General features: G+C 37.8%; 20 protein-coding genes and 2 long non-coding RNA genes across 33 annotated transcripts; 16 read left to right on the top strand and 6 right to left on the bottom strand.

The window, feature by feature from the left end:
- The first annotated feature begins 8855 nt into the window (after positions 1-8855).
- LOC140008441 (beta-galactosidase-like) lies at positions 8856-11858 on the top strand. The gene is made up of 9 exons (XM_072052773.1): positions 8856-9655; positions 9780-9875; positions 9986-10098; positions 10264-10330; positions 10438-10530; positions 10690-10833; positions 11224-11312; positions 11434-11539; positions 11667-11858. Exons 1-9 carry the CDS (start codon positions 9494-9496, stop codon positions 11841-11843), a joined length of 1047 nt encoding a protein of 348 aa, XP_071908874.1. The 5' UTR covers positions 8856-9493; the 3' UTR covers positions 11844-11858.
- A 43-nt stretch (positions 11859-11901) lies between these two features.
- LOC140008616 (beta-galactosidase 12-like) lies at positions 11902-13948 on the bottom strand. Its single transcript, XM_072053440.1, has 6 exons — positions 13146-13948; positions 12926-13021; positions 12703-12815; positions 12471-12537; positions 12271-12363; positions 11902-12111 (listed from the first exon to the last, which is right to left on the bottom strand). The coding sequence occupies exons 1-6, from the start codon at positions 13305-13307 to the stop codon at positions 11902-11904; spliced, it is 741 nt and encodes a 246-aa protein (XP_071909541.1). The 5' UTR covers positions 13308-13948.
- A 17035-nt stretch (positions 13949-30983) lies between these two features.
- LOC113691554 (uncharacterized) lies at positions 30984-32882 on the top strand. The gene is made up of 3 exons (XM_027209730.2): positions 30984-31591; positions 31730-32116; positions 32292-32882. The coding sequence occupies exons 1-3, from the start codon at positions 31376-31378 to the stop codon at positions 32643-32645; spliced, it is 957 nt and encodes a 318-aa protein (XP_027065531.1). The 5' UTR covers positions 30984-31375; the 3' UTR covers positions 32646-32882.
- A 2460-nt stretch (positions 32883-35342) lies between these two features.
- Positions 35343-38140, top strand: LOC113692378 (uncharacterized). The gene is made up of 2 exons (XM_027210775.2): positions 35343-35713; positions 37499-38140. Exons 1-2 carry the CDS (start codon positions 35581-35583, stop codon positions 37807-37809), a joined length of 444 nt encoding a protein of 147 aa, XP_027066576.1. The 5' UTR covers positions 35343-35580; the 3' UTR covers positions 37810-38140.
- A 197-nt stretch (positions 38141-38337) lies between these two features.
- Positions 38338-43697, top strand: LOC140008440 (uncharacterized). 3 transcript variants are annotated; one of them, XM_072052770.1, is made up of 12 exons: positions 38338-39083; positions 39178-39216; positions 39346-39397; positions 39497-39570; positions 39657-39787; positions 40293-40416; positions 40538-40722; positions 40822-41133; positions 41246-41959; positions 42292-42399; positions 42721-42788; positions 43258-43697. In XM_072052770.1, exons 1-12 carry the CDS (start codon positions 39059-39061, stop codon positions 43343-43345), a joined length of 1920 nt encoding a protein of 639 aa, XP_071908871.1. In that variant the 5' UTR covers positions 38338-39058; the 3' UTR covers positions 43346-43697. The 3 variants fall into 3 exon arrangements, with proteins under 3 accessions (XP_071908871.1, XP_071908870.1, XP_071908872.1); XM_072052769.1 differs by having other exon boundaries at positions 38339-39083; positions 41243-41959; XM_072052771.1 differs by having other exon boundaries at positions 38346-39083; positions 40628-40722; positions 41243-41959.
- Positions 43698-44106: 409 nt separating this feature from the next.
- On the top strand, positions 44107-47124 carry LOC140008615 (protein HEAT STRESS TOLERANT DWD 1-like). The gene is made up of 9 exons (XM_072053439.1): positions 44107-44330; positions 44494-44657; positions 44903-44981; positions 45343-45525; positions 45619-45717; positions 46292-46457; positions 46549-46655; positions 46790-46929; positions 47013-47124. Exons 1-9 carry the CDS (start codon positions 44283-44285, stop codon positions 47122-47124), a joined length of 1098 nt encoding a protein of 365 aa, XP_071909540.1. The 5' UTR covers positions 44107-44282.
- A 2479-nt stretch (positions 47125-49603) lies between these two features.
- On the top strand, positions 49604-52360 carry LOC140008439 (uncharacterized). The gene is made up of 2 exons (XM_072052768.1): positions 49604-49987; positions 51773-52360. Exons 1-2 carry the CDS (start codon positions 49855-49857, stop codon positions 52081-52083), a joined length of 444 nt encoding a protein of 147 aa, XP_071908869.1. The 5' UTR covers positions 49604-49854; the 3' UTR covers positions 52084-52360.
- A 254-nt stretch (positions 52361-52614) lies between these two features.
- LOC113693599 (uncharacterized) lies at positions 52615-57971 on the top strand. Of its 3 annotated transcripts, none has more exons than XM_072052766.1 (12): positions 52615-53357; positions 53452-53490; positions 53620-53671; positions 53771-53844; positions 53931-54061; positions 54567-54690; positions 54812-54996; positions 55096-55407; positions 55520-56233; positions 56566-56673; positions 56995-57062; positions 57532-57971. In XM_072052766.1, the coding sequence occupies exons 1-12, from the start codon at positions 53333-53335 to the stop codon at positions 57617-57619; spliced, it is 1920 nt and encodes a 639-aa protein (XP_071908867.1). In that variant the 5' UTR covers positions 52615-53332; the 3' UTR covers positions 57620-57971. The 3 variants fall into 3 exon arrangements, with proteins under 3 accessions (XP_071908867.1, XP_027067948.1, XP_071908868.1); XM_027212147.2 differs by having other exon boundaries at positions 52616-53357; positions 55517-56233; XM_072052767.1 differs by having other exon boundaries at positions 52623-53357; positions 54902-54996; positions 55517-56233.
- A 689-nt stretch (positions 57972-58660) lies between these two features.
- Positions 58661-63018, top strand: LOC140008438 (protein HEAT STRESS TOLERANT DWD 1-like). Its single transcript, XM_072052765.1, has 12 exons — positions 58661-58847; positions 59011-59174; positions 59420-59498; positions 59860-60042; positions 60136-60234; positions 60808-60973; positions 61065-61171; positions 61306-61445; positions 61529-61601; positions 62199-62314; positions 62413-62530; positions 62610-63018. The coding sequence occupies exons 1-12, from the start codon at positions 58800-58802 to the stop codon at positions 62739-62741; spliced, it is 1425 nt and encodes a 474-aa protein (XP_071908866.1). The 5' UTR covers positions 58661-58799; the 3' UTR covers positions 62742-63018.
- Positions 63019-63740: 722 nt separating this feature from the next.
- Positions 63741-68362, bottom strand: LOC113691958 (enhanced ethylene response protein 5). The gene is made up of 9 exons (XM_027210288.2): positions 67858-68362; positions 67095-67231; positions 66936-67029; positions 66446-66810; positions 65056-65143; positions 64754-64830; positions 64590-64664; positions 64403-64508; positions 63741-64275 (listed from the first exon to the last, which is right to left on the bottom strand). Exons 1-9 carry the CDS (start codon positions 68032-68034, stop codon positions 64144-64146), a joined length of 1251 nt encoding a protein of 416 aa, XP_027066089.1. The 5' UTR covers positions 68035-68362; the 3' UTR covers positions 63741-64143.
- Positions 68363-68706: 344 nt separating this feature from the next.
- LOC140008437 (uncharacterized) lies at positions 68707-71046 on the top strand. Its single transcript, XM_072052764.1, has one exon. The coding sequence runs from the start codon at positions 69203-69205 to the stop codon at positions 70691-70693; it is 1491 nt and encodes a 496-aa protein (XP_071908865.1). The 5' UTR covers positions 68707-69202; the 3' UTR covers positions 70694-71046.
- A 1540-nt stretch (positions 71047-72586) lies between these two features.
- Positions 72587-75720, top strand: LOC113693942 (thioredoxin-like 2, chloroplastic). The gene is made up of 4 exons (XM_027212731.2): positions 72587-73062; positions 73988-74170; positions 75019-75183; positions 75406-75720. The coding sequence occupies exons 1-4, from the start codon at positions 72847-72849 to the stop codon at positions 75538-75540; spliced, it is 699 nt and encodes a 232-aa protein (XP_027068532.1). The 5' UTR covers positions 72587-72846; the 3' UTR covers positions 75541-75720.
- A 1892-nt stretch (positions 75721-77612) lies between these two features.
- Positions 77613-79287, top strand: LOC140008436 (uncharacterized). The gene is made up of 2 exons (XR_011815819.1): positions 77613-78104; positions 78301-79287. It is a non-coding gene; the product is annotated as an uncharacterized lncRNA (long non-coding RNA).
- Positions 79288-81290: 2003 nt separating this feature from the next.
- On the bottom strand, positions 81291-83143 carry LOC140003942 (cytidine deaminase 1-like). Its single transcript, XM_072052763.1, has one exon. The coding sequence runs from the start codon at positions 82431-82433 to the stop codon at positions 81435-81437; it is 999 nt and encodes a 332-aa protein (XP_071908864.1). The 5' UTR covers positions 82434-83143; the 3' UTR covers positions 81291-81434.
- A 7133-nt stretch (positions 83144-90276) lies between these two features.
- Positions 90277-94404, top strand: LOC113691748 (uncharacterized). 2 transcript variants are annotated; one of them, XM_027210043.2, is made up of 8 exons: positions 90280-90757; positions 91292-91359; positions 91945-92092; positions 92172-92252; positions 92582-92668; positions 93231-93316; positions 93533-93653; positions 94007-94404. In XM_027210043.2, the coding sequence occupies exons 1-8, from the start codon at positions 90455-90457 to the stop codon at positions 94082-94084; spliced, it is 972 nt and encodes a 323-aa protein (XP_027065844.1). In that variant the 5' UTR covers positions 90280-90454; the 3' UTR covers positions 94085-94404. The 2 variants fall into 2 exon arrangements, with proteins under 2 accessions (XP_027065845.1, XP_027065844.1); XM_027210044.2 differs by lacking the exon at positions 92582-92668 and having other exon boundaries at positions 90277-90757.
- Positions 94405-97779: 3375 nt separating this feature from the next.
- Positions 97780-100698, bottom strand: LOC113693844 (tetraspanin-2). Its single transcript, XM_027212581.2, has 2 exons — positions 99976-100698; positions 97780-98166 (listed from the first exon to the last, which is right to left on the bottom strand). The coding sequence occupies exons 1-2, from the start codon at positions 100471-100473 to the stop codon at positions 97855-97857; spliced, it is 810 nt and encodes a 269-aa protein (XP_027068382.1). The 5' UTR covers positions 100474-100698; the 3' UTR covers positions 97780-97854.
- A 4154-nt stretch (positions 100699-104852) lies between these two features.
- LOC113692229 (uncharacterized) lies at positions 104853-107180 on the top strand. Its single transcript, XM_027210603.2, has 2 exons — positions 104853-105191; positions 105310-107180. Exons 1-2 carry the CDS (start codon positions 104980-104982, stop codon positions 106982-106984), a joined length of 1887 nt encoding a protein of 628 aa, XP_027066404.1. The 5' UTR covers positions 104853-104979; the 3' UTR covers positions 106985-107180.
- An 835-nt stretch (positions 107181-108015) lies between these two features.
- LOC113691561 (uncharacterized) lies at positions 108016-109912 on the bottom strand. The gene is made up of 2 exons (XR_003448736.2): positions 109151-109912; positions 108016-108300 (listed from the first exon to the last, which is right to left on the bottom strand). It is a non-coding gene; the product is annotated as an uncharacterized lncRNA (long non-coding RNA).
- Positions 109913-111838: 1926 nt separating this feature from the next.
- LOC113692125 (1-aminocyclopropane-1-carboxylate oxidase 1) lies at positions 111839-113967 on the bottom strand. 3 transcript variants are annotated; one of them, XM_027210490.2, is made up of 4 exons: positions 113798-113967; positions 113221-113426; positions 112915-113138; positions 111839-112705 (listed from the first exon to the last, which is right to left on the bottom strand). In XM_027210490.2, the coding sequence occupies exons 2-4, from the start codon at positions 113320-113322 to the stop codon at positions 112111-112113; spliced, it is 921 nt and encodes a 306-aa protein (XP_027066291.1). In that variant the 5' UTR covers positions 113323-113426; positions 113798-113967; the 3' UTR covers positions 111839-112110. The 3 variants fall into 3 exon arrangements, with proteins under 3 accessions (XP_027066291.1, XP_027066293.1, XP_027066292.1); XM_027210492.2 differs by lacking the exon at positions 113798-113967 and adding an exon at positions 113563-113739; XM_027210491.2 differs by lacking the exon at positions 113798-113967 and adding an exon at positions 113588-113732.
- A 4263-nt stretch (positions 113968-118230) lies between these two features.
- LOC140008614 (uncharacterized) lies at positions 118231-119391 on the top strand. The gene has a single exon (XM_072053438.1). The coding sequence runs from the start codon at positions 118231-118233 to the stop codon at positions 119389-119391; it is 1161 nt and encodes a 386-aa protein (XP_071909539.1).
- An 824-nt stretch (positions 119392-120215) lies between these two features.
- Positions 120216-122788, top strand: LOC140008613 (uncharacterized). The gene is made up of 3 exons (XM_072053436.1): positions 120216-120890; positions 121001-121156; positions 122543-122788. Exons 1-3 carry the CDS (start codon positions 120216-120218, stop codon positions 122786-122788), a joined length of 1077 nt encoding a protein of 358 aa, XP_071909537.1.
- A 1904-nt stretch (positions 122789-124692) lies between these two features.
- Positions 124693-134658, top strand: LOC113691517 (K(+) efflux antiporter 4-like). 5 transcript variants are annotated; one of them, XM_027209677.2, is made up of 21 exons: positions 124694-125000; positions 125265-125308; positions 125901-125956; positions 126152-126185; positions 126355-126416; positions 126497-126572; positions 126732-126806; positions 127395-127466; positions 127557-127640; positions 127896-127964; positions 128793-128870; positions 129073-129161; positions 129903-129999; positions 130083-130136; positions 130607-130702; positions 131842-132030; positions 132123-132200; positions 132438-132482; positions 133264-133353; positions 133956-134007; positions 134449-134658. In XM_027209677.2, exons 1-21 carry the CDS (start codon positions 124790-124792, stop codon positions 134520-134522), a joined length of 1725 nt encoding a protein of 574 aa, XP_027065478.1. In that variant the 5' UTR covers positions 124694-124789; the 3' UTR covers positions 134523-134658. The 5 variants fall into 5 exon arrangements, with proteins under 5 accessions (XP_027065477.1, XP_027065478.1, XP_027065480.1 ...); XM_027209679.2 differs by having other exon boundaries at positions 134445-134582; XM_027209676.2 differs by lacking the exon at positions 134449-134658 and having other exon boundaries at positions 124693-125000; positions 133956-134244.
- The last annotated feature ends 2397 nt before the right edge of the window (positions 134659-137055 follow it).

The raw sequence follows: 137055 nt of genomic DNA, 5'->3' as shown, positions 1-137055 counted from the left end.
GGTTACACGGCAAGTTGGAAGAACTCAGGACAGGACCGGCCGATTGACGAGTGACGACGACCACATTTGGATAAGGCATCACGTACCCCATCAAATCAAAGATTCAAAGGCCTTTCTAATCTGCTTTATTATTGCTTTTAATCTGCCTAATTCCGGTTTTCTAGGATTTCTGTCACTCTTTTGACAGTAAAAAATAGTAGCAGTATTATTAGAAAAAAAAACAAGCGACACTTTTCACACAATTTTTTTTTTTTAAAAAAAAAAATTTAGAACAAGCACAAACAACTTGTTTTAAGCTAACAGGTCAAATCATCAAACGTTATTATATTTGTGAAGGATAAGGTGCATCGTTTGGGATGACCTGGAACGGTAAAGCTTTAGCGTCCCTTTTCTTTTCCTGGAATTTGGATCATTATATAACAAGTAACTGTTAGGTTCATGAGTAAAGGATTATGTTCCACGTCGATTCGAGAAATGGAGAAAGAGTAATTAATATGCAAGTAAGGGACCAAGACCTAATAGCTTAACCTGTTGAATCAGAATTGGGTTCCTGACTTACATATTGGACTCTTTGATGGACTCTCTCGAGGTATTCTCCCCTAACAAATTGATATCAGAGCTTCAAGTTACAAAAACTGGGCTATTCATGGGCAAATAGATTCTTCTCGGAGTTGGATCGGTGAAAATTCGTCAAGGGTTGGCAGGGGTCTAGAATGCAGTTTGAATATTGAAAAAGAGTGGGTTCATGATTGAAAGAAGAGATGACCTTAAGTGATATGGTGGGCTTGCATTGGTTGTGTCCCACGTCGGTCCGAAAAATGAAGAAAGAGTAGTTAATATACAAGTAAGACCCGAGAAATGAAGAGAGAGTAGTTAATATGCAAGTAAGACCACAAGACCTAATAAATAGCTTAAACTTTTGGATCAGAATTAAATTCCTGACTTACATATTAATTCCTGACTTACATATTAGGCTTTTTGGTGAACTCTCTCGAGTCGAGGTGTTCTCCCCTAACATTAGCAACATGTATGTATACACAGGGGACTCGACAGAAAGATGTCCCATAAATGCTGGTGGTGGGGCGGTTTAATTTGTTGTGAGGCGGGTGCAACTTGTTGGGCTGGCACGAACACGAAGAAGAAGAAAGAAGAAGAAAGCTGATGAGGCCGATTTATAATCGATCTGTGGTTGGTTCATTCATTTCAGGCGATACATGCACAAAGAAAGAAAGTGAAAATCGTCGCTTGGCTCATGACTGCCACACAAATCCCATTCATGCGAAGCTTTCGGTCTTCAACATCAAAAGTGAGAACAAAGACCTTTTGTAATTTTGACTGAAATACTCCTACCCACTGCCAGTTTGCTTCCTCTAATTCCCGTGATGATACTCGTTTTATGTCCGCATCAGGCGCAGCAGAGATTGCTGAAAATAAAAATAGTATAAAAATTTTTATGGAGTCCAAGTTTGGCACGTACGGAGTGTGATTGCACTTTTCCTTATGGTCTCATCCTGATTCAATAGTATGTGGTTTGCCTTTTTCTCCAGTTTCTAACACTTCTTGAGGCATGTACGCTTCTTCTTTTATTATCCCTTTTTTATTCGAGAGAACGGTTTGAGAGTCAAACGATAAACTTTATGATCACCTGACTAACTATCCATTAAATTAAACTGGGTGGTTATGAAAAATGCATCTGGATCCATGTATTTCTGAGAATCTCCAATTTTGAGCTGGCCGCCTCGATAGTAAGTTCAGACCAAGGCTAAGGACTATGTTGATCTAAGCTTAACTTCGACAGGTTAGAGGAACTAATGGGCTTCCTATTAGTAAAAAGTCCAGCCAATTCCAGAGCCCTAAAAACCCCGGCCTTTGGAAAATGCCACACACACACACACAACAAAAGTGGCCAGTCCCCCTCAAGAACCAGTGAAGCCTTTCTTCGCAGCGGTGAGCAGACCATTTCAAGCACCAAAAAGCAGACCATTTTCTAAACAAAATGATTTTAACCATTGTAATACCGGTCCCGTTTGATAAGTGAGTTTATTAGATATTTATCTAAAATTTTACTGTAACTTACTGTAGAAGTTGTAAAAAAAAATTTTTGAAACGTGTAAATTTTTGAATATTTTGAAGCGTATAATTTAAATTTTTTAAGAAATTTTTTGAGATTATTATACCTAAAATTGTTAAAAAACTGGTAACAGACAAATTTTTTGATAAAAAAACTTGGTTGCCGAGCAAAATTTCGAATGCAGTGTTGTTCCCCGTAAAAATGAAGACCATACGATGCCTTTGCAAGTTTCAATGGTACACATGACACAGGGTGTCAGTGAGTAGAAAGAATGAGACGCAGGGTGTAATGAATACGGTGGTTCAACTTCAACCTACGGTCGTTCTGTTGGCTCTATCCCCACAGCTCAACAAGGGCACGGCGCGCTTAATTGGTCCCAATTCTACCAAAAAAGAATTGCGGGCATGCTGGGATTTGTTACGATAATTGACCAAACTTGTCTTCTTTGAAAAAAATCGACATTATGGTTGAGAAGTTAGGTAGTTAGAGGACTCCAACAAAATGCAGTAAATTTGATCCAAAACTCCCAAGTTCTGGTGTGTGAACTTGTTGAAGAAATGCTACTGTATACTATGTTGGTGGTGGTTGAGCAAATGGATGATGATGCATCGATTTCGACTTTCGAACTTTCAATTCCAAGTAGTTATATATGCTCTTTGAAGCGAGCATGTACAACGAACGAATCACTCCGTTAGTGTTGCTACAATATCCTATCATACTGTCAAATTTTCAACATCAAGAAGAAGAAACTCAATGAATTGGTTAATGTCACTACTGACTGACGACGTACATTAGCATGCATTAGGTAGACCTAATGCTGCAAGTGTGCTGGTTTAGGTCCAATGATTATGTCATTGATTGTACTAGGGGTGATGGTGATTAACGAACGGAAGCTCAAATCTAAATTTGATAAAATCCTAATCGCTCGAAAATGAAGGAACCCTTTTGTGAGATGTGTTCATTCCAAGTTGAAGATAAGAGGGACTCCGGGCTGCCTTCCCTATTTGTCAAAATCAAGATCCAAATCATCACCAATCGAATTATTTTGGTGGATAAGTTCTACTACGCTCAGCAAGCTATGTATGTGGGAAGCCATACAAAATAATAAAATTATTATGGAAACGATTTTGGTTTGAAAAGGAGAGGGGAATTGAGACAGGACTGATTCTTCTTCATTCATTCCTGGTTTTTAATTGTTGCGCAAGGCCAACAATAAAAAAATTGGGGTTATTATTTTACGTAGTTGTTTGTTTTAAGGGGTTGCTTGTGAATATGAGATTCAACTTTCTTTGCGAAGCTGATTGTGACATACGGATATGGATGCTGAAAATGAATATGACGTTTGCTTCTTTCAAGCCACGAAACTTGAAAATTGGCTTCTGGTTTTTTTGCTTTCTTTCTTGCTTAGAGTTAGAGGAGGAACTTTTGTATTATCAAAGGAAATCATCCTGACGCAAGAGATGAGAGATAACTTTGGAGACCGACCAGCCCTCGCAATATATATATACAATATATAATAGTCACCACAATCAGTCAAAGGATTGAGTCAGTTGAAGTTCTTGCGATTTTAACGAATTGAAGATGCAAAAATAATAGATGATCACTTCATCAATTATCACCAACAACGACTGCTTGCTTAATTTTCCTCGTTTGCTTTTTAAAATTTTGCAACAGAAGGGTTTTTTTTTTTTTTTGGGGAATTAAATAAAAGTCAATAATTAATATTAGCTGAAAATCATGGTGGATTGCGTATCAGCGCATGCATTCTGAAAAATTTTTATTAATAATACTTTCCAAGAGAAAAGAAATCTGATGACTGATGAGGAGCCACCACCAACCACTACTACAGTCAAGAATGGATGTGAAATCCAACTTAAATACTTATTATATATTCAACAATGACAATCACACTGCAAACGATAGGGCCAAGAACGAATCGCCATCGTGCGAAATTATTAATGTTCTGACAACAATTGATTGGCAAATTAACAATAATTTAGATTATATCCATCCCCCAAGTTTATAATTTAGATGTCAAGGTAATTTACCTTACGTTCTTGTGTCAACTGGCAAAAAAAAATTTTTTTTTTTTTATTTATATACGTTGGCGATGATCCACTCGTACAACCAATGAAGTGGTTGTATTGTTTTCTGCGTAAAAGAAGAAAGAACTTTTGCATCTCTGCTACTTAGGACGAGCTCTTAGTTGAGCTCAATCTGTACGTGACTCGGTAGGATGTGAATATATTCATTTGGTCTGAAGTTGGACAAGTGAGGATCGATATATATATATATATATATGCATAACGAAAACGACTAGGAGTCAGAAGAAGAAATCAAAAACTGGCCAATGTGAATGCATCTGTGGATTAGTAGTAGAGAGTTTAGCACAAAGATGAAGAAATTGGTGCAAGAGTTACGTTGCATGAAAGGAATCACAGACTGTCTCGTCTCTGGCTGCTTTCTTTGTCGATAGAAATAATTAATAATGAAGTGAAAGGGATCAACGTAGGTCCGGCCCCGCCCCCGACGTGGCGTCTTCATCTTGGTGTTTAGACTCTTCCGTAACTTGAAGAGCCGTCCACTTCCCGTGGTAAATTTCAACGAGAAATAGGTGATAGGCAAGGATCAGAAGGAACTTTGTCCAAGAACCTAGATATACATGTATAAACACATATAATTCCAAGTTGATTGAAGAGTGAAGGGATCTTGAAATTTTTATTTTTTTTTTATAAGTGAATGGCAACCGCCAATCGAAAATACACAGCATCGAGTAAATCTCGTTCCGTACAATAACTCGTCAATCATACGACGAAGAGGTCAGACGTACGAAACAAATCTCGTGCGACGAGCGAATGTCTCAACAGAGGTCAGTGTGTGAGTGAGCTGATCTCGATTTGTTAATTAGAGAACTCTGGTCTATACGACGGCTCCGATCATGGATAAGGACCCCTTTGGAGAGCTAGAAGATGACCGCTGCTGTATTATAATTGAGTATAGACTGGGCCATTAGTGAATTGGCCAGTCCCATCGTAAACATTATTATTATTATCGACCATCCTATAGGGCGCTAGTAGTATGTATGCATGCCATCCATCCTCCAAGTGCCAGCATATTATTTACAAGAGAAACGAAGAAACTTCCTTTTTTTCCTCAGAGCAAGATGATAAAACACATATTTAGTAGGTATCCTCCGAAAAGAAACTTGACTTTGTGACGCAATAGATGAATAAATTTGGCGTGAGCATAAAAGCAAGAAGACAGTCGTGACGGTGGAGAAAAGCCTGCGCACATTTACAATGTGGCAACGCAATGCAATAATAGAACTATGGAACTGAGTGTAGAAAAAGATGTGAACTACTCTGTTATTATAATAATAGCCCACATACATAGGGAGAGAATATTAAAGGGGGGCGGGCAGTCACTCAAGCTATATGTGAAGGATGGAATTATTATTAAACTAGGAAAAAGCAGAAGGTTCGCAGTTAATTATTCAACTTTAGACGTGTGTTTCTTGCAAAATCGTACGTAATACTTTTACTTTTTGATTGTTGTCCTGTCAATTAGAAGGAAGCTTAAAATTTCCATTCATCCGCCTTTTTTTTTTTTTTTTTTTATTTTACGACGACTTTTCTAGTTAAACTAGAAGTATAGAAGGATATATAGTATATACTTTACTTGAGGAAGTAAAATGGACTGCCAATTTTGACTTGGTTGGAATTACCGTACAGTCACCGGGTTCAAAACTTCTGGTAGCTTTTCGTGTACATGAACATTTATTGTTCCTAATATGATGAATACATCAATTCTCATCACACCACTATTCCTACTAGCATAATTTTGTGGAAACATTTATTATTATTATTATTGTATCACGAAGTCCAATTCCTACAATTTTTGGCTCATAGGTTAGTGAGATTGAGTTGGACACTTTGACTATTCATGTTACTAAATAGTACTAGTAATAAACGCTATCCGTTTCTTTCCATGAGCTGTTTTGCAATATTTCGGGGCTTTAAATAAAGTAAGGGTTTTTTTTCCCTCCTTTTTCTGGGCAAAAAATTTGGTCTTGTATTTGCTTACTGTATGCTCCCTCCCTTTTTTTATAACTGACGTTTAAAAAATTTACGCTAGTGTACTTTTATCTATCGTTTTATTATCCCCATACAGTATTAATTATTTTTTCACAATTTTACCCTTTTATCTCTCTTTTCCAATACAGGGTTCTTAATTACTACTCCTAATAATTATTACTTCTCTCTTTGTAACAACCCTAGTAATTATCTACCCCTTCGTATTCTAGTGAGAGAAAACATGGGTGAATTGGACAATTAATGAGGGTACAAAAGGAAAGTAGTGTACAGATTTAAGCAATGAAAAACTTTTATTAATTGGTGTGCAAAACCTTAAACGTCAGTTATAAAAGAAGGGAGGGAATACTTTGGTAAAAATTAATTATGGAAAGTGATGATAGAAAAGCTCACAAGAATAATCTAAAGGCGACACTCTTTCTTTTTGCTAGATTTTGAATTTTAAAATTTTGGATTTTTTATTAAAAAAAATAAGGCCTTGTTTGGATTGTATTTTCTTGGAGTTTTTGTAAAAAAAATTATTGTAGCGATTTGATGTATGTGAGAAAAAAAAGATAATAAAAAAATATGATCACGAAAAACGACGCAAGTTTTGGACGAACGGAAAAATGGCTGTCCAAACACGGGGTCAGAGAAAGCAGTGGGATGTATAAGAAAAAACGTGATTGATAGAATCTATAAATCGGTTGAAATGGTGCAACAAAATCAAGCATGATTTTTTCTCTCTAATGGTGCGTCATTGGGTAACATAACAACAAAGGGTATTAAGAGGAAGAATTCTGGTTGATGAGGTGGAATGCACCTCAAAACGTGCGGCATATTTTAGGGAACCGGAGTGCAATTTGATGTAGCAATTCAAAACCAAGAAAGATAGCCAAAACCAACACAGCAAAAGCTGTTGTAGATTGCGTATCTGATCATAGATGCACTTTGCAATTCTGGCAATTCATCCACCAAAACAGCACTTGGATTCATTTATGGTCCATTTTCTTCAAATTTTTTGCTTGGATTTTGGTTTGGCTGTCACCTGGCTGCACTGAAAGAGGAGGCGTTGGGTTGGGTAGTGTGTGCAACAGAAATTGGAGCCGTAGCAGACACGAATTTGAAACAAAAGTGCAAAAGGAGGAGCCAACTCCAAACCCTTTACTTAACCTCTTTGCTCTCTGTCTCGAAGCGATCTCCTCCTTTTTTTTTTTAAATAAATCTCTTTTACGCTTTGTTTTCAAACCAGAAAGTCCAAAACTACAGTGCTGTGGTGTGCCTTCTTGGTTGACTTTTTCTTTCGAGCCAAGCCAAGTCTCGTTCCATAATTTATCAACCACAACAAGTAACAACCCAACACATGTCTTTCAAGTTTTGAACACACTCCCGAAAAGAAAAAGAAAAAAGAACCAGAATTTGGTCATTTTGGAATCTTTAATGCTATACCTCAATGAAAAGAAAGAAGAACTGTCGAATTTTTTGGCAGTAGTACTTAATTTGGGCTTCAGATGGGTAAAATTTCAAGATGATCAGGAGATGCAATATTTATTATTTTTCCTTTTTTTTTTGGTTGGTCAAATAGTGATTAGTCCAATAGAGAGATCGAGTATATGACGAAGAAGTTCGGGAAACTCAACATTGAAAGTTGATTTGGATTTGATGACTTTTATGCACGAGGGAGGGATCGGAATGCTGCCCCAACTTTCAAATGGAAATCAGATGATTCACCAACTCGTGAGTCATGAGCTGCTGCGTAAATGGTCTGTTTCTAAAAAATTCACATGGGTGTACTGTGTACCTGTCTGATCCGGTGATAGTTCAATCTCCTTCGAATTACTTCTGGACCCCCTTAGATCCACCCTCTTCTCCTTAGTGTAGAATAGAATAGATTTATTGTTTCCAGAAAAAAAAAAAAAAAAAAGGAAGCCACAGAAGAAAAGTGACAAAAGCAAGGACAAATTTTCTGAAATTTTTAGCCACTACTACCGTTTCTAGGAGCTCGTGTATAAAATATTGAAGAACAAAAGTGAAAAACTAGCCATGCGCACACCTTCTTAGTTCTCGGTCATCCTAAAATTTTTGTGCCTATTATTAATACCTTTTTTGAAGTTGATATGGGACTAATAACTGAAGCCAACGCAAATCTATGCTAGTGTTTCAAACAAAACTCGAGAAAGTATCCATCACTTTTTAGTAAATCTTACACTTTATAAAAGATTAATTTTTAAAATAATTGTCACTCATCCGTCAATAAATCGTGAATTATTGAAAGCGAAAAACCAAGTTCATCCATCAATACCTGTGAATTATTAAAAGCGAAAACAAGTAGTGCAAGTGGAGAACCGTAATTTCTAACTAGAATCCGGCCAAGCATCCGCCAGTTTTTATTTGTCAATTTTCAATAGTGACCCTAAAACAATACTCACAATAATTATTCGACCAACTGGAAGAAATTTGAAGCTGATTAACACTTCTAGTTAGTAGTATCAAGCGTACGTCCCCTGTAGCTTCCTTTCACAAAAGCTAAAACGATGTTACGCTTCTCCATTTTCCGCACCTATGTGTAAAGCATCAGAAACTATGGAATTTCATTTTCTTTTCGTTTCCTCAATCGCAGCCATAAAACTAGTACAAGACGACAGGTCTTCCTTCATTCTACACCTCAAATTAAAAATGTAACGAACAAAACCACCCCAAAGGATCCTTTCTCCTTATCCTGATATGGGATATATTTTTAGTCTTTTCAAAGGCAAGAGTCAAAAAGATTGTCCAAAATGACTCACAATTGAGTAGCATCTTATCAAAAACTCCGAGTCACATAATCAAATGTGCTTGCTTGAATTAGCGTGAATTTCTAAGCAGAAAAGATAGATCCCCAACCGACCTCCCCACCCAATCCCCCAACAATGTGTCCCACTTCCCTCCAATCTTTAGCTCTTTACTTGTATAAATAGCCATTAGCAGGCCTCCAAAGCTCTCATGCTTAAAAATCAAATTCTATTTCAAAGCCAAATTCGTACTTGCAGGCTGCCTGCCACCCTTGGCTCCATAAAAGCCAAAACCATCCTCCACAGAATACTATCATCAATATAGAATAAACACCTCATTCTCAAAAGAAGCACCGGAGAAAGATTAGGAAAGGAAAAGGAGGCGGGACATAGGCTGCTTGTTATTTCCCTCTATTTTATCAGCTTCTTTTGTTGTTCTTTTGTATTTTAGTACAGACAAAAGGCAAAATTTTAAGAACGTAAAAAGCGAAGAACTCAAGGACAAAAAGGACCCCATTTGGCTTTGAGATTTGAGGCTCTGAAAAAAGAGAATAGGAGAATTCCGGGGCTCAATTAGGAAAATGTTGAGAACCAACATTTTGTTGTTGATCATAGTTCTGGTATCATTTCTTAGTTGTACAGTTAGAGCCAAAGTCTCTTATGATGGCAGGTCATTCATCATTAATGGTCAGAGAAAAATTCTTATTTCTGGCTCCATTCATTATCCCAGAAGCACTCCTGAGGTAACAATCGCCAATATGAATATCCCCTGTTTTTTTCTTTTCGAGTATGCATGCTTTAGTGATGAATTTCTTTCTGATGAGTCTTTTTTCTTTTTTCAACTTATTTACTTGGGGTGGGATGCAGATGTGGCCTGATCTTATACAGAAGGCTAAAGACGGAGGCTTGGATGTGATACAAACATATGTATTTTGGAATGTGCACGAGCCTTCTCCTGGAAGGGTATTCTTGAATTTCCAATCCACTTTTTTCTTGAACAATGATCAATTCTATCTGAAAACTAAAGGTTCCTTCCTGTAATCTATATTTATCTCGAATTTGTATTTCTGCAGTATAATTTTGAGGGCAGGGGCGATATCGTCAGATTCCTCAAGCTAGTAAAAGCTGCTGGTCTTTACGCCCATCTTCGCATTGGCCCCTACATTTGTGCAGAATGGAACTTTGGGTAATGCAGATAAATAACTATCTACTACATTCATACGTTCACATGTATCTTAAATTTCTTTTATTAATGTTGAAATGGGAAGTAACACTGTACTAGTAATAGAAATGTATGGGTATTGGTTTTGGTATTGAATTCCTCTGTTTCTTCTGTGTTTTAATGATGCAGGGGTTTCCCGGTCTGGCTAAAATACGTGCCCGGCATGGAATTTAGGACAGACAACGGGCCTTTTAAGGTACTAACTCAACTACAGAAGGGCCCCTTTTTAAATCCACCAATGGCTGTGTTTTATGGTTCGGTTTTAGTTTGACTTCTGAAATTTACTTTTTGACCATGACGAAGGCGGCAATGCAAGGATTTGTTACGAAAATTGTCAACTTGATGAAGTCAGAAAATTTGTTCGAGCCTCAGGGAGGACCAATTATTATGTCCCAGGTTGGAAAATAAATACTTGTGATCTTTTTTTTTTTTTTTTTGTCTGTTTCCGTGTTTCTAGATGGGTATGGGTTCTGTTTCATTCGTGGTTTTTCGTTTATTACAAGGTCTGTTGCAACCAATTCTTAGGATTTATTTGGGATATTTGCATGTTTCCAGATAGAGAACGAGTATGGCCCAGTTGAGTGGGAGATCGGAGCTCCAGGTAAAGCATATACCAAATGGGCGGCACAAATGGCTGTTGCTCAAAACACTGGTGTTCCATGGGTCATGTGCAAGCAAGATGATGCCCCTGATCCTGTTGTAAGCAATTCTTTCTACCACCTCTTTTTTTGCCCTTTTTTTTCCGAGTTTATTAGGGTGATATAGGGCCCAAATGGTTCCTAAAGCTTTTGGTTTTGTTTATTTTGTCCCTGGAAAGATTATCTTCAATCAGTAGAGTTTGGATGTTTGGTTATATGCTTGATATTTGACCCATTAGGTTTGGCTGAACAGATTTGGCTGATCTTACCGAGGGAAGTAAATTAATGCCCACAAATATGTCGGACAAATCTATTAATCTGAAAATGAATTTTGTATTCGGCTGCTGAATTCGATGTCTTTTCTGTTCCAGCTCTTCTCTTGAAGGTGAATCTGCAAAAGCGTTCCATTTTCTGTTCTCAAGCTTCTCATACTCTTTTTATTATATTGCAGATAGACGCTTGCAATGGTTTCTACTGTGAAGGTTTTGTTCCAAACAAGCCTTACAAACCAAAAATGTTTACTGAAATCTGGACTGGCTGGTGAGTCACTCGAAAAAAAAAAAAAAAAAAATTCCCTTTTTATCCATTCCTGCTGTTCTCTAGGTTTTCGTGCTAATTAGAAGTTAAGAAACCTTCTGATGTCCCTCCTACTATATCCCAGGTATACACAATATGGAGGACCAAATCCCCATCGACCAGCAGAGGACTTGGCATATGCAGTTGCAAGGTTTATCCAAAACAATGGTTCATTTTTCAACTACTATATGGTTAGTCAAATCTTAAATGCATATTGGGAAACAAATTCTAGCCCACTGCCTTTATATGATTTAGGTAATTAGCTTACTATGTTTTGAAATGTCTGTGTATTTTGTGTTTTTGCATTGGTGGCCGCAGTATCACGGAGGAACAAATTTTGGCCGGACTGCTTCTGGTCTTTTTGTTGCCACTAGCTATGACTATGATGCTCCAATTGATGAATATGGTACGTTTCAGTATCATACCAATTTTAAATCTTCGATATTTTGTAAACTGCACATAAAATGGCATATGATGATCAAAAAGGATGAATGACTGTTTCGTGCAACATCGGATGTCCCTCACAGCAAAAGTGCAGCTCTCAATATGACTGCTATATCACCCTAATAAACTCGGAAAAAAAAGGGCAAAAAAAGAGGTGGTAGAAAGAATTGCTTACAACAGGATCAGGGGCATCATCTTGCTTGCACATGACCCATGGAACACCAGTGTTTTGAGCAACAGCCATTTGTGCCGCCCATTTGGTATATGCTTTACCTGGAGCTCCGATCTCCCACTCAACTGGGCCATACTCGTTCTCTATCTGGAAACATGCAAATATCCCAAATAAATCCTAAGAATTGGTTGCAACAGACCTTGTAATAAACGAAAAACCACGAATGAAACAGAACCCATACCCATCTAGAAACACGGAAACAGACAAAAAAAAAAAAAAAAAGATCACAAGTATTTATTTTCCAACCTGGGACATAATAATTGGTCCTCCCTGAGGCTCGAACAAATTTTCTGACTTCATCAAGTTGACAATTTTCGTAACAAATCCTTGCATTGCCGCCTTCGTCATGGTCAAAAAGTAAATTTCAGAAGTCAAACTAAAACCGAACCATAAAACACAGCCATTGGTGGATTTAAAAAGGGGCCCTTCTGTAGTTGAGTTAGTACCTTAAAAGGCCCGTTGTCTGTCCTAAATTCCATGCCGGGCACGTATTTTAGCCAGACCGGGAAACCCCTGCATCATTAAAACACAGAAGAAACAGAGGAATTCAATACCAAAACCAATACCCATACATTTCTATTACTAGTACAGTGTTACTTCCCATTTCAACATTAATAAAAGAAATTTAAGATACATGTGAACGTATGAATGTAGTAGATAGTTATTTATCTGCATTACCCAAAGTTCCATTCTGCACAAATGTAGGGGCCAATGCGAAGATGGGCGTAAAGACCAGCAGCTTTTACTAGCTTGAGGAATCTGACGATATCGCCCCTGCCCTCAAAATTATACTGCAGAAATACAAATTCGAGATAAATATAGATTACAGGAAGGAACCTTTAGTTTTCAGATAGAATTGATCATTGTTCAAGAAAAAAGTGGATTGGAAATTCAAGAATACCCTTCCAGGAGAAGGCTCGTGCACATTCCAAAATACATATGTTTGTATCACATCCAAGCCTCCGTCTTTAGCCTTCTGTATAAGATCAGGCCACATCTGCATCCCACCCCAAGTAAATAAGTTGAAAAAAGAAAAAAGACTCATCAGAAAGAAATTCATCACTAAAGCATGCATACTCGAAAAGAAAAAAACAGGGGATATTCATATTGGCGATTGTTACCTCAGGAGTGCTTCTGGGATAATGAATGGAGCCAGAAATAAGAATTTTTCTCTGACCATTAATGATGAATGACCTGCCATCATAAGAGACTTTGGCTCTAACTGTACAACTAAGAAATGATACCAGAACTATGATCAACAACAAAATGTTGGTTCTCAACATTTTCCTAATTGAGCCCCGGAATTCTCCTATTCTCTTTTTTCAGAGCCTCAAATCTCAAAGCCAAATGGGGTCCTTTTTGTCCTTGAGTTCTTCGCTTTTTACGTTCTTAAAATTTTGCCTTTTGTCTGTACTAAAATACAAAAGAACAACAAAAGAAGCTGATAAAATAGAGGGAAATAACAAGCAGCCTATGTCCCGCCTCCTTTTCCTTTCCTAATCTTTCTCCGGTGCTTCTTTTGAGAATGAGGTGTTTATTCTATATTGATGATAGTATTCTGTGGAGGATGGTTTTGGCTTTTATGGAGCCAAGGGTGGCAGGCAGCCTGCAAGTACGAATTTGGCTTTGAAATAGAATTTGATTTTTAAGCATGAGAGCTTTGGAGGCCTGCTAATGGCTATTTATACAAGTAAAGAGCTAAAGATTGGAGGGAAGTGGGACACATTGTTGGGGGATTGGGTGGGGAGGTCGGTTGGGGATCTATCTTTTCTGCTTAGAAATTCACGCTAATTCAAGCAAGCACATTTGATTATGTGACTCGGAGTTTTTGATAAGATGCTACTCAATTGTGAGTCATTTTGGACAATCTTTTTGACTCTTGCCTTTGAAAAGACTAAAAATATATCCCATATCAGGATAAGGAGAAAGGATCCTTTGGGGTGGTTTTGTTCGTTACATTTTTAATTTGAGGTGTAGAATGAAGGAAGACCTGTCGTCTTGTACTAGTTTTATGGCTGCGATTGAGGAAACGAAAAGAAAATGAAATTCCATAGTTTCTGATGCTTTACACATAGGTGCGGAAAATGGAGAAGCGTAACATCGTTTTAGCTTTTGTGAAAGGAAGCTACAGGGGACGTACGCTTGATACTACTAACTAGAAGTGTTAATCAGCTTCAAATTTCTTCCAGTTGGTCGAATAATTATTGTGAGTATTGTTTTAGGGTCACTATTGAAAATTGACAAATAAAAACTGGCGGATGCTTGGCCGGATTCTAGTTAGAAATTACGGTTCTCCACTTGCACTACTTGTTTTCGCTTTTAATAATTCACAGGTATTGATGGATGAACTTGGTTTTTCGCTTTCAATAATTCACGATTTATTGACGGATGAGTGACAATTATTTTAAAAATTAATCTTTTATAAAGTGTAAGATTTACTAAAAAGTGATGGATACTTTCTCGAGTTTTGTTTGAAACACTAGCATAGATTTGCGTTGGCTTCAGTTATTAGTCCCATATCAACTTCAAAAAAGGTATTAATAATAGGCACAAAAATTTTAGGATGACCGAGAACTAAGAAGGTGTGCGCATGGCTAGTTTTTCACTTTTGTTCTTCAATATTTTATACACGAGCTCCTAGAAACGGTAGTAGTGGCTAAAAATTTCAGAAAATTTGTCCTTGCTTTTGTCACTTTTCTTCTGTGGCTTCCTTTTTTTTTTTTTTTTTTCTGGAAACAATAAATCTATTCTATTCTACACTAAGGAGAAGAGGGTGGATCTAAGGGGGTCCAGAAGTAATTCGAAGGAGATTGAACTATCACCGGATCAGACAGGTACACAGTACACCCATGTGAATTTTTTAGAAACAGACCATTTACGCAGCAGCTCATGACTCACGAGTTGGTGAATCATCTGATTTCCATTTGAAAGTTGGGGCAGCATTCCGATCCCTCCCTCGTGCATAAAAGTCATCAAATCCAAATCAACTTTCAATGTTGAGTTTCCCGAACTTCTTCGTCATATACTCGATCTCTCTATTGGACTAATCACTATTTGACCAACCAAAAAAAAAAGGAAAAATAATAAATATTGCATCTCCTGATCATCTTGAAATTTTACCCATCTGAAGCCCAAATTAAGTACTACTGCCAAAAAATTCGACAGTTCTTCTTTCTTTTCATTGAGGTATAGCATTAAAGATTCCAAAATGACCAAATTCTGGTTCTTTTTTCTTTTTCTTTTCGGGAGTGTGTTCAAAACTTGAAAGACATGTGTTGGGTTGTTACTTGTTGTGGTTGATAAATTATGGAACGAGACTTGGCTTGGCTCGAAAGAAAAAGTCAACCAAGAAGGCACACCACAGCACTGTAGTTTTGGACTTTCTGGTTTGAAAACAAAGCGTAAAAGAGATTTATTTAAAAAAAAAAAGGAGGAGATCGCTTCGAGACAGAGAGCAAAGAGGTTAAGTAAAGGGTTTGGAGTTGGCTCCTCCTTTTGCACTTTTGTTTCAAATTCGTGTCTGCTACGGCTCCAATTTCTGTTGCACACACTACCCAACCCAACGCCTCCTCTTTCAGTGCAGCCAGGTGACAGCCAAACCAAAATCCAAGCAAAAAATTTGAAGAAAATGGACCATAAATGAATCCAAGTGCTGTTTTGGTGGATGAATTGCCAGAATTGCAAAGTGCATCTATGATCAGATACGCAATCTACAACAGCTTTTGCTGTGTTGGTTTTGGCTATCTTTCTTGGTTTTGAATTGCTACATCAAATTGCACTCCGGTTCCCTAAAATATGCCGCACGTTTTGAGGTGCATTCCACCTCATCAACCAGAATTCTTCCTCTTAATACCCTTTGTTGTTATGTTACCCAATGACGCACCATTAGAGAGAAAAAATCATGCTTGATTTTGTTGCACCATTTCAACCGATTTATAGATTCTATCAATCACGTTTTTTCTTATACATCCCACTGCTTTCTCTGACCCCGTGTTTGGACAGCCATTTTTCCGTTCGTCCAAAACTTGCGTCGTTTTTCGTGATCATATTTTTTTATTATCTTTTTTTTCTCACATACATCAAATCGCTACAATAATTTTTTTTACAAAAACTCCAAGAAAATACAATCCAAACAAGGCCTTATTTTTTTTAATAAAAAATCCAAAATTTTAAAATTCAAAATCTAGCAAAAAGAAAGAGTGTCGCCTTTAGATTATTCTTGTGAGCTTTTCTATCATCACTTTCCATAATTAATTTTTACCAAAGTATTCCCTCCCTTCTTTTATAACTGACGTTTAAGGTTTTGCACACCAATTAATAAAAGTTTTTCATTGCTTAAATCTGTACACTACTTTCCTTTTGTACCCTCATTAATTGTCCAATTCACCCATGTTTTCTCTCACTAGAATACGAAGGGGTAGATAATTACTAGGGTTGTTACAAAGAGAGAAGTAATAATTATTAGGAGTAGTAATTAAGAACCCTGTATTGGAAAAGAGAGATAAAAGGGTAAAATTGTGAAAAAATAATTAATACTGTATGGGGATAATAAAACGATAGATAAAAGTACACTAGCGTAAATTTTTTAAACGTCAGTTATAAAAAAAGGGAGGGAGCATACAGTAAGCAAATACAAGACCAAATTTTTTGCCCAGAAAAAGGAGGGAAAAAAAACCCTTACTTTATTTAAAGCCCCGAAATATTGCAAAACAGCTCATGGAAAGAAACGGATAGCGTTTATTACTAGTACTATTTAGTAACATGAATAGTCAAAGTGTCCAACTCAATCTCACTAACCTATGAGCCAAAAATTGTAGGAATTGGACTTCGTGATACAATAATAATAATAATAAATGTTTCCACAAAATTATGCTAGTAGGAATAGTGGTGTGATGAGAATTGATGTATTCATCATATTAGGAACAATAAATGTTCATGTACACGAAAAGCTACCAGAAGTTTTGAACCCGGTGACTGTACGGTAATTCCAACCAAGTCAAAATTGGCAGTCCATTTTACTTCCTCAAGTAAAGTATATACTATATATCCTTCTATACTTCTAGTTTAACTAGAAAAGTCGTCGTAAAATAAAAAAAAAAAAAAAAAAAGGCGGATGAATGGAAATTTTAAGCTTCCTTCTAATTGACAGGACAACAATCAAAAAGTAAAAGTATTACGTACGATTTTGCAAGAAACACACGTCTAAAGTTGAATAATTAACTGCGAACCTTCTGCTTTTTCCTAGTTTAATAATAATTCCATCCTTCACATATAGCTTGAGTGACTGCCCGCCCCCCTTTAATATTCTCTCCCTATGTATGTGGGCTATTATTATAATAACAGAGTAGTTCACATCTTTTTCTACACTCAGTTCCATAGTTCTATTATTGCATTGCGTTGCCACATTGTAAATGTGCGCAGGCTTTTCTCCACCGTCACGACTGTCTTCTTGCTTTTATGCTCACGCCAAATTTATTCATCTATTGCGTCACAAAGTCAAGTTTCTTTTCGGAGGATACCTACTAAATATGTGTTTTATCATCTTGCTCTGAGGAAAAAAAGGAAGTTTCTTCGTTTCTCTTGTAAATAATATGCTGGCACTTGGAGGATGGATGGCATGCATACATACTACTAGCGCCCTATAGGATGGTCGATAATAATAATAATGTTTACGATGGGACTGGCCAATTCACTAATGGCCCAGTCTATACTCAATTATAATACAGCAGCGGTCATCTTCTAGCTCTCCAAAGGGGTCCTTATCCATGATCGGAGCCGTCGTATAGACCAGAGTTCTCTAATTAACAAATCGAGATCAGCTCACTCACACACTGACCTCTGTTGAGACATTCGCTCGTCGCACGAGATTTGTTTCGTACGTCTGACCTCTTCGTCGTATGATTGACGAGTTATTGTACGGAACGAGATTTACTCGATGCTGTGTATTTTCGATTGGCGGTTGCCATTCACTTATAAAAAAAAAATAAAAATTTCAAGATCCCTTCACTCTTCAATCAACTTGGAATTATATGTGTTTATACATGTATATCTAGGTTCTTGGACAAAGTTCCTTCTGATCCTTGCCTATCACCTATTTCTCGTTGAAATTTACCACGGGAAGTGGACGGCTCTTCAAGTTACGGAAGAGTCTAAACACCAAGATGAAGACGCCACGTCGGGGGCGGGGCCGGACCTACGTTGATCCCTTTCACTTCATTATTAATTATTTCTATCGACAAAGAAAGCAGCCAGAGACGAGACAGTCTGTGATTCCTTTCATGCAACGTAACTCTTGCACCAATTTCTTCATCTTTGTGCTAAACTCTCTACTACTAATCCACAGATGCATTCACATTGGCCAGTTTTTGATTTCTTCTTCTGACTCCTAGTCGTTTTCGTTATGCATATATATATATATATATATCGATCCTCACTTGTCCAACTTCAGACCAAATGAATATATTCACATCCTACCGAGTCACGTACAGATTGAGCTCAACTAAGAGCTCGTCCTAAGTAGCAGAGATGCAAAAGTTCTTTCTTCTTTTACGCAGAAAACAATACAACCACTTCATTGGTTGTACGAGTGGATCATCGCCAACGTATATAAATAAAAAAAAAAAAATTTTTTTTTGCCAGTTGACACAAGAACGTAAGGTAAATTACCTTGACATCTAAATTATAAACTTGGGGGATGGATATAATCTAAATTATTGTTAATTTGCCAATCAATTGTTGTCAGAACATTAATAATTTCGCACGATGGCGATTCGTTCTTGGCCCTATCGTTTGCAGTGTGATTGTCATTGTTGAATATATAATAAGTATTTAAGTTGGATTTCACATCCATTCTTGACTGTAGTAGTGGTTGGTGGTGGCTCCTCATCAGTCATCAGATTTCTTTTCTCTTGGAAAGTATTATTAATAAAAATTTTTCAGAATGCATGCGCTGATACGCAATCCACCATGATTTTCAGCTAATATTAATTATTGACTTTTATTTAATTCCCCAAAAAAAAAAAAAAACCCTTCTGTTGCAAAATTTTAAAAAGCAAACGAGGAAAATTAAGCAAGCAGTCGTTGTTGGTGATAATTGATGAAGTGATCATCTATTATTTTTGCATCTTCAATTCGTTAAAATCGCAAGAACTTCAACTGACTCAATCCTTTGACTGATTGTGGTGACTATTATATATTGTATATATATATTGCGAGGGCTGGTCGGTCTCCAAAGTTATCTCTCATCTCTTGCGTCAGGATGATTTCCTTTGATAATACAAAAGTTCCTCCTCTAACTCTAAGCAAGAAAGAAAGCAAAAAAACCAGAAGCCAATTTTCAAGTTTCGTGGCTTGAAAGAAGCAAACGTCATATTCATTTTCAGCATCCATATCCGTATGTCACAATCAGCTTCGCAAAGAAAGTTGAATCTCATATTCACAAGCAACCCCTTAAAACAAACAACTACGTAAAATAATAACCCCAATTTTTTTATTGTTGGCCTTGCGCAACAATTAAAAACCAGGAATGAATGAAGAAGAATCAGTCCTGTCTCAATTCCCCTCTCCTTTTCAAACCAAAATCGTTTCCATAATAATTTTATTATTTTGTATGGCTTCCCACATACATAGCTTGCTGAGCGTAGTAGAACTTATCCACCAAAATAATTCGATTGGTGATGATTTGGATCTTGATTTTGACAAATAGGGAAGGCAGCCCGGAGTCCCTCTTATCTTCAACTTGGAATGAACACATCTCACAAAAGGGTTCCTTCATTTTCGAGCGATTAGGATTTTATCAAATTTAGATTTGAGCTTCCGTTCGTTAATCACCATCACCCCTAGTACAATCAATGACATAATCATTGGACCTAAACCAGCACACTTGCAGCATTAGGTCTACCTAATGCATGCTAATGTACGTCGTCAGTCAGTAGTGACATTAACCAATTCATTGAGTTTCTTCTTCTTGATGTTGAAAATTTGACAGTATGATAGGATATTGTAGCAACACTAACGGAGTGATTCGTTCGTTGTACATGCTCGCTTCAAAGAGCATATATAACTACTTGGAATTGAAAGTTCGAAAGTCGAAATCGATGCATCATCATCCATTTGCTCAACCACCACCAACATAGTATACAGTAGCATTTCTTCAACAAGTTCACACACCAGAACTTGGGAGTTTTGGATCAAATTTACTGCATTTTGTTGGAGTCCTCTAACTACCTAACTTCTCAACCATAATGTCGATTTTTTTCAAAGAAGACAAGTTTGGTCAATTATCGTAACAAATCCCAGCATGCCCGCAATTCTTTTTTGGTAGAATTGGGACCAATTAAGCGCGCCGTGCCCTTGTTGAGCTGTGGGGATAGAGCCAACAGAACGACCGTAGGTTGAAGTTGAACCACCGTATTCATTACACCCTGCGTCTCATTCTTTCTACTCACTGACACCCTGTGTCATGTGTACCATTGAAACTTGCAAAGGCATCGTATGGTCTTCATTTTTACGGGGAACAACACTGCATTCGAAATTTTGCTCGGCAACCAAGTTTTTTTATCAAAAAATTTGTCTGTTACCAGTTTTTTAACAATTTTAGGTATAATAATCTCAAAAAATTTCTTAAAAAATTTAAATTATACGCTTCAAAATATTCAAAAATTTACACGTTTCAAAAATTTTTTTTTACAACTTCTACAGTAAGTTACAGTAAAATTTTAGATAAATATCTAATAAACTCACTTATCAAACGGGACCGGTATTACAATGGTTAAAATCATTTTGTTTAGAAAATGGTCTGCTTTTTGGTGCTTGAAATGGTCTGCTCACCGCTGCGAAGAAAGGCTTCACTGGTTCTTGAGGGGGACTGGCCACTTTTGTTGTGTGTGTGTGTGTGGCATTTTCCAAAGGCCGGGGTTTTTAGGGCTCTGGAATTGGCTGGACTTTTTACTAATAGGAAGCCCATTAGTTCCTCTAACCTGTCGAAGTTAAGCTTAGATCAACATAGTCCTTAGCCTTGGTCTGAACTTACTATCGAGGCGGCCAGCTCAAAATTGGAGATTCTCAGAAATACATGGATCCAGATGCATTTTTCATAACCACCCAGTTTAATTTAATGGATAGTTAGTCAGGTGATCATAAAGTTTATCGTTTGACTCTCAAACCGTTCTCTCGAATAAAAAAGGGATAATAAAAGAAGAAGCGTACATGCCTCAAGAAGTGTTAGAAACTGGAGAAAAAGGCAAACCACATACTATTGAATCAGGATGAGACCATAAGGAAAAGTGCAATCACACTCCGTACGTGCCAAACTTGGACTCCATAAAAATTTTTATACTATTTTTATTTTCAGCAATCTCTGCTGCGCCTGATGCGGACATAAAACGAGTATCATCACGGGAATTAGAGGAAGCAAACTGGCAGTGGGTAGGAGTATTTCAGTCAAAATTACAAAAGGTCTTTGTTCTCACTTTTGATGTTGAAGACCGAAAGCTTCGCATGAATGGGATTTGTGTGGCAGTCATGAGCCAAGCGACGATTTTCACTTTCTTTCTTTGTGCATGTATCGCCTGAAATGAATGAACCAACCACAGATCGATTATAAATCGGCCTCATCAGCTTTCTTCTTCTTTCTTCTTCTTCGTGTTCGTGCCAGCCCAACAAGTTGCACCCGCCTCACAACAAATTAAACCGCCCCACCACCAGCATTTATGGGACATCTTTCTGTCGAGTCCCCTGTGTATACATACATGTTGCTAATGTTAGGGGAGAACACCTCGACTCGAGAGAGTTCACCAAAAAGCCTAATATGTAAGTCAGGAATTAATATGTAAGTCAGGAATTTAATTCTGATCCAAAAGTTTAAGCTATTTATTAGGTCTTGTGGTCTTACTTGCATATTAACTACTCTCTCTTCATTTCTCGGGTCTTACTTGTATATTAACTACTCTTTCTTCATTTTTCGGACCGACGTGGGACACAACCAATGCAAGCCCACCATATCACTTAAGGTCATCTCTTCTTTCAATCATGAACCCACTCTTTTTCAATATTCAAACTGCATTCTAGACCCCTGCCAACCCTTGACGAATTTTCACCGATCCAACTCCGAGAAGAATCTATTTGCCCATGAATAGCCCAGTTTTTGTAACTTGAAGCTCTGATATCAATTTGTTAGGGGAGAATACCTCGAGAGAGTCCATCAAAGAGTCCAATATGTAAGTCAGGAACCCAATTCTGATTCAACAGGTTAAGCTATTAGGTCTTGGTCCCTTACTTGCATATTAATTACTCTTTCTCCATTTCTCGAATCGACGTGGAACATAATCCTTTACTCATGAACCTAACAGTTACTTGTTATATAATGATCCAAATTCCAGGAAAAGAAAAGGGACGCTAAAGCTTTACCGTTCCAGGTCATCCCAAACGATGCACCTTATCCTTCACAAATATAATAACGTTTGATGATTTGACCTGTTAGCTTAAAACAAGTTGTTTGTGCTTGTTCTAAATTTTTTTTTTTAAAAAAAAAAAATTGTGTGAAAAGTGTCGCTTGTTTTTTTTTCTAATAATACTGCTACTATTTTTTACTGTCAAAAGAGTGACAGAAATCCTAGAAAACCGGAATTAGGCAGATTAAAAGCAATAATAAAGCAGATTAGAAAGGCCTTTGAATCTTTGATTTGATGGGGTACGTGATGCCTTATCCAAATGTGGTCGTCGTCACTCGTCAATCGGCCGGTCCTGTCCTGAGTTCTTCCAACTTGCCGTGTAACCTTAAGGGACTCCTCTCATCCTTTGGCAAGTTGGCCTGTATCTGACTTATTCTGACCTCAAATGGACCTTTCTCTCCGGTCCTTTCACCAAAGGTATCAGCCGAAAATCGGCTGTCCCCCCCAACCCTTTCTTTTTCACTTTATTTGGGGCTCTTAGAATGCCCATATGGTTACTTGAATTTTGTTTTTGTGAGTAAAAAAGCAACACAGTTGTTGAAAATATTGCATGTCATGTTCTCAAGGAAAATGAAGCATTACTGCACCTACCATATACTTACGTATTTCAATTTACTAGTTACATATTGTCTTTTTTTTTAAGAAAAAAAAAACTTATTTTAGCGTGCGATTTTTCTCTTTTTTTTTTTTCATTTTGTTCACTACATTAATTATTATTTTCTTAAAACATTTCCAGAAGAGGCAAGCAAAACCAGATGAAGCCTGTCAAGCCAAGAAACTATTGTTAGAAGAAGTTGGAGGAACTCCACGCAATAACTTTTTTTTGTAACAAATTAACCAACAACTACTTGCATTAACATATATATACATATATATATAATCATGTATATAATCATCTGATAAACGGAATCTAAGTGACTAGTCTTGATGGACTATGGCCCATAAACTCGTTACTTAACCGCAACTTCATGTTTACATCTTCATCGGCCATGGTCCATTCACGTAGAAAATCCATGTCATCCTTACTTGGGCCAGAGTTCACTCTGATTTCTTTCCTTTATCTGCATGTTTTTAGATCCAGCCCACCTTAGCTCCTTCCCTATGCGCCCAAAATAGGCATAATTATTGGTCCAAAGCTAGTGTTTTGATTAACAATTCATGGCCATTGATTAGTTAGTTGACGGTAAGATTTTTAATTCGACTTTCAAGTTCTCTATTTTTCCTCCTCTCTCTCCTGTCACTTGGAATCCTCGATGTCATGTTTTTTTATGCCAATCCAATGTCACCTATAGTATTGCACCAAGTGTCTTATTATTATTTACACTTTAATTTTCTAATAATTCAACTTGGTTTGGTTTAACATAAGTGTAAATAATAACAGGACACTTGACACAATATTATAGATGGCATTGGATTGGCATAGAAGACATGTTACCGAGGATCCCAAGTGCTCTCTCGTAACGTTTAGAGTTGTCTTTGGATAAAAAACTAAAATAAAAATAATAATGTCTCTGTAAAATGGGCATTATTGTACGCATAATCTTTACAAAAAAAAAAAAAATTAATTTACAAAATTGAAATTATGATGTTCTAATAGTAGTACATTAGTTGAATGAAGGAAATGGCAGTTATCTAATTAGTTAAAATGTTAACGCTTGACAACATTGCATGGAGAGAGTACTGTCAGGAGTTCGTTTTTTGAGCTTTTCTGGTAGAAGGACGGAAGCATGAGAATTCAAAAAGTGAAGAAAAGATTTACAGGAAAATATAAAGGTAAAGAAGTCATCCTCTGAGTTCCTTCTTCAAGATAACAGGGACCCTGGTGGTAGTGATTCGGACTGCCAGAGGCGGAGCGAAGGCGGTCACTTTTAGCTTCATTTTCAGAGGGTAATTGATTTGTGCTCTGGAAGATACAAACATACTCTAGGAGGATTGAAAGAGAAAGAACAGCGTTGTCCCCCACAATCCGCAGGCCTGCGTTTTCCCTTCTGTACTTCGAACTAAATTACCGTTGCTACATGAAAATGACTTGTCACAGAGAATGTAAAAGTAAATACAAACGAATAATATGCTTCTCTTCTTTAAATTTATTGATCCCAAGCAACATATGCCCCATAAATATTTTGTATTATTTCAAACTCTAATTTTTTTTACAAAGATAAGAATTCTAGATCTTTCTGAGGAAGAAAAACGCACACTGTACCTGTGGATTCCTTGCAGCATTACCTGTGTAGAAAGTTTCATTTACATGGGATCTTAAATTTAACCATGCAAAATAACACTCTCCTTTGTTTTTTGTTTGAATAAGAATCAATCGTATGACAACCAGACTTGAATGAGATCTGGGCTCTCTGCCATCAATCACAGTTTTGATCGCAGAGAAGAGTTGATGGTGGGAAATTAATTTTAAAGTTCGATAGTTGGAATTCAGTTTTGGACACAAAATTCAATAAGTTAAAAGAAAAATTCTTATGCGCGCTGTTATATCCTATCTTGCCGTTTTAATGTCTACATCTATTCTATCAGCGTCCATACGGAGCAACCACAACTGACAAGGTTGAGGTCCTTGATACCACACACAAGGTACATACATATGTAAGGATCCATTGTTACCCAGTAAGTGGCGAAGAATTTTTTCCGAAGACGCATCATATATATAGCCATAATTATTGATCATAGCCTTACTCGAAACGACAAGATCCTCCACCAAGAGGCCCGGGTACATTAGTTTCAGGATTGGTCCTGCTTTGAAGTTTTGGCCGTCCCATCTCCATGCATTTGTGCCGGGACCAGCGACTGTTACAGCTTGAAAGCTAGACTCTTCATCGGGCATGTATAGACAGGCATTTTGATCGATAATGGTAAGACTTTAATTTTTGAGGATCCAATGGATTTTCGATTTTCAAGTCGGTCGTATTTGGGGTCTATATGTTCTTTTGAAATCAACAACCGTACTTTTTCCTTTGACTTTGACGTCAAAGGGCAAGATATGTTGACAATAGAGGTGCGTTGCCGAGTTGGTAACTCGCTAGTTGGCCATGATAGGGGCTGATCATGCACTAAATCATTTGAATTTAAATTTATTTTTACTTCTCAGGTTACTATGGTAGTGTTAGATCGATTCATCTAAAGGGTTTTTGTTTGTGCGTGTGAGCTTCGATCTCAGTGGCATATGAGGCCGTGAGAGCTCTTCTTAGAGTTCCAATTGGAGCTTAATATATACCAAGACGATTATTCGAAATTAAAATCATTTCCCCACTTTTCTGGATTGAGGGGCAGGGTTGGGAGAGGGAGAGTTTCCCGTAGATTTGGTAAGTAATATTTCTTTCACAAATACTCGATCAGTAATTGATAATAGAGCATTGACAGCAAACTTGAAATAGAGTTTTCTCGGAAGAAATTATTCATTGAGCCAATATGAGTTGATAGATTTTGACTTTTGGACTTGCATCAAATTATTATAATCAAATTAATATACAAGGAACCACGCACCACCACGGTCACTAACCTAGGGTTGTAAATTAACTAAGCTATTCAACTCAGATTTGCAAGTAACTCAGTCAAAAATTTAACTCAAATTTAGCGTTGATCGAGTTTTACCCGAGTTCAAGCTAGTTAGTAACGTAATGGAGCCGCATTCGAGTAGAAAAAATTAAAATTCAAATACTCGTTGAACCTTATCGAGTAATGTATTTATATAGCAATACTTAATTATGTATTATAAATTTACCTAAAAGTTGAGCTTAAAAACTTGAATGAGTTTGACTAAACCCAATTGAAATCAATTTGATCGAGTTTGAGCTCGAGCATTTTTACTCGAGCAGCGTACTACTAATGCAGCAGGCCTGCACTAGCTCATGTAATGTGCATCTTTTCTTCTCCGCTGCGCCCTATCGTTGCCCATCAATTGGCCGCAACCGTTATTTAGCGAGAGAGAGAGAGAGAGAGAGATCACAAGATCACAGAGTGAAAAAAATGGGACCTTTTTGACATTGATCAAAGTGTCATGTAGCTAAAATCCCATGGCCCCTCAGATTTTGAAGCACCAGTCCGAAAACTACCTGCATTTGGCCCGATTCTCTATTCCTGACAGCGAACATGATAATTTTACACCATGTCCCCATCGGCGTCTCCAGCTCTAAACAATTTGCAGCTGTGACTCCTAGACTGCATACGTAGCCATTTTTGTGATCGTAGAAAATTTATGTTTTTCCTTCTCTTACTGGTCAATCCGATCGATAATATCATGTTTCACCTAATAGAGACAAAAAGTTTCATGTTTTTTGCCTTCTTGTTTTATGCATGTATGTTTCATTCAGGTTGGTTGTTCGATTCATTGCTCAAACAACACTCTCACACCCTGCAAAAGGGTATGTTCTCAAATCTCAATCCCCTGCATATTTCATATATCATATATATATTTCTGCTGTTATCAATACGTTCAATCAGTTCTTTGTGCAGGATCTGCATACAACCGATTAATTACTACGACCGTCAGAGTTCAGACTCTATTGCACAGAAAATTAAGCTAATGTTACACGTAGTTCTGTCTTGTCCAGAAAAAAATGTTTATTAATTGTTACATATATAAAATCTTTCTAGGTTCAACAGATCATCATCATCATATCCTTGAAGACTATTCTAAATTCGATACGATCGATAGTTTACAGGATGGGCATGCATGGGAGCATGAAAGATAAACGTAGACCTACTGCATTAATTATGCAGTCATTATATATCCATTGCTGTAAATATAAAAAGCTCTAAAAAAAAAAATCGTACGTAGCGAAAGACAAATTTATTGTGTCCTCCAAACATGAAAAGCTTGTTATTAAGATTCAAGAACTCCCATTATCTCCGTTAGAGTTTTTGAAGAAATTTGGAGCTTCATATAAAGACAGCTTGAAGGAAGGATTAACAAATTCCCTATCAAAATCCTAGGGACACAAATAGCAATGGCAAATCCTTGTCGAAATTTTCAATTCACATCTTCATCTGATTTCATTTCGTCCAAATTAAATGCAGGAACGTACCATTCAAAGGTCAAAGGAGGAATGTTTGAGAACTTCTACGCCATTTGGCAAAACTATACAATGACGACTCAAGTCGCAGAAAATAATTTTGATTGTTTTTGTTTTTGATGCATAAAAAGGTTAAGTTTTTTACATCCAATTAACTCCAGCCATTTGAACGCCAAAAAAAAAAAAAAAAAAATTACTAGAAGAGAGAAAGAGATAAGCTTCTTAAGCGCGCAAGAGCATGAAGAATAAGGAATTGAGTTACAAACAGAAGGGGCGCAAAAAGAGAAGTTGTGTTGTGGTTTGTTTAAAAACACTGGAAAGGAAATGTATTAGTTTCCAAACTTGGATTAAGGTATTAAAGTACAAATGCAATGTAAAATATGATGGAATGAGAAAACTTTCCATGTTCCTGAACTTTTTTTTTAAAAAAAAAAAGCAAAATTTTAAGTGGTAGAAGTATTTTGTCAAAGTACTAGACTTACTGTATAGTCATTTATTAAAAGGGTTTTTTTAATAGGTATCAAATGAATATTTATTAACGTGCTTAAATCACAGCTAATATTCTATATCCTGACACTTTCGATTGTCAAGAAAAGAAATTTTTGTTGGCAGATGGGATGCTATAATAGCATAGTTTTTCTGACACATTTTGACACATTTGAATAGTACGAGCCTATCCCCACATTGGAAGGAAAAACACTCGTCCGAGGTGTGAAAAAAGGTAAAGTGTCAGTTTAGATAATCTATACTGACACTTTTAAATGCCATTAAATGTCATTTTTGTTGTAGTGAACAATATATATATATATATATATATATATATATATATATATATATATATATATATATATATATATATATATATATATATATATGCGGGGGCTTAATTTTGAAGAAGTATAGGTTTAGAACCAAAGTAAAACCCAATTTAGTGTCTCAATCACCAAATATGTTAAGATCAAAGAATTGAGTAAATTTGTTAAAAAAGAAACTTATTTCTTATGCAATCAAATGATCAATTAACCCCAAAATTTCATCCCCCAAAAAAAACAAAAAAGAAGGAGGACCCGGAGAGAATAATTACAGCACACAATTCCACCCTCATCTCAGATTGCGAAGTAGCTTGATTTATAGGATCCTATCCATTGAATTCACTGCAAATATATGCAAAACCAAAGTGTTATTTCGGTCAACACTCCCTTTGGCTTTCGGTAATATTCCCACTTAAAATATTTGCGGCCAGTATTTCTGAATCCAAATGCACCGTCACTTTAGTGGAAATGATTGGCGTCTCATGTGAGGCTGTGAGCTACTTGCACTCGCAGAGCACAACGGAACTTCAATTTTTGGTGGATTTTTTGCTCTTTGAACAAAAGTTTTTCCAGATATGGTGTCCTCCAAAATTTTTTTTTTTGCCAGATATGGTCAATTTATGGCTTCAACCACATCTAATCTGTCTACCATATTTTGTTTTGATCATAATTTGCTTACAACATATATGTTCATTTTAAACGTTCACATATGATAATGTTACTTAGCATAATTATTGATGGATCCAACAATATTTAATCAGCTAAACTAGTTGTTCTGGCTTTGAATAACAAAAGTAAACTGCAAGAAAAATAAGGGGCTGGCGGTAAGCTTTAGCATTGATCAACAAGTAAAAGAAATTAAAAGGAAATCGGAAACCAGAAGAAGATATAAAAATCCTTATATTATATAAGAATGAGTTGTAGTCAAAGGGGTTTGAATTTCAACCGCATGAATAGGGATTTTTTGGAAATATGGAATGTTGTGTAGTTTTTTTAAAAACTTTTGGTACAAATAAGGACAACATGTGTTTAGATATATTTTTATCGAAATGCCATCATTTTGGTACATTTAAAGTTTTGATTTATGGAGACATCTAGATATTTCTGAAATATAGAATTATTTTGCAACCATTTTTGCATCAAGTACACTCATACAAGTTTATGTGTTGATGTAATTATTGAAATGATGTTGTAGACACATTTAATTGAAGAATGACTTTTGTTGTACAATTAACACAAAGACATATTAACACGTTGTGCAATTAACATGTTGTTATTACTAGCCGTTCGCGAATATTCCTTTGTCTGAAACAACTTATGTCTCCTTTTGAGCAATTTTCAACTGACATCTGTAGGAGTTTTTTGGAAATAATAAAATTGTAAAAGTATTGATAAAATAAAGTGTACAAGTGTGTGATGCAATTAGAATGTATTATTAATAATTTTATCATATTTGATGACTATTTCTTTCCAAAATATACGATTGTTTGTGTAATAAAAAATTCTCTTTAACTGTAAGCAGCAAACGCCGCGCCATGCGTGGCTACTCTCCCCCTAGTAAATAAATAAATAAAGCAGTAGAGGATGATGGTATGGGCGTGGGGTGAGGTGGCGAGCTGTTACTGTCCTTTGCCGGCACTGCATTCAATGAGTTTTTGGCTATATTAAGGTTAATGAGAATATGTTGGCATGCAGATCTTAGCCCATTTCTTTCTCATCATCCTCAACATGCCCTCCGTATTCCTGTGAAAAATCCGAAAGCCATTAATTGCCATTTGAAGAAGTATATTGTAATGCAGAAGAGGAGGAGGAAGCATAGAAAGATTTATTGATAATGTGGGCACCATCTACAGATCTTGGGTCATCAGAACATGCTGCCTTCATTTCGTGCATACATCTACACTTTGGAAAAGGAGAGGCTTCACCCTTCTCACTTTGCACTAGAGAATTTAAGGGTTGGTTTTTGCTGCAAAGCCTAATTTTGGATCGTTTTTCTTTGCACTTAGACATATCTAAGAATGCCGTCTAATTAATATGGATGATCTTGTAATTTGTCTAAACCAGCACACACATCTATGTAAGGAGGTGAATTTGATCTTTACACTCAAGAATCGCAGAATTTGATTTAAATGCAAGGGTTAGCACGGTTGGTCATTGTCGTTATAACCATGTCCAATCACTATTTTCATGGCTTACAAGTCAAAAGCAAAAGGTTGTTGTATTCTATAGTGTCCAACATGACATCGATCCCACAATCTCAATGCCATTAACGTAATTTAGACTTTTAACATTTCTGGATATCCAAGTGGAAGAACAACTTGGACTTGTGATTTCCTCAAATCTATATGGGTCGCGTAGTATATTCGTGTAGTTCGATAGTAGTTCAGTCCCTCTAAATTGGCTCCCTTATAGGTATAGTTGACTTTTTTCCTAAATTGGATTAGAGTAGGAGTAGAGTAGATAAATGACGAATGATAAAAAAGAAAAAATGTGGAGAAACAACTCGAAGGTAATGAATTTAAGAAAAATTAGAGGAACCGATGTGAAGGGGAGACGCGCGATGCTGAAGGTTATGTGTGGCTATGATATTATATACCTTCTCCACTAGTACAAAAAAATATATATATATATGTATATATATATATATATATTTTGCATCAATTTCAAACTAAGATTTAATCCGATGGATGGCAACTTTTGAAGATAGGGTTCTGTCAAATGGTCGTGTGGTAGCATTCTGCTCTTCTCCTTTTAGTTTGTCCTCTTAACCTGTTTGTTTGGTTGTCATGAAGTCACGTGAATGTCTAGGCCACCCACAGCCCCATCTTTGCAGCTCATTCATTCTCATTTCCGTACCCCGCCCCTTTAAAACCCTTTTCCAACTCTTCTCATTAGGCCCTTTTAGATCGATCCCTTTGGCCGTTGTATCTCATTAGGCTGATCACATTTCCCTGGCATATATAGCAAGTTCCACACCCCACCGCCACTCTCAAACCTTCTTTCTTTCCCCACCCCCCCTGAAGCAGAAACCAGAAAACTCGAAATTCTTTGTCCTTGTCTCTTCCCCATGATTCCAAACTACCTTACCTCAGCATCACCGTCTCCTTTTTCTGTTCGCGATCCCATTCAAGATCATGATGAACACGATCGTCCTCAGTTCTTCTTTCCAAATTACCAAACGGCCTCGTCATCTTCCGTTTCTTCTTCTGGTTTCCGCAGTATAGCTCTGGATCAAACTGAAGATTATCATGCTCAAATGCACCAGCAGCGGTACCAACAACAGGTATATCCATGCAGTACAAGAAATCCGTGCTTCAGTGATCGCAACGATCGCTTCTTTACTCTTCTTATTTCACTCTCTAGTTATTTTGCTTTTATGTTTTCTGACCGGAAACAAAAATAATTTGCTTTCATCTCTCAGGTTGAAAATCATGCTCCATACACTGGATCACAGGATCCAGAGAAGAAGGCTAACAAAGGCTCAAAGATATCTCTGTGGAAGAATAATACTAATGGAAACCAAGCTGATGATCATGAGGAGATCAATCCAGTTAATAATAAGTGGGTGTCTTCAAAGGTGAAGTTGATGCAGAAGATGAACAAGCCTGACCTGAAGGAGATAACGAGCAGCACCACCACCACCATGAAATTTGAGGATCATCAGAAGCAGCCAACTTCAGCTTCTCCTGAAGCTGATCATTTCAGCAGCAACAGTTCCTCAAACATCAGCAACACTCCAATTAGGGTTTGCGCTGATTGTAACACAACCAAGACCCCACTTTGGAGAAGTGGTCCAAAAGGCCCTAAGGTATGATCTTTGTTCATTAAACTTCGAATGATCTCGTTTAGTTACATGATAATCAGACGATAATATGAGAACCAAACACACACCAGCGGTTAGGAGTCTTTTGCTCCTGGCGGGTTTTGGTCTCAATTTTTGCTTCCACTCCTCTAATTAATCTGAGTTTCATCCACTGTTTCAGTCGCTTTGCAACGCATGTGGGATCAGGCAAAGGAAGGCAAGAAGGGCCATGGCTGCAGCTGCGGCAGCCGCAAACGGCACATCCCCTCCAACATATGACACTACAGCACCACTGAAGGTCAAGGTGCAAAACAAAGACAAGTTAAAGAACAATGGTCAGTTCAAGAAGAGGTGCAAACTCAATACTTCTGCTGAGTCGTCTCAAAATCTTCATGCAGTACAAAAGAAGAGTGGTTTCGAGGACTTCTTATTCACTTTGAGTAAGAATTTAGCCTTTCATCGCGTGTTTCCGCAAGATGAGAAAGAAGCTGCTATCCTGCTAATGGCTCTATCTTGTGGTCTGGTTCATGGTTAGCTGAATTTGATCAGTGGGGTGGTCCTATAAACTATTGCCTTAAGTCCCCATACGTTGCCTAGGTTTAATTGTTTCTTGTTTTATTTGCTCAATGCCATAGGATCAAAAGCATGAACGTGTGATAGTGATTAGAGTTAGATCAGTAGGAGAATGAGAGAGAGTAACCTATCTAGCTGGCTTCCAAATAATATCTAGCTACTCATAATCAATTTTAAGGACGAAAATAAATTTGTGTGATGATTTATTTTCTTATCCTTTATGATAGATTTGAACAGGATGATAACCAAAATGTGGATATCCTGTTCTTGATCTATCTACGTGTGCTACCAATTTTAATGAAGTATATTTTGGATCATCCAGAGATAGTTTCACTTTCTTTATTCTAGCTTGCTCATACGGTTGCCTCTACTTTTTTTTTTTTTTTTTTTTTTTTCAAATATCCTCTTCTGTCATAGTTTAGTTTCTTTAAGTTCACTAATTTTATACCAATTCTTTTGTCTTTTATTTGATGATATTCAAGCGTACCTTACATGTAAAAAGTAAACAAGACCTTCTATTCCTAACAGAAGTAAGCGTTGGAATCTTTTTAGTTACTCTATTTGTTAAGACTGATGTAGAGTTTTTAGGAAGCTCAACCTCATGAGCAGTTAAAATGTTTAAAACTTGCAATCCCATAGAGAATGTACATGGCTGTCGGGAGCATACTTAGACCATCGTGGGGCTGACATAGAAGAAAGCTCTAGACTTCACAGATCATGAGTTGACATGGGTGAAATATGTAAAACAAAAACCATTCACTTTTTAGACTGGCTCGTTCAATCATTATTGTGATCAATCAAGGCCTTCCAAAAGAAACCCTTTTTTTTTTTTTTTGGGGGCCGGGGGTGGGGCAGAGTTCTGCAGGAGAGGAAAGCCATATGGTTGATAACGATGATTCACAATTTTGCAGCAGCTTTTGGAGCCATGAGAAGTCTAGCACTGTAGCTAATGCCTAATACGGGAGGATTGTAGTTTTGCGATCAAGGGTCCTCCCGGTGAAACAATTAGGCCCTCCATGTCTCCTGACTCCCTCGATCCCGTGCATGTACATTGTAGGAAACACGTTTTTATAAACAGCTTTGCTTTGTTCTACCCAAAAAAAAAAAAAAGGGATAAACAAAGTTGTTCTGTAGATCAGTTTCAACTTCAAATGTGATAGGAGATCTGAGAGAGGGCATTTGATTAGGTTCTTTTAAGAGCTTTCTTCCACTTCAATTATACTGCCTAAATATCTTGGATTTGACAGGAAATTGATGAGCATTGTCAGCTCAAATTAACGCTCTTATAACAGCAAAGTCTGCGACTTCCAATTTGGCAGAAGTTAGTTAAGGATAGAAATTTATGCTGGTATGTATCAAATTGTTTCCGATCGAGGAACAACGGTTGAAGTGCAAACTGTGGAGTTCCGCCATTCGACTCATTTAATCGACCTCATCATTGGACAGTAGTCCTTGTTCCTAAATATATAGATGAGAATATATTGATATTGTTCAATATACATAGCAGTGATTCAAAATTCCACCAAGTGAGCAAATTAATTCTTGGGCCAGTAATTTCCAAGGTAGCAGGAAGATAACCTTTTTTTTCCTTTGGTTTGGCCGAATGTAACACCTATTATTATTACTCATCCTACACTAGTCTATACGAGGAAACATTTTATTAAACTGCAGGTTACATGAATAATCTATATTATACAATTAAGCTACTAAAGGTTTTTCCCAAAAAAATGCATCGTCTTTATAGTATAAGCGGAAAATTTGAAATTATTTAGGGAAAAAAAGAGAAAAATGGAAAAGCAAAAGAAACAACAAGGAAAGATTTAAATTGCTCAAACTTGAATATATCGTTGGTTCAGCACTTGTTGATGCACAATCAAAAGCATATCAATTTTTGTTACATTCTTTTTTTTTTTTTTGTTTTTTGTTGCTGCATATCAGCTCTAGATGCTAAAAAAGTAGATATAAAAATATGAGTATATTTTATATACACTGACGGTGTATTTACTATCACGGTTAGATATATGACACATATTTAAAATTTGAGTTTCAAATTCAAATTCGGATTATATGTCATACATCTAGTGACGAAAGTGTATATATTGTCAGTGTATATAGAAGATTGATCCTAAAAATGTACTAATCTAGATACTAAAAGAATAATAATATAATGTCATTCTTAAAGCAAAATAAGGGTTAATTCTAATAAACCCCCTCAAAAAATAATTTTTCCCCACATTACCCCTTGTGCTATTATGAGTTTCTAATCGTGTGTAATTGGGTCGGGCAATCTCATTTTGTTGTACAGGGACGTTAACCCTCCATAGCATAGGGAGGAAATTTTGGTCAATTCACAAATGCATATGCATTGAGCATGCCAAATTCATCCTAAAATTGGGGTTTTCGACCTAATTATACCTAATTGAGAAATTTGGAATAGCACAAGCACAAGGGGGGGGGGGTGAATTTTTTTTTGTCACTTGTCATTATCTACATTTACACCTACTTCTAGTCCTAATTTAGGTGGGTGATCCAACATGGTCACGGGGAATTGACGGGAACTAAACCACCATCGGACCATACGGGAGGCGATGTGAGGAAGGCAAGTTTTTTTTTTTTTTTGTGGGGATTTATTTGAACTAACCCAAAATACTAGTGATATACTTATTATTTTGGGTGATTGTACACCAAAATAAAATTCTATAAGCAGTGCATGAACGTGGCACGGAAGCGCGGAGCACCAGTTCCTAACCTAACGGGCCTCAGATCCGTCAATGGCCGTTGAATTGAAACGTGAAAGCTGAAGAACTAAACTATTTAGGACTGTTGGGGCCCAAAACAACAGTCTGATCGGTTGATTCAGAGCTAGAAGAGGCGGAGAAAGGCCGAAAACGAAAGAGATGGAGGGTGGTGGTTCCAATAGTAATCCAAGTTCGGCGGCGTGGTCAGCACCTCAGCTTCCCACTGACCAAAAAATCAGACGCATGAAACTCTATTGGCGTGCTGCTTTAATTTCCAACTTTGTTCTTGGAGGTCAGCACCCACCCCCCCCAAAAAACAACTCCAATACTACTATCCTTCTTTCTTGCGCTCGCGCTACTTATTTCTGTACGTGCTTGCTTATAAATGCACGTCTACATTACTGCTGAATTTGCTCTGTGAAATGGTGATTGCGGGGATTTATGAAGATGCTCTGTGTTGAACGATTGAAGCCCAGCTTCTTCATTTTTTTCCCCGCATTCTTGAGTTGCTGTTTTACTTGGGTTCCTCGTCCTTCTTGACAATATTGCATTTTTATACGTCCATGCATTTTGTTCAGGATAGTGTGCTTGGCGGTGATCGTTTGAAATGGGGTTTGAGGCATGTCCCTTTCGGCCCCAGAAGGTTGGAGGAAAGGGAGGTGGGGATATTGGGACTGGGGGAATGGTTGCCTATGTTCTGTTTGATTTAATGATAGGACGTCACATTGTGCTGACACTTAAATGTTGAATGATCAGGGCAGTGTATGGCTGGTTTTGATTTTTTTTTTCAGGAATTAAATGGAAGGTTTTTTTTCCATACGTGTAGTAAGATGTTGTAGTCATTATTTCCTTTTGCCTGCTGTTGATGAACCTGCGACATGGACTTAAATACTGTGAACTTTTAGATTTGGTTTTCAGGGGACTCAGCGAAGTATTTTGCCTGCAGACTGAGGCAGGGAATCTCTTTTTCTTGAAGTGGGCTAATGAACCATGTCAGCCAAAATATATGACATAAAATCTTGACTAGCTATTGATTTTCATTTGGCTATACCCCTTTTGTCTCTTATGCATTTGTAGTCAACAACATGAACAGGCTACTATTTTTTATGTTTGTAGGTAAATGGATAAGAAAGTATTTAGGTTTGATAAATAGCCGAGTGGATCAGTTATTGTTACAATCAACACACTTGCTTGGCTCTTATACGTGAGTATGTGGGCTGTTTAACTATAGAACCCCACCATCTATGCTAAGATCAAAATTTTCTGTTGCCTTGATCAAAACCATTGTTATAAGAATAGTTTGACTTATTCGGGGATGAGATCTTTCTCAATGGGAATCAAATCCTAGTCTAAGTTGTTTGCGCTGATACTTTTTGTTCAATACTAAAGTTTTTCAACCTTTTTGCTTTTTATGTCATCTTGCTGTTGAGGTGAGGAAGTAAGAATAGCTAAGAGGATACTGGTAAACTAATCTAAAACCTTGAAAAGAGAGATGTCTTACAACCATTTCGAAATCCAGAATTTTGCTATTTACTTACCAAGCATATGTGGGATAGTTTGTCTGTACGTGGACAGATGCTTGTCAACTTACTGCAAGTATTGTTGACAAATATTTGTTCTGTAAAGGCCATAAACAGACCTGTAGGGCTATGTCCAGGCACACTGCCCATGGAATTGGCTGCCATCTCAGCCTGTGGCGGGATCAGAAGGCCTGATCAATTACTTCTTAAAACTTTCTCTGTGCAATATCCTTCTTGCTACCTGTAATACTTAAAGATACAGTGTTTACATTTGGTTAACGTGGGACCTTTGAGGCTTTGATGCATATAAATTCAAAACTTGCAACAATTTGAAATGCAGCATGCTAGTTTTGGGGCATCTTTGATGTATGAGTTTTGATGTGGAGAAAAAAGGATGAGAATTGATATTTCTTGCTTCTTGAATGGTAATTAGTTTTCCAACTTGAGATCATTTACGTTAGAGCATATTGAATTAACTTCTTATTTCTGTCACACAGAAAGCCCTCAAATTCTGATATCTCCAGCCAATTGCTAATCTTCAATGGGTGTTTTTGCAGCCTATCTGTTCATCATGCCAAAAAAGAAACAGATCAATGCAGAGAGCAGCAAAGCTGTAGAAGCTGTACCCCCTCCTCCAGTTGAGACAACCAGTCCAGTGCATGAGGAACCTCCCTTTATTCCTTCCCCTGAAGTGCCTGTGAAGGTGCAAAAGCCTGTCCCAGAAGACCAACAACGTGAGCTATTCAAGTGGATACTTGAAGAGAAAAGAAAGGTGAAACCCCAGAATCGTAAAGAGAAGCAGCGTATTGATGAAGAGAAAGCTATTCTGAAGCAGTTCATTCAAAAGGAATCCATCCCAGGTATCTGAAGTGTATTGGTTAATTATGTACTGACCTATTCTCAAGACGGGTATGATTTGGCTCATCCTTGATTGAAGCAAAAGTACTCACTCTTCGTGTACATTGTTGCTGTCAACTACCAGTTTGATAGTTAATGGAAAGGAGCTGACACTAGCCACCACGACTAATATCCTTAGTTTTTGTGTTTTGCTGTAGAGGAGAGATACTTAACAGGGAAAGCAAAGATGAGTGCTTGAGTGGTTTTGCTCTTTGTGGATTCAATAGTTGATTTTGGCGGATTCAGTACTTGAGTGGTTTTGCTTTTTCCTAAGAATGCTTTAACTGCACATTTGATTTTTGTTTCTCTTAATTTCGGTAATATCATCCTTCTCAGCAATAATCTACAAAGCTAGCCAGCCGTGCATAATTTCAATCACAATGCCTTTCAAGTTGGCTTCCTTCCCGAGCAACTTGTTCTGGGACCTCCCATGAAACAGAACCTTTGCGCGCTTGGGCCATGTTCGAAGCTGGGGCATGCCCGAAGTAATCTTGCCTACGGGCCTGTGTTCCGCAGGTCCATCATATTCCTTAGGCAATAATGCGATCAAATTTTTGGGCATTCATGATGGTATGGACTTCCAGGGCTATGATGGTTTCTGCATTTATTGGAGTTCGCAGAACGTCCGCCAATTTCATTTGTAAACATTGGGCTCTTTAACTCCCCACGTGGAACGATTATGCGTGCTTAAAAGTTTCGAAACCTCTAATCAATCCATGCAATCCTGCTGAATTACATTGGCCTAATAACAGAGTCAGAAATCAGTTCGTTCCATTTCTTGCACCAACAATAATCTGATAATCTCATACTACTGAATTAGTTTCCTGACAACAATTAGTTGACGATTTCGCGAAAAAGCCACAGCTGAGGCGGAGGAGAGAGTAGAGACAGAAGTACAAATTTGGCGTTCTGCCTTTTGAGGTGGTTAATAAGCAGCTGGGAAAAAAACTGGACCCCAGCATGAATTTTTCCTTTCCTCCAGTCCAACCACATCTGCATCTGCGGGCTTCCATTATTTCATCCAATCTGAAATCCGCATTCCACTTCTGCCCAGGAATTCGTAACTGTCCAAGGAGTCTCCAGCATTTCATACGGATTGCAATTGACTTGAAACTCTCGAATTTTAAACTGGAATCTTTTGCCGCAAAAATAATAATCCCTGAACTTTCTTCTTCGTTTTAGCTCATTTGGTCAACTTCCATTCCAGATTTCCATTTCTGATGCCAGGAACTGTCCAAGTTTCAGGTATTGAGAGACTCCCTCCCTTTATTGTTATATTTCAGAACGAAAGTTTTTAAAACTTTTCTCAAGTACACCTATTTCTACTGATGCACCACAGTTATGGAATTCAAGGGCCTTCCTTCAACATGCTTGAAGCGTAAGTAGTCAACTCTCCTCCTTCCCTTTTAAGGTTTTGGTGGATTGTTAGAAGGTGCAAGACCTCAGCACCCTTACTTGTATAGTTACACTGGAGAGAATGTATTGATGAATATCTATTGTGATGCAGTTTCCCTGGGGAAAAGAGAGTATCTAACTTCAGATACAGGGGACTTCTTATTGTAATGAACCCTACTTGAAGTTTTATTTTGTATTGATGTTCCTCTTAATTTATTAACTCAAGGAAAGATAAGACTCTTAATGTGCTTAACATTATGCAGCCCATTGACAACTCTTCACGACAATTTGGTTGTTAGGCTTCTGGATGCTGAGGGAAATGAAATAGCTCTCACAGGTTTAACACATCCCCAAATCACTTAAAGATATTACCTACTGGTTTATCATTTTAGTCACACGGAGCCTGATAAGGGTTCATGGCAGGCATTCAGACAATGTCGATTGTTGAAAAGGTTTCTTGGGATGAAAAATTTCCTCTTGATGGAGGTGGGCATGTGCACTTGAAGTTACAGTTTGTTCTCAATCAAGAAGAGCGAAATCGCATCCGCTTAAAGGTACTGTGTACCCATGCTTTTGTTTGACTTGTAATCATTTGATTACAATCTGAAACCAGGCTTGCTACATGAATGATGCTGTGCATTTCACTGCTTCAATTAATAAATGAAAGGTCATAAGACTGATAACTGTTAAAAGGCCTCTATGATAGTCAGAGTATGAAATATCAACAGAGCCTGTCACAATTCTTTCCCAAATCCACCTTCACCGCAAAGCACATTTCTTGCCCTTCCTTTCTACTTACTGAATGCAGAATTATTTAGATACCATATCGTCTGAGATAGAGCTGCATTGCCTTTTGGGTAGTTAAAAGGCTTCCAAGACGGCATTTCTGTAGAAGAGTCAGTTAAAATCTGTATGTCAAAACGTAAGAAAGATAAATGGCGATAGAATTTGGTTATATATCGCAACTTAGTAGCTAAAATTAAGCTAAATTCTGCTTGCTTCCAGCAGCTTATGATATATATATATTTAACAATTGCATGTGCACGAGCCCTTTTGCAGAGAGAAGCAGCAGTGAAAAAGAAACAAGAGAGTTTCTCCTACATTAGCAATGAAAATCCAGAAATTGCAACTTCATTTGGTGGTTCTGTCACTTTGCCCCCCCAGGCCGAGCAGCAGGTCTCAGGTTAGTTCTGACTAGGAATTAAGAATATATAATAGGACAGACAAATTTTTGGCAGCAAAAGAAAATAAAAGAACATTTACAACATCGCCTGTATGTGTAACTGCTTCTACCTCTTTTGAAGAGAATTTTGTTGATGATATGACTGCTATGCCTTCTGAAGAATCACAAACAAGAAATGTTCCCAAAGTTGTGACCCTTAATAATGTTACAGTGCTAGCCAGTCTATCGCCAAATACTGATGTTTCCCCTGCTGGTTTACAATCTAATTATCAAAGGGAAGAAGTAAACCTCCTCCAAGTAAACCCAGTTAAGGATCAAAACTGTTGCTTGATAAACTTTGTTGTTTCCGGGCAAAAATATTTTTAAATCAGTTAGATTTCCTAACAGTCAAGCCGCCTCTTTTAGAAGGCTATGGATAAAAGAGCAGGGACATTCACTGCTCCTAAGATTCATGGAACTGAAGCTCACCAGATTGCATCTGAAGAGGAGCCTGACACTCAGCCATCAGTGCCTAAAGTTGATGTAAATCTGGTTTTTGGCAAAGAACAGTCATCTGATTCCATAAACACTGAATTAGATTTTTTACAAAAGAGCAGTTCGGCTTCTATTAGGCTGGAGGATGATGATGTCGGTAAATCTCCGAAACGAGGTCCATTGGAGAAAACACCTAGCAATGTGAGAAAGTTAGTTAGTGCTTTTGAAAGTAGTCTGCCTAAGGTACTTCAAGACTTTTTAGCACTAGCATGTTGCTGCATTTGATTTTTCAAGTTGTATATGTATTTTTTGTTCATACAAAAATTCAAGATGTGGTCCACCTGGATTCCAGCAGGATGTGAAATCATCTGTAAAAGCACCAACTGTCAGATCTGAACCGAAAAATGTTGGGAAGGGAGGTCATTTGAAGGACTGTGGCCCAAAGGATGTCACTGAACCAACAGAAACAACTTCAGGAAGGAACAATAATCCATTTGTTGCAGGGGACATGAAACCGACCCTGGCTACTTCTGATGAAAGGGAAGAGCCTTTTGGATCTGGCAAAAGTTCTGTTAGCAACATATGGAGTAAGGTGATAGAGACATCAGAGCGTGAATTAGTGGCAGCCATTAGACCAGTAGAAAAAGAAATGAGTACAATTGAATGGATGGAATCATGTGCACAGTTAGAGAGATCATCAACTACTGAAAAAGCTAGTACATCTGGTAGAATGCATACTGACCATTCTGAAAGAGCTTTCTCATTTCGGTTGTCTGCTGAGAAACAGCACTCTTCTGCCACTTCATATGCAGAAGGAAAAGGAAGAACCGATTCCACAAAAACTGATTTTCTAGTGGCTTCTATAAAGAAATCAAAATCAGTAAAATATTGTGAGGAGGAGAATTTTAATTCTGAAAATTCTGGCATGTGGATATTCCCAAATGACACAAAACACTTGTGTATCACAACTGCAGGTAAGAGAGTAATGAATTTGTTAGGAACTGGTGCTACTGAAGCCAAACTCCATCAAAAGAAGAACAGTTCCTCTTCATCTGGCGATACGAGGAAGGTATCTGACTTTTATTGTTTTTTCTGAAGTTGCAGTAACATTCTTTGGATAGCACACATACTGTTTTACCCTTTCAGTTATTCATACGTACTTGATAACCTCAATTTTAGGATCATTGATGTATATATTATTGGGTAATCAGCAATATCCATTGCAATTAGTTAGCCCCAATAGAGTTGATTAAAAATTCAGCTTTACAAATTTCATTCCATGTAATAGAGGAGTATTGATCAAACTCAGATCACACAGGCCACACGTACAGTTCTTCTGCTTAATTTAGCTATCAATTCTGGATTGTTATTTGAAGGTAATTAGTTTTAGCAATTTTGCAGCATGGATCTGACTATGAGATGAAAAAGCGTGAGAAAGAATCTCAGAGTCCTAGAATATCAAGGTCGGAGAGCTCCTCAAATGATGCCTCTGGTGGACTTGTTGGACAGGTTAATTAAGTTATATGATTCTTCCCATATGTACGTAGTCATCTAGCATGGTTCTTTCGGCAGTGCACCTGATACATTTAATTGGAAAATGTTCGTCTTATGACTGCTTTTGTGAGCATAATCATGATTCTTGTAGAAGTTTATCTTTCTGAAGTACTTCTTGACCCAGTCCTTTGCATGGTGCAACATACACTATCAATACCTTATGGATTTTGATCTGACACTCCAGAACATGGTGATATTACTTAATGCTGCACACTAACATACTCGCAGAAGAGCAAGATAACTGGAGCTAATTTTTATAATTGTTCTTATTCTCAGGTGATAAAGATTGCAATCATCGTGGGCTTTGGAATACTTGTTTTCTTTACTAGACAGCGAGAGCCCAGGTTTGTCAGCAGCTTATGTTTGAGATGAGATCAGATTCGCTTTTGTTGTTTTTTACTTCGCACTGCTCGAATTGTTGATATGAAACCCCAATGAAGAAGAAAGTGCATTAAAAAAAAAAAAGAAGAAGAAAGTGCATCATCACTTTTTTGAAAAGATTTTCTTGTGCAGAGCACAAAATTGAAAGATAGGTTCTTTTATTTCCGTCTTGTAATGCTTACCACCATTAACACATGCACGCGTCATCACATGTTTGGAGAATTTTCTTTGTTGAAGTGTATAACCAAAACAGAATGCTTGGCCTGTTAGTGATTAACGTGTATAGTCGGGCGAATTCCAGGCTTCTTGTATACTGTCCATCCAATACGCTTTGTCCAGCTAAAGTAATTTAAAAGAAAAAATTGCTTTGTCCAATTTTTACAACTCTTTTAGTCTTTCTGCTATCTGAATGATTTTGTTCCTTTTTGTCAGAAAGAGCAAAAGAGACACAAATGATCCTTTCTTCACAAGTTCAGAGTACATGGATGAACATACAACTACAGCAGAACAAGTAGACTGACAGCAGACCAAAGAGTTGGATATAACACTGACTTGCTAATTGCGTATCGTCATAGATCATACTAACTTTGACCGGGCTCTCTAGTCGCAGACAAAAGCAAAGGAGGTTGGATCTCAGAAGCATTCGTCGCCCTACGTGTGTTGCCTATGTCTTTTGCAGATTCTGGAGTCCTTTTCTTGATTAGTATGTATACGGGTAGATAGTCTGAGAGACGTCCACATAGCTTATACGTGCAAGACATTTTCATGTCCCTGCTTCACGTTTCCATCTTAATTACATTGGCATCAAAGCTGAATGAAGTTTAGACATTAATTGCAGACTGGGGAAGCAACTTTGGCTTCTGCACACTAAATCCCTCTGGAGTTACATACGATACGACCCTTTCAGTAGTATAACTTTAGAAGCAAGTTTCCATTAATTTTCCAGAACTTGTGCACTGCTAAAATTTTGTATCCATCCACCCAAATTTGCAACAGATTGAAGCTATGGACGACTTACATTGGTAGTTCTGAGGTTCATTCTATCCGATTGTTATCCAACCCATGAGAAATACGCTTAGTACGTACGAATTTTGATTTAAAATTTACTAAATCTTTTTGAATGCTGCATGTGAATTAACTGTGTGTATAAAGGTAGAGCAGAATCTTTGGTCTTAACCATTTTTAACTTTTTGAGACCCTAATATTGCCTTCATAGCAAAAAATGAAATCTTACAAATGTGGCGTGGCACATAAGGAATTCCAAGTAAAGGATTTTAAACTGGAGCCCCGTCTACCTTTGTCCGCCGCTCCACGCACGATTCTAAAGCCCTAAACCCCTAAAGTGGTGTGCATATTCTGTTCTAGTGTTCTGCTCCCTCAGATAAAACTCCGTATTTCTCACTCCCTCTCCTCCGCCCCTCACCCTCAAACAAAACGAATATTAGTTGCAATTGAAAATGGTTCGAAGCCTCAAGAATCCCAAGAAGGCCAAGCGTAAGAACAAGGTCGAATTTTAGTACTAGCCCTTTTGCGTCTTCTTTTAACTCAAGCATATAAGAGGAAAAAGGGAAAAAAAAAACCATCTTTTATCCATTTATTCCTTTATACGTGTTAAATCAGTTATGAAATCAATTAAAGGTTGAATTTTGACATGAACATCTTTATCAGGGAGCTAAAAAAGGAGATGGGTCGTCATCAAATTCTGCGCCGTCGGTGCCAACAAAAGTGTGGCAGCCAGGAGTGGATAAGCTGGAGGAAGGAGAAGAGCTTGAGTGTGACCCTACTGCTTACAATTCTCTCCATGCCTTCAATATTGGCTGGCCCTGTTTGAGGTACTGTTTTCCTCTCTCTATCTCAATTGTTAGTTTGAGTACTGTTCACTTCTTTCCTAGTTAATTTTCTAGGTGTGATTTTTGTTAATTAGCTGTATCAGTGTGCTTGTCTGCTCTGAACTATTTTTCTGTACCTTTTTTTTATTGTCATTGAAGTGGGTGGGAATGGGAGCTGTGGGTTTTGCTCGATGAGAAATGGATCAAAGTGTTTTGTTTGTTTATTTATTTTCTTTGGCTTTGAGCAGTTTTGATATTCTTCACGACTCGTTGGGATTGGTGCGCACAGAGTTCCCTCATACAGTGTACTGTGTCGCCGGAACTCAGGTGAGTTTATTGGGTTATCCCGTCTTATTGGACCCTAACCAAAAAACTCACGAGTTCATGCAGGAAGAGTTTAATTTGGTGGGATACTTTTGCTAAGCTAAAAGGCTTATGGAATTGTTTTTAGTCAAGAGATCATTCCGTATATCAAAAAAAAAAAATTTTTTTTTGCCTTGGAAGATACTGTAAAATTTATTCTACAGTGTTCCTCTTTGTCTTAATCTTCCTTGAGCATTTGCAACTGGAAAATTACTGCATTTGTTGTTTCTTAGACCATTGACTGAACAAGCTCTTTTGTTTGTATTTATATTTATTTTTATGTGGGCTTCTGATTTGCTTCTTTTTCTTTTCGTATTTCTTATAGGCAGAGAAAGCTTCCTGGAACTATATTGGAATTTTTAAAGTATCTAACATTTCTGGCAAGAGACGAGATCTAGTTCCGAATAAAGTAAATGCTGATGGCTCGGAAATGGATAGTGATAGTGGTGATGACAGTGACACGGATGATGAGGAGGAGGGCAGTGGTTCTGAGCCTCCTGTTTTGCGGGTATATCATACTTCCTTTCATGTAAAACCTGTTCAGTTTCATATAATTCTCTTTTCCTGCCTAACAATTTATGCCTTACAATGAATCTAACAGCTCCGCAAGGTGTTTCATGAAGGATGTGTTAACAGAATACGTGCAATGACACAAACTCCCCATATATGCGCTTCTTGGTCAGATAGTGGTCATGTCCAGGTCCGTTTCTTGCTCCTGAGTTTTTGGTCAATTAAGTCCAGAATTTTGGATTCCACTTCAATACCATGCTATTTGAACTGTGTGCAAGTTAAAAGAGTTTCAATGTATTGTTGAACTGTGTGTGAGGTTGCACTAGCAGCCTCTTAAGTCGGAGATATGAACCAAAACCATTAGAAAAGTCCATGGTACCTCCACCATCTTATTGGCAGGTGGTAGGAGAGAATTTCTGTCCTCGAGTTTTCTAATACCATAGAAACAAAGAGAAATGTTAGAGGGAAATTTTATGGTTTTCTGAAACTCAAGTTAGTACTCCGTTTAGTTGATGGAACATGCAAGGGCCTTGGCATCACATATTTAACCTCAGCGGCACTGAAAAGTGGGTCCAGGAGTGCTTGTCATTATAGAATTGACAATCAAACTCTTTCCTAAATTTGACTTGAACCATCCAACCAATTTGTGAGTTCACAAATGGGTTTTTTGTGCCTTTAGGTGTTTGTTACTGGAAAGCTAAGATACTTAGAAGGCATGCAGTTCTTTTAATTTCTTATTTGTGCATGCTCCGATGGCTTTGCAGATCTGGGACTTCAGCTCTCATTTAAGTGCTTTGGCAGAATCAGAGACGGATACCAGCCGTGGAGGTTCTGGAGTAATTAATCAATCTCCTGTAATCAAGTTTGGGCATAAAGATGAAGGCTATGCTATAGACTGGAGTCCTCTTGTCCCTGGAAGGCTTGTATCAGGTACTGCTTCATGTTTATTGTTTCATGCATTCAGCCAGCAACTCTAAATGTTGTATTCGACCCAAAATTGATGCTTCTTTCATCGCGATAGGGGACTGCAAGAATTGTATTCATCTGTGGGAGCCCACATCCAGTTCAACTTGGAATGTGGATACCGCTCCTTTTGTTGGACATACTGCAAGTGTTGAAGATTTACAGGTACAATAAAATTTTTCAATCAGAATTTCCATCTCCAAGAGATAGAAATCACTTGATCTATGAATTGCTAAGTGGTAAAAGTTCTGTTTTGTATTTCTAGTTGAACATTACTCAAGTCACTTATTTCTTTACAGTGGAGTCCTGCAGAACCATATGTATTTGCCTCTTGCTCTGTGGATCAGAAGATTGCAATATGGGATACTCGTTTAGGGAAGTCTCCAGCAGTGTCGATAAAAGCACATGATGCAGATGTCAATGTGATCTCATGGAACAGGTGTTAAAATTGCTTTCATTTGACAATGTCGTATAATCTTTCTTCAAGTTAGTTTACTTATGTAGTCATCTGATTGTAACTAGGCTTGCAAGTTGTATGCTGGCCTCTGGAAGTGATGATGGGAAATTTACCATTCGAGATCTAAGAATGTTGAAGGTATGGATTTTCGTTCAAATAATATCTAGCTACTCATAATCAATTTTAAGGACGAAAATAAATTTGTGTGATGATTTATTTTCTTATCCTTTATGATAGATTTGAACAGGATGATAACCAAAATGTGGATATCCTGTTCTTGATCTATCTACGTGTGCTACCAATTTTAATGAAGTATATTTTGGATCATCCAGAGATAGTTTCACTTTCTTTATTCTAGCTTGCTCATACGGTTGCCTCTACTTTTTTTTTTTTTTTTTTTTTTTTCAAATATCCTCTTCTGTCATAGTTTAGTTTCTTTAAGTTCACTAATTTTATACCAATTCTTTTGTCTTTTATTTGATGATATTCAAGCGTACCTTACATGTAAAAAGTAAACAAGACCTTCTATTCCTAACAGAAGTAAGCGTTGGAATCTTTTTAGTTACTCTATTTGTTAAGACTGATGTAGAGTTTTTAGGAAGCTCAACCTCATGAGCAGTTAAAATGTTTAAAACTTGCAATCCCATAGAGAATGTACATGGCTGTCGGGAGCATACTTAGACCATCGTGGGGCTGACATAGAAGAAAGCTCTAGACTTCACAGATCATGAGTTGACATGGGTGAAATATGTAAAACAAAAACCATTCACTTTTTAGACTGGCTCGTTCAATCATTATTGTGATCAATCAAGGCCTTCCAAAAGAAACCCTTTTTTTTTTTTTTTGGGGGCCGGGGGTGGGGCAGAGTTCTGCAGGAGAGGAAAGCCATATGGTTGATAACGATGATTCACAATTTTGCAGCAGCTTTTGGAGCCATGAGAAGTCTAGCACTGTAGCTAATGCCTAATACGGGAGGATTGTAGTTTTGCGATCAAGGGTCCTCCCGGTGAAACAATTAGGCCCTCCATGTCTCCTGACTCCCTCGATCCCGTGCATGTACATTGTAGGAAACACGTTTTTATAAACAGCTTTGCTTTGTTCTACCCAAAAAAAAAAAAAAGGGATAAACAAAGTTGTTCTGTAGATCAGTTTCAACTTCAAATGTGATAGGAGATCTGAGAGAGGGCATTTGATTAGGTTCTTTTAAGAGCTTTCTTCCACTTCAATTATACTGCCTAAATATCTTGGATTTGACAGGAAATTGATGAGCATTGTCAGCTCAAATTAACGCTCTTATAACAGCAAAGTCTGCGACTTCCAATTTGGCAGAAGTTAGTTAAGGATAGAAATTTATGCTGGTATGTATCAAATTGTTTCCGATCGAGGAACAACGGTTGAAGTGCAAACTGTGGAGTTCCGCCATTCGACTCATTTAATCGACCTCATCATTGGACAGTAGTCCTTGTTCCTAAATATATAGATGAGAATATATTGATATTGTTCAATATACATAGCAGTGATTCAAAATTCCACCAAGTGAGCAAATTAATTCTTGGGCCAGTAATTTCCAAGGTAGCAGGAAGATAACCTTTTTTTTCCTTTGGTTTGGCCGAATGTAACACCTATTATTATTACTCATCCTACACTAGTCTATACGAGGAAACATTTTATTAAACTGCAGGTTACATGAATAATCTATATTATACAATTAAGCTACTAAAGGTTTTTCCCAAAAAAATGCATCGTCTTTATAGTATAAGCGGAAAATTTGAAATTATTTAGGGAAAAAAAGAGAAAAATGGAAAAGCAAAAGAAACAACAAGGAAAGATTTAAATTGCTCAAACTTGAATATATCGTTGGTTCAGCACTTGTTGATGCACAATCAAAAGCATATCAATTTTTGTTACATTCTTTTTTTTTTTTTTGTTTTTTGTTGCTGCATATCAGCTCTAGATGCTAAAAAAGTAGATATAAAAATATGAGTATATTTTATATACACTGACGGTGTATTTACTATCACGGTTAGATATATGACACATATTTAAAATTTGAGTTTCAAATTCAAATTCGGATTATATGTCATACATCTAGTGACGAAAGTGTATATATTGTCAGTGTATATAGAAGATTGATCCTAAAAATGTACTAATCTAGATACTAAAAGAATAATAATATAATGTCATTCTTAAAGCAAAATAAGGGTTAATTCTAATAAACCCCCTCAAAAAATAATTTTTCCCCACATTACCCCTTGTGCTATTATGAGTTTCTAATCGTGTGTAATTGGGTCGGGCAATCTCATTTTGTTGTACAGGGACGTTAACCCTCCATAGCATAGGGAGGAAATTTTGGTCAATTCACAAATGCATATGCATTGAGCATGCCAAATTCATCCTAAAATTGGGGTTTTCGACCTAATTATACCTAATTGAGAAATTTGGAATAGCACAAGCACAAGGGGGGGGGGGTGAATTTTTTTTTGTCACTTGTCATTATCTACATTTACACCTACTTCTAGTCCTAATTTAGGTGGGTGATCCAACATGGTCACGGGGAATTGACGGGAACTAAACCACCATCGGACCATACGGGAGGCGATGTGAGGAAGGCAAGTTTTTTTTTTTTTTTGTGGGGATTTATTTGAACTAACCCAAAATACTAGTGATATACTTATTATTTTGGGTGATTGTACACCAAAATAAAATTCTATAAGCAGTGCATGAACGTGGCACGGAAGCGCGGAGCACCAGTTCCTAACCTAACGGGCCTCAGATCCGTCAATGGCCGTTGAATTGAAACGTGAAAGCTGAAGAACTAAACTATTTAGGACTGTTGGGGCCCAAAACAACAGTCTGATCGGTTGATTCAGAGCTAGAAGAGGCGGAGAAAGGCCGAAAACGAAAGAGATGGAGGGTGGTGGTTCCAATAGTAATCCAAGTTCGGCGGCGTGGTCAGCACCTCAGCTTCCCACTGACCAAAAAATCAGACGCATGAAACTCTATTGGCGTGCTGCTTTAATTTCCAACTTTGTTCTTGGAGGTCAGCACCCACCCCCCCCAAAAAACAACTCCAATACTACTATCCTTCTTTCTTGCGCTCGCGCTACTTATTTCTGTACGTGCTTGCTTATAAATGCACGTCTACATTACTGCTGAATTTGCTCTGTGAAATGGTGATTGCGGGGATTTATGAAGATGCTCTGTGTTGAACGATTGAAGCCCAGCTTCTTCATTTTTTTCCCCGCATTCTTGAGTTGCTGTTTTACTTGGGTTCCTCGTCCTTCTTGACAATATTGCATTTTTATACGTCCATGCATTTTGTTCAGGATAGTGTGCTTGGCGGTGATCGTTTGAAATGGGGTTTGAGGCATGTCCCTTTCGGCCCCAGAAGGTTGGAGGAAAGGGAGGTGGGGATATTGGGACTGGGGGAATGGTTGCCTATGTTCTGTTTGATTTAATGATAGGACGTCACATTGTGCTGACACTTAAATGTTGAATGATCAGGGCAGTGTATGGCTGGTTTTGATTTTTTTTTTCAGGAATTAAATGGAAGGTTTTTTTTCCATACGTGTAGTAAGATGTTGTAGTCATTATTTCCTTTTGCCTGCTGTTGATGAACCTGCGACATGGACTTAAATACTGTGAACTTTTAGATTTGGTTTTCAGGGGACTCAGCGAAGTATTTTGCCTGCAGACTGAGGCAGGGAATCTCTTTTTCTTGAAGTGGGCTAATGAACCATGTCAGCCAAAATATATGACATAAAATCTTGACTAGCTATTGATTTTCATTTGGCTATACCCCTTTTGTCTCTTATGCATTTGTAGTCAACAACATGAACAGGCTACTATTTTTTATGTTTGTAGGTAAATGGATAAGAAAGTATTTAGGTTTGATAAATAGCCGAGTGGATCAGTTATTGTTACAATCAACACACTTGCTTGGCTCTTATACGTGAGTATGTGGGCTGTTTAACTATAGAACCCCACCATCTATGCTAAGATCAAAATTTTCTGTTGCCTTGATCAAAACCATTGTTATAAGAATAGTTTGACTTATTCGGGGATGAGATCTTTCTCAATGGGAATCAAATCCTAGTCTAAGTTGTTTGCGCTGATACTTTTTGTTCAATACTAAAGTTTTTCAACCTTTTTGCTTTTTATGTCATCTTGCTGTTGAGGTGAGGAAGTAAGAATAGCTAAGAGGATACTGGTAAACTAATCTAAAACCTTGAAAAGAGAGATGTCTTACAACCATTTCGAAATCCAGAATTTTGCTATTTACTTACCAAGCATATGTGGGATAGTTTGTCTGTACGTGGACAGATGCTTGTCAACTTACTGCAAGTATTGTTGACAAATATTTGTTCTGTAAAGGCCATAAACAGACCTGTAGGGCTATGTCCAGGCACACTGCCCATGGAATTGGCTGCCATCTCAGCCTGTGGCGGGATCAGAAGGCCTGATCAATTACTTCTTAAAACTTTCTCTGTGCAATATCCTTCTTGCTACCTGTAATACTTAAAGATACAGTGTTTACATTTGGTTAACGTGGGACCTTTGAGGCTTTGATGCATATAAATTCAAAACTTGCAACAATTTGAAATGCAGCATGCTAGTTTTGGGGCATCTTTGATGTATGAGTTTTGATGTGGAGAAAAAAGGATGAGAATTGATATTTCTTGCTTCTTGAATGGTAATTAGTTTTCCAACTTGAGATCATTTACGTTAGAGCATATTGAATTAACTTCTTATTTCTGTCACACAGAAAGCCCTCAAATTCTGATATCTCCAGCCAATTGCTAATCTTCAATGGGTGTTTTTGCAGCCTATCTGTTCATCATGCCAAAAAAGAAACAGATCAATGCAGAGAGCAGCAAAGCTGTAGAAGCTGTACCCCCTCCTCCAGTTGAGACAACCAGTCCAGTGCATGAGGAACCTCCCTTTATTCCTTCCCCTGAAGTGCCTGTGAAGGTGCAAAAGCCTGTCCCAGAAGACCAACAACGTGAGCTATTCAAGTGGATACTTGAAGAGAAAAGAAAGGTGAAACCCCAGAATCGTAAAGAGAAGCAGCGTATTGATGAAGAGAAAGCTATTCTGAAGCAGTTCATTCAAAAGGAATCCATCCCAGGTATCTGAAGTGTATTGGTTAATTATGTACTGACCTATTCTCAAGACGGGTATGATTTGGCTCATCCTTGATTGAAGCAAAAGTACTCACTCTTCGTGTACATTGTTGCTGTCAACTACCAGTTTGATAGTTAATGGAAAGGAGCTGACACTAGCCACCACGACTAATATCCTTAGTTTTTGTGTTTTGCTGTAGAGGAGAGATACTTAACAGGGAAAGCAAAGATGAGTGCTTGAGTGGTTTTGCTCTTTGTGGATTCAATAGTTGATTTTGGCGGATTCAGTACTTGAGTGGTTTTGCTTTTTCCTAAGAATGCTTTAACTGCACATTTGATTTTTGTTTCTCTTAATTTCGGTAATATCATCCTTCTCAGCAATAATCTACAAAGCTAGCCAGCCGTGCATAATTTCAATCACAATGCCTTTCAAGTTGGCTTCCTTCCCGAGCAACTTGTTCTGGGACCTCCCATGAAACAGAACCTTTGCGCGCTTGGGCCATGTTCGAAGCTGGGGCATGCCCGAAGTAATCTTGCCTACGGGCCTGTGTTCCGCAGGTCCATCATATTCCTTAGGCAATAATGCGATCAAATTTTTGGGCATTCATGATGGTATGGACTTCCAGGGCTATGATGGTTTCTGCATTTATTGGAGTTCGCAGAACGTCCGCCAATTTCATTTGTAAACATTGGGCTCTTTAACTCCCCACGTGGAACGATTATGCGTGCTTAAAAGTTTCGAAACCTCTAATCAATCCATGCAATCCTGCTGAATTACATTGGCCTAATAACAGAGTCAGAAATCAGTTCGTTCCATTTCTTGCACCAACAATAATCTGATAATCTCATACTACTGAATTAGTTTCCTGACAACAATTAGTTGACGATTTCGCGAAAAAGCCACAGCTGAGGCGGAGGAGAGAGTAGAGACAGAAGTACAAATTTGGCGTTCTGCCTTTTGAGGTGGTTAATAAGCAGCTGGGAAAAAAACTGGACCCCAGCATGAATTTTTCCTTTCCTCCAGTCCAACCACATCTGCATCTGCGGGCTTCCATTATTTCATCCAATCTGAAATCCGCATTCCACTTCTGCCCAGGAATTCGTAACTGTCCAAGGAGTCTCCAGCATTTCATACGGATTGCAATTGACTTGAAACTCTCGAATTTTAAACTGGAATCTTTTGCCGCAAAAATAATAATCCCTGAACTTTCTTCTTCGTTTTAGCTCATTTGGTCAACTTCCATTCCAGATTTCCATTTCTGATGCCAGGAACTGTCCAAGTTTCAGGTATTGAGAGACTCCCTCCCTTTATTGTTATATTTCAGAACGAAAGTTTTTAAAACTTTTCTCAAGTACACCTATTTCTACTGATGCACCACAGTTATGGAATTCAAGGGCCTTCCTTCAACATGCTTGAAGCGTAAGTAGTCAACTCTCCTCCTTCCCTTTTAAGGTTTTGGTGGATTGTTAGAAGGTGCAAGACCTCAGCACCCTTACTTGTATAGTTACACTGGAGAGAATGTATTGATGAATATCTATTGTGATGCAGTTTCCCTGGGGAAAAGAGAGTATCTAACTTCAGATACAGGGGACTTCTTATTGTAATGAACCCTACTTGAAGTTTTATTTTGTATTGATGTTCCTCTTAATTTATTAACTCAAGGAAAGATAAGACTCTTAATGTGCTTAACATTATGCAGCCCATTGACAACTCTTCACGACAATTTGGTTGTTAGGCTTCTGGATGCTGAGGGAAATGAAATAGCTCTCACAGGTTTAACACATCCCCAAATCACTTAAAGATATTACCTACTGGTTTATCATTTTAGTCACACGGAGCCTGATAAGGGTTCATGGCAGGCATTCAGACAATGTCGATTGTTGAAAAGGTTTCTTGGGATGAAAAATTTCCTCTTGATGGAGGTGGGCATGTGCACTTGAAGTTACAGTTTGTTCTCAATCAAGAAGAGCGAAATCGCATCCGCTTAAAGGTACTGTGTACCCATGCTTTTGTTTGACTTGTAATCATTTGATTACAATCTGAAACCAGGCTTGCTACATGAATGATGCTGTGCATTTCACTGCTTCAATTAATAAATGAAAGGTCATAAGACTGATAACTGTTAAAAGGCCTCTATGATAGTCAGAGTATGAAATATCAACAGAGCCTGTCACAATTCTTTCCCAAATCCACCTTCACCGCAAAGCACATTTCTTGCCCTTCCTTTCTACTTACTGAATGCAGAATTATTTAGATACCATATCGTCTGAGATAGAGCTGCATTGCCTTTTGGGTAGTTAAAAGGCTTCCAAGACGGCATTTCTGTAGAAGAGTCAGTTAAAATCTGTATGTCAAAACGTAAGAAAGATAAATGGCGATAGAATTTGGTTATATATCGCAACTTAGTAGCTAAAATTAAGCTAAATTCTGCTTGCTTCCAGCAGCTTATGATATATATATATTTAACAATTGCATGTGCACGAGCCCTTTTGCAGAGAGAAGCAGCAGTGAAAAAGAAACAAGAGAGTTTCTCCTACATTAGCAATGAAAATCCAGAAATTGCAACTTCATTTGGTGGTTCTGTCACTTTGCCCCCCCAGGCCGAGCAGCAGGTCTCAGGTTAGTTCTGACTAGGAATTAAGAATATATAATAGGACAGACAAATTTTTGGCAGCAAAAGAAAATAAAAGAACATTTACAACATCGCCTGTATGTGTAACTGCTTCTACCTCTTTTGAAGAGAATTTTGTTGATGATATGACTGCTATGCCTTCTGAAGAATCACAAACAAGAAATGTTCCCAAAGTTGTGACCCTTAATAATGTTACAGTGCTAGCCAGTCTATCGCCAAATACTGATGTTTCCCCTGCTGGTTTACAATCTAATTATCAAAGGGAAGAAGTAAACCTCCTCCAAGTAAACCCAGTTAAGGATCAAAACTGTTGCTTGATAAACTTTGTTGTTTCCGGGCAAAAATATTTTTAAATCAGTTAGATTTCCTAACAGTCAAGCCGCCTCTTTTAGAAGGCTATGGATAAAAGAGCAGGGACATTCACTGCTCCTAAGATTCATGGAACTGAAGCTCACCAGATTGCATCTGAAGAGGAGCCTGACACTCAGCCATCAGTGCCTAAAGTTGATGTAAATCTGGTTTTTGGCAAAGAACAGTCATCTGATTCCATAAACACTGAATTAGATTTTTTACAAAAGAGCAGTTCGGCTTCTATTAGGCTGGAGGATGATGATGTCGGTAAATCTCCGAAACGAGGTCCATTGGAGAAAACACCTAGCAATGTGAGAAAGTTAGTTAGTGCTTTTGAAAGTAGTCTGCCTAAGGTACTTCAAGACTTTTTAGCACTAGCATGTTGCTGCATTTGATTTTTCAAGTTGTATATGTATTTTTTGTTCATACAAAAATTCAAGATGTGGTCCACCTGGATTCCAGCAGGATGTGAAATCATCTGTAAAAGCACCAACTGTCAGATCTGAACCGAAAAATGTTGGGAAGGGAGGTCATTTGAAGGACTGTGGCCCAAAGGATGTCACTGAACCAACAGAAACAACTTCAGGAAGGAACAATAATCCATTTGTTGCAGGGGACATGAAACCGACCCTGGCTACTTCTGATGAAAGGGAAGAGCCTTTTGGATCTGGCAAAAGTTCTGTTAGCAACATATGGAGTAAGGTGATAGAGACATCAGAGCGTGAATTAGTGGCAGCCATTAGACCAGTAGAAAAAGAAATGAGTACAATTGAATGGATGGAATCATGTGCACAGTTAGAGAGATCATCAACTACTGAAAAAGCTAGTACATCTGGTAGAATGCATACTGACCATTCTGAAAGAGCTTTCTCATTTCGGTTGTCTGCTGAGAAACAGCACTCTTCTGCCACTTCATATGCAGAAGGAAAAGGAAGAACCGATTCCACAAAAACTGATTTTCTAGTGGCTTCTATAAAGAAATCAAAATCAGTAAAATATTGTGAGGAGGAGAATTTTAATTCTGAAAATTCTGGCATGTGGATATTCCCAAATGACACAAAACACTTGTGTATCACAACTGCAGGTAAGAGAGTAATGAATTTGTTAGGAACTGGTGCTACTGAAGCCAAACTCCATCAAAAGAAGAACAGTTCCTCTTCATCTGGCGATACGAGGAAGGTATCTGACTTTTATTGTTTTTTCTGAAGTTGCAGTAACATTCTTTGGATAGCACACATACTGTTTTACCCTTTCAGTTATTCATACGTACTTGATAACCTCAATTTTAGGATCATTGATGTATATATTATTGGGTAATCAGCAATATCCATTGCAATTAGTTAGCCCCAATAGAGTTGATTAAAAATTCAGCTTTACAAATTTCATTCCATGTAATAGAGGAGTATTGATCAAACTCAGATCACACAGGCCACACGTACAGTTCTTCTGCTTAATTTAGCTATCAATTCTGGATTGTTATTTGAAGGTAATTAGTTTTAGCAATTTTGCAGCATGGATCTGACTATGAGATGAAAAAGCGTGAGAAAGAATCTCAGAGTCCTAGAATATCAAGGTCGGAGAGCTCCTCAAATGATGCCTCTGGTGGACTTGTTGGACAGGTTAATTAAGTTATATGATTCTTCCCATATGTACGTAGTCATCTAGCATGGTTCTTTCGGCAGTGCACCTGATACATTTAATTGGAAAATGTTCGTCTTATGACTGCTTTTGTGAGCATAATCATGATTCTTGTAGAAGTTTATCTTTCTGAAGTACTTCTTGACCCAGTCCTTTGCATGGTGCAACATACACTATCAATACCTTATGGATTTTGATCTGACACTCCAGAACATGGTGATATTACTTAATGCTGCACACTAACATACTCGCAGAAGAGCAAGATAACTGGAGCTAATTTTTATAATTGTTCTTATTCTCAGGTGATAAAGATTGCAATCATCGTGGGCTTTGGAATACTTGTTTTCTTTACTAGACAGCGAGAGCCCAGGTTTGTCAGCAGCTTATGTTTGAGATGAGATCAGATTCGCTTTTGTTGTTTTTTACTTCGCACTGCTCGAATTGTTGATATGAAACCCCAATGAAGAAGAAAGTGCATTAAAAAAAAAAAAGAAGAAGAAAGTGCATCATCACTTTTTTGAAAAGATTTTCTTGTGCAGAGCACAAAATTGAAAGATAGGTTCTTTTATTTCCGTCTTGTAATGCTTACCACCATTAACACATGCACGCGTCATCACATGTTTGGAGAATTTTCTTTGTTGAAGTGTATAACCAAAACAGAATGCTTGGCCTGTTAGTGATTAACGTGTATAGTCGGGCGAATTCCAGGCTTCTTGTATACTGTCCATCCAATACGCTTTGTCCAGCTAAAGTAATTTAAAAGAAAAAATTGCTTTGTCCAATTTTTACAACTCTTTTAGTCTTTCTGCTATCTGAATGATTTTGTTCCTTTTTGTCAGAAAGAGCAAAAGAGACACAAATGATCCTTTCTTCACAAGTTCAGAGTACATGGATGAACATACAACTACAGCAGAACAAGTAGACTGACAGCAGACCAAAGAGTTGGATATAACACTGACTTGCTAATTGCGTATCGTCATAGATCATACTAACTTTGACCGGGCTCTCTAGTCGCAGACAAAAGCAAAGGAGGTTGGATCTCAGAAGCATTCGTCGCCCTACGTGTGTTGCCTATGTCTTTTGCAGATTCTGGAGTCCTTTTCTTGATTAGTATGTATACGGGTAGATAGTCTGAGAGACGTCCACATAGCTTATACGTGCAAGACATTTTCATGTCCCTGCTTCACGTTTCCATCTTAATTACATTGGCATCAAAGCTGAATGAAGTTTAGACATTAATTGCAGACTGGGGAAGCAACTTTGGCTTCTGCACACTAAATCCCTCTGGAGTTACATACGATACGACCCTTTCAGTAGTATAACTTTAGAAGCAAGTTTCCATTAATTTTCCAGAACTTGTGCACTGCTAAAATTTTGTATCCATCCACCCAAATTTGCAACAGATTGAAGCTATGGACGACTTACATTGGTAGTTCTGAGGTTCATTCTATCCGATTGTTATCCAACCCATGAGAAATACGCTTAGTACGTACGAATTTTGATTTAAAATTTACTAAATCTTTTTGAATGCTGCATGTGAATTAACTGTGTGTATAAAGGTAGAGCAGAATCTTTGGTCTTAACCATTTTTAACTTTTTGAGACCCTAATATTGCCTTCATAGCAAAAAATGAAATCTTACAAATGTGGCGTGGCACATAAGGAATTCCAAGTAAAGGATTTATAGATATAACTTTCGCAAACATAAATAACTGCAAGTTCCACCGTCCCTTTTGATGCTTATAATTGCAATTCAATAAATTCTTATTATATCATTCAATAATTTAAAATTTTAAAATAATTTAAGAGCTGATATCTTTTCTTGTAAATTCAACTGTAAATTGATAGCCATCGGTACGGTAATGTACCAAAAACGGTACAGTACGACTCCCCATAAATTTTACATCTATACAAACTGGAAAAAAATAAACTGGAGCCCCGTCTACCTTTGTCCGCCGCTCCACGCACGATTCTAAAGCCCTAAACCCCTAAAGTGGTGTGCATATTCTGTTCTAGTGTTCTGCTCCCTCAGATAAAACTCCGTATTTCTCACTCCCTCTCCTCCGCCCCTCACCCTCAAACAAAACGAATATTAGTTGCAATTGAAAATGGTTCGAAGCCTCAAGAATCCCAAGAAGGCCAAGCGTAAGAACAAGGTCGAATTTTAGTACTAGCCCTTTTGCGTCTTCTTTTAACTCAAGCATATAAGAGGAAAAAGGGAAAAAAAAAACCATCTTTTATCCATTTATTCCTTTATACGTGTTAAATCAGTTATGAAATCAATTAAAGGTTGAATTTTGACATGAACATCTTTATCAGGGAGCTAAAAAAGGAGATGGGTCGTCATCAAATTCTGCGCCGTCGGTGCCAACAAAAGTGTGGCAGCCAGGAGTGGATAAGCTGGAGGAAGGAGAAGAGCTTGAGTGTGACCCTACTGCTTACAATTCTCTCCATGCCTTCAATATTGGCTGGCCCTGTTTGAGGTACTGTTTTCCTCTCTCTATCTCAATTGTTAGTTTGAGTACTGTTCACTTCTTTCCTAGTTAATTTTCTAGGTGTGATTTTTGTTAATTAGCTGTATCAGTGTGCTTGTCTGCTCTGAACTATTTTTCTGTACCTTTTTTTTATTGTCATTGAAGTGGGTGGGAATGGGAGCTGTGGGTTTTGCTCGATGAGAAATGGATCAAAGTGTTTTGTTTGTTTATTTATTTTCTTTGGCTTTGAGCAGTTTTGATATTCTTCACGACTCGTTGGGATTGGTGCGCACAGAGTTCCCTCATACAGTGTACTGTGTCGCCGGAACTCAGGTGAGTTTATTGGGTTATCCCGTCTTATTGGACCCTAACCAAAAAACTCACGAGTTCATGCAGGAAGAGTTTAATTTGGTGGGATACTTTTGCTAAGCTAAAAGGCTTATGGAATTGTTTTTAGTCAAGAGATCATTCCGTATATCAAAAAAAAAAAATTTTTTTTTGCCTTGGAAGATACTGTAAAATTTATTCTACAGTGTTCCTCTTTGTCTTAATCTTCCTTGAGCATTTGCAACTGGAAAATTACTGCATTTGTTGTTTCTTAGACCATTGACTGAACAAGCTCTTTTGTTTGTATTTATATTTATTTTTATGTGGGCTTCTGATTTGCTTCTTTTTCTTTTCGTATTTCTTATAGGCAGAGAAAGCTTCCTGGAACTATATTGGAATTTTTAAAGTATCTAACATTTCTGGCAAGAGACGAGATCTAGTTCCGAATAAAGTAAATGCTGATGGCTCGGAAATGGATAGTGATAGTGGTGATGACAGTGACACGGATGATGAGGAGGAGGGCAGTGGTTCTGAGCCTCCTGTTTTGCGGGTATATCATACTTCCTTTCATGTAAAACCTGTTCAGTTTCATATAATTCTCTTTTCCTGCCTAACAATTTATGCCTTACAATGAATCTAACAGCTCCGCAAGGTGTTTCATGAAGGATGTGTTAACAGAATACGTGCAATGACACAAACTCCCCATATATGCGCTTCTTGGTCAGATAGTGGTCATGTCCAGGTCCGTTTCTTGCTCCTGAGTTTTTGGTCAATTAAGTCCAGAATTTGGATTCCACTTCAATACCATGCTATTTGAACTGTGTGCAAGTTAAAAGAGTTTCAATGTATTGTTGAACTGTGTGTGAGGTTGCACTAGCAGCCTCTTAAGTCGGAGATATGAACCAAAACCATTAGAAAAGTCCATGGTACCTCCACCATCTTATTGGCAGGTGGTAGGAGAGAATTTCTGTCCTCGAGTTTTCTAATACCATAGAAACAAAGAGAAATGTTAGAGGGAAATTTTATGGTTTTCTGAAACTCAAGTTAGTACTCCGTTTAGTTGATGGAACATGCAAGGGCCTTGGCATCACATATTTAACCTCAGCGGCACTGAAAAGTGGGTCCAGGAGTGCTTGTCATTATAGAATTGACAATCAAACTCTTTCCTAAATTTGACTTGAACCATCCAACCAATTTGTGAGTTCACAAATGGGTTTTTTGTGCCTTTAGGTGTTTGTTACTGGAAAGCTAAGATACTTAGAAGGCATGCAGTTCTTTTAATTTCTTATTTGTGCATGCTCCGATGGCTTTGCAGATCTGGGACTTCAGCTCTCATTTAAGTGCTTTGGCAGAATCAGAGACGGATACCAGCCGTGGAGGTTCTGGAGTAATTAATCAATCTCCTGTAATCAAGTTTGGGCATAAAGATGAAGGCTATGCTATAGACTGGAGTCCTCTTGTCCCTGGAAGGCTTGTATCAGGTACTGCTTCATGTTTATTGTTTCATGCATTCAGCCAGCAACTCTAAATGTTGTATTCGACCCAAAATTGATGCTTCTTTCATCGCGATAGGGGACTGCAAGAATTGTATTCATCTGTGGGAGCCCACATCCAGTTCAACTTGGAATGTGGATACCGCTCCTTTTGTTGGACATACTGCAAGTGTTGAAGATTTACAGGTACAATAAAATTTTTCAATCAGAATTTCCATCTCCAAGAGATAGAAATCACTTGATCTATGAATTGCTAAGTGGTAAAAGTTCTGTTTTGTATTTCTAGTTGAACATTACTCAAGTCACTTATTTCTTTACAGTGGAGTCCTGCAGAACCATATGTATTTGCCTCTTGCTCTGTGGATCAGAAGATTGCAATATGGGATACTCGTTTAGGGAAGTCTCCAGCAGTGTCGATAAAAGCACATGATGCAGATGTCAATGTGATCTCATGGAACAGGTGTTAAAATTGCTTTCATTTGACAATGTCGTATAATCTTTCTTCAAGTTAGTTTACTTATGTAGTCATCTGATTGTAACTAGGCTTGCAAGTTGTATGCTGGCCTCTGGAAGTGATGATGGGAAATTTACCATTCGAGATCTAAGAATGTTGAAGGTATGGATTTTCGTTCTAAACATTTTACTTTAGAAGCATGAAGTGCTTGAAGTTTTGAATGGGCTGCTTTGGAATGGTTCTCCATCATGTATATGCATTTTAATGTCATTGAGGGACATAAATCAAAGTATTTTTCCTATTTCCTAGTACTAGTAGGTGGATGGAACTACTCAGCTGTGGCAGGGTGATGATTCTTGGGGCAGTTGGGAGATGGTGATGGTCCTCCACAGTAGATATGAACAGTGAATTTTTAATGCATTCATGTGGTGGTATACAATTTTTTCCTAGAAGTATGATTATTAGTGTAGTTAAGTTATATTAGATGGAATGCGGATGATTAGTAGTGCATTTAAGTTATATTAGTTGGAATGTGGATTACTTGGAACCATTAAGATATATTAGTTGGAATGTGTATTATTTGGGACCAGTTTTACCAACTTAGTAGTCCAACATAACATGCCCAAGGTCGCACCTAAAAGAAATAGTGGAGATAACCTGCCGACATGGCATTTTTCACAAACGTCAGTGCTTTTATGTATGATACATGTTGATTGTCTTTGTCGTTGTTATGAATTCTCTCTCTCACCCTCTCTGCAGGAAGGTGATTCTAATTTGGGCACATTCGATTATCACAAGCATCCCATTACATCCATTGAGTGGAGTCCACATGAAGCGTCTACCTTGGCAGTTTCATCATCTGACAACCAATTGACGTAAGAAATCTTTAGCTGCCTCTGTGCGTGTGTGTGTGGTCAAGTGAAGTGTGTCTATGTGAGTTGTTTACCTCTACTTTTTTGTCCATCTTGTTCAGGTTATGGGACTTTGCTTTGGAAAGAGATGATGAAGAGGAGGCTGAATTTAAAGCTAAGACTCAGGAGCGAGTAGATGCCCCTGCTAATCTGCCTCAACAGCTGCTGTTTGTTCATCAGGTTATATTTTTTTATAGCTACCTAGGGTGATAGTTGTTGGTTGTTCAAATGTTAAACTTCACTTTTTTAACTTGTACAGGGCCAGAAAGACATGAAAGAACTTCACTGGCATGCACAGATTCCAGGAATGATTATATCTACTGCTGGAGATGGCTTTAATGTACTAATGCCATCAAATATCGAAAGCTCACTCCCTGCAAATAATGCTTGAAAGTTGAAACAATTTCATCCATTCCATTCCGGAAGACATCACCGAGCATCACACTGATTGTTTGAAAAGGCACGGGGATGAACATTGATCAAATCGCTTGCAAACAGTTTTCTGAGGTCACTGTACGCAGTTAAAAAGTTGATATCAATTTTGTCTCAGCACCTATCTAATTGTGGTTATGGTACGGAAGACGCTTGATCTTACATCATCTTTTTACTTTCTTTTGCTACAAAAATTCTGAGAAATGAAATCAAAGGAAAGAATCTGATTGCCTCTAGTGTCCGCTGCCAAAAATATTTTACCGCACAATCCTTCGGCTAGCACTGTTCTTTTGGAATGATCAAGCCCCAGAAGGTTTTATTGCATGGTGCCGTTCCTTTGGGAGATTTGGGGCAGGGGAAGTTGGAGCTGGAAAGATCTGTTCAAAAGGATGTGATTTAGGTTGAGCTAGTTTTATAAAAAGCTGGTTTGCTTCTTGAACTCTGCAAGAGTTCGACCAGCTGCTGCATTTAGTGCATTGTCCAGGCTCTCGCCTCAGATTCATGCTGAGAACTCAAAACTGTGATCGTGTGTTTAACTGTTTGAGCTGCTGTCCACCGGATAAGCTTGCCCTGCAGTGTACAACTTTCCTACCACTGCCCCAACTCTAGTAGCATGATGCATAACGCTGAAGTTACATTCATCAGTGACACAGATAGAACGCCAGGATGAATTGGATTTATCATTTAGATTGATGCAGAAATTTGACAAATTTATGCGTCAATAATAGTACGTCCAGCTGACTACTCTAATTTCGGCTTGAATCTCACTGTGAAGACAGGATTTGGCATCATCTGTCAGCTAAACAAAGAATTGTCCAAGTTTTAGTGAGGATGGCTATAATTCGAGCCTGCCGAAGAACTTAGGCTCCCCCAGACCAGGCCAACAATAAATAGCACAAGACGCCGGAGGCCAATCTTTAAGGGTCATTGGTTACAAAGCTACTAATAAGCAAATCTCTGCCGCAAATTTACAACTACCCTTCATTTGGGCCTAGTATAGAACCATTAAAAACTTTTCGAAGCAGCAGAAAATAACGTGCAACTACCCGATAACCAGTCAAGCTGCAGAATATAGCTGCAGAAGTAATTCTACGTGCTTCAAAGAATCAAAATCTGTACCTCCCCAAGCCCAAAAAACATCATTAATTTTACACTTACAAGAGTAAAATGGAATTTAGATGAAGCTTAGGAATCAAAACTATTCGGCGCCATATACTCCAATCTCGGTCAGACAATGAGATGTAGCGGACCTTAACCGTCTGAGAAGCGCCATCGCATCTTCCGCAAATTCAGTCAGATCAGAAGAGAGGCAGCTGAACAAATGGACCATTATGAATTCGAGCACGTATCAGCAGAATCTTCTAGGAACTAACTGGCTTGCCATTTAATTTTGGGAAAGGATCTTGTTTGCTTAAAACCACCACTTTGCTCTTGTGAGCAAAGTACCCTTTGACAAGATTTTTATATATTAGAATGGACATTATGCATTCCACCTGCACCGGATGCAACAGAAGAATGAGGTTACCCCGCAGGTAAGTGTCTAAACAATATCAATTGGAAGAAAAGGAAAAAAAAAGCATGAAAACAACCAGTGTAATAACAAAACGAAACCAACAATACCTCATCTACATCCATGTCCATCTCAAGCCATTTCATTGCTTTAACAATAATTTCTAACTTTATCTGGTGAGCCTTGTTTGGATCCTTCTGCTTTTGGATGATGTGGCTGAATTCATGAGGACAAGTGCAATTACTATTTGACAATCTCTATAAATCATAGAAAACAGTTGTATTTACTACTACTCACATCTTCTTCAACAATCTCTGGTAAACTTGTAGCTCTAGCTTCTCTAAGACAAGGTAAACTCCTGACCTTAAGAATCTGGAGAGATAAGAGTGCTCAATTTTATTCCTCACTGTTAAACATGTTGACACCTGGTTACTGATCACATAACAGTAAATTGAACATACCTGTCTTCATGCTCCTGGAGGGCATGTCGAAGAAGTCGAAGATCACCTCTTTTCAGTGCAAGCACAATGTTACTGTACTGTAAAGGAAATAAAGAAAATCGTATGACTGAAACAAGAACATGATCTCTAAGATCAGCAAAATTGTTGAATTAAATTTCTTTTTCAACAATCAAAATTGATTAGTGAAGTTTCTTTCCATGGATGAGAAATCACATCATGGTTATGGAAAAACAAAGAAAACATATCGACACAGTTCAGTGATTTCCAAGGAAGGAAATTTATGACTCAGACACAGGATATACCTCGTTTAGATTATAATTCTCAAGGAGCTGTGCGTGTGGTAAAATTCCAATTGATAGCTTTACAGGTATCAGATATTTGAGTATCATCCTGTACAATGCAACTAAGAAAACTATTAGCACCATGAACCTACTATATCAGAAAAACTTAGAGCTAAAATATTTGGCCAACAATACAAGCAGTATACCAAAATACTTGGACAGGCAGTCCCTCAAATACCAAACATTAAAAGATGCCTAACAAACAATTTAAAATCTATGTTTCAGAAAGGATTTTCAATAATGTCAGGGATGGATTAGACTTTTCTGGAACTTTCACAAAGCATTTTCCATTAGGTGCACAAACATGTTGGAAAGGACAATTTACTATCACTAATCTGTCACCAAAAAACTTCTATTCTGAAAGGTGCCTCTACTTAATTTCAATCCATATCACCAGAAAAGACTGCCTGCAGTGCAATGCTCCATTCTCAAGAAAGTTTCAACTAATTCATCTTTTACCCAGCTCATGCCAAGAAAATCAATCACCAAATTCAGTACCGATGAGCTACCCTTGAAAATAGTTAACCAAGAAAAAATAACATGCCAAGCACACACCAAAGCTTCAACCATCTAATAGCTCTCGGAGAAATTTTCTCATTTCCAAATTTCAATATATCATCTATAAATTTAAAAATTTTTCTTCTATTCCAGTTCTCCGATATGCATCTCTCCCTGGCCTTAACAACATGGAATAGTGACCATAGACAAGGAGCAGTTTGGCAGAGTTGATGATGTGCTCTTCATAAGTATAGCCTAGTGCCTACACCATAAACCTAAATCTTTCCCCACCTCTCATTAATTTTGGTTCCACGTGTCTATATTTCTCCAGGAAGCACTAATGTAATTCAACATAAGCAGTTGAAAAACTGCCTCATTCTACTCTAAGTTTCCTACAGATTCCAAGCCACTATATCATGCAAGACCCCAGCTGGAATAGATCTTCAATTTTTTTCATTTTCATTTAAGCCAGAATTAGGAGCAACCATTATAATGTACCTTTAAACTAGAAGCAACAGAAACAAAACTGTTTAGCAGAACAAAACATGAATATATGCACTTTACAGTTCAACCACTGTCCACACATATAAAATTTAATTTTGGCAAAAGCCATACCTATACAGTAAAAATGAGTGCTACTGTTAACCTATTGGGCTAATCCTCAGGTGACGGTACAGAATATCCTCGGTTGAAATAAATTACTATGCTATGAACAAAATATGTAGGCTTCAGTTAATCAGGCAGCAAGCTGATATACTTGGGTAGATTTAAGGAATCTTGTCAAAATGCAGAAACAAAGGATGGGAGGTAATCTGTCATTCAGAAGAAAAGAAGAAAAAGTTCAGACTTAGACCTTATATTTGCTTCCTTCCGAGCATCACAATGCGATAAAGCATATGATAACTTATGATCAGCCGCTGGAAAGTTTTCATTGTACACCTCTAAACGGCCTGTGTAATACATGTAGGTGACCTTATCCCGAACAGGAAATTCTTCAAAATCAAAAATTCGAGCTGTCTCAATGCTTCTTATGACGCTACGGCATAAATGAACAGTACCAAGCTTGAAATAAGTTTTGAAAAGTTGGCAGGTCACATATAGAGCACCAACACGCTTGGGACCTTTTCCAGCAAGAGTGCTAAAAACTTTCATAAGGAGTGAACCAGCCCCTTTCAATTTCTCTGGAGTCTTCCCATTTGAAGCCAATTCTATATCAGCCTACATTTTCAAAACATTTCCAAAGACATGAATTAGCTGGCTCTACATCAATCGTATTGAAAGATCACATACTTATACAATGCGGTACAGGGGAAACATGACCATCACATACACATGGCTCTTACCTTCTCAGCAAGAACCCTAATCTCATAGGCCAGTACATATAGTGCTTCCAAAGCCCACGCTGAATCCCAATTACGAAACTCCTGAATGAAAGCACTGTAATCCCAACATTAATCCAAATCCCAATAAGCATATAATTATTGTTAATGAAATCAACATACTTGGAAGCTTTCTCAAAAGCTTGGTAGGACTCGACCAGGTTTCTGAGACGATAACTTTGCAAAGCGCGAAATATAGGAAGTAGTATGTCAGCATACTGAGAGTATTCCTCAGACTGTCTAATCAGCCTATTGGCGTCCTGTAGTCATAAAAACAACAAAATCAGCAAATCTTTCTAGTGGGACTGTAGGAGGTGCAGTGCAGTTTAGAAAGGTGAAGATATACTTAAACATACATAGCTGTGTGTACACAGTGAATGTCGTAAAAAGTGTGGATTCTGAGCATGTCTAAGTAGAGGACAGGGGCCGCATAAACAGCAAATGCTTCAACCAAATTGAAAACCTAAAAACTTCACCTGTAATTAAGATTTACTTGAAGCAAATTACCTTTCTTATGTCGAATACAATCCTTTTTTTTTTCTCTTTAAAAATAAAGAAAGAAAAAAGAAAGTCCATTCTCCAAAATACAATCTTTTTGCCAACTGCAATAGTAGCCTTTTTTTTTCATCTATAATACAAGCTTGATCTCTGGCCACTTATATACATCGCATAAAATTAATCTTTCCATTACGTAATACCGTTCTAATTCCAAGCTTTGTATTAAAAAAAACTCAATTTACTGATCTAAATTCTCGGGGAAATTAGGAAAACGCTTCACAAGAAACCCAAAATTCCACAAGCAAAGCTGCTCTTAAATCAGGAAGCTCAAAGCAGTCAACCGCAAATAGAGGCTAAAGTGGTCGGAAACCAGACAGAGTGAATGGACCTGAAAGGTGTTGAGTGCATCGGCGAGGGAAAGGAGGTGGTGAGAGTCGGAGGAGATGGATAGGAGACGGCTGAGGGATTTGCCGTCTTGCGTCGAGACTGCGTCGGAGAAGCGGTTAAGATATTCAAGTATTCGTCTGTGTGCTTCCCCCATGCTCATCATGTATGCTCCCGCCATTCTTCCAAATAAATTCCTCTTCCTCCACAACCTCTCTCTCTTCTATTGAGCAATTAAAGCTCGGAGGTTTTACTTTTTCTGCTGCAGCTAACGGAAGAGGTACCACCGACGGTGGCCGGAGAGTGTGGCGGCTGCGCAGGCCCAGTCAACTCACCACTCAATAAAACAATACAATGCTCTGGCCTTGATCCCAGAAGAATACATAGTTAATCTCTCTCTAGTCTCTACTACTTCCTCCTAATTATATATCTGCCATGCCTCTCCAGCGTGTATGGAGATTAATTATAGATGATAATTTTCCGAGCAGAGGTGTGAAATTTCAACTTTTACAGTAACGCTTTTGACTAGCCATGCGAATATGTATTGGGTGCATATGCGGGGGATGATGTGTGACGCAAAATTAATAAAAGAAAAAGCTAAATGTAATAAGCCATTAAACATCACCACGCCTTCAAAAGACATATAAATTAAGCAAGATTAGACAATTATGATGAATTACCTAATACCCAATGATGAATTAAATATCACGCCTTTAAAAGACATACTATAAATTAAGCAAGGTTAGGCAATTATGAATTACCTAAGACATTTTTTTTATTTTTAATAATAACCTTCATTCAAAAACACTTTTTTAAATGACCTTCAGTTCAAGACCCACACAAAACTGGAATCAAAGTGTCAATCGTCAAACGAAACAGGCCAAGGCCTCCAAGTCCAAACTCCAAAGCTGGGAATCGCGGGCCTTCCAATAGCCGAAACCACACCAATCATCATCTGATATTGAAACAATCCAATTGGGAATACTCACCAGCCCACCACCAACTTTGGGAAACCGTCCGTCCGTCCGTCAGCTTCCTAGCTCTCCTCCGACAGCTCTCTTTTAACCAATTCCAGCAACATACCCTTTCCTTCTTCCCACTCCACTCTTTGACCCTCTTCTCTCCTTCGCATCTTCACATCTTCCCTTTATACACTTCCACTTTGAAAGGGAGAAGAAGAGTATCAAAGCCTCAAAGCTAAATTTCATCAAAACCTACACCAAGATTCAATCTTTGGCATCTCTTGACTCGTTCAGAATCCCATTGTTTTGATAATGTAGATACAACCCAGATCACAGCATCTTGTATCTTTTTTTTCTTGGTCCATTCAACGCAATATTATCAGGATCATGGATACAGAATCTCTCTCTCTTTTACCTTCGGGCAAAATTAAAATACTCACCCAAAATCCCGCCGGAAAAGCAGACGAAGACCCACAAATCTCAACCACAGCGTTGCTGTCGTTGAGCACAGATTCTTCATCTCCCACAACACCCAAAGCCACAGCTAAAACAGTGCTCTTCATCTCTCTCGTCCTCTCAACTTGTATAGCTCTGTCTGCGGCTATAGCCTTTGCTTACCTCTTCTTCGACGCCTCCCATTCATCGTCATTACCACCGTCGCCTCCCGATATTGAAGTCTCCCGTCCGCTTAATATAATAAAAAGACCGGTTGTTCTCTTGGTTTCCTCAGATGGGTTCAGGTTTGGATACCAATTCAAGACCGATACTCCAAATATTCACAGATTGATAAATAATGGGACTGAAGCTGAGTCGGGTCTGATCCCGGTTTTTCCAACTCTAACTTTCCCCAATCATTACTCAATTGTCACTGGTTTGTACCCAGCATATCATGGAATTATCAACAATTATTTTACTGATCCTAAAACTGGTGAGTTTTTCAGTATGAGCAGTCATGAGCCCAAGTGGTGGCTTGGGGAGCCTTTATGGGAAACTGTGGCTAATCACGGGTTGAAAGCTGCAACATATTTTTGGCCTGGTTCTGAGGTACATAAAGGTTCTTGGAATTGTCCTGCTAATTGTTGTATGCAATATGATGGTTCTGTGCCTTTTGAAGATAGAGTTGATGCTGTGTTAAGGTACTTTGATTTGCCTAGTGATGATATGCCTGTTTTTATGACATTGTATTTTGAGGACCCTGATCATCAGGGTCATAAGGTTGGGCCTGATGACCCTGATATTACAGAAGCTGTTGCTAGGATTGATAAGTTGATTGGGAGGTTGATTGATGGTTTGGAAAAAAGAGGGGTTTTCGAGGATGTGAATATCATCATGGTTGGTGATCATGGGATGGTTGGTACTTGTGATAAGAAGTTGATATTTTTAGATGATTTGGCTCCATGGATTCAAATTCCAAAGGAGTGGGTTCAGTCGTATAGCCCATTGCTTGCAATTCGCCCACCATCAGGAACTTCTGTTAAGGATGTTGTAGCTAAGATGAATGAGGGACTGAAGTCTGATAAGGTTGGGAATGGGAACAGATTGAAAATTTATCTCAAGGAGGAGTTGCCGAGTAGGCTGCATTACTGGGACAGCTACCGGATTCCACCCATTATTGGTCTGATTGAGGAAGGATTTAAGGTGGAGCAGACAAAATCGAGAAAGCAGGAATGCGGAGGAGCACATGGTTATGATAACGCATTTTTCTCAATGAGGACTATTTTTATCGCCCATGGACCTCAGTTTGCAAGGGGACGCAAAGTTCCATCTTTTGAGAATGTTCAGATATATAACTTGGTTACAACGATTCTGAACATACAAGGGGCTCCAAATAATGGGACGTTATCATTTCCACGGACAATTCTTTTGCCTAGCCACTGAATTGTTTAGTTTACATACCAACATGGAGTATCAAGGAGGAGGTGGTTATCCTTCCTGCAGTGTTCATTTTCTTATATAAGAAACTCATGGGTCAGGATGGCGGGGCCTGTCTGAAGAGGTAATTGCAGTGATGCTCAAACTCAGTAGGCGCCAACAGCTCACAGTTGATTTTGAGGTGATAGGCAATCTGTTGGTCACTTGCTGCTATTCTCTCCCAATTCATAATGTGTTTGTGTCCATCTTGCAGCTTATATAAGAACGGACGTAGCATTTGGACCTTAGATATTGTGTATGCTGTTCTTCTTGCGGTTTCTATGCAGAGAAATTCTGCAGTGGATTATACTTTTTGATAATTGGTTCACTGCTTTAATATCCTTGCATGTTTTGGAATTATACACTGCAATACGCGACATAATGCATTAGTCCTGATGATTATTACAACAAAAAAGGGATTTTTAGAGGGATCAGCTAAAACTAGATCAAGTGGTCTAAAATTCGAGAGCTCCTGTGTCAATATTTCAAGCCATAAAATGCATCAGAGGACAAGGAAATCTCGTTCTTTCTGAAATTTCAGTTGCGCCCTAGTAAACACACTAACCCAAGCTTGGTGCAAGCGCTTCTTTTCGGTGCTTTTCAAATTACGGAGTGTGATTTCTTTGGTTCTTGGTGGTCTGATGAAAAGAAACGATCCTTCAATCTTCCCAAAGTTCCACACGAGCAAGGATTCTGAGAAGTATGTATGGAGGTGGAGATAAATCATAAATACCCCTTAGTGTCAATAAACTTTGCTAAATTTGTCTGTCTCGGAGAATTGGTTAGCGCCCCTTCTGGCAGCTCGTTTGGTCACGACAGCCCCTTGGAAGTCGTTGACCAGCTCTCCCACCAAGGTTCGAGTTCCAGCGGTTATCATGTTCGGGGGGAAGGGGTCTCTTCTCTCAAGTCGAAGTGGGATTAGCGGATCCCGTAAGAATTAATCCGAACACCCACTCCGTCGACAAAAAGAAAAAAAAGAGAATCGGTTAGCACCTGAAGGGTATACAAAGGAATTTGGACATATATAATTTAAGTAACGAAGGTAGATACTTGGAAGGATGCAATTCTTTTGTCCAAGCTGCCACCAGACGCTTCAACAATCTCAAGTATTTTTTGACGGGGTATGATGGACTATGGAGCTCATAAATGTGGAGGCGATGTGAACATTTAACCTTCATTTTCGTGGCAATTCCAAAGTAACATGAGCACATCCTATACCGAGCAATTCAACCTCTGTAAAAATCTAAAAGCCCATTTGAATTTTTTTTTATAAAATTTTTGTAGAAAAATGTATTATAACAATTTGATGTATATGGAGTTAAAAAAAAAAGTAAAAATTTTTTGGTTCATTATTTATTAGTACATGCTTTATCCCTATTAGGCCGAAGCGAAAATGCCTGTTTTCCCTTATGTTTTGACAATTAAATCCGAAGATAATTTTCGGATGTGTGTCTAATCGAATAATGGTGCCATTACATGCTTAATGCAACATAATTTTGCGATCTCTGCGGAGAAAAAGCTTTTATGAATAACCTATATTGGACTACTGCTGTCTAAAATTTTATTATCACGGTTACAAATTCCTTTTCAGAATGCAAAATAGCGAATAGTAGCTCATTCATTCCAAGAAGAAAAGGACTGGATATCTCTCAATCCATGAATATTCACACATGAAATGAAAACAAAATAAGGAAATTGCAAGCAATTAGCCTTGCTTAGCGTTCAAAAAAACAAAAGTGTACAAAAGTTTTTTTGGTGGCAAATTTAAACAACAAAAATAGGATGCATCCAAACACAGCCATCTTTAGACTATAGTAACCAATACGAAAAATCTTTTAAATAAGATGTGAAAAAGCTTTTCATGGTACGTTCTGGTTCACACAAATAATACACTACACCCCGGACTGGTCCAAAGTCTCTTCTCCCCATCCCGGAAGCAGCTGAACAAAAATCAATTCCCTCCCCGTCACCCCCCAATGGCTCCTATGTTACAGCCTTTTCTGTTGATGTGACCGGCAAAAGTACTCAAGTTTAAATATCCCGGAAGAATTTCGAATCGAACCATATCGAGAAAAGGGAAGACAAAGAAAAGTTCCACATAATTCTTGTTTTTCTGTTCCATGGCTGTTGTGATTAGATTGTCTGGGGGTTTATTGGATTTCTCTTCGTCATCATTCTTAACCTCATTTCCTTCGAGTTGTTCCCAGCCAATTCTAGCACCACCCTACCGGAGATTTTGTAAAAGGGTCATATCTTCTTCAGTGTCTTCGCCACCTACTGAAGAGTTTGTTCCGCAAATTGGCTTTAAACCTCGGAGGCGATTGACATCTTTTAAGGTAAAGACTGAAACTTTATTGTTTTTATTTATTTTTAACTCGGGTTTGATTTAGTTGTCAGAAATTAAGACTAATTCTTTCTTGGGCTGAGAGAACGAAGTAAAGTATGAACGCTTGAATAAATTTTATCTTTTCTTCTTCTTCTTCTCCTGGAGTATAGTTTTCCCGAATTGCTTTTGATTATTGTTGTCTGATGAAATTGATGTAGTACTTCTCTTTCGCCAAGAGGGGAGGAGGGTAGCGAGGAGGAGCTAGTATGTTGGTTAATGGATGAAATAGGTGATAGAATTCTTGCTCAAGTCTTCTTTGCTATGGTTTCAATCCACGAGGTCTTTTAGCGGGGTTTCAGGACCCTTTTGCGGGAACTGCTCACTAGATCCTTGAAAATTTGTAGTCCTGTAGGACAACTGATATACATGTACCGTTGTCTATTTAATCATCAAGTTCTTGTTTCATCAGGCTCTCAAAAATGTGACATAAGTGAAAAGAATGTAGTCTAGTAGCCTTTTACGTAAATTTTAAGTAATTACAGGAGGTTTTCTGCCTGTTGCTCTTAGTAGATTGGTGTGAATCTCTGTTCATTATAAAGAAACTAACATTTTAGCTTTTCACGTTCAATTTTGAAAGTGTCTCAATTTTAGTAGAAAGTGAAGATGACCAATAAAGGGGCAAAAAAGGGAAAGGAGAATAAGATTTGACCGCCTTCTCGAACTCCATCTTGGTTATTGAATGTTTTTTTCCTCTTTTGTTCACTTCCCTAGTTGACAAATTTGTCACATGACCTCATAACCGACTTATGTTTCTTGGAAGAACATCTTAATCTCTTGACGCCATCCTGCATTATTGATTTTGCATCGCTATTATGTTTTGACTATATTCTGGTGCTTCACTTGTGCTCTTATTTTATTTGACTGCATTACTTCAGGTACAGGCTGCTGTTACCGAAACAGAGAAGCCAAAGTGGTGGGAAAAAAATGCAGGACCAAATATGATTGACATACATTCGACACAAGAGTTCTTGAATGCTTTAAGTCAGGCTGGAGATAAGCTAGTCATTGTTGAATTTTATGGAACATGGTGCGCGTCCTGCCGAGCACTATTTCCCAAGGTGATTAAAGTTTTCATTTTGTTGGTTGAATATTCCAGTCAGTAATATCATTATCTTCAGAGATGTGTGTAATTCAGTTGTTTTTCTTCTGCTTTTGTCAGTTTATTGATCCCTTAAGGTTTTCGTTTTAACCTTGAACTTTTCGACATATGATTTTTGTGCAAAAATGGGAAAAGATTTATTTGTGAAAAATAGTATTCTTATGTTTGGTTCTTAAAGAAATGCAAGTAGGAAAATTTCTGTTCATTTTGGGAAACTGCATAATTCTGACATGAGTATGGCGGTGAAGAAATTGACTCTCTCTTTTAACTCTCTTCTCCTTCACTTGGAGACAACCACCTATCATTGGTTCACGAGCTCAAAATCTAGAAAGCAAACCATCTGTGCCCAACCAATATCTTCTCTCTGCCTTCCATCAGAAGACTTTTCTCCTTAGCATTGATGCAGAAGCATTTTCTACGCTATTAACCTGGAATTTGCATTACCCCATGAGAATTCGTGTGCTCATGGCAGGCTTGAGAGCTAGGAGCATACTTGTGGGGTTGACAGATCCTAATGTTGGGATGACCTATCTTCTTGTTGGTTTCATCTGGGGGAAAAACAGATGAGCTGCTAGAGTTTTCCAAATCAATGTGCATTCAGTTCACAGAGTTGTTACTAGTACGGTATGAAGTTACATCTCTGAATGAAGAGTTTCCTATCTCCTGATGGTTACTTGAAATGATTTGCCTTGCCTTTGTTTTGTTGACCCGGTGGTTATGGGTTATAGTTCATTCATGCATTACCATTTTGGCCTGGAGATTTTGTTTCCAAGCAAATGTATTTGATTTGTTTAGACCTCTAACCAGCTCTGCAGGACTGCTGAGGAACATCCTGATATTTTGTTCCTGAAAGTCAATTTCGATGAAAATAAGCCCATGTGCAAGAATCTGAACGTTAAAGTTCTCCCGTATTTCCACTTCTACCGTGGAGCTGATGGACAGCTGGAATCCTTCTCTTGTTCCCTTGCCAAAGTGAGTAAAGTTACCTGGTGAATTTCCTTTGTTGGTTCCAAAATTGGAATAGGCTGTTGAGCAGAATTGAAGGGTATATAATCCTTGCTACCTGGCTGAATTAGGATGGTGAATTAACTTTTATTAAGCATACATGAATGGTTTAGGAATGAACTGAGTTTCTGTAACATGGTGGTGTACATGATTGAAAGTAATTTCCAATCATCTGCATGCTCTTTGCAGTTTCAGAAAATAAAGGATGCCATTCAACTACATAACACAGCTCGCTGCAGCATTGGCCCTCCTACAGGCGTGGGAGACTTCAATCTTGAAAGCCTTTCTACAGCAAAGGACAAAGTCGCTGGATCTTCATCATAGGACCACATTTTTTAATAAGTGTTAAATATTTGTCAGCAGCTATCCGATTATCTATGTATATTGCTTAAAGAATGGTAAACTGCAGTATTCAAGCTGCATTTCTTGTCACTGCAATTCTTGGCACAATGTAATGAGACGCTTTCCTGAATTCAATAGAAAGGTATACCTTATTTCATGGCAGCTACTAAAATGCAAACAATAATGTTTAATGGTGGAGTACTTTATTTTAGTTTCAGAACAGCCAGTGTCCATTGATCCTGCAATGAGGTTTAATTTTGTTGATACATGACATGCTTTCCTTAATTTTTCTTTAAATAAAAGAGTAAAATTTTATATACACTGGCAGTGCATACACTGTCACCGTTGGATTCATAACACATGTGTAAAAATTAAATTTTAAATTCAAATTTTATACAGTTATCGTTCATTCAACGCTGATAGTGAAAAAAAATAAAAAATTAATATAAATATGTTGGGCTGGGCTCGCATGATTCACTGAGCCCATTTTGTAATCTGGGCTTCGCAGTTGTGTTGCACTGAATTTGCACTAAGCCACGTGTCTGAAACTCACAAGGCTTCATTACCATATCTAAAGTCTAAACGGGGCAAATGATGGAGCTCCCACGGATCCGAGTGTAGTAGTGTTCACGGTTCACGCGACAGAAGCAGCTTTCTCTTCCAGCACTCAGTGGTGTCAACAATTGGCCGCTCTCTGCTCTCTCTCTCTCTCTGTAAGTCGAACAATTACCATTTTTTCTTCTGTTATTTGAGTGTTCCACCATTTTGTGTCTGGTATAATGTATCAATTTGCCTTTTTGACACGATGAGTGATTTGATTATGTAAAATTCTGGTGACCCATTGAGAAGTATTCATCTTTTCCTGCGTGTTGATATGTTTTGCTGAATCACTTATTTCTGAATTTCTTAAGCTGACTAAGTGTTTGTTAAATTGCCCGAACGAAGGGTAACCGTTTAACGAACACTTGCACCAAAGGCTTTCGAGTAGTTTATGTATCGCCCCCGTCTTTCCCCCCCCCCCCCTTTTTTTTGCTGCTAAATGGTGGAAAAGAACCTTTTTAAAAAAAAAATCGTGATAATATGATTCTTTTCAGTTTTTACATTTTTGTGCTGAAACTATCTTTCCTTTCGTTTGTGGTAAGTGGAAGTTCCCCCGTGTAGCTTTCAGGTGGTAGACAGGAAATTTTGAGGATGGCAAGCTATTTGTGGAGAAAGTATGCTGATTATTTGTATTACAAGTGGGAAAAGACGATTCTCTGGGACATGCTGGAGCCATATAGGCGTCCCAAATCATTCACTCCCCTTGTCACACTCTACATTTTTGCCTTTTACACGGGGGTTATTGGATCAGCTATTACCGAGCAACTATATAAGGTATTCTTGATGCATGCTATGAACTTTTGTGGGTACCATTGGTCTTCTTGTGCTTCGCTTCTCAAATTGCTTGGCTTTTGGCACTCATTTTATCGTAATAAAAGATACATGGTGATGCTTTCCTCCACGACATTTGTGTTCTTTGTGGACTCTTCTGAGCAGAATTAAGCATTTCTCATACATGAGTCTTGGAATAGGTTGGAGCAATGTGAAACAAAATGTGCAAGCTAGATTAGCTTACTACCCATAAAACTATCTGAGGAGCTTCGTACATAACGTGCTGTTTGGTCGTGTAGATTTCAACCTGCTATGGCTTCCTATTGGGTTTCTATGTTTACTGGGAACTTTGAGAGGCGTGATCGTAGGTGTTTTACTGCCTTGAGTGGACTGATGTCCTACTCCCATTACTTTTTTAACACTGGAATTGCCTTTTTTTCTGGACTAAAACCTTTTTTTTTTGTTTCCTGATTCCGTGTCGAATTGAGGGCTTATGTGTGTGGTTTATTTTTGAAATTGAAGCTCCTCTCCTTGAATATGGACAATTATGCACATTCTTGTTAAACAGGAGAAATATTGGGAAGATCATCCAGGAGAAGCAGTGCCTCTGATGAAACCAAAGTTCTATGGTGGCCCTTGGAGGGTAATGAGAGGAGAAGTACCACCATCGATCAAGCAGGGTTAAGCAACTGCATAGATTTCCTGTCTAACGTATTCCGAGATTTTCTGTAACTTACCTCCAATGACATGTATCCGTCCACCAGTTAGTTCTTTGTGTATTAAGAGCTATCATTATTCTCACGGTCCATCATATACAGATTTTGAGGTGTTATACCTATTTTAGAGTTCAAGTTAAGAGTTGGATATGCTCCTAAATTATTCAGATAATTGTTTTCATGATACCTTTGGATCGTACTACTGTTTATGCTGTCAAGGCTTTAATGTGTTCAGTCAGATATTCACCTAGATCACTAAACTTCCCTCAAAAACGTAGGATGCAGCAATATGGAAGTTAACGAAAAACGTTGTCACTATTTGGAAAGAGCTAAAAAGGAAATTCGTCGAGGCTGTGAATCAGAGATTCTCCTGATTCATTAAACGAAATCTTCGCCCTTGCAAATGACATGGTAGACAATTCCGCAAGAATACGATACCTCAAGTGAACAATTTAGGAGGTAATATGTATGAAGTAGTAGTACATTTTTTTTTTTTCCCTAGGGAAAATGCTCTGTCAAAGGTTATGCATTGAAAGTTTATATTGGCATCGTGCATTTGACGGTGGTAATCCTTCTAGAATGTGCCTTTTAATGCATAATCTACCGTTGACGAAGTCGGATAATTAACTTTGCACTTGTAATCATGACTCACTAGGTGCAACAAAAACAACTTCCTCGACTTTTGCTTGTCTTTTTCACTTCTCTCCTCCTGAAATTAATGTCAAGAACCTGTAACTCCTTCCATCGCCAACCCCGCGGCCTCTTCTTCTTCTCCCACCACGGAAGTTAATTTCTATTCCAATCTTCAAGAAGATGACGACAATGTACGGCACAATCCCCACATCAGACTTCTATGCCGACCGATTGGACAGAGTCAGATCAGATCTTGGCAAAAGACGCCCATGGAAAGAAATGCTCTCTTCCTTATCATTCCCTGACGGCTTCCAACACTCGCTCTCGCGCATCAACACCAATGTGGCATATTTCCACATGAACTATGCCATGATCGTTCTCTTTGTGCTTTTCCTCAGCTTATTATGGCACCCTGTCTCGCTCATCGTCTTCACCGTCCTGATGGTTGCGTGGCTCTTCCTCTATTTCCTTCGCGATGACCCGATCGTCGTTTTTGGGTATGCTGTGGATGAACGCGTGGTCCTGACCATTCTGTCCATTTCTACGGTGGTTCTGTTGGTGACTCGCACGACCCTGAACGTGGTGGTGGGCGTTGCTGTGGGGTTGGCGGCGGTGGTGGTGCATGGGGCGTTTAGGATGACTGAAGATTTGAACGTGTATGGGAACGAAGGTGTTGGAGGGCCTACGAGGCTGGATTTAATGGAGACTGCTGCTGCTTCTTTTTCTTCATCTTCGTAAATAAAGCTCGTATACGTCGTTGCATAACAATCAAATTGTAATTTCAGTTTGTGGTTCCAAGATCTTGGGAATTGCAGTATTGAGAAAATCCACGGTTCAGTTTTATAATTGGTGTTGGATCAAGCAGTTTTACCAGAAATCAGGGAAACCCTCCCTTCTGTTTCATACTCATTCTCATCAATTGGGAAAATAATACTGTATGTAGATACATGAATGAAAATCTATTACTTGCATGCTCCTACTTACATGGCATGCTGTTGAGACTGTAGAATTGACGACTTCTGCTTCTGTTGTTGATTACGGGGTTGATTAGTAAATAGGCATTACTGTATCCTTCTTTCACTCTCCAAAATATATATATCTATATATGCCAACAACGAAAACAGTTGAAATAAAATCTATAAATCCTGCAATATGCTGATCTAATTATCCATTTCACTGCTTTTAATTTCGGATTGTTTTAAAGGACAACCCCATTGTCGCTGAGCCATTGCCATCTTTGACGAATATGCCTCCCCTTCATCTTTTCTGTTTGAGGAACGATTTCTGATCAAATGCTAAAACCCATATTCAAAGCTGATGGAGTGTTTTATGGTAACAAATCAGATTCTCCTTCAATTTAAAAGGTTCAAGATTGTGAAAATGTAACATTAAAACCATTTATATGTTCAAAGCAGAACAGCAATATATAAAGTAAATAGTAGTAGCATCAGCATAAATATTTTTCTAATACAAACAGCGGGGTCCGGATCGGGTCCGGCCTCCAACCACCAAATGTTGGGACAGATTTAGCAAAGTCAGCTACATGTACAGAATGCAGAGAAAAGCGTGCGAAAGAGAGAGAATTCATTAGTACACGCTGCAATTCTGCGTTCACTACAATTCTAGAGCAAAGAATATGCTAAATAGCACACATATATTATTAAACGCCAGGCCAGATGTTGATTTAGTCAAGCTCGACCATCAATCGACCTAATTGGCAAAAAAGAAATTCGAGTAGCATTTTATAACTAGAGGGCTTCCCAGGACCTTCATATGCCTCCCATACGCTTTACTCGGTCAACCATGCATCACCACCTTAAACATTGCATAACGGGTAAGAATTCCCAGTCGAAGTGTCAAAAAAGCCCCACACGGCACCTAGGAATCTGCACGAAGAAATTCCACACAAGTTACCGCGAAACTCACAAATGGCTAGTTTAATCAAATCTTGATTTGGAGTTGTTTACTTTAGTGTAACACCGGAGTTTGATTCGAACAATGTTGGTGGAAAAGAAGCGCTGCAAATGCATGGTACCTACCAAACAGAAACGTGACGGATTCTAGCACTTCTTTGACCCACATTCTTTTGGTTTTGGGTGGTTGTAGAACCAGGTAGGAGAGCATTTTCATGTGAAAAGTGTCCAAAAGCCACCTGGTTCCTCTCCTCAATGATAGCCTCGAAAAATTGACAGCTTAACCAGAACTTTCTTGCACTTCAAAATCAAGGTGCTCAACCCGGAGAAAGCTACAGCATTCATATCTCCTAAAATCCACTCCTTCAGCCCATTCTTACTGTCTAATTACTGTTTCCTGCTGCTTCTTTAAGTTGCAAGGGCTAGAAGACAGTCAAATGAGTTTTATGCATGTTGTCAAGTGGCCAAGAGTGGGGTGCAGAAACTTTGTATCGTCTTAGAACAACAATTTGCACCAGCACCACTAACTCTTCCTCCTTCATCTTTGTCCCCTGCTTTCTGCTTTCTGCGTAGCTGAAAATATGTTACTGGGCTTACTGTGAAGTTATAGATAGGATTTTGCAGCTCATCTCATATACAAAAAGTGGTGGATTTGTCCACTTCAGCTTGCCACAAATAGTTAGCTTTGTAAAAGTTCAGATAGTGGAGATCCTACTCAGACTGCTCTACCTCCAACCAAATTATCCCACAACTCCTCATAAGCATAATAAAATTACTAATTATTTAGTAATTATACACCTCAAACAACATTAACTGGTCCGCAGACAATAATAACAGAGTCATGCTTTACTTGTACGGCTATACCTGCACGGCCGCACCAGTTGTCATCCGGGATTGATCTGTGAATCAGCAGATGCTAAGCTTTTTCAAATTCTATTCCTTCGAAACTCTAGTTTATATTGGGATCACTATCCATAAGCGCAGGGAGTAGGAGCGAGTTCAAGTGAAGAGATCACATAGCAATTGCAATGATACACATATAGCCTATGCAACTAGGATGCCATGAAAACAGGAAACACACACACACCAAAAACAAAAATTTATAGAAACGAAGAACTTATTAGATTCTCAAATATTATTGACTCATCCCTTCACTTCCGATAGAGATATCTGACGTACAAAATCCACAATTGCAGGCAATTCAATCACAACATCGACCCTGAATACTATTTGCTACCTCAGATCATTCTGAAGATTTTTTACATCCATTCTCAACAGAAGAGCAATGATACACCCTAAACTCACACTTAGGTGAGACCCTCTTAAACAGCAACCTCGCAGTATCCTCATGACTGACTTTAGCACCTTCCCTCTCCACCAGAGCTGCCGCCACAATCCTCTCGTATCCACCTCCTCCCCAAGCTATATACGCCGCCAGTGCAGCCTGAACCGGCCCCAAACTCGGATTATATGCTGCAGACTCGATATATGATCCCCTGTACACCTTCCCTTCGGGATCCATCAGGGCCACCCCGGATGGGCACCCGCTATACGGTGCATGTGACTTGTTGGCAGCCTCCAATGCTTCTATCCTCAGAAGGGCCTCACTTTCTTCCAAGTCTCCGTAAAACCCATTGCTTAAATTTTTAAAGTTCCCATCAAGTTCGGATTCTTTTGAATATCCATTGCACAAATTTGCGTGTTTTCGGGAGGTATCAAAAGATAGCCCATTGCTATGGGGTTCGAGGAGGAGGGGAGATTCTTTATCCAACAGATCACAGGGGCCAAATGGGTTGGTTAAGAATTCCGGCAATGGCTTAAAGGGGAGGGGAGATTTTGAAAAGTTTTGATTTGGGTGGTCGGAGGTGATGAGGATTTGGAGAGAGGAAGAATCCCGGAGTTCTTGGAAGAACTGGCGGCAGTGGCCACAAGGGGCGGCGGAGACGGCGAGAGCAATGAGGCGAGGGCAGCCATGGACGGCGAGGTTGTTGCAGAGGAACTGCTCTGCGTGGACGGATTGATTTAAGGGGAGACCAGGAAACTCGAGATTGACGCCTATAAAAACGCGGCCGTCGGAGCCGAGGCCGACGGCCCCGACGGGGAATTTGGAGATGGGAGGACGAGCAAGGGACTGGGCCGGTTGAACCAAGGTGGGGAGGAGGTGGAGGACGGAGGGGAAACCTAACGATTGGGCCACTGATTCAGCCTCACTGGCTGATATTACAAATTTGAGATGATCCATTTTGATGATTGTACGGTTCTCCTTTTTCTGGAATGTCGTAGTAGTATTTTCTTTGTTTTGTCGTGCTAATTCTTCTGGGAAGTAGGGGGGCCGTGTTTTTTCTTTTGTGGTTACTGAAAGTGAGAGGATGTGGATATATTTGTCAGGAATTGATTGAGGAGTGTGGTGGAGATGAGGTGGGATGAAGTGGATAATCGTTTATTTGTGCGTGAGTGATTTATCATGTATCAGTCTTGCCAGAGGAGGAGGAGGAGATCGTGAAATTGAACGGCATGGAGGAGTTTAGAGCTTTAGGAATTAGAAGTACAGAACGGGAGGACAGGAGAGGAGAGGAGAGGAGGAAGGGGAAGGAAAGAGGCTGGCATCATGGGGTATTTATAGTGTTCTTACTGTTTTTGTTTTTTGGTGATAAAGATAGGAATGGGATGGATACAGTTAGCATTGGAAGCAATGATGAGTTGTGCACTCAATGGTTTTGAGTGGTTGTTGATACCTGCATGAAAAATTCTTGGGACTGTATGCAAATTGCAATTATCGTGCGTAAGTTGCACCGAGAGGGGCTAAAAAATGAAGAAGAAGAAGAAGAAGAAGTTGCAGAATATGACATGGATCCCTGTGAAGTATTCATGACCAAGAAATCAGAGCGCCAGGTTAATTCCAGTCCATAGAATTTAAAGGTCGAGATAGGCATTGGTTTACATGACACTTAATCCTGAAACTAGTGTTTTGGCACACCGTAGATGTAGATGTAGATGTGTGTTTTTTTTTCAATAAAATGTATGGTGTATTATTAGTGTGAGAAAGTTGTAATATTTGATTGTGCGTAGTTTTTTTTTTGGAATATATTGGGGCCAATTTGCCCTTATAATTAAAGGTGATACTGTATGTTTACACACATACATAATATGTTATTCTCCTTTTATATATTGTATAGATATTATTTATTATGTAAAGTCAAATGTGCATTTGTTACTTGAGTTTCTTGCTTATTTGATGGGGGATGGTACTGCATAGTAACTTTGAATAGAATATCTTTCGAGTGGGTGGATGAAAGGGAAACCTAAAAAGGGATGCACTATGATAAGGCCTTCGTTTTTCTTTATGTGCATTTGCTTCATTTGGTTATCGCTGGCTCTATTTTGGCAAAGGTTAAAGATTAAGGAAATATTAATCGCACCTTACTTTTGTTAATTGTATTTTCGTTATTTGGTTTGTCATATAATTTAAGGAAAAATCATTCAAGACGGTAAACGTCCGTCGCATTTCGCAATATGACTTTTTTCGTCCCTCACTTTTAAAAGTGTAATTTTACGTCCCTTACAAATTCATATTGATCAAATCTGGTCCCTACCTAAGTTTTGAACTAGTTTTTGGTTGGAATATACCACGTGTCTTCCACGTGATCATTTTTTAGAAACAAAACTGTCAAGTCAAATTTCACATATTTTTTCATCCCTCACATTTTACAAAATAAATTTTTTCGTCCCTCACATTTTTAAAAAAATGAATTTTTTTCATCTCTCATTAATCATGTGTACAAATAGTTTCTTTTTTTTTTAATCCATGTATATATCTATTTAATTTCACCTGAACAGTACGAATAGCATGTAACATATCTATATTTGATTTCATTTACAACTACAATTAATTTATTCAGATGAAATTGAATAGAGATATATTACATGCTATTCGTACTGTTCATGTGAAATCAAATAGATATATATATATGTGTGTGTGTGTGTGTGTGTGAATAGTCAAAAATAAGAAATGATTATCGTACATATGATCAATAAGAGATGAAAATTTTCAGTTTGCAATGTGTGAGGGATGAAAAATTTTATTTTGTGAAATGTGAGGGACAAAAAAATTCATTTTGTGAAATATGATGGACTATGAATCAAATTATGTGAAATATATTTAACAATTGTACCCCTAAAAATGACCATGTGCAAGGCACATGCTAGATTCCAGCCAAAAACTAGTCAAAAACCTATATAGAGACTAAATTTGATCAATATGAATTTGTAAAGGACGTAAAATTACACTTTTAAAAGTAAAGGATGAAAAAAAGTTATTTTACAAAATGTGAGAAAGGTTTTGAATGATTTTTCATAATTTAATACATAAAAATGATAGTGAAAGTGCGATTAACAAAAAATTGAGTCCGATAAACATTTCTCAAAGATTAATGACTACCCAAAGTGGCCATCACCAAACAAGCTTACCGGTATATGTCTGCAAATAAGTTAAGCAACTTTTTAAGCTTTTTTTTTGGTTTAAATGACTTACGCAACTCATAGTCTAAATACTACTTAAAACTTTTATTCCATCATACATACTATATACACAATTTTTGGAGCTATTGACGTAAACATTTAAAATATTCAAAATCTTCATCCAGGGACAAAGTGCAATTGAAAATCAGGGTGTCTTGACCCAGGAATTATGCTCAAAATGCAAATGGGCAATACTATGCGTGCGCGGACAAGTCTTGGAACAAATTGGAGAGAATCGTCGCATAGAAGAGAGGATTGCAAAATTACAGCCAATTTTTCCCCCTTAAAGAAAGAAAGAAAGAAAGAAAATTCTTCCCAATTCTTCCCTTAGCCCACTTTCAAAGTTCTTGTAGATACAAATTTTCAGCATCTAACATATGGTTTTTTGCCAGAATTTAGCCCCCAACCCCTTCCAAGACAAAATTACAAATTGGGTTTGTTGCATCATAATTGTTACCCAGAAAAAAAAAAAAAAGAAATGAAATCCGGTTGGATGCTCTACAGCCGTACTACTTTGTGCTCTATCATTAGCATTGAGAAGTACTGCTGCTACAATTTTGTAAAAAAAAAAAAAAAAAAACAAGTAAAAGTATAACATGATGACATCAAAGCATGCAAAAAAACAAACACGAATTATTAGAAAGGAGACCCCATGACCCAAACGACCTGGGGACATTTCCTGCACATTGGACATCAATTTCATGTTGTAATAATCAAACGACACAGTACAACTATGTGAGGTCAACTTTGTTGCTTTACGTAAATGCAACCAAAATTAGGAATCAACCAGTCTTTTACCATTTATATAATCACACATTTGAGCGAGTAATGCTGTTTGAGGCACGCAAAACATACGTGGCAACAACAAAATATTTTAATTTTATACTGCAAGTGTTAAAATCACGTGTGACGTGCATCTAAATCGGCTCGTATATATATTGATACCACATAAAAAGTTATTTTTTATTTTATTTTATTTTATTTTCAGGATGGGGATGTGAGGGAGAGGGACAAGAGGCACGGACGGTTACAGGTGCAATCATCCCCAGCGGTTTTAGCCATTTTTAATAGCTCGTAACTTTGGTTGCACACGGAGTAATTTTGTTTGCACAACGTATAACTTTAGTATAAAATTTTACGAGCCCCACATACGGTGTTAAAATTGATGCACAACTTGTGATCTGGATCGCATAAAATTTTTTGATCAAATCATAGCTATTAACTGCTCACGGTCTGCCCCTTGTCCGAGGAGGAGGAGGAGGTACAATTGCCTACGTTTATTCATAAATTGATTGGGATACAGCTGTCATTAGGTTCAATCAAACTATGATATGATTATTGTGATTATTTGTCCCGTCTACGAGTTTGATCTTAATAGGTTTTCCTACTCTTCGAGGTAGATGTTTACAACCCAAAAAACAAGGGAAAAAAGGTATCATGTATGTCACGTGACTAGGCTCCTATGAATTAAAGATGTTCATAACTTCATATAGGTTAAGATTCATCATAGTGGTCCAATTTGCCTTTTTCATGTAGGCTATAGATTATTTGGCAAGGTATAAATCAAATGAGATTTTATTCATTTTTTGAAGTTTTTATAAAAAATATATATATAATTTTTTAATATATGAAAGATAAAAAGGTGATTGAAAAATATAATCAATTGTCACTTTGTCTATAGAATCCTATACTATCCTAATTTAAGTGAAAACCCAATTGGATCTAAGAGGCTAGTGGGGACTGAACCCGTTTTGAATTTTTTAAAAAACGACTTAATGTGATAATTGGTGAAAGGCAAGGGTTCCTCCCATCCCACCAAATCTTAAATGGCTTAATGGTGACCACCAACCCAAAGACTGGTGATTTTCTCAATAACATTTTTATGGATGGTAAAATTACGAAAAATGACTTTAAGATGCGAAGTTTCAAGACACCATGCCAATTGACTCGTGAACAATGAAAGTCAAATAATATTAAGTTCAATCATATACTAGTAATGGTGTGCATAAACAAAATCGATTAATTTTTAAAAATTCATTGCTTTTGTTTGAACAGTTTAAAAATTTTTTTGGGTGTTTGTTTAAAATTTTACTGTAACTTACTTTAGAAGTTGTAAAATTTTTTTTTTAAATATGTAAATTTTTGAATATGTTGAAGCGTATAGTTTAAAATTTTTGAAAAGTTTTTTGAAATTACTGTATCTAAAGTTGTTAAAAAACTTGTAACAGACAAACTTAACCAAAAACTTGCTGGCCAACAAGGCCTACATTCTCGCACCATAGAATAGAATCCAAATAAGGCACATTAAAACGTGATGGAAAAATGTCGGGGCAGCCATGATCCAAGCATAAATGCCACTACTACAAAAGTTTAATTGTGGCCAAAAAGAAAGTGCAAGAATCTTCTTTGATATCAACTTGGGCATGATATGCTAAAACTGAAATATTATAGATGCAAGAATCTTCTCCTAGTGTATTGAGTTTGATGTTCTAAACCGGTTACTGTAACTTCTAGTTAGCTTCTGTTCTGATATCCTTTCCTTTTACTTACCAATCTTCCAGAGGGAGATAATTACTACTTTCAAAGTATGATTCATGCTTTGCAAGTACTAATCACCTAAAAAGAGTAAGATGCAATTATGTAAAGAACCTACGCTTTTAGCCCAGTAGACGTGGACGTGGGATTCTTGGTTCGACTTGCACATTGTATATTTAGTTGGTGCTAGCTTGCAAGCATTTTAAGACACTACTCTACTGTTATATTGCCTTTCAATGTCCAATCCGGGATCCAATTGGACCACAGGCGGGAACGGCCGGTGATTTTGTGTATTTTACACGTCGCGTAATTTTATTTACATATGGTGTAATTTTGTGTTGAATAACGCGTAATTTTAGAATAAAATTTTGTGTGTCCCACACATATTATAAAAATCGAAGTGCAATACGTGATTTGGATCATACAATTTTTTATAAAAATCGAAGTGCAATACGTGATTTGGATCATACAATTTTTTATGACTAAATCCTGGCTACGAACGGATGACCGTCCCTGCCCCTCATCGTAGACACAGCGTACTTTGATTAGAATATGCTGCTGGCTGTAAACTAATTGTTCTGTTACTAGCTCTGCTGACGTTTCAATATCATAAGATTCGTAATTGCTTTCATAAAATTCGTTACTTAATTAGAGTATAATAATGTTTTGTTTGTATATATTATAGTATACGTGATTTTCCACTAGAAAAAGAGTATTTGGTGGGAAGTTTTGGCCTATAGCAATAAGAATTAGAAACACGTCAAGGCATTGCTGTTTTTTCATAAAAGCATTTTTGATAAATATATTTTTCTATCACTTTTTGGATTGCTGTTTTTTCATAAAAGAATATTTTTCTATCACTTTTTATTTTACATGTAGTTACATATCAAACCACAATTGTAAATTTTTCTAAAAAAACTAATAAAAATAGCAACTTTTCATGCTGGAGGGCTTTTAGCGTTTTGCGCATGAAGAGAAGAAGAAAACATGTTCGCAATCTCTACCACAATGGTAAATGTTCCACAGCTAAATAGGTGAGAGCCCAAGTCAATTCAGGGGAACGGGAACCTTCGTTGTTTTACGATGGGAAACAGACCAGTAGACGGCCTCGCATATTTTTAGAATCTGAAAGTTCCCCCATGGCTCCATCTCCGGCTACATTGGCCCGGCAGAGAAAACAAAAGTAACCTCCTCCTAGATCAACAAATTTGCCACTGAACGGAGGAGGGCTGTTAGTTGTACATCCAAGTCCAAAAAGGGTAGCCTTCTTTGCACTTTCCCATCAACCACCTTATTCATTGGCAACCAAAGAAGGATGCAAAAGACGCACTGCACAAGAAGATGTCCTTTATAGAGGATGGCATTTCCACCAAATGGCAATGGAGGACCAGAATCCCATTCCGGCCGTGGCTGATAATGGCTAAGGCGTCCAGAGATCCAGCTCTTTTCTGTTTCGCAAAGGTTAGTGCCACCACATGCATCCAAAATGCCAAAAAAAAAAAAGATCTAGTTACATGCATGCACCGTAAAAATAGTATGATCCGGCACAAATGCTGTTACAAAGTTTGTAGCCAAAGAAAAGGGCAAGAATCCTCATTGATATCAACTCGATCGGACAGGACGCTAAAACTGAGTTATTCTAGAAGATCATTACAAGTACCGTGACATTTCTCTCTGGTTCAAACATCGATTATCAAACCATTGCAGTTACGTCCCCTCTTACTCAGCCGCTCCCAACACTTTCTTCTCCTATATATATATATATGGCTATAATGTATTGATTTTGATGTAAAACTTACTATTCTAAACCAGTTATCTTAAGTCATTTCTGATGTCCCTTTTCTTTTGAAAAGGGAAAAAAGGCTTCCTAGTTCCTATGGGAAATGTGCTGAGGTAATTAAAACTGAACTTTCATACTCTTTTTCTTTTTTTTGCAACGATAACATTATTATAATCTAATCTATTCTAACGGAAAAATCGATGAGAGTAAAAACTCCGTCGAAGAAAACCAACGAAGACAGCCACATATATTAGCAAATTAGTGGTGAGAGGCAAGAGTTCAACCCTTGCAACCCTTGCCTCTCACCTCATAAAAACTTAATTGCTTGGCGGTGACTACCAGGCCTTTGGCTGGTGGCCTGAACTTTGATACTTGCCACTGTCATTTTAAGCCTAGCACTTGGTCTCCCTCCCCCCCTCTCTCTCTCTCTCTCCCTCTAAACTAAACTGATAACATTCCATTTATGCAAGACATGACATTCCTTTATATCTGATACAGCTAACTTGTGGGCACGCATTACATTCCATTTGTTTCTCAATTTAAAGCAATAAGAACTTCAAACAATTGTGAGCACTCATAACTAAATTTTTTTTTCTTAAAAAAAAAAATTAGGACCAAACCAGCCGGAATTCAGCCCAAAAGAGTTAGAACTGAACCTCATATGTCATTCAGTTGGAGTGAAATTGGGCCTCAAAATTAGGCTCAAGTAAATTGTGAGTCAAGTTTGGACCCAACGAGGCTTAACCCAGATAAAGTCTCGCCCAAATAATTAAGCATATAAGTATGTATTTTTTTTATTTATAATGATGTATATTGTTTAATAATTATATGTTGCATACACAATTTATAATTTACATATAATGAAAAAAATAAAATAAATATTATATGCATATAATATGTAACTATGGATTAATTATATGAAAAATATATATAATTATGAATTAATTATAAGTTTGGACCAAATTCGAATTAGGTCCGAAGCTCTAACTTCTTTGTGAGTGGGACCTGAACGTTGCAAATTGCACTCGTGTCTGGGTTACAAAGCCCGAAAGCTCTGTTTTACTGTGTGACCCAAATTTACACTTCTCAAGACCCGGCCCACAAGACCCTATTGACACACGTAATAGAAGTGACACTAAAAGACAGAGTTGACGCAGCTTTACAAAGTAGTATCCAAGTCATAATGCACCCTTTGATTGATTATTTTTAAATCACAAAATAAATATGAATTTAAATATGCATCACAGCGATAGAACGTCAGCCACGTAAAGGCGACGGACATCACTAGCCAAGGAATTAGTCCTTCAACAACAGAATCTATGATATCAGAAGAGCCCTATTAATTTTCCCAAACTTAAAAAAAAAAAAAAAAAAGATTTAGGCCCATTGCTATATTTTCAGCCAATTGGGTGTAGCAGTGAAGGAAAACTATGGCTAATCGTTTCGGCACCAAGTCACAGCAGAATCTACCAAATTTGGCGGGGGTTTATCAGTCTTTACCATTAACGACTAACAGTACTTCAGTCACCTGCTTTTGTCAAACGGGTTATGTTCCTGGTCTTGTGAGAATTGTTAGGAGAAGAAATACAGAATATAACAGTGGTTGTAGATTAAACAGGAGGGTGGCGTTGGGATTAGGAGCGTCATTTTGGTCACAGTGGATGAGTACGGCTGGTAATCTTGGTGATAAGGCTTTCTTAGCTTCTGCTAGGCAAAAGGGTGTTATTGAGGAGGTAAACATTCCTATTCTTGAAATTTTGCGGTGCCGTCAATTCTTTTCCTGACTTTTATTTCTGGAGAATGACTGCATTTGAATTTCGAATTATAATTATTTCTTGATCGAATGGTTGGCCATTTGGTGATTTTTTTTCATTTATCCAAGAATTTGGTTATGGGGTTCTCATGAACTTTGGGGCTAGATGTTTCGCCTTGAATTAGAGAAAATTTCGTCCTTTTTGGTGTTTCAAATTGTTTTTCATAGTGTCCTTGGTTGCCTTTGTTTCTAAAGATCCTACTTCGATAAATTTGTTAACTCCTATTTTGGGATCCTTCATGCCTTGGTGTTCTGTGTAGTAATAGAAGTAGAACTGTTAATCAATCCCTATATATACCTGCTAAGTTTTGTGTTATGATGTTCGACCATAGCACGGTATGCAATACACTTCTAGTTTCCAAAATTTTATGCTTCTTTCTGCTGATTGCTCAATTCAAGTCATTTTGCTTATTGATGCTCAATCATCTTTTCTCTTATTGCTTTTAATATTAAGGTGCTGAAGAATGTGGACTGGCCAGAGCAATTTCCCTTTAAAGAAGAGGACTTCCAGCGCTTTGATGAGTAAATTACTTAGAGCTTCTTTTATTTTTGGACAGCTGTGTGTAAAAGTAGCGTAATCAAGGAACCGAGCTAAATGCTCTTTTGTCTAGGCCCTCAGAATAAATGGTAAAAAATTCGTAATTAAAGTAAAAAATGATTTTAGAAAAATATGTTTGAGTACAGGAAATATATGTTTGGAACATTCAAATGCTGGGCACTTTTGGGCTGATTTTTGAAGAAAAGAAAACTTGAAAATGAACTTGATTTTTCTATTCTGATTACAGCTCATAGTTCATCTCCATAATACTGAAAAACCAGAACCCAAAATTGGTTTGCTCTGCTTAACATGCCCCTTCTGTTTGAGGTTTAAGCTTGAACCCAGAAGTTGGTTAAACATAATCAGAAGCAGCACCTTAAACTTGCTTAATTGGTTGAGGATGTCTGATTACTATAGCAAACAGACTAAGGAAATTTGATGATGATTAACTGTCTAGCTGCTATACACCTTGATTAAGCTTAATTATGGTGCCAGTTCAGAATGATGCCATGCACTGCATGTTTTGGACAATTTTTTCGCTTACTTTTGGATGAAATTCAAATTTTCAGGTCATCTGATTCATATTTCTATGATACACCGAGATTTGTGACGCATATAGATGACCCAGCTATAGCTGCACTGACTAAATACTACTCTGAAGTTCTGCCTCCTAGTAATACTCCTGGAGTGGCTGTCCTTGACATGTGCAGCAGCTGGGTGAGACAAGTCTTACCATCCTTCACACACTTTGTTGAGCATAATCTCATGTCATAATTCTGATATTATATTTATCTAGGTCAGCCATTACCCTAAAGGGTATAAGCAAGACCGCATTGTAGGGATGGGAATGAATGACGAAGAGCTAAAGCGGAATCCTGTGAGTTCATTATTAATTTTGTTAGCAAAACTTAAAGTTTGGCCCAGTTGTTCACTGTGTTCAAAGGAATGGGGTACTAGTTAGAAAGATGTTAAATATGACTTTAGCTTCCTTTCATGCCCACTCTTCTTATTCAATCAGGTTCTTCTTGAGAGAGAGAGAGAGAGATTTGCCCTTGAGGTGTTATTATCAGAGAGAGATATGACATGCATACAGTGCAAAATTCAGTTGCCTTGAATTTTTCTCAACACTGTTATATGTAACTTAAACGTCATTTTACCCTCTGATGAGACGAAAAAGGTTGCCATCTTGACGCAATTTCACTGTAGGTTCTGACAGAATATATTGTGCAAGACTTGAATGTTAACCCGAAACTTCCATTTGAAGACAATACTTTTGATGTTATCACAAACGTGGTACGTTCCGTTTTCCTAAGTACTCTGTCTTGGCCATCACCGACAACTAATTGCTTTACGTTATGTTTAACTAGACTTTTATGCAAGTTCCCTGTTATATCTGTTTGCCACATTCTATGTGCATGTCTGTCTGGTCTCCATCTAGATTAGCAGTATCACAAACTTAATTATAGAGATAAACTCCTTGATTTTCTGTTTATATTGAGCAACTAAAATCCATTGCAGGCTAAGCAAGTCTGAGTTGAAATCATCAGTTGATTCTTCTGATACTTTTGGCACTCTGTGTGTGCGGCTGTGCGCATGCGTGCTGACTTGTCCATCTCTAGGGGTTGCTTTGCCTCTTTTCTCTTGTACATGACTGCAAACCTGGCTAAGCTTGTATAATTCCTCAAAACTGAACCAAACAACCGTGCGCTAAACACCTTGACCAATGGAATTTTAATTTCCTGGAAATTTTATGTTTATATTTGTACGAATCTATGGGGTTTACTCACGCTAAGTAATAGGTTGGTCTTTGTTGTCCCTTTCTTGTAATAGACCTTTTGTATGGTACATCTTGCAGGTTAGTGTTGATTACCTCACCAAGCCTATTGAGGTTTTTAAGGAGATGTCTCGCATCCTTAAACCAGGTGGACTTGCCATAATGAGGTGAGCTTATGTTAATTACTACTAGATTTTGATATGTTTTAACTTGGACTGTCTAGCCAAGCCAATCTTTAAACTATTAGATTCTGGTTGTGAGGTAAGGTCCGTATTACCTTGCTAAAACTAAATGATTTTGTCAGGTATAATCTGAAAAATTGCCTGTGTTTTGAGAGTTCTGCTGCATGGATCTTAAGTTCTTGACTTGTGCTTGTGTACCAGTTTTTCCAACCGCTGTTTCTGGACAAAAGCAATTTCTATATGGACATCAACTGGAGATGCAGATCATGCCATGATTGTTGGATCCTACTTCCATTATGCTGGAGGGTTTGAACCGCCTCAGGTACTAAATTCAGTACTGCTGAAACCTGTTAGCCTGCCTTGGAAGTTCCCTTTAACACAAGTGATTGCATCATTTTAGCTCGTAGACTAACCAGCTGATAAAGAGGCCAAGAATCATAATATGCTATCTGAAACAGGATTTGTTTAGCATTTTGCATTAATCACGGAATTTCTGGGCTACCCAATTAAGTTACAATATTCGATGTTCTCCATGTCCATGCCTTTTTTCCCAGTTTCTTCAAAACAAGATCGTTCGTGAGGATTATTGTTTTCGTGAATTAACATATTCGTCAGATTCAGGAGAATAACTCTCCCACTCTCGAGTTCTTATGATTTTGTCTAACTTTGCTTTAGGCTGTAGATATATCTCCAAACCCTGGACGGTCAGACCCTATGTATGTCGTGTACTCAAGAAAGCTAGCCGCAGCCTGAAAGCCAGAGTCGTTCTGAGAGCTAACAAGTGCCACGTATCTCCAGAGTGGCTATATACATCTGGCTTGTAGAAAGGAAATTCTTGATTCAGCTTATTCTTTTTGTGCTATAATTCTATCTCGCCAAGGTACCATAGGGACAACATTTCTAGTGTGCATTATGGAGAGAAGCCATGTTTCCTAGTTTGTTTTGTTGAAGCCTGAAAGTATCCGCCGCTAATTTGTGTACATCAACCCTTGTTTATTTGTTAACAGATGTTTGAATGTAGAAATTGACTACCTATTAATGTTGCTATATCATGTGAAGGAAATTTGTTCAAACGCCTAAAAAGTAATTTCCTTAAATTGAAACTAACATGCCCAGGCGACCATCATCTCGTAGTTAAGATTAAAATTCCATAAATTGAAGAACCTAGATTCGAATCCTCCTCTCCGCTTTTTAAATCTTCTCACCTCTCTGCTGTTTATACGTGTGTGTGTGTGAGAGAGAGAGAGAGAGAAGTGTATATTGTGTGCATTTGAACAACACTGGCTGGCTGGGGGAAGGGTTTCTGGTGTTGGGGTTTTTTCCCCCGGGGAAGTGGGGGGATGACTTGGTAAGAATACTGTACTCTTAGGCTTAATGTTGCTGGGGAAGGATGGGATTGGTGGGGAATTCCCAATGTTGCCAACAGCTTTGAACGCATTGGTCAGTGTTCGGCTGGCGACAAATTAAAAGCGGAAAATTGCAGAAACCTCCCCTGAAATTTCTAACATTTACACTGACCTCCCCTATTAATTTTGAAATAGCATTAACCTCCCCTAAAACAAGTTGGAGCCAATTTAAAAGGTAAAAGTGTGTGAATTTACTAGAGTATCTCCAATTGTATTTGACTTTACCAGATGAAAGGTTTGAGTACTTTCATCAAAACCAACGTTTAATTTGTTTAACAAATTAAACTAATCAAACTATTTCTGCATAGTTAAATTACTTAACTAATTAACTATTAACTAATTAACTAATTAATTAATTTCTATTTATTTAATTAATTAATTAACTAATCAAACTATTTCAACATAGTTAAATTAATTAACTAATTATCTAATTAACTATTAACTAATTATCTAATTAATTAACTAATTAACTAATTTATGTTTATCTAATTAACTAATTAACTAAAGCTGTTGTCTGTCCGAAACAAATAAACTATTTGCATGTTAAACTAATTAACTAATTAACTGCTTAACTAATTATCTAACTAATTATCTAATTAATTAATTAACTAATTAACTAATTTCTGTTTATCTAATTAACTTATTAGTTAATGCGCTAATTGGTTAATTAGCTCCATAGGCCAACGAAATTGGTTAAATAGCGCATTAAATATAAAACCTGTCAGTTTCCCATAAAGAGTTGGTATGTTATGTGTTATTTAATCAATTTTTCATATTTAAACAAATTTATGAAAATTAAAATAACGTATTTGAAAGTTGCATTTTTATTTGGAAGAACGCATTCCTTCGATGCGTTTTTCACCCTTTAGGAAGAGACTAAAAAATCGCCACCCTTTAGAAAGTTAGTTTAAAAACTCTTTTTTTTTTTTGGAATTTACTCCTTATTAATACAACTACTATATTTATTTTCTAGTATTAATTTTTGTTATGGTTTATGATTTTCTTATATTTTATCAAAAAAGTTAATAACTATTGTAGTTACAATTATGGAGATGTTAATTTGTCGTATGTGTAATTCTTTTGTTTTATAAGAATTGTTATATCAAGGGTAATTTTGAAATTTAATTGCATTTAATTCCGAAACACTCATCAAACCAAGCTAGATATTGGAATGAAAAATATGTTGATTTATACCCCCTGAACTTGCTTGATTCTTAATGCCTATGCCCCTCCGTTGTTAATACTAATTGTCAAGCAAGATTAGGGCAAAATTGGAAGAAATTTATTATCTCACTTCTACAAATAATTTTTTAATGGGACATCAAGCCTCAAGGGAGGTTTCTGCAATTAATTGTTCCTATTCATGGGTACTGAATGCCATTTCTAAACCTAGAGGGGAGATCAGTGCAAGTGTCAGAAACCTCAGGGGTGAGGTTTCTGCAATTATCCCAATTAAAAGATGTCATGTAAACGAGTTAGTGAGTTTGTTTGGATAAGAGTTTATTTGGATGATTTATTTGAGATATTTACCGTAGCACTTTTTGTGATGTGATGTATGTGAGATAAAAAGGTGATTGGGAAGATAAAAAGGTGATTGGGATTTGTGAAAACAAATTAAGCAAACCAAATTTGACTTGTCCAAACAAACTCAGTAATTTTTCGCGACCACGTCGGTGTGGTCGGCGTGTGTGTGTACGAATCTCTTATTAAGTTAACACGTACATTGTGCCTCCGTTCACTTCTCCAACACAAAACGCGCATTTTCGTGCATTCACTTCAATTCCAATCAGCAGCAGTCAAATGTCACACACGAAACTGTCAAACATGCTTTCTTATTTCCTTTTTTTTTTTTTCCCATCATTGCTATTTTATAGCAACTTAGCGTAAATTCATGTCGAACAGGTTAAATGAAAGCAATACGCAATGTAAGGTCACTCTTCTTCCCCCGTCATTGCAATTTTATAGCAATTACATTCACAAAAACATAATGGGTGCCCAGGGAGAGCTGAGCACCCTCTCCATGCATCAAGTTGGGAGTTCAAATTCTGCTTGACGGATTAAGAAGAAGAAGTATAGTGCTTTTATTCTTTACAACATTTTCCTGAGACAATTGGGTTTCCTCATCCATTTTTTTTTTGTTGTTTAAAACACTGGTCTAGACTCTAACAAACGAATTTAGCTGGCATTCACTATCGTTTAATTTTTCGAGTCTTTCCACATATCGCCGTACAAGTTAAATAATAGGATGCACAATATGAGGCATGTAATCGAATCGAGCATAATTGAGTGGATCTCGAGTTTTCGAACTATTCTTCGAGTTCGAATTCGAACTCCATTTCCGCTGCTCGCTCGTGTTCGATCTCGAACTCTACCATCGAGTCAAGCTCGAGTATAGTTGTATTTGCGCTCGACTCAATTCAATTGCATCCCTGCTACAAAACTGTACCAATCTTTTGGGCGTTACAGCTGCATGGAGTGTCTCTTTGCTGTAGGGTTATATAATCATGTACCGCATGATGATAACAGGTAGACTTGTAAATATAAAATTGCCTCGTTATTATGGGACGGAAACTAATTCGCCGAATCCAGGATACGGGAATGTAAAAGTTCAACGGGAAAACAAACAAAAGAAATTGACTAAGAAACAAAGAATAATTGACTTTTGGTCGCAGGAAAACAAGAATAACGTACGTAAATCTATCAAAGTTAAGGGAACAATGGTGCAAGTTGCCCCAAAATAACATGCGGAGTGAGAAGAATCTGATAATAAAAAAAGAGTTACCGTAAAGGGCTGTTCCTTGAATTCGATTCCCGTTCTCTTTTCTTCAAAATTTGCCAGAGTGTGGAACAGCAAAAGCAATAAAAAATTTCAATGCGCGCGACTCGGCTTTAGACTCTTTACCTGTAGTCCACTAGAACTCGATCTAATAGTACAAAGGAATATGTACAGTTGTACACCTCAACTCGTAAGGAAAGACCATGCAATTACAGAGGGAGGGAAAATAACCAAAAAAAAAAAAAAGTTACACAGACCATATCCACTAGCCCCAAAAGGTGGAGAGCGCACACAATATATATATAGTCAATTTGATAGTACATTGATTGAATCTCTACAGTCTATACCCAACCCTGTTTGTATCGGCTGAACAGTCCTTCGGTTTGAGCATTCCTATAAGCACTGCAGGCTATGATATATACCCATATCAAAACTACAACAGTGATTATGAGGATAATATTGACACTCCTCCATTCCCTTCTCAGGTTCCCCAGTAATCCAGCTTTGCAAGAATCGCAGTAATAGCAAAGCTGGCTAGGGTCATTATTCCAGATGGAGCAATCAGCATCTGCCACTGGGTTTGCCGGGTTAGTCCACATAACTGGGTTCACATATTGGTATCCACAAACAGTTGGAGGCTTGCAGCACCCGGACTGCATCGTAAGTATTATGAATTCAAGACATTAAATGAAGTGATTATTAGTCTGTCCCATCAATAAGACTCTGTAACAAACACATCCGACAAGACTCCAAAGGTCCTCCAAATTATAATAAATAGTACTCCCTCCGTCCCACTTTGATAGTCCTGTTTTCCTTTTTTGTCTGTTCCAAATTGCAGTCCACTTTCCAATTGAAAAATGTAGTTGTATTTTCATTTTCCTAAAATACCCTTATTCAATACAAGTTGTTGTTGCTATAAACCTACCCCATTTAATGAGAGTTGATTCTTTTTTTACTATCAATTCAAATTCCCATAAAGTTGTACTCTATTTAATGTGAGGGTATTTTAGGAAAATAGCAATCTAAATTTACTTTTTCAACAAAGTTAACTACTTTTTCTTAAACTGTGTGAAAAAAGAAACAGGACTAATAAAATGGGACGGAGGGAGTACTACTACTATTTGCCTACTACATGGTTGTTACAACACAATAATACATTATTGTTAGATAGATGATGGCAACCCTTTACTCTTCTTTTTTTTTTTTTTTTGTTTCCTAACAATGATAACAATTGTATAACATATTCTATCCTAATTTATAGAAAAGTGAAAACTTACATAGGTTTGTGTGTAGAAATTAATAGATATGCAGATCTAACTAGACCAAAAAAGTACTATAACATCATCGCTAAATTTTTTCTTTTTTTGCTACCTACAATTCAAGAAGGGATTTAAATCCCTCCAGATGGCCGCTAAACTAAACTCAGTGGTTTTGATGGCAACCCTTTACTAACGGAGACACATATTTGATCTCAAATATCCAGATTGATTGTGTAATGATTCCTGGCAAAGTGGAAACACGTATAATATATGTTGCAAACTTTTCTTTTTCAATATCATGGTTCCTAGGGTGGCCATGAAAACATACAATTTCCTAGGAAAATGATGATGCTATTACAAGGAGGGGAGTCACCAACTCTTGATTATGTCAAACTTAGTCTTCTGAATTCATCATCAAATCAACAACTTGGATCAATCAAAAGACTACATATAGACAAATTTTTTTTTCTTTTCTAGGGGGAGGCGGTCATATTTCAAGCATGATCATGATCGCAGATTTTGACATTTCTAAAAGTTTAGATACACCAAATAGTACCATTTTGATTATGTCATGGAATAATTATCTAGTTGAATGTAACTTGGCAACAAATTTCCATGGTAGGTCCAATAGTTGAGTGCAATTGGAATAATCCTAGTAGAGTAGAGTAGTGCTATATATAAAATTTTTACAGGTCCCTCGAGGAGCAAAGCTTCCCCCATGTTCTACTGTCCACTGCACAGTCGGACAAACCATGTCACATTATCACTACTATTACTCCAATAATGTAAAGTTCATTAACCATAAAACATTAAGTACCATGCTCCTTTTGACTTTTCGTGATGCTCGTTGAAAAGCCTAATATTCCAATTCATTTTGAAATTAATTGATGATTGTGATATTTTGCAATTCATAACAGGCGAGATTAAAAGACAGGAGATTGCGGGAAAAGAAAAAAAAAAAAAGAAGTCGCCTAAAAACCTATGGTTTACAAGGGATAATCGAGTTGTATGGTTCACAAGGACGTTTCAGATAATTTGTGCGGTGAAAGCAAAATAGATCTCGAAATCTGACTGATAATACCTCTGCCATCCTAATTACCAAACAAGGCAATGTATGAGGGTGGAAATTGCTGTTTCTGGTGAGGAAAACAGAACCAAATTAAGATTGTCTTGGCTGAAGAAATTAATAAGAAGAGAAATTACCTCGATAGGAGAGAGGTGGGCATTAAAGAACAGGTCAGAAGTCGGATACTCCTCGTTAAGCTTAAGACAGATCCCGGAATCAGCCAAACACGCCCTTATATTCCCCCAGTTATCAGAGCTAGTAATATGATTCCTGAGCCAAGAAGAGAAGCCCTCAAGCCTGTACTCCTGATATCCCTTTCCGGGCACATCATAGGCGCCGCTGGGACGGGCGACAACAAAAGCTAATATGAGGAAGACCAGGAGGAGTACTATGAGGATGGCCATGCATACGAGGTAAAGCCCGAGGAGGCCTTCTTTTTTCCAGTAGGCACCCACGAAGCCGGTTAAAGAAACCAAGAGAACAGCTATTCCCAAGAAGACAACCGGCCAGCGGAGCCAGTGGATGCACTCGTTGTCCGGTTTAGAAGCCAGCCATATTCCGGAGGCTATGATGGGAATAGAGCACATGAGTGCGAGGAAGTTGAGGAAGGCTGTAATATTGTTGCTTACTGCCATGATTATGGCTGGGGATGAGCTAGCGAGCAGCTGAGGAGATTTGAGTTGGTGGGTTTTGAAGAAGCTTATAGTTTACTGTGTGGAAAGTTGTTAGAAGCTGGGAATTTAATCTGGGAATATGAGGTGCTGAGGAAGGGAAGTGAATTAGTGAAGCGAGTGGGGGGATGAAGTGATGGGTCTGAGTTGTTGTTTTGAAGTTTCGCAGCTACTTCGCTTTCTTGGTGTGAAAACTGGAAACTACTTGTAGTAAATCTTGTTTGGGCGGTATGGTGTACATATAGGCGGCACAGGTGTGTCGTTTTGCTGTCACATATGCCGGGAAGATAAATGGGCGTCTAGTCTTTGCAAGATCAAAAACTTGAGCGATGGACAGATGGTGAACAAAGAAAACCAAGATTTGAAATAGGAGAGTGATATATTAAAGAAGTGGGAATGGCCAAAAGGGTCATTAAATTATTAAATATGACACGGCTCAGTCATTAATCTTTTCTTATTGCTACAAAGGTTACTAAATTGACAAAAGAGATTCTTCATTTTGTCAAATTGTAGTAGTAAAACAATTGATAAACCATTAAAATTCAACCATCTTTTTGGCAAAATGGCCTTTACCAATAGGATTTTTTTTTGGTAAAATGATTTTGCTGGCCCCTTTTTTGTCAGTTTAGTGGCCTTTGTGGTAAAAAAAAATTTTTGGGTGATTAATTCATGTCATACTTAATAGTTTAGTGACCTTTTTGGATATTCACTCGTTAGAGAGATATCCAAAATCTTAAACTCCATCCTAAGAAACTCATAGGAAAGCTATTACCTTTGATGAGTAGTTACTAAACTTCAGTTTAAACGTTGTGAAGACTTAAAAGATTCAGTGCTCCGATGGAAAATGATAAGGTAAAAACATTTACAATACTAGTTTTTCAATGCATAATTCTATCCTTGAATAGGTTCCAGGATGAGGGGACTAATTCATAAATAACACAAAGTGCGTACATATTTCTTTGGGATAATTTCATAAACCTCCCCTGAGGTTTTATGAAATATCACCTAGCTCCCTTGAGGTTTTCAAAATTTCACTTAACACCCCTTGAATTGACATTTTGGTAACATTGGAAGCCCTTCTAACCAAAAGTAATATTAAAAAATTCATATTTGAGGAGAGAGGTTATTTTAGTGCCTTTAATACCCTTAAACTATAAAAAAAAAATAGACATTTTACAAACCAAGAAAAAAAAGTACTAAATCAAAACCATCTCAAAAGAGAGGGGATGAAAATTGGTAAGACGTTATATTACAGTCAATAGTCACTTCTACAGTAGGAAGAGATAGTAAAAACAAATATTATTTTTTAAACCATTTTTATAAATGGAACCCTTCATAGTGTTGAAGGTAATTAGCACGTAAAATCATATATTTGAGCAAAAAAAAAACTTAGTAATAGATGAAATACAACTTCAATATCATACAAAAATTTACTCAAAATAGATAGACTTTTTTTTTATGGGTGTGAAATATGAAAATTTTATTATAGAAAAAAGTCATAATTTGAAAAACTGTTGTCCGGAGTTTCAATTACTTTATTTCTCTTTGCGCTCTACATGAATAGGAATAAATAAAGTTGTGAAACACCAAAAAAGGGAAAAAATAAAAAAAAACTTGCAACTATTCTTCTCCAAATGCGTTGAATATTTCATTGATTAAACCCTATATTTCATTGATATTTACAATTCAATTATACAAACATATATATATATATGTATGTATGTATGTATGTTTGTATAGACATTGTTAAAGAAAAATAGGAAATTTAGGGAAAAAAATAAATTTAGAAAATTTATATATGAGGGTATTATTGGCAATTTATCACCTTTGATATTAGTATATGTCCCTACTATCATTTTCAAGGGCGCTAAGTGAGATTTTAAAAAGTTTAGGAGAGCTAGGTGATATTTCATAAAACCTCAAGGGAGGCTTCTGAAATTATCCCTATTTCTTTTGGCCAAATGCGAAAGATGATTGTAAATTTTAATGAAAAAAGACCTAGTTGCTTGAGGCCCCATTTGAATTGTAAATTTTTTGAAATTTTATAAAGATACATGTGATGCATATAAAGTAAAATGATAATTAAAAAATATGAATTTTCAGGCAAAAACTTGCAATCTAGACGTCAAAATCAGCTGCAAATTTTCGCCAGAAAGTCCTAAGATAACAAATTACGGAGTATTACACAGTACTAGATCGCATGTGCGCGTGAAAGTCAAGACTTTGGTGGCCGTACACTGTACACGCGGGAGGAGAGGTCGTGCTCGTGCCTGCCCCATTTTGGACTGGGAGCATTCAATTCGCTTTAAACAGCCGCAAAGATACGGCAAAGTGCAAACTTCCCACCGGCGAGCACCTACAGCGTCTCCATGACGCGCCACCACACGCGCAGCTACTTTCCCATTAGTTTACTGTACTAGTACATAAAAAAAAGAAAGAGAGAGTTGGCCTTTCCCGATTTTACTGCCACCGTCATGGGGAAAAAAAGAAAAGAAAAGAAAAGAAAGAGTTGGCCTTTCCCGAAACCTCGAAGATGGCAAAGAACTCGCATTACGACATCATGTCACATGTCCCAATATACCTTTGCCACGTTGTTTCCCATTGTGAATGCCGGCACTCCAGTCCAGTCCGCGTAAAGCAATGAAAGAGGGATGATTTTTTTTTTCTTTTTTTTTTTTTTACGGAAACATTTGTTGATGTCAAAATAAGCCGTATAACTTTGAGCAAAGCCTCGTTTTGAGCTTTACAAATGCATTAGGATTCCTCTCTTAACCAAAGCCCAAAGACTTTTCGGCATTAGGATTCCTCGTCTTGTACTAACTTAGTAGAAAAAGAGCAAATCATTATTCTTATATGGAACAAAAGCAATAGAAAAGTAGGAGTGCCAGAATATTCTTTCCCCGACAAATATGAGAGACGTTGCTTTCTGGGTTACCTGCGGATTATTCTTATCTGCCTAGCTGGGTGGCAATTGGGAATTATTCGGTTTGATCCGTCCTCTTTACTTCGAAGTCATACATGTATCCCTATTCCTATATATATATATTTTTTTCCAGCAACAATATATTGTATAACTTACTCTATTCTAATCTAAGGGAAGAGGGAGTCTGAGGAGACTCGTGTTAGGGACTAATGGGTATACAGACTCAACTAGATCAAGAAAATATTACGACACTATTCTTAACTTTTTTTTTTTTTTTTGCTGCAGACTCGTGTCAGGGACTAATGGGTATACAGACTCAACTAGATCAAGAAAATACTACGACACTATTCTTAACTTTTTTTTTTTTTTTTTTTTTGCTGCATGTGAGGTTTAAACCTTCACTTATAGCCCAAGGAGTGCTACTTCCTATTCCTATATCCATGCGACAATTTTTGACAGTGCTACTTTGAAGAGGTACTACGAGTCAGCAGTTGGAAATTATTTTCTTTTTTGTTTTGAATTTTGTTAGTTGAAGACAGATAAGTAATATAGCAATTGTCATATCATATAGTAATAAAGTTTATGAAGTGAAGACTAATAAGTGAATCCCATAGGAAAGGTTAACTAAGGTATTTTAGATGCAAATGAAGAATATAAAGTGAACTTTCTCAAAAAGAAATACTATGATGTAACAATTTGGACGGCTTTAGTTCATTCTTTTTGTCTTTGTTACAATTCGGGCTTTGAATTTGGATTTCTCATAAAGAGTCCATGATCTATTATACCAACATTAGCCAATTGGTCGGAAGTTCAGAACATTTGAGGGTTCCCTTATTCTCGGACTTAGGAGGACAAACTGTAGCTTGTACTGATCTCGTCTGCATGGTTCTAATTTTATTGCATTTTGCAAGTTGGTATAACTATGAAGTAATTATAGACGAAATGACTCTTCCCAGAAATTAGAATATGAATGTGTATTTTTTGTAATTCATATGCTTAATTACGTTTATCACGGGCGCAGACGGTGAGATAAACAGAAGTTGAGCTATCGAGAAATCTCACCCTTATTACACAAAAGAAACATCTTTATCTTTTTCTCTTCCACGAAAAAGAAAATTTTAACTTTCAAATCAATTTTCTTACTATATAAATGTGTTTGGAAAATAGATTATTTGAGATAATTTTTTTAAAAAAAAGTTATAATACTTTTTTGATGTAACATATCTAAAATAAAAAGATAGTTAAAAAATACGCTTACGATGACGATACAAACAAACAAAAATTTGCAAGTAAGCCACTACCTAAACAAACACAATTTGATGTTTCAAATTGGTAACGGTATAAAGTATAAACTATAAACTGAACGCGACCCAATTTGAAAAAAGAAAAGAAAGATAGGTCCAAATTGGGACAAGCCCAAAACAAAAGGGGACTTTTGAAACCAGGACTTCTGGGCTGCAAAGTTCTTCCCGCGCTTTCTTCTGGAGCTGCAGCTCTTGCCCACTCTTTCTGCCTGTTTCCCTCTCCGAAGCGAGACAAAGCCAAGAATGGAGCGGTGGCTTCCAGCATTCGACATTTTCTTGAACTCCCCGTGTCCTGAAACGGAAGCGTCTCTATGGCTGCAACGCTCTTTTGACCCTTCATCAACTGCTCCCCCAATTTCCACGTCTTCTTTCCTTCAATTGCTCACAAATCCTTCCGACGTCATCGTTCTTAACTCTTCCCCCTCTCTACAATCTCCACCACCTCATACCAAAAGGTGCAGTAATTTTTAGTTTAATTATCTTTATATACTGGCCCTCGTGCTTTTTAAAGGTTTTACATCGGGACATGAATTATTTTTTTTTGTTTTTCTTTTTTGGATTGTTGATGAGCAGATTTATGTTTCTACAGACGCTGCCTAGTTTTGTCCAGGCTCGAATTTTGTCATTTCTTGTTTATGACCGCAAGAGATTCTGCAAGAGAGATTTGATTAAATTTGCTAGAAGCATATTGGGTGAGGATCAGGAGCTGGATTTTTGGGTGAAGAAAGGTGCGCACCAATTGCTTGATTTGTTGTCTGGCTCAGGTTTCGAATGGATTTCTAACTTAAACCTGGATTCTGAAGAAGACAATGCCGAGGATGAGTTTAGGGCAATGCCAGATTGGCTTAAAGATGCTGCAAAGAATCGTAATTCTGTACTACTTCCTTGGCTTCCGATATTACCTGATGAGGTCAATTTGAGAAAGCCATTTGGTAATTGTGAAGATGATGAAGATTCGGAAAACGATGCTGAAAAGGAGAAACAAGAGTATGGGGATGACGTAATGCGAGAAGATGTGGTTGGTAGTCAGGAAGACGTTGGTATGAACCCTGAAGTTGAAACGAGGGCTGATTTCCTGAAAAATCAGATCCTCAAGTTTGAGACTACTTCCAAGACCGTGGAAGTGACTAATGAGATTCGCTGGCTTTGTGTGGAAAGTAGAGTGGATTCTTTGGCTATTTTGGAGTTGATTGAACCTTGGAAGGCCGAGGATGAGTTTAGGGCAATGCCAGATTGGCTTAAAGATGCTGCAAAGAATCGTAATTCTGTACTACTTCCTTGGCTTCCGATATTACCTGATGAGGTCAATTTGAGAAAGCCATTTGGTAATTGTGAAGATGATGAAGATTCGGAAAACGATGCTGAAAAGGAGAAACAAGAGTATGGGGATGACGTAATGCGAGAAGATGTGGTTGGTAGTCAGGAAGACGTTGGTATGAACCCTGAAGTTGAAACGAGGGCTGATTTCCTGAAAAATCAGATCCTCAAGTTTGAGACTACTTCCAAGACCGTGGAAGTGACTAATGAGATTCGCTGGCTTTGTGTGGAAAGTAGAGTGGATTCTTTGGCTATTTTGGAGTTGATTGAACCTTGGAAGGCCGATGATGAGACTGCTTCAATTATGATTTCACAGCTTTTAGATGGAGGTGAAGATGAACTGGGTTGGCCAAGTCATGTTCTTTGCTCTATCATTCTTCCCAAAATGTTATCTCTTACAGAGCCTGCTTCTCGTGTGCTGGTCAGTGCCACCATAGAATACTGCAAGATCCATGGAAGGGCTGCTGAGTATGCATTGCTGTTTCCATTGATTCTAAAAGTTGATGGAATAAATAATCCCATGTGTGATGTTCTTACAAGGATAGTTAGAGAGTGCTTGCATCCAGCCCATGCAGCTGCCTTCTTCCAAAAACTTCTATGTGAAGATGCCAAGAATTTCATATGCCTTCCCTGCCACAGATGCCTGATAGCCGGTGAACTGGTATGGACAGAGTCGTTATTTTACTTTATGCAAAATGTTTTAAATCACAATGTTCATTTGACCCAAGATGCTGTTGAGCAACTCGTTCAAGAGGTATACAAGTCGACAAAGCGATTTCCAAGATCTTTGAAGTTAGGCAACTTTTTGTTAAGCTTTGTCAACAAATTTACTCCTCTCTTAAGGCCTCATAAGCGATCGCTGATGGAAGCTGTGGAGCATACTGATACTCTAGTTACCAAATCTTTGATATCTAAATTGGCTAGCTTGTAACTGCACATGGAATATTACCGTTCTGTTGCCAGATATTTTGACACAGGTAGGATTCTGGGCTGGAGTTAATCCTTTTTTTGGAGCATATGAGATGAGGATCGTCATCAGATATTTGAAGATAATGGTTGGTGATGTTATGTTTGTACTCTCACCAGTCTTACTTTTTAAAAAAAGTAAAAATTGTTTTTATTCTGTAGACGACTGTTGTCTTGGTGATTTAGATTGTACCAAAACTTAAACAAATCAAAGAGATCTTTTATAAGTAAAAAAAAGAAGGGCAAATTATCCATTTGACCCTTGAACTTTTAGTTTAAGTAAAATTAAGCCCCTTAACTATTTTTGGGCAACTTTTAGCCTTCAAACTTGTAAAATTGTGCACCCATGATCCTTTTGACAAGTTTATTTGGTTTTGCAACCTTTTTGACCTTTTTGCAACTGGAAAGCCAATTCACACGAATAGCAGTAATCTGAGTGGGAGGGCATTTTTGTCCGCATATTATAAACAAAAAGGGAACACCTTCTCCTTCTTTTTATTTCCTAACCTAATCTAACCGTTAACTTATTGAACAAACAAATTGCAGAGGGAAGAGAGAGAAGTCGGCAAAGAAACAAGAAAAAGGGAAGAAGGTAAAGTGAAGTGAAGGGAAGAAAAAATGCGCCAATATCGTAGTCCTGTGCTAGGGTTGCAAACGAGTCGAGTCGAGTCGAATTTTGGACTTATCGAGCCGAGTTCAACTTAAAAATAGGTGGGCTCGAGTTCGAGCTCGAGCTCGAGCTGGACGAGCTTAAAGAATTGACCTCGAGCTCGACTCGACTTAAAAAAACTAAACTCAAGCTCGACTCGATAAGGCTCGCGAGTTGAAGCTTGATTTCTGGCTCGCGAGCAGTTGAATTGTGAGCTCGATTTTTTGACTTGTTAGCAGCTCGAAAAGCTCGAATTTTTGAAATTAAATCTAACAAAAACATCATTTTATCAACTTATTCCTAACCGAATTTTGAGCATAATCATAACTTACCATTCATGGCTACAATTGACCATAATTTTTCACATGATCATAATCAAACAAGGCCTACAAATTTTTCACTAAATACAATCATAAATTTAGAAATACATGCCACATAAAAGTCTAGAATTTAAATGCCCAGCACTTCATACAAGTTCAACATTCTCGGTCACTAAGTTCAATATCAGAAAATAAGTAAATAACAACCAAAAGCTACAAAAACATATTGAACTACAAAGTACAAACTAAGCACAATCATTGAAGTCACGAACTTCTTCTCTTCCTCTGATCAGCAACAGAAACATATTGAACCTGGATAAGTTTGAAGTATTATGTGAGCCAATCTACAGAAACATATTTAAAAGCAAGTACATCAAAAGGAGCACAATCACATGAGCCAATCTGATTCAATTTAAATCAAGGTAGTAGCATATTCAATTTACATTAGAAGGAGTACATCAGTAGTAGCCAATCTGATGCAATTCGCTTAACTTGATAAAAAGCCTCTAAATGGCAAGGAAGAACATCTGCATCTGCATCAATTTTCTTTGTACTTGCATATTACAAACTAGTAGAGTGAGATTCAACTGAAACAAGCGCAACAAATTATCACTGTACTATACCATTAGGAATCTGAAAAAGAAAACAGAGCATCTCATAGTAAATCAAAAAAATAGACAAACTCATTTGTCATAGCCACTTGAGCTAAGATCTAGCAATTAAATTTGTTCTTTTGCAAAAGATAACAAACTGCCACTTTGTTAAATTATCAACCTTAAGAATTTCTTACAAGTTCAAACCTTAACCGTACTATGCAAGAAGCCAAACTCACGCCCAATAACAACATATGCCAATCATTCCATTATAAAACCATGCTCCTTTGACTACCACAGAATCCTAGTAAAGTAGGCCAACAAAGTTACCTTAAACATACAGGTGTTATCGGCAAGTTTCTTTTACACAAATAAGTACATATTCTACTTCACAAAAAGGGCCATATCATTTTTTCTTTTTTTTTTTTTGGCACAGCAAATAAGCAAATATTATCCAAGCCAAAGAAATCATGCAAAAGACTGGATACCATAAATGTCAATTCAACCAATGTTATCAAAATGAAATTTGAAAATTTAACCCAAAAAATTAGATTAGAAGTCAGAATTACCACAAGTGAAGCTGCGACCCAAATGAAATCCCAGATGCAACATAGGAATTAGCCGAACGCCGCACGACCCAAATGAAATCCCAAATCCCAGTCGTTAGCAGTCGTTAGCCGCCGATCCGTCTGAAAGGAAGAAGGACGGCTTGCAGCCCTAGTTAAGATGCGCCGAATACAACTGATCCGTCTGAAGGGAGGAAGTCGTTGATGGATCCGAATACAGCTGGGCCGAGGAGGAAGTCGAATTGCTTCGAAAGGAAGAAGGTTTCTCAGAATTCGTAACCCTGAAGAGTTAGATTTTTTATTGAGGCCTGAAGGGTGGCGGTGACGGTGGTGGCTGTGGTCAGTGTGGTACACTCGTGGCGGCGGTGGCTAGGGTTTGTTTGAGAAAGTGTGAAGGAAAGAAGAAAGAGAGATGCGGGAGCAGTGATTAAATTAGAGATGCGGGAGAGATGAAGGAAAGTGTGAAGATTAATAGGGGTATTTTTAGTAATTAGTTATATTAATAGGGGTATTTTTATAATTTCACAAAGCTCGTCGAGCCGCTCGACGAGCTAACGAGCCTAAGCTTATATGGCTCGAATTCGACTCGATTCATAAACGAGCCGCTCGAGTTCGACTCGAGCTCGAATTTGACCGAACTCGAGTCGAGCTTTGACTCGAGCGCTCGCGAGTGGCTCGCGAGCGGTTCGAGTCGTGTGCAGCCCTACATTGTACTTCTTATTTGTCCTTGCGGTAAAGTCACGAAAATGATTACTTCTTGGACTGATACTGATATAAATCCAGGGAGAAGATATGCCGTTTGCTCAGAAAAAGTTGGTGGTTGTGGGTATTGGAATTGGATTAACGACGAGATATGCCGTCATTCTATTGAATTGATACCAGGCCTTCTAAGGCGGATCAATGCAACAGAAAAGTAAAAAGAGGAATTTGAAACTACAGCAGCAAGATCCAAGACAAAAGCTGTCAAGTTGAAGGCAAAATTAAGAGAAACAGAGGAACGGATGTTTGCAAATCTTTGAATGTTGCCACTATTGAAGGGGACTGGAGCGGTCCTCAGAGCATCCTCTTGGACAAGTCAACTTGCAAGAGCTATGCCTCATGGTCTCTCTCAAAAGATCACCTTCAAGTTGGTGACATAGTGCATTCACGGAAGGCAGTTAATTCTTGTAGTACTCAGACAATGGCTGTAACAGAAGGAATTGTAGTTGGCTTGGAGAAGGACACTGATCAAGATGGATATGTTCTTGTGCGAATCCCTGGTTTGCCAAACCTTCTTAGGTTGAACGTTTCAACTCTTGAGAGGGTTACATTTGGATTTGCTACTGGGGATTGGGTCTGCTTGATTAAGGAAAACGAAGAACACTCATCTGTGCGTATTCTACATTTCATACAACGTGATGGAAATGTTGCTGTTGGTTTCTTAGGGCTACAAACTCTGTGGAAAGGACATCCTTCTGATCTCCAAATGGCAGAGCCGTATTTTGTGGGGCAGTTTGTGAGGTTGAAGGCAAGTATTGTGAATCCCAGCTTTGAGTGGCCTCGTAAAGGCAGAGGAATGTGGGCAACTGGATGAATCTCTCAAATACTTCCAAATGGGTGCCTCATTGTGAAATTTCCAGCAATACTTGTGATTGGGAGAGAATGTAAAAGTTTCTTGGCAGATCCAGCTGAAGTAGAGCTTGTCTCTTTCCATACATGTCCTGGAGTAGTGGAGAAGTACCAGCATGTTGAGGATTTTCACTGGGCTGTACGGCCTCTAGCAATTGCAGTTGGCTTGTATACAACAGTAAAAGTTGGAGTCTTTGTTGGTAGGAACGTAGGTGCAACATTCAAGAGCAAAGGCCATACGAATCAGTCACACAATGAAGGCCGTGGTCAAAATGGCCATGGAGATGGCAGTTTGGCACGCAGGCATTCAATTGCAAAAATCCTCTTTTAGGGTGGTTCCTCTGCTAGGCGCTTCATCACAACAGGGAGGAGTTATTCCCTTTTTGCTTAGAATATGTGGACAAAAATATCCTCTCACTCAGATTCCTGTCATTCGTGTGAATTAGCTTTCCGGTTGCAAAATGGTCAAAAGGGTTACAAAATTGAATAAGCTGGCCAAAAGAGTCACGGGTGCACAATTTTACAAGTTTGAGGGGTAAAAGTTGTCCAAAAATAGTTAAGGGGCTTAATTTTACTTAAACTAAAAGTTCAAGGACCAAACGGATAATTTGCCCAAAAAAGAAAATCAACAATTGAAATTTTTTTTTTTACTATGATGATGATAATTCCCGATTATCTTGGCTTCTTAAGAGCATGGGATATAAATTTTCCGATGATCTATCTTCAGGATATTCTGACGGCCTACTTCCTAAGATTATGAAATGAAGCTTCACTAGTTTTGACAATACATCATAGATCTGATAGTTTTCTGGTTAAATTTATTGGGACAGCATGAAATGCCCCTACCAAAATGCAAAGGTTAATCTACAATTTATGAGCGTCAGACTAGTCATGAAACTTGTTTAGTTAATAATCACTTTTTTGAGTTTCCACGTGTGCATTACGCCTGACTAAACCAGCTCAGCTTGCCATCACTTGTCCTAAGCAAAGGGAAAAATAAGTTCATCTAAGCTGGTTAACGAATTTAGGTCACTGTCTATACTTTTAGATTCCGTTGTAGATTGAGTTTACTAGGACTCAGCATTATAATAATCTTCATTTATTGGAAAAGCTGAAACAGTCACCGCCTTTGGGCAAAGTACTGGAAGCACAATCAGATTGCAAGGAAATAAAACAGGACTTTTGGAAAAGCTGAGACAGACAGTCAGTCACCATCTTTGAGCAAAGTACCGGAAGCGATACACATTGGCTTCTCTTGAACTTTTACCCCAAACGGCTGGTGGCAACTCTGAATACGAAAACACAGGCAGAATATTGCAAGGAAATAAAACAAGAGTTATGTATGATTCGTTCTGTTACATGAGAAGATCTCGTGGACCATTTGTCAGTTTCTTCATGGACTCGAGTCTGGGAGCCTTGTCAGCAAACTTAGTTTCAGCATAAATTTTCAGATATTCTTGAAAGGAGAAACCTCCGGGATACAAGAGCTTGGATGCTGGCGAAATTATGGCATCACCAGCAGGGTTGTAGAAGGTAGCAATGGAGAGTCTGCTTCCATTCTTGTCAGCCATTACACGATGCAAAGCACTCTTGTATATGCCATTACTCAGCACTTCCAGTTGGTCACCCGTGTTAACAAAGATTCTGTTGTTCTTTGATGGCGGGATCTCCACCCACTCTCCATCTTTGAAGAACTCTAGACCAGGGACTTCATCATCTTGGAGTAGGAGAATGATGCCACCAGCATCCGTGTGTTCTCGAAGCCCTCTCACCTGCTCCGGACGCGGACAACGAGGGTATTTTGCAACTTTAGTTCCCACGGAGGGACCTTTGCTCCCTGAAAATGCTTGCTTTATGAAGCTTTTCTCTAAACCAAGATTCTCAGACATGAGTTCTGAGAGGGTTTCAGCTAGCTTGATCAGTTGATCAATGTACTCGTCCATTGTTTTCCTGCATGCGAAATTCATTTGTAAGCAAAATTTTACGCAGTTTAAAAGTATAGCTAAAGTATTGTATTGAACATCATAATCAATAAATAGTTTTGCCGTTTGATATATAGTACTGCGGTTGCAAGATGCTGTTATCACTGAATGAAGTTCTAAAGTAAAGCCTCGTCATTGATAGTTGAAAGCTTGAAGTATGTTGTGACGAGCACTTACTGAAAGTCCATCGGGAGATTTGCAAACTGGTTGATGTTGGACACTGGTCGATGCCAGATGAAGAAGGCACTTTCCCAGTCAATATTTCTCGTAATTTCTTTATCCACCAAGCTCTTTGCCACATCCGAGTTATAAAACCTACCCTTCATGTTCTGTTCATAGTGTTGGTTCACCAATGCCTTCACTTTCACCATCAACTCTACATCAATGCTATGGTTCTCAATCTGCAAAAGTTCAAATTGAAATTTTCATTTTGGACAAGAGTTTCACGTACGTGATCAGATATAAAATGAAATAACGTGTTACCATAAAGAAGCCCCATTTCTCACAAGCTTGGTGCAGAAGGGACAAGGTTTCCTTCCTGCTCTCCCCCTCAATCTTCTTGAAGTCAATGACAGGAATTTCCATCTCTGCCTTCTCTCGTTCGGGATGGCTAAGATGCGCAACTTGGTGCGGTATATATAGGGACGGAGCAAAGAGGTTGGAATTCAACTCTATGTTGTTATTATATTCTGCACAAGGAAACAGGAGTTAGATTTGTAAGCAATGGTAGTTGCAGTTAAGCCATACCTCAAAGAAGGGAGAATTATAGGGATTAGGGGTGGTGCATTGGAAAGAACGTTTGGCCAAATTCAGTTAACCGCCAACCATGTGATTGGAATAATTTTGTAACCTTTGACTTCCAGTTAACTGCTCTCTCCCTCTCACACACCAAGATTTGCTTTCATCATTTAAAACCAAGAATTCACTCTTGCTTGCTTCTCTCTATTATATTTATCCCACCCATGTGACCCTTTGCGACTCTCTATTTCTGTTTGTAATCTACTACTAATTGTGATCTAGGACTTTAAATACTAGCAGTACATGCTTTGAGAAACCTTACTCTGATTGGAAGTTCCTTGGATTCTAATTCATCAGCATTGCGGAAAACCAGGGGCAGTAATGGCTTCAGGCGGCGTCAAGTGGAAAGGGAACCGCCCCAGCCTCAGCCTTCCAATGGGCGGTTCTGGCATGAGGTACCTGGGATTCCCTTTTTCTATCGTTGACTGATTGCTATATATCCTGGTCTTTCACGTTACATGTTCGAGACAAAAACTAGTGCTGGCAGATTTTTCAATTATTCAGCTAGCGCAAGTGTGGAACATAGTCATTGTTCATTCATCCATAGGTTAGGTTTGGAGTTTGGACGACAACGACCAGGGAGTCATAGTGAAACGCCAACAAGTCATTTTTTTCATTAATGTGGCTTTGTAGACTTTTCAGGTAAAACCGTGTTATTATGATCCAAGGGAGGAATGCATGAAATCTTTAGGAAATTGTTTCCACGGAATATTCTCGCAACGCATTTTCTGTCCCACACTCTGTGCCACTTTTTATTATATTACTATTTCTCCTACATAAACATCACGTTTTAGTTCCTTTTTGTTTTCTTAAAATCCAATAACTATTAATTGAGTAAAATATAAATACAGTAGCTTAAAAAAAGCAATATATAATAGAAAATTAAAAAACATAGCAGAAAATTCATAAAAAATCTCATTTTTTTATGCATTTTAGTTTTTTGAGTTTGTTAAATTTTATGTATTACTCAATTAATAGTTATTGGATCTTAATAAAATAAAAAAGAACTAAAATGTGATATTTATGTAGGAGAAATAGCAATATAATAATAAAAAATGAGACAGAAAATGACACAGAGTGTGAGACAGAAAATCCATTGCAGTTCTATTTGTCTAGTTTTGAAGTTGAACAAGTTCCTTTGGTTTTACTGATGAGGTAGATATTTACATTTTCTTCTTTTTGTCTAGTATTATATTACGTTAGCTGGCAATTGGGAAAGAAAATTGACAGTTTGGTGACAATGCTCGCTAGAAGTAAGTAAGTAAGTCTCCTTCAAGTCCAGCACCACAGGTCTTCTTCCCCATGCATTTTTCCCTGCTCGACAAAGTCAAGCACGCCGCTGGAAAATGACATGGGCTATAGGCCCAGGAACTTGGACAAAGTTTACCTCAATCAGTTTTGAGGCTTCACAAAAGGCTTCGTTTGGATTAGCTGTTTTTGGGGTTGTTTTTCAAAAATAGCACTGTAGCATTTTGTTTTTGAAATACAAGTCTGTTTGGATTAGTTGTTTTTGGAGTTGTTTTTCAAAAACTATATGAAAAACTTTTACTGGAGATTTTTTTGGATTATTTTTAGAGGTATTTTTAAAACATATTTTTGGGTATTTTTATAATTTATAATTTTTATTTTTATATACATTTATGCATTTATAATACATTTATAAAAATTTATAAATAAATATATTTATATATTCGCTAAAAATTATATAAATATATTATAAATGTATTATATTATATATAATACATAATATAAATATATTTATAAATATATAAGTGTATATTATTATAAATTATAAATTATAAATGAATATTATATAAATGTATAAATTACAATTTATAATTTATAATTTTTATATTTTTATATAAATATACATTTATGCATTTATAATACATTTATAAATATTTATAAATAAATATATTTACATATTTATATAAAACATATAAGTGTATTATAAATTTATTATATTATATATAACACATAATATAAATATATTTATAAATGTATAAGTGTATATTATTGTAAATGTATAAATTATAAATGAATATTATATAAATTATAAATTGTAAATTATAAATTATAAATTATAATTTTTATATTTTTATATAAATATACATTTATGCATTTATAATACACTTATAAATATTTATAAATAAATATATTTTTGTATTTATATAAAAATATATAAATGTATTATATTATATATAATACATAATATAAATATATTTATAAACGTATAAGTCTATATTATTATAAATGTGTAAATTACAAATGAATATTATATAAATGTATAAATTATAATTTTATTAATATATATTAATATTAAGTATAAATGTATTAATATAATTAATATAAATGTACAAATGTATTAATATTATGTATAAATATAAAATTAATATTATGTATATTATAAATATACATTAATATACATATTATGTATAAATGTACATTTATATAAATGTATAATATATATAATATATAATATATGTTATATTATATATAATTTATATAATATATAATATTCATATAAATATATAAAAATATTTATAATATGTTTAAATAAATATATCAATATTTAATATAAATAATATACATTAATATTAATTATAAATATTATAATATTATAAATATGGTGTTTATATAATATTTCAATTTGTAATATTTATTGTATATTTCATTATATAAATATTCATATAATATATAATATATAATTTTCAATTTGTATAATGTACATAATATTGTAAATATATAATCTAATATACATAATATAATATATTATACATAATATACATTATTACATTATAACATATTATGTATATTATATATTATACATAACATTATTATACACAATAATGTACATAATAATATTATACATTAATAATGTATATATTATGAAGGGAAGGAGGTTAATTAATTAATTAGGGTAGATGTTTCGTGAGGTAGGGTTTGCTCCGAAATTATAGGGACTTGCAGAACGTGCAGTTTCACCAGCGGCTGCTTGGCCTATGGCCGCCCTCTGGCCGGCTGTGGAGGGCCAGGGGGCCACTCCGACCACCAAGAAGTCTTTCTCTCAACTTTTCACGGAGCCAACCAATTCCCCAATTCCTCTGAGACCAGTCTCAACGTTCAAAGGAGAGGCGGCAGTTGTCTTCTCAAAGGAGGAGGCAGACAGGTTGGTTGCTCCTTTCCGCTGGACTCTTGTGGGTAAGTTCTCCCATGGGCGTCCCTCCCTGGAGGCTGTGCGGAAGTTTTTTGCGTCGCTCAACTTGAAGGATCACGTCTCCATTGGGCTGTTGGATTATCGGCATGTTCTGTTAAGGTGTGCGGCTGAGGCGGACTTCAACAGAATTTGGACGAGGGGTCTGTGGTACTTAGGGAAACATCCGATGAGGGTATTCAGGTGAACAAGAGACTTCCATGTTCACCGTGAGTCATCGCTGGTTCCTGTGTGGGTTTCGTTGCCGTCATTGCCGATTCATTATTATGACAAACACTCGCTCTTCTCCATCCTTTCCCCCGTTGGTACGCCTCTCTTCTTGGACTCAGCCACTGCATCTGGAACACGTCCCAGTGTGGCGCGTGCCTGTGTCGAGATCGATCTGCTGAAGCCTCTCTACACGCGGGTGTGGGTGGCGGTCGAAGGGGAAGGGGAATTTTGGCAGTCCATTGAGATGGAGAATTTGCCGTCTTATTGTTCTGCATGTTGGCGGCTTGGCCATACGAATGGTGAGTGCAAGAAGGGTACCTTGCCAGTCCTGGGAAGGGAGGGCTATGGGTACCCACAGGGGGGTAGGAAGGAGGACACCATGGTGTCTCCTCAAGACAATGGTGTGTGCAAGAGCAGGGTAGCTGTGCATCAGGTGCAGCAAAACATGGGGGTCAGTGCTCACCTGCAGGATTGCAGCATTGGTGTTGACAAGGTGGTTGGGCTGGTTCTCACGAATGGGTGCGCAAGTGAGTCTGCAGAGCATGGGTCGGCTGTTGGTGCTGACCGGGTGGCACAGCTCCATTCCCAGCACGTGGGTGGAAGTGTCCATCTGGATGATTGCAGCAATGGCAGTAAGGAACCGGATCCCAGACAGATGCAAGGGAGCTCCTGTAAACATGTAGAGCATGATGTTGCTGGTGGTGCAGGTCAAGAGGGGCTGTCTCTGTCTGGGGGAGATCTTGGGCAGGAAGATTTAGCGCATGTGACGGGAGAGGAGGAGGTGGTTGGCGTGGAAATTGTTGAGGTGGCTTGCGCAGGTTTAGCAAAAGGGTGTCCAGGTGAGTTGGCTAGACCAGGTGTTGCGGGCTTGGACGGCTGTGAGGTAGGGGGAGAGATGGGGTGCGACGAGTGCCCAGTGGAGCCAGCAAAGGTAGGAGAGTTGCCGTCCATTGCTGGGAATTTATCTCCACGCTTGGCCAGGCTGTGTGAGCGCCCGTCGGTTTCCGCGGTGATGACAATGCATGTAGACCAATCCGCGGATCTTGAGGAGGCATTTTCGCAGGTGAAAACAAAAGGTATTCGAGCTAGATTTCCCTCTGACAGATTGCTTCGATCTACAACATCTTCGCATAATTCTTTTACTGCTTTGGATCATGATTAATGCATTGTTTTGGAATATTCAAGGAGTTGCTAAAGCTCCTAATTTGAGGCGTTTGATTAGACTAGTTCGTATACATGATGTTCAGCTTGTGGTCATTTGTGAGCCAAAAATGGAAGTTTCTAAAATTGATACTATACGCTTGCGACTATCGTTTGATTGCGTGCTCTTCAATATGTCTGCTGATCTTTGGGTGTTTTATAAGTCTCCCCTGGTTTGTTCGTTGGTGGGGTCTTCTGACCAGCACATTACGATCGATGTTCATCATCCTTTGTTGCCCACCGCCATGGTGTGTTCGTGGGTCCATGCGAGATGCTCTTTGGAGGCTCGCATGGATCTATGGAGAGACTTGTTGGTTGACAGGCCTAATCAACGTCCTTGGTGTGTTGGGGGGGACTTCAATGTGATTGTGTCACCGGATAAGAAGAGAGGTGGTCGTCCCTTTGTTCCTGCTGAGGGGTTGGAGTTAATGGCATTTATGGAGGAGGCCGAGGTTTTTGATGCGGGATTTTCAGGGTCTAGCTTTACTTGGTGTAACAATAGGCGAGGTAGATCTCGGGTGTGGAAACGGTTGGATCGCCTCCTAGTAAATGGGGATGTTGCGGAGCTTTCTGCTGCTATCTCGGTGGTCTATTTGGCAAGGCACCCATCAGATCATGCCCCTCTGAAAATCTCATTTGCTACTCGTCAGGATAGTAAGCCTCGGCCTTTTCGATTCCTGAATGCCTGGACCTCTTCGCTTTCACTGTTAGAAGTGATCCGTTCTTCTTGGGAGATGCCTGTTAGTGGGTCTCCCTGGCGGGTGCTGTGTTCCAAGCTTTTAGCTGCAAGAAGGGCAATTCAGCATTGGAATAAAAGTTCCTTTGGAAATATTTTTGATAATGTTAAGGTGGCTGAGCTCCGGATGGTGCAAGCAGAAGCGGCGGCGGAGAGTGCGGAGTCAGAGGAGGCTCACATTGGCCTGCAAGAGGCGCAGGCAAACTTTCGACATGCGTTGGCAATAGAGGAGCAGTTCTGGAGCCAAAAGGCGAGGGTCAAATGGCTTTCACACGGGGACCGAAACTCTAAGTTCTTTCATGCAGTGGTTAGGCAACGAAGGGTTCAGGGTACGATTCATCGTATCAAGACTTTGGAGGGGCTTTGGGTAGATAAGGATGGGGACATTGCCGAGGAGGCCATTCGATTTTTCTCTGGGTTGTATTCAGAGTCGGCGGTGCCTAGTTTTGAGCTGCTGCCGTTAATTCCGCCTACCATTTGCCGGAGGACAACCTGAGCTTGGAAAATATTCCCTCCATGGAAGAGGTAAAAAGGGTGATCCATGTCATGGATGGAGATAGTGCGGCAGGGCCGGATGGCTTCACGGGTAAATTCTTTACTTTTGCTTGGGAGGTCGTTGGTCAGGATGTCTATAATGCCGTGGTGAGTTTCTTTTGTGGGGCAGAGTTGCCGCGATTTATCACCTCGACTTCTATTACCCTTATTCCGAAAATTTCCAATCCTCAAGATTTTTCTAATTTTAGGCCAATCAGCTTGTGTAATTTCATTAATAAGGTTCTGTCGCGTCTTTTGGCGGACCGGTTAGCTGGACTATTGCCAAAGTTGATCTCCCCCCAGCAATCGGGATTTGTCCGGGGCCGAAACATTGTGGAGAACTATCTGTTAGCCCAAGAAATTGTTGCGGGCATCGAAAAAAAGTCGAAAGGGGGGAATGTCCTACTAAAATTGGACATGGCCAAGGCCTATGATCGGGTTTCCTGGCTCCATCTGATTGGGGTATTGAGGAAGTTTGGATTTGGCGAACGTTTCATTGACATGGTTTGGCGTCTGATTTCAAACGTCTGGTTTTCAGTTATGATCAATGGGGCGGCACACGGCTTTTTCAAGTCCTATAGGGGACTCCTTCAGGGGGACCCGCTATCCCCTGCACTATTTGTTATAGGAGCAGAGGTCCTCTCATGAGGGCTGAATAATCTGGTGGCCTAGTCATCTTTTTTGGGATTTACGGTTCCTCAAGGTTGCCCGGGGGTAACCCATTTGGCGTTTGCGGATGATGTGTTAATCCTTGCTAATGGGTCTGCAACAGCCCTTCGTCGGGTTATGAGGGTACTAGAGGCGTATCAGCGGTCTTCTGGGCAAATACTCAATGCACACAAAAGTGGATATTTGGCCCACCCCTCCCTGTCCGTGGCTCTTCGTAGGGTAATTGAGCGGATTACGGGTTTCTCGCGCCAGGTTTTCCCCACCCGCTACTTACGATTCCCTTTGTACATTGGCAGGTGTAAGATGAGTTTTTTTGCGGAGGTGTGTCAAAAGGTGATGGGGAAAATTTTGTCTTGGAAGTCGAAGTTTTTATCTTCGGGGGAGAGGCTCATTCTGATCAAGCATGTTCTTTCTGCTATTCCAGTTCACTTGCTTTCTGCTGCAGTGATGCCCAAAGCAGTGTTTCGAATCATTGAGAGAGTTTGTGCCAACTTTTTATGGGGCTCGTCGGACGAGGGCCTCAGGTACCATTGGATGGGTTGGAGGAAATTGTGTCTCCCACTTGAGGAAGATGGTGTGGGGTTTCGGCGGCTCCAGGATGTATATACTGCTTTCTCATACAAGCTATGGTGGCAGTTTCGGACAGAGTCGTCTCTCTGGACTACCTTCATGCACGCAAAGTATTGTCAGAAAATTCATCCTTGCCAAGCGGAGTGCAAGCCATTGGTTTCAGCGATTTGGAGGCGGATGCAGGATGTCAGCCGACAGGTCGAACTCTCCATGTTGTGGCTGGTCAGGATGGGTCGTGTCATTTTTGGTACGATAATTGGCTGGGGTGTGGCGCTTTGTTTCTCAGGGTTCCAGTTGTGTTGAATCTATCTTTTCGGGACTTTATCATTCAGGGTCACTGGAATGCCCAACTTCTGTCTCAGGTGCTCCCAAGGGATATTATTGCTGTGGTGCTGAGTAAGTCGGTTCCCAATGAACAAAGTGCGGATGAGGTAGTATGGATGCCGGCAAGATCTGGCAAGTTCTCTTTAGTTTCGGCCTATCAGGAGGTACGCCCGGTTGGTAACTCTTATTTTATGTTTTCTTCTATGTGGCAGAGGCCGCACCCGGCAAAAGTATCATTCTTCATGAGCCGCCTCTTATGGGGCCGGCTGCCCTTGGATGATGTGCTTCACACGCTTGGGTTTCAATCAGCTTCCAAATGTCGATGTTGTTCTTATCCAACGGCCGAGTCTTTTAAACATATCTTTTCGACGAGGCAGGTTGCCCAGGCAGTCTGGGGGTTTTTTGAGGGGTTGTGTGGCATCTCAAGTTCAGCTCCTTACGTCCGGGCCCGCCTCGCCTCTTGGTGGTTGGCCTCGCCCAGCTCGAAGCGACGAAAGGCTATTTTTCATATTATGCCGAGTCTCATCTGCTGGCATCTTTGGAAGGCGAGAAATAGGGCTGTCAACGGGCCGGGTTCGGGCCGAAATTCATTATTCCGGACCCGAACCCGAATTACTATGCCGGACTCGGACCCGACCCGTTTACCCGACGGGTCTTTTATTCTATGTTCCGGATCCGGATCCGGATCCGGCGGGTCCGGCGGGTCCCGGATCCGGATCCGGGTCTACCCGAACAAATTTAGCAAAATTTATAAATTCTAATAAAAATGAAAAAAAAATATATTTGTAAACTAATTTTTAACTAATGCAAAGAAAAAACCAAATAAGAAAAGAAATCAAATTAACTTTATTAAAATACATCATTCTAATCAAATTATATTGATAAATATATATTTTTAAAATTATTAATTCATTTATATCCGGATCCGGGTCTAATACGGGTCGGAATACTATATTCCGTATCCGACCCGTTTTTTTGTTTGATAAAACGGATCCGGATCCGAAAAACGGAATTAAATCCCTACCCATACCCGCAATACTTTCACGGATCCGGTCCGAATCCGGGTCTAGACCCGACCCGTTGACAGGCCTAGCGAGGAACCGTGCAGTTTTTGAAGGTATTTAGCCGCAATCCAGCTCCGTTTGTCAGGCTATCTTTCAGGAGGCCAAGGTTTTGCTTGAAATTCAGCTTAAGGAACGGGTTGCGGTCCAGTCATTCTTGCAGTTATGGGAATAGGCATCCCAGTCACGAAGGAGGTTTGGGTTTAAATTGGTTTGTTGGAAACCAGCTCTAGAGGGGGAGTTTACCCTGAACACGGATGGCTGCTGCAAGAGTAATCCAGGGCTAGGTGGGGGGGTGGGGTTCTACGCGATAGTGTGGGTCGTCCTTTGGTGGGATTTTCAGCTTTCTTCGGCCAGACGTCTAGTTTTCATGCCGAAGCCCTTGCTCTCTTGATAGGTCTCCGGATATGTGGTCAAAAGGGGGTTACAGATGTGAGCATCCAGTTGGATTCTCAGGCCTTGGTGGGAATTCTTCAACATCGTTTGCAGTGTCCGTGGCATGTTCGTGGGGAGGTCCGGCAGATTTGGAGCCTGGTTAGGGACCCTTCTAGGTTTTCTCATTATTTCAGGGAAGCAAATAAGATAGCAGATGCGTTGGCTAATGTAGGTGTAGCTCACCCTCATCAAGATGTTCAGCTCTATGAGCACTGGAGTGACTGGCCGCGGCTGGCCCGTGGTGGTGTTAGCCTCGATAGCATGGGGGTCCCTTCCTTTAGGATGGTGCGAAACTCCTAACCATTGATCATCGGTCCTTTGATCTTTTCTCTGTACCACGACTTGTATGGTGAATAAAAGCGGGGGTGGCGTTCCTTCCCTTTATCGGGGTTAGCCAAAAAAAAAAAGTATATATTATAATATAATGTACATAATATATTATGTATAAATATTTACACATTTATGTATACAATATTACATATTATGTATATTATATTATATTATGTATAATATACAATATTATGTATAATATTAATTTATATAAATATTTATATAATATATAATATATATATATATAATTTTCATTTTGTATATTTCAATTTATATTAATATAATATAATATATATATATAATATACATAATTGAAACATACAAATTGAAATATACATATGTAGTTGTTTTTGATATAATGTTTGGATATGGTGTTTTTGGAGTTATTTTAGAAATACATATTTACTGTAGCATTTGGAATGTGAAAAACAGTTTTCAAAAATAGTCCCAAAAACAAGGGATCCAAACACACCCAAAGGAAAAAAGAAAATCTGGGAATTCGCTTTCAATACTGATTCAGATGGATCCACGAGTTTAAGAACGAATAGAGTACCCAGTTTGATCCAGACTTTTCAGAAGACATAAAAGTCCAGCAGCAAAGCAAACGGTCCAGACTCCACATGGCCCTTGAGCCTTCCAGGGTCCGTCTAAATGTGAGAAAATAATTTTCTAATGATCCAGTCATCCCCAGAATTTACGTCCTTCTCATTGCATACTCAAATAAAAAAACAAAAAAAAAGTATGTCCATGTTAGTACTTAGTACAGCCCCAAGCCAACTGATTTCTATTTTCCACAGCAGAAGCAATGCATTTGTTTGGACAGCGGATTATTTTTCTAAATATATTTGCTTACATCATCATTATAATTTTCAATACATCTTTTTATTTTTCAAATTACCTTTTTATCTTACATACATCACATCACAAAAAAGTGCTACAGTACAAATATTTTAAATAACTTACCATCCAAAAACACACCCATACCCACTTAGCATTTACCATAGACCATCAAAAAAGATATTAACAATTACTAAGAAATACAAGAGTCATAATGTAGACCAAAACATTGTCAAAGTCCAGTTTCATTAACATAAAATAAAAAGAAAAAAATTTGTTGAAAGACTAATCAACAACAAAAAATAAGTAGAACTGTCTTTTTTTACCTAAATGTCCGTAATAAAATTTTTTTAACTAATTATAACATTTTGAGACATAATCTCTTGTAATGCAGATGTTCTCCAAATTTGGAGAGATTTTATCTTGAAAAAAAAAAAGAATTGAAGGCCTTAATCTAATAATCAAAATTGAGGGTCCAAGGATTAAAAATCTTAAATCTAAGTCCCAATTTGAATTTTGTGCAATAATATTAAGGGTAATGTTAAGATTTAATAATCTTAAATCTAGTGAAGTTAACTCATGGGTAAGGCGAAGAAATTAAGACAAGGGTAATACGGTCTCATCACGATAAAAATGAGATAATAGAAGTGCAAATAATATAAAGGGAATGCAAATAACGTTACTCTAATATTAAAATCAAAAAAGAAAATGTTAAAACTAAAAAGAATGAACCAAAAAAAAAGATTTAAATATATTCAATTTCAGCGTTTGATTTGTGAAATGCAATCTGACCCCTTCCTTTTGTGACTCCATTTTGACCACTTTTCCTGCATGATCTACCCACCTGAGCTCCTCATCATCAATCAGCGCGTCGTCTCCACACTCTCAAACTCGCGCCTAACATTCCTTTACTTCCACCTCACTCCCCCACCTGCTCAATTCTCAAGAACGGTATCCCAAGGTCCTTTCCGTAATTTCAGTCCACCTCCCCGCCCGTTCCATCTTCCTCCGTTCCCGCAATCCGGGCGAAACCACGAAACTCCAAACCCCGCCCTCCCTCCCTCCCTTTCATTTAAAACCCTCCCCATCTTCAATGACTCCATCATTTCATCTCTACAACTAAAGATTCCAGAAATGCATCAACGGAAACAAAAAATTCTCTCTCCATTCATTCTCTGCTTCTTCTGCTGCTTTCTAACTGCAGTCGATCAAGCCAACGTCGGCAATGCCGCGCTCCTTGAATCCAACTCTTCCTTGCCGGACAAGCCCAAAGAAGATAGCTTCGCTGACATGATGAATAGAGCTCTGGAAAAGGAGTTTAACGATACCAATGAACAATCCGACGGTTAGTTAACGGAACGGAACTCACATTACTCTCTTTTTCTTTCCTTTATTTTTTTTCACTTCATTTGTCTGTTTTTTTATTCCGTTTTCGTTCTCTAGAATTGTTAACCCTAGATGTAATCTTAAGCTAATTTTAGCTAAATTCGAGTAGAAAGGACTGCCCGTTGGCAAGTAATGCTTGATTAAGGCAATGTATGTGTGTATGTTGTGTAGGTTTCTACGGCTTTTGTCTTATCGTTGTTTTTCTGTCTCATCCTTGTTGTAGAAATTGATCACGGGAGCTTCAACAATAGCGTTGCGGAACAGCAGGTTGGTAGTGTGTTTAAATTGCATTTATTTTGGTAAGGTTTGATCTGTTGTGTGTTGATCTAATAATTTTCACATAACAATTGATTGCAAATGGGTATATGCTGTGATTAATTTTTCAATCTGTATTGGCAGATGGAGTTATGGAGGTCCAAAACATGGACTATTAGGAGCTTGAGACTTGTTATAAGCTGACTTTTCGGTGTTTCTTTTATTTTTAATATTATAGTTTCTTTTTTGGTGTATAGCCTATGAATATGAAATGCTATGTGACTTTTCTTGGTTTCTCTTAATCTACTTATTATAATTTCTCATTGTGCTATAAAACTGTTGTAAGATTCCTAGTTTGCTTATCACTTCCATTTTTTGCTTGTTTTAAGCTTTGGTAAAGTTTGTCCTTGGAAGCAGCCCCCTTATCCTTTATGCAATTAATTCTCACGTAGCACATCATATTGAATTTTAGTGCTTTAAATCTCAAGAGAGGGTGCCTTGTGGAGCATGTGTGCTGCAGTCTAGTTCCGTTTTTGCTACATTTGAGCTCATTGTTTTTTGTTCTTTTAGAGTGATTTTTTTTCCCTGAACTCTGATTTTGTAGGCAGTTTTGGAAACTGTTGCAAGAGTTAGGACCAAGAAAAATGACACAAAGGAAGAGTACGTTTGAGTATCCCATGTACTCAATTAATGTACCATTAAAAATCTCTATAGCTTTTACTGTGCAGTAAGAGAAATGGTTCCTGGATTTCCTGGTTAAAAAGTGTAAATACTTGCAATACTGAACTTTTAGACTCCTATGATTAATGCCGATTTTCAGTTGCATGATGTTTTCAACTTTGATTTTGAAAACAGAGATGAAGATATGCCAAGGTTGATAGATCAGAAGGTAACTTATCTTTATCAACTAAAGTATTTTGTTCTTTCATGTCCTATCTATGCATGCATCTTGTTTCTACTCACTGCTAGGCGAAATATGCACTATACTTCCACTCAGAACCTTAGGCATTATTCATGTTTAAGATGGTTGGACACTGACTCCTTTGTGGAATACTCAGGACAATGAATTCACTCTGTCCAATTCCAAGTCAAAGTTTCCAATACTGCAGTTGGACATAAGGTTTTCCCTCCTTCTCAAACACATAGCCATAGTAGATGGTGAGTATCAACTAATTCTAACTGTCTTATTACCATTGGCAGATTAATATCGGATCTGGTAGTTGTCATTGTATCTGCAACTTGTGGTGGAATTGCTTTTGCTTGTGCTGGACAACCGGTGAGATTACTGTTGATCTGCTAAGGAAATGTAATCAGTTTACTTGTATCTCATTTCTTGGTTGCAACATAGATGATTAATGCTGAGCTTCGATGCAGATAATGTGATTTGCTTCTTCATTTCTGAAAGAAGTTTCATTCACCTGTCTATAATTTGCAGGTAATAACAGGGTATCTGCTAGCAGGATCTGTTGTTGGACCTGGGGGGTTCAGTATAGTCAGTGAAATGGTGCAAGTATGTTAGTTTGATATCCTCCTTGGGCAATCACTTGTACTTTCTGTCAAAATTTTTATGTGCTCATTTGCCTATGTGACCACCTCTTCCAGGTAGGAGATGTGGATTTGACCATGCCTTAAGTAATTTCTGAGATTCCTGTCTTTCTCTCATCATCTTTTTAAGATTCAATAAATTTTATTTCCTCTTGCTTTGGGCCTTTGGGGCAATTAGCAAACAACTGTGCTGCTATGCACTAGTGGGTGGCTGTTGTAGCATGTAATTGAATGTTGGAGGTGTTCTGATTGAAAGTTTAAGATTCAATAAAAGTCACATATTAACCCTTATTATTTGATTTACAAGTTATTACTTCTGCGAGGTGGAAGAGTGTATGTTTTGCTGCTGTGCCTTTCTAAATAATTAGGCTAAGGAGAGAAGTTCCAACATTCTGTAATGATTTATAGTGTTTCTTACGATAAACAAGGAAGGTTGTGATTTTGTCTTGGTTTTATCTGTCATTGTCTTTGTGATAATTTGTTTCATTAAGCATTTGACAGTTGTTCAAAATTCATTCTCAATTTTTGATAGTTTAATCATTTACACTTGAAGGTTGAAACAGTAGCACAATTTGGTGTCATTTTTCTCCTTTTTGCATTGGGCTTGGAGTTCTCCACAGCTAAGGTGTACCTTTCTCCACCTAAACTTTGAATGTTTTCAATTTGTGGTAATCAATGTTCTGGAAGTTTTAATTGACCGAAGCTCTACTTGCAGCTTCGTGTTGTTCAAGCAGTTGCTGTGTTAGGGGGCTTGCTCCAAATATTTCTTTTTATGTGTTTGTGCGGGATAACTGCCTCGGTGAGTTATATTCTCATCATATTTTTAGGTGTGTGCACCTTTTTTTTGGGTCATCATAAGCTACTGCCTTCTATTTTTGCATGTAGGATTTGACCATATTGCACTCTAGTTATATGACTTAAGGTCTACAGTTTTGTCCTTTCAACCAAAGCCCTTCTCGGTTGTCTGTTTTTATTATTTTCAACATTGATAACTGCCTAGCTCACCCCTGGTTCTTTTTATCTCGTTCATATGTTATGATGTATGATTTTGCAGCTCTGCAGTGGTGAAACTTCTGAAGGGATTTTTGTTGGTGTCTTCTTGTCAATGTCTTCAACAGCTGTGGTATGCGCCCTTTATATTGATTGACTAGTATTTCTATGTTTGGAATTAATTACTAGTCCTGCCTGCCGTTCAAGATCTACTTCAGATTTAATTCAACATTTTTGAACTGACTGGCCTCTTTTTTAAGTTTTTGAGATTTACTACGCATTGCTAATGCTTTACATTGTGTGCATCTTTATGTCTTTAGGGCATATGATTCAGTATGGAATTGGCAAATATTTAACAATTTATAGTGCATTATATAACTATATCATAATATAAGCAAGCCACTACTTTGTTTTGATAAGTCTGCCTTATTATGACCCAGGAAGGTGGTAACTGTTGCCACTGATATACAATTTCCTACTTATTCTAGCTAAAAGTAGCATTTGTGCTATATTCTTGAAACAATTGGTTTCTGAATGACTTATGTTTAAGTGGTTGGATTTCAGCCTCTTTCGTGTGTGTGTCACTCCACATAGCCAGTTGGAAACACAAGCCTCTGTTCGATTTGTTTGGTTATCTCTTTAGGAGCATATGAATTTTGAAATTTTCTCTTGTAGATTTATGGTTATAATTTGGTTCCACTAGAGTGTTGTCTCATTCTGTTAACTAAATGCAAGCTAGGACAAATCTTTTCATACTTTCGTACCTATTGCCACTTTTTCTCTTCTTATTCTCTAGGAGTAGTTTGTCTTATTAACAGGCAAAAAGGTTCATAGAGTTGAATTAAATTATTTATTTTAATCTCAAATAGATTGAAATACATTTTTAATTGAGAAAATATAGAAAGATGTTCATTGCTCTGCATTTAGTTCTTAACGTTGCTGAGATACTATCTGGGCACAGGTTTTAAAGTTTTTGATGGAAAGAAAAAGTATTATGACGCTTCACGGTCGGATTACTGTTGGGACCTTAATTTTGCAGGTGTGTATGTACTTTCAAGCTGATTGTGTCACTATGATACCGGTATATTTATGATAACAAGCTAATTCTGATGCTTTATTGTTCTATGATGTGTCTTGTATTTATGGATTAAAATGAAATAACTGTTTTATCTTGTTTAGAATTTTCTTATGTTTCCATCAACATCGAATATTTGCTTGAATATTTAATCTTTTTCTACCAGGATTGTGCTGTAGGGCTGCTGTTTGCATTACTTCCAATTCTGGATGGTACATCTGGTGCTTTTGATGGAATAATATCAATTGCTAAATTGTGAGTAGGACTACTTCAACTGCTTGTATTATAACTTCGATGTCATCTCCAATGATTTGCACCTGGTAGGAACATATGAAGTTTTATTATGCTATATAGGTGCTGCTTTCATTGCTTAAAATCAGTTAATTCTTGCTTTTTCTAGGATAAAATTTCGAGGCATCTCATTTGGTTTCAATATATGTTTTTAGATTATTTCAAGCCGGAACAATTTGATTACTAAAAAGGCCCATCAAGGTGCTTTGGTTTAACAGCTTTTTTAAAAGGCCTTAGAAAACTGAAGCAACCAAAAGCAGGTTCATACCTTGATTTAGTGGCTTTATGATCTTGTTTAAGTCAATACTCCTTTAACTGATAGCTAAAAGGTACCTTTGAAAATTGAAACTGTGACCTCGGATTATGGCCCCTTCGACCTGCCTTTATTCATAAATAAAAAGTAGAGACAAGGAATAAATAACAAAGCAAGTAAAGAAAGGGAGGAGTAGGACTTCAGAAAGTCATTTTGACATTGCCACACCATTTTTAGTGCTTTTCTGAAATTTGTCATTTAATCTTTTGTATTGGCAATTTCAGTATAAGTGATGTTATTCTTTTAATCTATCTCTGTGATTTATCTGTTGTATTGAAAATATTAATTCTTATTGAGAATTCTCAAAATAGGGTTTCACTACTGAATCTCAATCATCATCCTATAGGTGTCATTCAAGTGCGCTCTATCTGACTATCTTTTTCCTCTTCTAGGTTGGTAGTTCTAGTTACATTCTTGACCATTTTGGCAGTACTAGCACGCACATGTATACCTCGGTTTCTTAAGCTGATGATAAGCCTCTCATCACAGGTAATTTTGGTCTAACTGAATTTATACATTTCCACTTTCTGATGTTTCCCTTGTTTGACTGGGTACCCCTTGAATCTCTGCAGACCAATGAGCTTTACCAATTGGCATCTGTGGCTTTCTGCTTGCTTGTTGCTTGGGTTTGTCTCTTTCCCAGTTTTTGGATGGCATTCTATTGAATTTGGTTTAGGGCTTGGAGTATTCTTCTCTACTTACTTTTAGGTTCCATCGGATTTCTTCAGTTGTTTTGGACCCTCTCAATAGTTTCCACTCTCCTACGGCTGGATACACTTAACATTAAAATTTATATGAAAAGGAAAGCTCCACTATTTGTTGAATTATCAACATATAATGTTCTTCCTAGCCATGTCGGTGCTTTCAAAAGGTTAAAAATGGATGAATTAATTATGGCAACCTGTCATGGGACTTCAGTTGCCTAGCTTTAACTGTGAATATATTTATGTCTAAGAGAATGCTGATTCAAACCTCAAAAGTTATTTATATGTAGGGGTACTCTTCTAGGCGGTCCTTAACTTGTTTATCAGGTGCTATATGAGGAATAATTGATTTTCTTTTATCTTGAATAATGTACATTATTGCGGCTTAACAGTGTAGCGATAAGCTGGGTCTAAGCTTTGAATTGGGTTCCTTTGCTGCTGGAGTGATGATATCAACAACTGATCTTGGTCAGCACACTCTTGAGCAGGCAAGTTTTTTAGTTCATGCTATATTGTGTTTTTTAAATAGCTTCGCTTGACTTTCTGTTCTTTCTCCAATAATTGTTCATCAATATGAAACTCTTTAGAAGAAAGCAAACCACTATTTCTGAACAATAAAAAAAATGAGATTTATAGGATGGCAATTTTTTGTGGCAAAAGATGATACAATGGATCCTGAGCCATAACAGCAAGTTCAATTCCTTAGGATGTTTAAGCGCTTCAGTTCATAACTAAACAACCACTGTTTTACAGAAATTACTTCACTCCCCTGTAGATAAGAAATTTATGGATGGTGATGTTGTTTGATGTTTGCTTAGAGGCTTATGGATGATCAATGTGCTTCAGACTTTCAATCAAGTTTCTGTTTCTATTTTCAAATTTCCATTTTGTGGTTTAATGATCCTATCATGGCTTAGTGTATATTCAATACTTCATTAAATTTTGGCAGACAAATGCTGTTGATAGATGTCAAATTTGAAATTTTCATGTGTATGCAGGTGCCTTTGTTTGTTTTAATTTTCGAACTGCCACTATTCTTTGCAATAATGAAGGCACAGTGTCACTAAACATTGCCATTAACATTTTCCTGTTCATTTTTATTGTCAGCCCCATTTGGCTAATTTCCTCATTATCGATAATATCATTCCATCGATAATTGTCATGAAGGCAATTTTTCATAAATATTTTTAAATTTCTTTGTCTAACCTATTCATTTTAATTTGTATGACAAATTCTCCACAGATAGCTATAATTCAACTTATAATTGTCAATTATAATGCTGATGTCTGCAATCTATCCCTTGGAACAAGAAATAGAATTTCTTGCGAGTGATAAATGGAATTTCAGTTATATCTGGATGCTATTGCCTTGTTAGAGTGGTATTCTTTTCTACTAATTTGTTTTGGATTAAGATGTAATGAACTGTACATGTGAAGACAAGGAAAAAGAGTATCGCTGAAGCATTGAGCTTGACCTTTATCTTCCTTTGAGTGAGACAGAGGTGCTTGGACATTGTGGAAGATTTGCATAAAATTGCTTTGTTGGATTATTAGCCTGTGTAGCTTTCTGTACTTTCTTATGGAGACCGTAGTAATGGTCAACTTCTAATTCTTGTGTCTTCTTGTAGGTTGAGCCCATCCGAAACTTCTTTGCTGCTCTTTTTCTTGCCAGCATTGGAATGCTTATTCATGTCCAATTCCTTTGGAATCATATTGACATATTGCTGGCTGCAGTTATATTAGTTATTATTTTTAAAACTGCTGTAGTTGCAGTAGTAGTTAAGGGTTTCGGCTATGGTAGTAAAACATCACTTCTTGTAAGTGCTTGCCAAGTTTATTTGTGTCATTACTTCTAAAGTTACTTTTCTACTTCAAATTTATTGATGGGTCTTAGTTATATCTTGTGTAGGTTGGAATGTCCTTGTCCCAGATAGGAGAATTTGCTTTTCTTCTTCTAAGTCGCGCTTCAAATCTTCATCTGATTGAGGTGGTTTTCTAAGTGGAACTATACCATTTGTTGGTTACATTCCATCGTATTAGATTTTATTTCCAAGAATAAAATCTGTGCTGTTCTCTATTAAGAGAGCATTTTCAGCAAAATGAAATCTTGATTTGCAAAAATTCTAACCAAGCAAAGCAAGAATATTCCTTGCAGTTTTGGGTTTCCCTACTATGCTGTTATTCCATTCATTTAGCTATTAATATACATTTATATATATTACAGGGTAAGTTGTACATGCTGCTTCTTGGTACAACAGCTCTCAGCCTGGTGGGTAAATCTGTTTTATCCTCTAATGATAAATAATAGATTACTTCTTCGAGCCTTTCTAATTTTATAATGGGCATAGGGGAAAGTGTGTGATTTCTATTCGTTTGGCATATGAGCAATGTAATGTTTTAACCTGGTATAAATTAGATGACTAGAGCCTTTGTTGTTATTTTGCCAAGGGTGCAAGTTACAGCCTGGCAAGAGTTCTAGTTTGTACATGTGAATGCTGAATGTGAATTATGAATATCAGGATATTTTTTCCTTTGCGCAAGAACTCGAGCTTCATTATGCATTTTTTAACCTTAAGACCTGACACATGAAACTGTGTGCTATTAATCGACTGTGTCTTCTGACCAAAATCAAAAGAAAGCTCTATGTCAATCCAGGCGCTGCTCATGGTTTAAAGCAGAAAGAATGCTTATCTATGGTTCAGTTACATGAGGAAAATAACATGTGATAGACAGCAGTTAAAATCATTCATTACTCGGTTCTTGTAACTATTGTCCACTGATCCACACAAAGCAGAAATAAAAGTATAAAAATGTCTGCTTTGTATGCTGTGCTCTAGTCATGTTGCACAGTTAATAGTGCCATCTAATTTACTTATAATTGAAGTACAATGCTTTCACATGAGTTGAATAATTCCCGTAGATATGCATCTTCTGTGACCTTTGTTCTTTAAATTTTGAGTTTTACCAAGTTTACAAGTGTTTATTCTTAATGTATGATTATTTCGAGTTCCCAATGTGCATCCAAATATGCTTATGAAGCAAGGATGCAGGTGACTACGCCATTGCTATTCAAACTGATTCCTGCTGTTGTACACCTTGGAGTGCTACTGCGATGGTTCCCCCCTGATGTTTCAAATGAGGTAATCTTTTTGAAACTTAGGCTATATGTGATTCTCTTGTGAGTTTTTAGATGCATTGGGTACATTGAAGTGGTTTTCCCCCATCTGTGCTTGGATCAAGAGTTTTGAGCAGTGTTGGATATGTTCTAATCCCAGATTGGAAATAAAGGTGATATCCTGCGTGCTGACCATGCTAGGCGTATAACTCTGATGGTTGAAGGATCTCATGATTCATGAGAACAATAAAAACACGAGTCGAACTAATCAAATATCAGATTTACCTGATGGCATTCTTATGCTCTGGGAGGACAGGTTCCCAAGGGTGCAAAGGAGGTTGATTGAGTAAAAAAACTGCACGTCATTATAGAGCTTCGATATCAACGCCTTCAGTGATGGATTGCATGATAAAGACAATCTCATGTCACGTACAAAATGGGGGCTGATACACCAACTACCAATCCTGAGATGCTGGCAATTGTAGATCTCTTTTGTTGCCATATATTTGTTTGCAACCAACATCGATATAATTGCTCTAACAGTGGCTATTGTTTATAGATCTATCCATTCTCCTATGCAATTTGTTCATTCTTTTCCCCCCTTTCTACGTAATGTTCTCTTAATAGGTAACTGGATGTGATACCTGCTTACCCAGATGTATCCTTCCGTATTTTCCATGTAAGTACACCGTCTTATACAGCAAATTAGTATCCTCATGTACATACATACATACATATCGATGTTTTTCATTGGATTTGTTTCTGAGATCAGCCCCTGTTGCAAATAGTTAATAGTATTGTTGAGGTTTTGCTGGGGAAATAATTCATCAGAGGATTGTCCTGTCATTGGTCTCTGGAATCCTACGAGATCTGAGAAGTATGAATTGGGATATGTTTAGGGTAGTGTTTCATTTGATTCTGAAGTACAGTCCTACTGATGAAGTGCTACAACTTTCCTGAATCTGTTAATGACAAAATGATGAAAGTACGTCTCTTAGATAATTTATTCGAAATATAGTGACATGTAATTGTTTCCTGCTGTAAAAAATTGGGGACTCTCCTGTTCTTCGGTTCTTGTCTGTTCTTATTGATTTCCAATTTTAATTTTACTTAAAGATAGACCGGCGACATAATGGGGAAGTGAAGATGCGGAGGCCTGGTATTGATCTCTGTCTTCTGAGCGCAAGTAAATGAGTTCGGAGAAAACATTGAGGAAAGCTGCACTTCCAGCAGGAAAAATTACACTGAGGAAGTGAATTAGTATTATCCGATGATGTCTACACAATTGAACTGGAATATAATGCATGTATTAGTGGTCTGTATAAATCATCATGAAGTCTTTCAAACTGTTTGGTTCAATGAATTAGTCTAGGAGAATGTATAACCATTAGCAGTAGAATTTGCAATTAAAGGCAAGTTATTATAAGTCGGAAGTTCTGAATTCAAGACGTAGCATTTACAGAAGTAAACAAAAAAAAGGCAAGCTATTGAGCACAAACAGCACTGACCACGGGCCGTCTAGTCTAGTAGAATATAGAAGCAGAAGATAGACGTCATGGACTGGAAGTCAGGACAATTATCCTCAGAAATTTCCATTGTCGTGAGCGTGATTCTATGATGATAGATGGGGTGGTTATCGCCTAGAAATGCATGGCATCGTGTGTTGCTCACGCTCACTGAACAGTCGTGTGTTGGGTTTTTGCTGGGATAATGTGGGTTCTCAATAACTATGGTGTTTGTTGTCACCATTCCTGTCATCGAGTCCCCACCATTGGCATTGGGGCCTGTGGGAAATGGAAATGGCACTTTACAGATAGGCTTGAATTGAATGGAGCAGTGATGATGGCAGGTAGCTCGAGACAGAAAGAGAGGTCCTCTTGGTATGCAAGTTTGCCCTTGGCTGCTTCTGTTCTGAAGAAGAAGAAGGGTCAGTCCCTTGGTGTTTTTGTTCTATTACGTCTGGCATCCAATTAATAGTGGTACTATATTCTGATTGGGAAAATGATGGAAGCCAGCCGGAAAATCAAGAAGAAAAGGTCGTCGGCATACCCTACGCGTGGACTTTATCCTCCAGGGGTACGTCTCAGATGGATATAATGAATAAATCTGCATGGAAGTATTTAGATTGCGCCGGAGTTGTGGAATTATTTTCACTTGCTTATTTACTTGTCCGCATGATGTTGTTGTCCAGATGAAAAAAGAAATACTACACAAAAATACTAGGTAATTAGCAGAGAAAAATTAAAGAACAAAAGTAAGTGTTGTTTACTTGTATTGGACCGACAATCTGGTTTAGCAATTTTATTGGCTAGTCATGCCAAGTTTGGAACGAGCGACAATTAGTGACGCGGATCAGCAACAGATGAGAAATGAGAATACGAATTAAGGCTCGACCTATCCGGTACCGAGTCAGCAAATGAGCACGTACTGGTGTCTTTATTGTAAAAAGTGTTGGCATTTCTTAAGATTTTGGTGTACGTATTTCTATTTCTACCAATGTATTCTCAGGAAAAGTTTGATAGATACGGTAACAGACAAGTCTAGAACTAACGATATTTGGTCCCCCTGCTTGGATTTGTCCTGTCCCCTTCGCTATATTTATGAGGATATCCAGTGAGGTTCAATGCAGAAAAAGTAGGCTCCAGTTAATTTTGTTCGCATATCGTGCTACATATTTGTTCCAACTTTGCAGTAATTACCATTTGTTGGCCTCCAACCCCCAGAGTAGTGTAGATGCTAGAATATTGGAGCTGCTGTGAAGTTGAATCGAATTTGAGCAGTGCAGTACTTAAACTCTACTCAAGTAAAAATGCTTAGTGCCTGTTTGATAACATAAAAAAGTGCTGAAACTGAATTCATTCAGGCATTCAGATGTTATGGGTGTTTGATAAATAAAAATTCACCTGCTGAATTTATTAAGTGGTACTGAATTTGTATGTATTTTTTTCAGCACAAGAATCGTAGCTGAATGCTTAATTTGATAAGAATCAAGAGATTTACTTCAACTACTTTATTTTATCTACCAAATATATCCCTGTTTGTTAATTACATTCAAAATCCTTATCTAATTAAACAACCTAATATTTCCTATTTAAAATCCTTATCTAATTAAACAAAACAACCCGATATTCTCTATTCAAAATTTTTTTTTAACAATAGTATTTTTTTGCAGTAATTTTCATCCACAAACATTTTGTCCGTTTGGATTAGCTGTTTTTGGGGTTGTTTTTCAAAAAAAGCACTGTAGCATTTCGTTTTTCAAATACAAGTCCGTTTGGATTAGTTGTTTTTGGGGTTCTTTTTCAAAAATTATATAAAAAACTTTTACTGTAGATGTTTTATGGATTATTTTTAGATGTATTTTTAAAACATATTTTCGAGTATTTTATAATGTATAATTTTTAAATTTTTATAACAATATACAATTATACATTTATAAATATTTATAAATAAATATATTTATATAAAAATATATAAATGTATTATATTATATATAATACATAATATAAATATATTTATAAATGTATAAATTATAAATGAATATTATATAAATGTATAAATTATAATTTATAATTTTTATATTTTTATATTTATATACATTCATGCATTTATAATACATTTATAAATATTTATAAATAAATATATTTAAATATTTATAAATAAATATATTTTACTTTTATGAATAAATATATTCATATATTTATATATAAATGTTTAAATGTATATT

Source organism: Coffea arabica, chromosome 6c, assembly GCF_036785885.1.
Source record: "Coffea arabica cultivar ET-39 chromosome 6c, Coffea Arabica ET-39 HiFi, whole genome shotgun sequence".
NCBI classification, from domain to species: Eukaryota; Viridiplantae; Streptophyta; class Magnoliopsida; order Gentianales; family Rubiaceae; genus Coffea; species Coffea arabica.
Note: the sequence above shows the minus strand (reverse complement) of the source record. Positions and strands in the feature narration are given on the sequence as shown.

Bases quoted from the DNA above. Each gene is read 5' to 3' on its own strand.
- LOC140008614 (XM_072053438.1), top strand. From the start codon at position 118,231: ATGGAAGTTTCTAAAATTGATACTATACGCTTGCGACTATCGTTTGAT.
- LOC140003942 (XM_072052763.1), bottom strand. From the start codon at position 82,433: ATGGATCATCTCAAATTTGTAATATCAGCCAGTGAGGCTGAATCAGTG.
- LOC113691958 (XM_027210288.2), bottom strand. From the start codon at position 68,034: ATGGCGGGAGCATACATGATGAGCATGGGGGAAGCACACAGACGAATA. The intron at 66,811-66,935 runs GTAAGAGCCATG...TTGAAAATGTAG, and splicing joins TTAGGGTTCTTGCTGAGAAG to GCTGATATAGAATTGGCTTC. The intron at 64,831-65,055 runs GTATATCCTGTG...TTTCCTTTACAG, and splicing joins AGAATTATAATCTAAACGAG to TACAGTAACATTGTGCTTGC.
- LOC140008616 (XM_072053440.1), bottom strand. From the start codon at position 13,307: ATGTTGAGAACCAACATTTTGTTGTTGATCATAGTTCTGGTATCATTT. The intron at 12,364-12,470 runs GTACTAACTCAA...ACCATGACGAAG, and splicing joins CAGACAACGGGCCTTTTAAG to GCGGCAATGCAAGGATTTGT. The intron at 12,112-12,270 runs GTTGGAAAATAA...GCATGTTTCCAG, and splicing joins GACCAATTATTATGTCCCAG to ATAGAGAACGAGTATGGCCC.
- LOC113691748 (XM_027210043.2), top strand. From the start codon at position 90,455: ATGGCTAATCGTTTCGGCACCAAGTCACAGCAGAATCTACCAAATTTG. The intron at 92,093-92,171 runs GTGAGACAAGTC...ATATTTATCTAG, and splicing joins TTGACATGTGCAGCAGCTGG to GTCAGCCATTACCCTAAAGG. The intron at 92,669-93,230 runs GTACGTTCCGTT...TACATCTTGCAG, and splicing joins TTGATGTTATCACAAACGTG to GTTAGTGTTGATTACCTCAC.
- LOC113693599 (XM_027212147.2), top strand. From the start codon at position 53,333: ATGCCAGGAACTGTCCAAGTTTCAG. The intron at 53,358-53,451 runs GTATTGAGAGAC...GATGCACCACAG, and splicing joins AGGAACTGTCCAAGTTTCAG to TTATGGAATTCAAGGGCCTT. The intron at 53,672-53,770 runs GTAATGAACCCT...AACATTATGCAG, and splicing joins GATACAGGGGACTTCTTATT to CCCATTGACAACTCTTCACG.
- LOC113692378 (XM_027210775.2), top strand. From the start codon at position 35,581: ATGGAGGGTGGTGGTTCCAATAGTAATCCAAGTTCGGCGGCGTGGTCA. The intron at 35,714-37,498 runs GTCAGCACCCAC...GTGTTTTTGCAG, and splicing joins TTCCAACTTTGTTCTTGGAG to CCTATCTGTTCATCATGCCA.
- LOC113692125 (XM_027210490.2), bottom strand. From the start codon at position 113,322: ATGGAAATTCCTGTCATTGACTTCAAGAAGATTGAGGGGGAGAGCAGG. The intron at 113,139-113,220 runs GTAACACGTTAT...GAACTTTTGCAG, and splicing joins AGAAATGGGGCTTCTTTATG to ATTGAGAACCATAGCATTGA. The intron at 112,706-112,914 runs GTAAGTGCTCGT...TTTCGCATGCAG, and splicing joins AATCTCCCGATGGACTTTCA to GAAAACAATGGACGAGTACA.
- LOC140008441 (XM_072052773.1), top strand. From the start codon at position 9,494: ATGTTGAGAACCAACATTTTGTTGTTGATCATAGTTCTGGTATCATTT. The intron at 9,876-9,985 runs GTATTCTTGAAT...GTATTTCTGCAG, and splicing joins ACGAGCCTTCTCCTGGAAGG to TATAATTTTGAGGGCAGGGG. The intron at 10,099-10,263 runs GTAATGCAGATA...TTAATGATGCAG, and splicing joins TGTGCAGAATGGAACTTTGG to GGGTTTCCCGGTCTGGCTAA.
- LOC113691517 (XM_027209676.2), top strand. From the start codon at position 124,790: ATGCATCAACGGAAACAAAAAATTCTCTCTCCATTCATTCTCTGCTTC. The intron at 129,162-129,902 runs GTGAGTAGGACT...TTCCTCTTCTAG, and splicing joins ATAATATCAATTGCTAAATT to GTTGGTAGTTCTAGTTACAT. The intron at 132,031-132,122 runs GTAAGTGCTTGC...TATCTTGTGTAG, and splicing joins GTAGTAAAACATCACTTCTT to GTTGGAATGTCCTTGTCCCA.
- LOC140008615 (XM_072053439.1), top strand. From the start codon at position 44,283: ATGGTTCGAAGCCTCAAGAATCCCAAGAAGGCCAAGCGTAAGAACAAG. The intron at 45,526-45,618 runs GTATATCATACT...TGAATCTAACAG, and splicing joins CTGAGCCTCCTGTTTTGCGG to CTCCGCAAGGTGTTTCATGA. The intron at 46,458-46,548 runs GTACTGCTTCAT...TCATCGCGATAG, and splicing joins CCCTGGAAGGCTTGTATCAG to GGGACTGCAAGAATTGTATT.
- LOC140008613 (XM_072053436.1), top strand. From the start codon at position 120,216: ATGAGGGTACTAGAGGCGTATCAGCGGTCTTCTGGGCAAATACTCAAT. The intron at 120,891-121,000 runs GTCAGGATGGGT...TTTATCATTCAG, and splicing joins AACTCTCCATGTTGTGGCTG to GGTCACTGGAATGCCCAACT. The intron at 121,157-122,542 runs GTACGCCCGGTT...CATCGTTTGCAG, and splicing joins TAGTTTCGGCCTATCAGGAG to TGTCCGTGGCATGTTCGTGG.
- LOC140008440 (XM_072052769.1), top strand. From the start codon at position 39,059: ATGCCAGGAACTGTCCAAGTTTCAG. The intron at 39,084-39,177 runs GTATTGAGAGAC...GATGCACCACAG, and splicing joins AGGAACTGTCCAAGTTTCAG to TTATGGAATTCAAGGGCCTT. The intron at 39,398-39,496 runs GTAATGAACCCT...AACATTATGCAG, and splicing joins GATACAGGGGACTTCTTATT to CCCATTGACAACTCTTCACG.
- LOC113691554 (XM_027209730.2), top strand. From the start codon at position 31,376: ATGATTCCAAACTACCTTACCTCAGCATCACCGTCTCCTTTTTCTGTT. The intron at 31,592-31,729 runs GTATATCCATGC...TTCATCTCTCAG, and splicing joins AGCAGCGGTACCAACAACAG to GTTGAAAATCATGCTCCATA. The intron at 32,117-32,291 runs GTATGATCTTTG...CCACTGTTTCAG, and splicing joins GTGGTCCAAAAGGCCCTAAG to TCGCTTTGCAACGCATGTGG.
- LOC140008437 (XM_072052764.1), top strand. From the start codon at position 69,203: ATGGATACAGAATCTCTCTCTCTTTTACCTTCGGGCAAAATTAAAATA.
- LOC113693942 (XM_027212731.2), top strand. From the start codon at position 72,847: ATGGCTGTTGTGATTAGATTGTCTGGGGGTTTATTGGATTTCTCTTCG. The intron at 73,063-73,987 runs GTAAAGACTGAA...GCATTACTTCAG, and splicing joins GGCGATTGACATCTTTTAAG to GTACAGGCTGCTGTTACCGA. The intron at 75,184-75,405 runs GTGAGTAAAGTT...TGCTCTTTGCAG, and splicing joins TCTCTTGTTCCCTTGCCAAA to TTTCAGAAAATAAAGGATGC.
- LOC140008438 (XM_072052765.1), top strand. From the start codon at position 58,800: ATGGTTCGAAGCCTCAAGAATCCCAAGAAGGCCAAGCGTAAGAACAAG. The intron at 60,235-60,807 runs GTCCGTTTCTTG...ATGGCTTTGCAG, and splicing joins CAGATAGTGGTCATGTCCAG to ATCTGGGACTTCAGCTCTCA. The intron at 62,315-62,412 runs GTAAGAAATCTT...CATCTTGTTCAG, and splicing joins TCATCTGACAACCAATTGAC to GTTATGGGACTTTGCTTTGG.
- LOC113692229 (XM_027210603.2), top strand. From the start codon at position 104,980: ATGGAGCGGTGGCTTCCAGCATTCGACATTTTCTTGAACTCCCCGTGT. The intron at 105,192-105,309 runs GTGCAGTAATTT...GTTGATGAGCAG, and splicing joins CCACCACCTCATACCAAAAG to ATTTATGTTTCTACAGACGC.
- LOC140008439 (XM_072052768.1), top strand. From the start codon at position 49,855: ATGGAGGGTGGTGGTTCCAATAGTAATCCAAGTTCGGCGGCGTGGTCA. The intron at 49,988-51,772 runs GTCAGCACCCAC...GTGTTTTTGCAG, and splicing joins TTCCAACTTTGTTCTTGGAG to CCTATCTGTTCATCATGCCA.
- LOC113693844 (XM_027212581.2), bottom strand. From the start codon at position 100,473: ATGGCAGTAAGCAACAATATTACAGCCTTCCTCAACTTCCTCGCACTC. The intron at 98,167-99,975 runs GTAATTTCTCTT...CTTACGATGCAG, and splicing joins CCCACCTCTCTCCTATCGAG to TCCGGGTGCTGCAAGCCTCC.